General features: G+C 42.2%; 3 protein-coding genes across 3 annotated transcripts; all 3 read right to left on the reverse strand.

The window, feature by feature from the left end:
- Nucleotides 1-1,017: 1,017 nt before the first annotated feature.
- Nucleotides 1,018-72,845, reverse strand: LOC311034073 (complement C3-like; the record flags this gene model as incomplete). Its single annotated transcript, XM_084041813.1, has 41 exons — nucleotides 72,831-72,845; nucleotides 71,944-72,091; nucleotides 71,001-71,163; nucleotides 69,907-70,001; nucleotides 68,417-68,481; nucleotides 68,082-68,164; nucleotides 67,875-67,962; nucleotides 64,121-64,137; nucleotides 63,680-63,798; nucleotides 59,874-60,020; nucleotides 59,651-59,750; nucleotides 53,956-54,007; nucleotides 53,212-53,320; nucleotides 51,910-52,260; nucleotides 49,871-50,030; nucleotides 46,051-46,145; nucleotides 45,731-45,919; nucleotides 45,463-45,618; nucleotides 42,473-42,599; nucleotides 38,545-38,613; nucleotides 38,071-38,292; nucleotides 36,585-36,675; nucleotides 31,041-31,123; nucleotides 27,328-27,467; nucleotides 26,836-27,048; nucleotides 25,009-25,066; nucleotides 24,612-24,701; nucleotides 24,335-24,499; nucleotides 22,717-22,883; nucleotides 20,225-20,317; nucleotides 14,625-14,775; nucleotides 14,293-14,378; nucleotides 10,602-10,679; nucleotides 10,330-10,438; nucleotides 9,557-9,639; nucleotides 9,233-9,314; nucleotides 8,618-8,666; nucleotides 4,480-4,570; nucleotides 4,194-4,283; nucleotides 1,160-1,262; nucleotides 1,018-1,034 (listed from the first exon to the last, which is right to left on the reverse strand). Exons 2-41 carry the CDS (start codon nucleotides 72,082-72,084, stop codon nucleotides 1,018-1,020), a joined length of 4,587 nt encoding a protein of 1,528 aa, XP_083897939.1. The 5' UTR covers nucleotides 72,085-72,091; nucleotides 72,831-72,845.
- A 9,532-nt stretch (nucleotides 72,846-82,377) lies between these two features.
- LOC311034075 (uncharacterized protein) lies at nucleotides 82,378-86,174 on the reverse strand (the record flags this gene model as incomplete). Its single annotated transcript, XM_084041818.1, has 6 exons — nucleotides 82,378-82,431; nucleotides 82,883-82,982; nucleotides 84,067-84,184; nucleotides 84,450-84,582; nucleotides 85,021-85,088; nucleotides 86,153-86,174. 6 exons carry the CDS (start codon nucleotides 86,172-86,174, stop codon nucleotides 82,378-82,380), a joined length of 495 nt encoding a protein of 164 aa, XP_083897944.1.
- A 4,719-nt stretch (nucleotides 86,175-90,893) lies between these two features.
- Nucleotides 90,894-112,526, reverse strand: st3gal5 (ST3 beta-galactoside alpha-2,3-sialyltransferase 5). Its single transcript, XM_084041434.1, has 8 exons — nucleotides 112,436-112,526; nucleotides 106,446-106,558; nucleotides 100,593-100,725; nucleotides 98,451-98,663; nucleotides 97,440-97,573; nucleotides 96,889-97,075; nucleotides 94,918-95,076; nucleotides 90,894-93,363 (listed from the first exon to the last, which is right to left on the reverse strand). The coding sequence occupies exons 2-8, from the start codon at nucleotides 106,475-106,477 to the stop codon at nucleotides 93,100-93,102; spliced, it is 1,122 nt and encodes a 373-aa protein (XP_083897560.1). The 5' UTR covers nucleotides 106,478-106,558; nucleotides 112,436-112,526; the 3' UTR covers nucleotides 90,894-93,099.
- Nucleotides 112,527-115,651: the final 3,125 nt, after the last annotated feature.

Here is a 115,651-nt window from a genome sequence, read left to right on the forward strand (position 1 = left end):
TGAGAGAAAGAAGACCATGCGATTAACAAATGAGTATTTTAAATAGCTGACCCTAACATAACCTTAGTAAAACTGTCTAACCCTAACCCCCTATACAACCCCCTTACAACCCCAATACAAACCCCATATAACCACTACTAGATCTCCGTTCCTCCTAATTTACGGCAACACAAGCCTCATTGAAACGGCCATAGCTCTTGAATGGAGGATCACGACCGGATTATTTTTTTCCCCCTCTACTACGACAACCCTATAAACAATAACACTGTGCACCACGTGAGTGAGGTTCTACCGTGCTATAGCCTGAAGGGATGGAACCTTCTGATTGGTTGCGAGGCCGTTTCAGACTGAAACTTCAAAATAAAATGACCAAAAATGCAATTGCACTGGACCTTTAAATTTAAACTCAATATTGGAGGTCATGGTGCTGTTTATAATAATAAACTAATAATAATAAAGACCTTAAATGATTCCAACAGGGGAAACTACTTTTCAGCTTGACCCAGCTGAGGTAGTCATATCTAGCAAGCAGGAGATCAACTAGGGGATAAGAATGCCATTCATGAACACCTCAAAACATTGTCGGGGACATGGATCGAACCACTGACCTCGGACTCACAGGCTGCCTCTCTTCCCATTGAGCTAGAGCTAAGACCACCTTGTTTGTGTCTGTTGATAGATTTATAAATGCCGAAAGTTGCGGTGATCTCACCGTACACCCATGATTTGGTCTACACCACGTTGATAAATGAGGGCCATTGTCTCCGCCAGACCTGTGCTCCGAGGAGCACACTTTTCTAGTTGGTTAATTGATTTACCTTCAGCACATATACATTCGGGATTTTGCTTTGGACAAAGCCTTAATAGCTCTCCGTGTGTACTCCCTGGACGGTAGAATTTCACACATCGTGTCTCTACAAGGAGAATAAAGAAATAAAGACAAAACAAATTAACAAACAAACGAAAACATGATTCAATTAATCATCAATTATACCATATAACAAATACTCATTAACATCACAGAGAACTTGAATCTGTAGTACAAACAGGCTTCACAAGAGGTTTTTGTATGCAAGCGTGCGCTGCATGCACGCATGCGTGTGTGTCAGCTGCAAGTGGAAGAGGGACTGTTGCTATTTATGTTTTTTTTGGAACTCACCGTCATAATACTCGTAGACAGAGACAGCTGCAGGTTGCAGGATGGCCACGTTAAATTTCTGGGTCATTTTAAAAGCAATCTCATCTGCCCGTTTGCGAGACACCTGGATAAAGTCAAACATCAAGGTGAGAGAGAGAGAGTGCAGGAGTGTGTGTGCGTGCGTGTGCGTGTGTGTGTGTGTATGATTTTATTTTAAATGTTAATTTCATTAAAGCAATAATAACACAACAAAATTAAAAGAAAAAAAGAAAAACAATACATAAACAAATGCATATGCAAAATGGAGTGAGAAGATATAACTAAACTAAATAACTAATTTACTCCCACCTCTTTTACTCCCTGAATAATACATATCAGTAATCTATTTATGAGATACTAAGTATGTATTATTAATTCATTTCATTTTGACATATAGCTAAACATATTACATTACATATAAATTCATACAATACTGTTTGTGTGTCTGAGTGCGCACGCACGCGCGCGCGCACACACACACACACACACACAAATAGGGATTTCTCTCTGATAAATGTCTCTCCATATGTCCCTCGATCAGGGATTTGTCTTGCTAGGTCAGGTCCTATGTTTACAAATAATTCATTTGAAGCTATTAGCCACTTCATCCATGTTATAATTTTCTGTTTTTTACTGTTTTTTACTATACTTTTACTTTATACTTTTTTTTTTATCATAATATGAGCTACATTTGAAACTTGATAGCTTGGAGTTCAGCTCCCAGGGAGCTCACATAAGACTTAGTTGCTACTAGCATAATACCTTACATGAAAAATGTTGCTACAGTAACCTTGGTTATTAGTGTCTATTCATTCATTTTTAAACAGGGCAGTCATGTTAAAAACATCAACAGTGGTGGAAAAAGTACTCTAATGTTTTACTTAAGTAAAAGTATCAATACTGCAATGTAAAAGTACTCTGTTACAAGTAAAAGTCCTGAATTCAAAATTGACTTGAGTAAAAGTACAAAAGTATTGGTATAAAAATACCAAAAGTAAAAGTACTAAAATGTTTGAAAATATTTACACCACGACCACTGAACATGATCCATCAGACTAAAATCTTGACTGTGCAACTTTATGCAAAAAATCTAAAGTGCTCATCTCAAACATTTGCAAATATACAGTGCTCATATAGCCTGATAGTCACTTAAATCTTTGGGCTTGTTTCCATTGACCTGGTTGCTTATTTCTCTCTCAAAAATCTGGCATTGTTATGTTCATTATATGTTTTGCTTTGTGGGGTGATCAAGCCATGTTTTGTTTTGTTGTTTTGTTGTAATGTGTATTATGTGGTATTATGTTTGTTTATTATTCTCTTTCTATCTGCACATTTGTTTGTATGTTGTTCTTGTTTGTTTGTTTTGAAAAAAACTTGATTCAGGGTATAATAGTCCCCTCCTTGCTGGAGTAAGATTGTATAATTCTTTTTTTTATATGTATTTTTACTTTTGATATTACTTGACTCTGCATATTCTGCATATTTCTCTCTGAATCTTGAAATAAACAAAACAGTGAAAAAAAAAAAAAAAAATCTGGCAACCGTGTCATTGTTTACACCACCGAAGAAGAAAATGCGGAAGTGATCCTCTTTCCAAGCCCCGTGAAAAATACACAGTATTATGTTGTGAAAATGTAAAGTCATTACAGCACCATAACATGGTTAATACATTTTATTTTGGGATACATGAAAATTACGGGAGTAATAACGCGACTTATGTCGATAACTAATCGATAGCGGACATTACTGCGTTTGGCTAAAAACAGTGTGTTTAGTAACGTCATAAAAGCTAATTATTAGGCAAATTCGGCTAGGACTAGCACTGCTATTTTCGATTCCACTTCACATTAACTCATTTATTTCATATTTACATGCCGAGTTAAGCTCTGACATTTAAGTGATATGTAGCCTGATATTACCAGATTGCTATAGTGGGTTTAGAATATTTTAGATGTTATTTTTTTATTTTTTTCATTTGCTCTTTCAGCTCTGCTGGAAAATCAGGCTATGCGAGAAGACAGTCCCTGGGATGCGGCGGGACAAACACACACACACACGCACGCACGCACGCACGCACGCACGCACGCACGCACGCACGCACGCACGCACGCACGCACGCACGCACGCACGCACACACACACACACATACATACATACATACAGGTGTGTGTGTGTGTGTGTGTGTGTGTGTGTGTGTGTGTGTGTGTGTGTGTGTGTGTGTGTGTGTGTGTGTGTGTGTGTGTGTGTGTGTCCTGGGCATGACATTAAAGGTAGGGTAAGTGATATTATATTTTTTATATTTTATATATATGTATTTTGGGTTAAAACACATTTTTAAAAGGTTAAAGCACTATATTCTGATAGTAATCATTGCTATAGAGTGTTTGTTCAGTAACAGGAGTCTCCCCGTCTCTCCAGCTCTTTAATAAACAGAAAATACATTTTCTGGTAGGTGTCAAAATCTCATCCAATCAGGAGAAAGTACCCATATGAAGCTTCATTTTTATAGTGTTCCAGTTCTAATTTTGCCTGCTCATTTCTTAGTGTCATCACTTCCAATTTCACTTGTTTAATCTATATCCTGATTGAGTTCTCTATCCAGATTGGATAAAATTGGAAATGAAACTGAAACTGAAACTAAAATGCATTTTCTGTTTTATAAAGAGCTGGAGAGACATGGAGACTCCTTATATGGACATGACACTCTATAGTAACGAGCACTATCAGAACATAGACCCATTTTGCAATTATTTGAATAATTGCAAATCACTTACCCTACCTTTAAACTGCCCCGTTGTAACTACCATCGTCAATGTAGTAGGTGCAGTGGATGCATTTGCAATTTCTGTGGACTATGTAGCTTGCATACAAGAAGGCACCGGTGGACTGTGTGTGTGTGCGTGCGTGCGTGCGTGCGTGTGTGAGAGTGAGTGAGTGAGTGAGTGAGTGAGTGAGTGAGAAGACAGACAGACAGACAGACAGACAGATACAATACTTATGTAGAGAGAAGACTTACTTTATCCAGGTAGATTATGAGGGAACCTCTTTCTGACAGATCTGTGTTCATCTCATATTTTGAAATGACACGGGCGCGTCCGTTCTTTAACTACACACAGACACATGTCAGATTAATGTCCTATCATATTACTTTTGCATTTCAAATGAACCTGTGTCTCTGTGTGTGTGTGTGTGTGTGTGTGTGTGTGTGTGTGTGTGTGTGTGTGTGTGTGTGTGTGTGTGTGTGTGTGTGTGTGTGTGTGTGTGTGTGTGTGTGTGTGTGTGTGTGTGGTTTGGACCCTTACTAATTCCAGATCTTTTGTGTCCGGAATAAATCCAGTGGGCAAGCCAATATCCAAAATTGACATGGTTGAATCGCTGCTGTTGTCCTTATACCTGTTAAGATAATGGATGGATAAGATAAAGGAAAGGTGGATGAAAGAATGATCAGAGTGGGAATATTCCCTCTGTCTGTCTGATTTACATTTCTACAGTCTATTATAAAGCTAAAAATCTTCATCAAAAGGGAAATTGATTCAGGATAAGTATGTTCCTTGTTTACTCTATCTTATCATTATGCTGACACGGTCAGTACATTATGCAGATGGCCAGGCCAGATCTTACACCCAGCTCAAAACCAGTTACTACGGATGCTCTGTTAGTCACCTCGGAGCTGGTCCCCAGAGGACGGATGTGTGGGCTCACTCGCGTGCAACGGATAGGCTATGGCTAAGGCTATAACCCTAACCCCCAGAGAAATGGAGTTGCTCGGAGCTACGCTGGTCCCAAGATGTGTGATTCGCAGGCCTACGTTTAGTGGACACACCCCAGCATCAGACCAACCACTGACCCCACTACCTTGTGGGTGAGTCTGGAAATACGAAAGGCTATGGGAGCACTATTGTGCACCCTTAAACCTATCAGGATGGGGTGCGGCAAACGGGCGTCTGGCACCTGATGCAATACTAAGATGCAAGCGGCCTCTCAGAATCGCCATATTCAACATCCGCATCCACATCTAGCAGCTTCCACGAGCAGCAAGCACGGAGGAGAATGTAGGCTGAAGACTGATATGAGGAGATAGCGTTGAAGTTGCTGGCAGTGGCATTAACTTCATGGCCAACCTGGGCGTCTTCAACTCACATCTCTGCCCAGAAGTTCGCACTGTTCACTCGCAACGAACAAACTAATGACAACGGGTAAAGATTATGGAGGAATATCAACTGCTGGCGACCAACACAATGTTCCAACTGAAGAGAGGCAAGCTGTGGACATGGATGTCACCACACAACATGGCACACCAGATTGACTACATCCTAACACGCGGGAAATGGAGGACTGTCATTAACAGCGAGGCATACGGGTCCTTCAGCTCACTCTGCTCAGACCACAGGATCGTCATTGCAACAGTGAGGCTCAGCCTGAGGGTACCAAGGAAGGAGCGAGTGAGGAAGGTAAAATATGAATGGAGTCAACTGGCAATGGACCCTCAGCTGCAGGAACGCTATGTGGTGGAAATCAAGAACATGTCCCAAGCACTGCAGGAGGAGGAGAACATTACAGCCCACCACTAAAGCTTAATTGAAGCAAGCCACCAAGCAGCTGAGACGTGCATTCAGCAAGTTTCCAAGTTAAGGCAGAAGGAGGGGTGCCTAGGATGGCCCAATAACTCCTGTCTTCCATGACCTTCCCCTACCAGACAGACCATTCACCATAGATGAGTACCCGAGGGCCAAGGCTACTATCAAGTGCAGCAAGAGCTGTGGGGAGGATAGAGTGACACCCAAGGTTCTGAAGTACATGCCTGTAGACACAGAAGTATTGGATTTTATCAACCAATCTAACAGCAAACCGGATAATCCTCAACTGTCTTAGACCCAGGCTTTCACCCTGAGCGAACCACAGTCGGGCAGATAGTGGCTCTGAGGAGAATACTGGAAGGTGTCAGGGAGCGGAAACTGTCAGCAGTGATCACCCTCATCGATTTCTAATAGGCTTTTGACACCATACATGAAGGGAAACTCATGAACATTATCTGGGCCTTCAGAGTTCCTGAGAAGATGGTTCAGATGATAGAGGCATGGTATAGCCGGACTCGAGCCAAGGTTCATACCCACAATGGTGACACTAAAGAGTTTGAGAACCCTATAGGGTTTATTGCAGTCTCACAATCAGTGGCAGGAGACACTGGGGTTCAAGCTGGTCCCAAGGAAGTCTAGGCACAGAGTAAATACCATCACGATTACCAACCTCGACTATGCAGATGACATTGTCCCAGTCTCTGACCCAGAGACATCGAGGTAGTCAAGGACCTCACATATCTGGGGGCCTGGACTTCTTTAACGGAACAGGACCTGAAGGACCTGAGGGCACTTGCCTGGAATGCCTTGTATTAGATGAGGAGAGTGTGGAGATCTGACATGAGAGATTACCTCAGAGGCAATCTGGGGACCCATCGCCAAATAAAAAAGGAAAAACAGCGCCCTCTGCTGTTTTTTACTCTTTCACTTGGCTCTGCGGGGGGCTCAATGTAGCACCCGTGCGCAAGGAAACCGGAGTTTTGGTCTGCCTTCAGCCTTTCACTTCCGGTGGTGCGACTATGTTTTCATACACGGAACACTAACACCACTTCTCCCAGAGAACATGGATCGTTTTGGTTATAAGCCCACTTGTTTCTATGATGAAAGAGCAAGTTAAAATGTGAATATCTTTCCGTGGTTTTGTCTGCTCCGAGGACGCTATTGTTAAATGAGTTTCTGTTTGGTTTTAGTGGGAAGCGAGAGCACAGACAGTAAATCCCGCCCACTACATTTGATTAGGTAAAGCGCGGCCTGCTTCCTGATCTGAAGGCACGCCCACTTATAGGCCAGCGCGTACACGTTATGACGAACCCCCCCGACAGATTCAAGCGGAGAGCAGAACGGTTCTTGAGAGATTACCTCAGAGGTGAAGAGAAAAGGTGGCTGTTCGTGGCTAAGCTAAGCTAAAGTGGAGTGCTATATGGGGCACCCACAGCACAGCAGGGAAGGGCCCCGGTTTGGCCTAACCTGGAATCCAGACTTGCTCCGTTCAGCTGTTTTTTTTCTCTTTCACTTTGCTTCATCAGTCTGGCCGTCTTCCACTTAGAGCCTGATTTCCAAACGTCACGTGTTACGTAGGCATATCATTGCTGATTGGATACTAGTGCTTAACAAATCACATTAAGAAGGGACGTGGCTTGAATTTTACATTGGAAGGCTCTGACCCGCCTACACAAACCATTACATTGGAAGGCTCTGGTATCGCCCCGCCCACAGACCAATCAGAATCCTTGGTGCCTGGACGTCCGAGACCGCCCTTTCACATAGTAAGCTTCCCAGACTGAGAAGCAAAGAGGAAAAAAAGTCTGCTGAACGGAGTGAATCTGTCCGGATTCCAGGCTACCCTGATGTTAAGGTGCATGAAGGTGTGGATGGCAGTGTTTCAGGAGTCACAAGTTAGTGCATCGTGTTCACTGACACCAGTGATGGTGCAAAATAGTGGTTCTCAATCTGTGGGCCGGGGGCCACTGGTGGGCTGTGAAAATATTGCAAGTGGGCCCTGAAATAATTGGCAACATTTTTGTATGCCTTTATTTAGAGAGGGATTGGGAAAGTAGGAAGTAGGAAGACAGGAAATGGGGAGAGAGATGGGGGGTGACAAGCAGCAAAGGCCGTCGGGATCGGGAGTCGAACCCACGACACGCTGCCTGTCAGGCTGGCATTGCAGCCTGGGGTGCCTGAACTGTCCCGTTACGGCCCAGGCCTCTTTTAAACCTTTAAAAGCTTTACTGTGATACTGATAAGTAGGAACTTAAAGTTTACTACGTTCCAATTGAACATTAAAATAAACATGCTCTGCAAATGCACGCTGATCAGATGGGTGTGCCGTGGATACTTTTGAGATGTTCAGGAGGGACCTGATCCAGAAAAGGTTGAGAACCACTCGAGTAAAAGACTCGGAGATTTGGAGAGGGGGGGGAAAGAGAAGATGAGAAAACGATCAGGGCCAAGGAGAAGAATAAACAGGAAAGGGTAGAGAAAAAGATCAAGACTGGTGGAGAGGCGAGATAGGGTATGTGAATGAAACATTATTAAAAAGGGAGGGGGGGGGGGGGGGTCACAGTGACTGCATACAGTACATACAGTATATGTGAAATTTGTCCTCTGCATTTACCCACCAAACCCATTAGGCACTATACTGTACATAATGTACAGCACCCAAAACTCATCCTAACTAATAGGAACAGTGGGCAATATTAACACTGCGCCCGGGCAGCAGTTAGGAGTTACGTGTCTTACTGAAGACACATTAACACGCAGAGCCAGGGGCTGAACCGGGGACCTTCGGTTTTCCAGACTTGCTGTAATGTTGCTGGTCAGAGCTATCAATCTAAAGTACAACAATATCTTTCACTCTACTTACAACACTAATATTTTCAGCTTGAATGTCTTCTCCTCTCCCCGTGTTTTCTCTGCCGGAGGAACAGAAACATTGCACAGATAGAAAAACAAATACATGAAATAAATGAACAGGCAGAAAAACACAGTGTTTGACACAGTCAACCATTTAGTAAGCAAAGTAAGATACAGACAGCCAGGGTTGGATTTGAAGAACAAACAAACAAACTAAAAACAAAGGGGGGGACTTTTTCGAAACAGCTTAAGCCCTATATACTTTTCTGTACGACAAATAGCCAATCTAGCTCACAACGTAGTGGATCGCAACGCATTGTGAGCTTGAAGATGGGCAATTATTTTATCTAAAAAAACAATATATACGGACGGACACACACACACACACACACACACACACACGCACAGACACGGTCAAATGTAGAGCGGCTGGCACCGCTAAAAATGAATGACCAGAGGGGGGATTCAAAAGTAGCATGGATCCCCCCATCCCTCCACAGCAAATCCAACCCTGTATAGCCACAAACAGACAACCAAACAGCCGCAGGGGTAAAACAAAACCCGGCAGCTACAGATCAACAATTGACAAGTAAACAGCACAAGTAGCCAGACAGCACCAATTTACCTGGGATGAGTTCCACAGATAGGTTAAACTTCTGACAGTCACTCTTCTCTTCTTTTGGCAGAGCATAATAGTGTGACACCACCTGTCAGCCAGATGAATAGAGTTTATTTCATAATGATCGACATGCCTCTTTTATCGCATCGCCATTTTTTTTTTCAAATGGCACGTGGTGGATGGAGTGTTTGGAGGTGTGGATGGGGTGTTTGGTGTGAATGATGCATGTCATTTTTATTTTATTTTATTGTATTTACCTATTTAGCATCTAAACACCTTAAATAATAATTACAGAAAAGTGTGAGTGTGACTTGAGAGAGTTATGCTCACTGTGAGAGTTGCTTCTCCTGATCCGTTGGCTGTCACTTGCATGTCCTGGTTTATAACATTGATCTGTAATGGCAGAATGGCAGCTTAGTTCCCACATTAAGGGCAGGTACACACTGTAGGACTTTTAAAGTGGTCGGGGGTCGTCTGATCATTAAGCATTACACACTGCAGGAGTTTATTTCTTGAAATCGGCTGTCATACAGTATATTGTTGTGGTTTTCACACTATAGATTGATCCCCGACCAGGGATTATACACTGTAGGATAGTTCACTAGGGTGCTATGCAGAGTCAGACCCAATACATACATTTGGGTTCATTCCAATTAATTTTAATCGACGTTTGCCGTGATATACCCCCCCCCCCCCCTCTCTCTCTCTCTCTCTCTCTCTCTCTCTCTCCCACGTCAAGTGCGCAGAAGCAGTCAGTGACAGAGTTGCCATGTCTGCTTATTATAAGCGACTTTGGGATTGTTTTTCTGTAAAGTTGCTTGAAAGTGTAGTTGCTTTTTTGGCCTTGTTTCCTAATGTTGTTTGAACCAGTTGTTCTCAGGGGCGCAGCCATGGATGGGCCTGGGTGGGCCGTGGCCCACCCGGGCCCAAAACAGAAGGTCCCAAGTTTGATTCCCAGCCCTGACAATGTGTCAGGTGTGTGTGTGTGTGTGTGTGTGTGTGTGTGTGTGTGTGTGTGTGTGTGTGTGTGTGTGTTCTGACCTGTTCTGGTTTAGTTCTTAAGCGATCCTGGTGGATAGTGAATTGTTGAAGCTTATTCCTGCCAGGAAGTAAAATGTCTACATCCATTTTAAAAGTATTATCTTCTGAGGCTTTCCAATTCCTTGCCCGAGTCCAATATTCAGATACTGCCTGGTACACTATCATGGTTGCCTGGAAGGAGGTGAGACCCAGAGATAGCAAGAGACAGTGAAAGGGAGAGAAGAAAACAGGATGGAAAGAGATGTTATGATGCGAGATAGTTTTAGAGAACATTTATATATGTGCGTGCATGTTAAATTATGTGTCTATGTCTACAGTATGTGCGTAGTGTTACCTGAGTGGATCCATAGCCTCCGCCAACCTTCCTCTGATGGTTGAACCATGTGACAATAGGGTATGCCTCCTCGAAGGCCTTTGTTTATAAAAAATGAATGGAAAGGGAAAGGAGCTGAGTGAGGAATTGTACATCAGACATTTTATTGCTGTGGAAACAAAAAAAACATAATATTGTGGTAGGTATAAGGTGTACTATTTAAATGTCACGTATCAACATGCTACTGTAGGTTGATATGTGACACCACCACAACTTTCCACCTCAATATTTTCATCTAGAAATAAACAAGACAAGGTCTAATAATGGCATGTCTTCCTTATGGATATCTGTCATCATGAGGATGTTATATTGATTATGTCAATGTGGAAGTCCATATGTGAGAAAGACTGATTGGTGGATCGGTGGGATTTGAAAAATATTTACACAAATTCACATTTGCAATATTTGTCTGCATGCACAAAGACATTTCGTCCAGTGGTTTGTGGGATTTGCCACGGACACACAGACAGACAGAAATGGGTAGATGGACGGACACACACGAAAAAGCAGTCGTGTGTTCTAGACAAGTGGTTCTCAAACGTGTTTTGGTTCAGTTTCCCTTTCCCTGATATCTGAATCCAAGTACTTCCTACAAGATTTTACTTAGAAAACGCCTAGTTGCCTAGTTGGCAACAGGTAGAAACCACTTAAAGCCACCATGGGCAAACCCAGGTGGGACCCACGTGGATACCACTGACATGACCCACTTGGGGCCCCATATGGAACCCACATGGGCGAGCTGACGTTGAGTCTTAAGTATGCATTTGCCCACCATTTGTAATGGCTATTTCAGAATGCCAACCTGTTCTTCTATATTTCTGTACTATCTAACTCTATCTGAACCAGGGAGGTTTAAACTCACAGCAGGGGTCTTTAGTCAACTCAGCTACAGCTGTCAATCTAACAGCTGATCTGGATCCTCCATGCTATTCTCTGTGTCAGCATATATTTGTCCTGTGATACTATGAATGGTCATTGCTATTTGTCTTTGTGCAGCTATGTTGGTGTCTCTCTTATAATTAGTACATACCTTATAAGACTATTTAGAATAGTATCTTTGGTACAATGTGGAGTATAAAGAACTGTGTTAGGTGAGGTTCAGGAGGTGGGTGCCCGGAGGGGCTGTTGGAGCAGTGCTCCTCATTGTTGCTGTATGCTGTCTATCTGCTGAAATCTTCCTAATAAATGACCTAAAACTTCCTCTGATTGGAATATCATTATTAATATTCTATAACACATTCCTACCACATCTATCTCCATCAAAAAAGGAAAGAGCGGGTGGGACTTTATGGCAGACACTATGGCTGACCCAAATAGTTCAAATATTCGAAGCTTCATATGATGAAACAGTACTGAGGTTCTGGGTCAAACTCCACGGTTCTGAGGGTTAAGAAAACCATTAAAATAATTATGCTAGTTGCTTAGAGCTATATATGTTTTCATGCATTAGACAATAGAGAGAACATTGAAACCGGCAGGTGGAGAATGCAGTTACACTCTGTGACCCCAGAGTATTTCCTGTCTGCAGGGTAACTGAGAGACTGTCAGCTTAATTAATCTTCCTGGAACAAAAAGTATGTAGGAAGGCACTTAAGCACAGCTATCGAGTTTGCCTCTCCGTGCAAAGGCTTAAACAGTGTAAAACACATGAAGTCTGTACTCCCAAAAAGTAAAAATATATCAGGAGTTTTCTCTCATTGCAACAAATCTCTTAAAGCCACGTACGCCAAAAAGGGGTGTTGCATCCATCCCGACTAGACATATAAAAGAGGTCACGGCCAAAAGCTCGGGCTCCTCTTTTTTCAACCTAGATACATTCTCTCCCTCACAGGAGGATTTTTGATATTTAGAATATTTCTGTAATACTTTGTGTTAAACTACCTGAATAGTGCTTGCAAGTTTCTGAGCACACAGCTCGTCTCTCTTTCCTATATTTGTATTTTTAATTATTTATAAAAAATAAAAAGCCTTATTTAGGGCTACTAGGGAACAAAACACTGGTTTTGTCACCACTACATTCTTGATGAAAGGCTACCTGCAGTTTACCATCGCTTGTAGGATTGCAACAGTTGGGTGAGTCTTGAATGTGTTTCTAGATTGCATAGCCAAATGTTTAATCTGGTGTCATGAGTCTCACATCAAACGTCTGGGTGTCCAGGACTTTCAGCAGAACCTGGGAAAGATGAACGGAGCCCTAGTAAGGGTCTCCCGTTGTCTCTGATGGGCTGGCGGGGTCACTAAAGTTGAACAGAGGTTGTGTGAGATGACATTGGCTGAACTAAAGCCTGATTACTGATCACAAAGCGTGGTCTGTGTTGGTGTCCATCAGCGGGGAACGAGGAGTGTGTGGCTGTGTGACATACAAGTGTGATAGAAAGGCTCTGTCTTCTTCCATGTGTAAAATCACTCTACTCAAAGTAAACTCAGTCTATAAACAGTTGGGGTAGAATAGATTTCCATATAAATACATACAGCTAATTCAGCCGAAACATAGATAAGGGTGAACTATGGTGTATGTGAGCCGATTGTTGTAATTTGTAGAAAATCCCTCAAGCAGCTAGTGTAGCACCTAGTTGCTATCTGGGGGGGATTCTTGGCAGTGAGCCCAGTCGTCATATCTCTGCATCTCAGGAGCTTTGGCACAGCAGAGCAGCCGCACAAAAAAAATAGCAATTTACTGTGCCAGTGTCTGTGGATGTTGGAGTGTGGCCTCCCGGTTTGTCACTGACCCAAGATCCTTTAAAAGTTAATTGATTAATTAGGGCCCGAGCACTGCACCAGTGCGAAGTCCTATTGAAATTGCAAGCGTTTATTATTCACAGCACAAATTAATCGCAGTTTTGAGGGCCTAAACGTACACAAAAAGTTTCGCAACTTTGCACACACATCACAAGTGGCAAAAAAAAAGACGTATTTTATTGGTCTCTAAAAGTGACGTGGCCTAATGGCTCAATAGCAGCCCCTATAACATTTCAAAGTTGAAGCCCCAAAATACGGTTTCACCTAGATGCATAAAAATTGGTACACATCTGTATCATGTCTCAACTTACAAAAAAGTGTCCGGACCCATGACCTAAACCCAACAGGAAGTTAGCCATTTTTAATTTATTGTGGCGTTTTAGTGCATTTTATGCCATTTTCACGGGTCGTACTTTAACCAACTCCTCCTAGGATCCACCTCAAACTCGCTCAGCATACACAAAAGACCTTAACGATGAAAAGTTATCAAAAGCGCGAGTTCTCGTTAAACGGCGTGACCGTGGCGAAGCACCAAACTTCCATGTTTCAACGACAAACAGGAAGTGAAAATAGCCGATCTACAAGGTCAAGTCTTTCTTTTTTATTTATATTTAAGTATTGAACTGATTGTCGTAGCCACTTGTAAGTGGCCTCATTGTGGCCACTTACAAGTGGCCCCCCCGTAGATTCACGAGCCAAGTAATGGCTACTTTGCATAACAGGTTTACAAGTGAGCGTGAAAATGTATCCTCTCCTCAGATTCCTCACACATCGCATATATAGGCTACACGCAGACGGTACACACACAGCATGTCCTTGAATTTGTATTAGTTAAAAATATATACTGACAATATACAAAAGCTTGAGTTTTCCCACCTGAGCCAGTGAGAAACAAGAAACAGAAGGAGCTCACCTGGGCCTTGACAAGTGCCAGAAGAGCATAGGCTGTGGCCTCCAGTGTGTAGACGTGACCCTTGGGCACAGGCCAGTGATTGAGTTCTGAGGACAACAGGCACAGAGCACACACGCGCACGCACGCACGCACGCGCGCGCGCGCGCACGCACACACACACACACACACACACACACACACACACACACACACACACACACACACACACACACACACACACACACACACACACACACACACAGTATTTAAATTTTAATACTAATAATAATATTTAATAATTTCACAGATGTGTCCCTCTCAATATATTGTATAATATGTTTTTTCAAAGTCACCTGGTTTCTTTACAAAGTTGTAGAGAATTGTCTTGTTGAATTTGTTTTCGTTGGCTAGGGCGTACGATGTCATGGCAACAGCATACGGGTTAGTGAGTCTGGGTAGACGTTTCTCCAGGTAAATCACTGCTTTGGTTATATTGGCTTTCATCTGGCCACATAGTCGAAAGGACAGATTACAGTATGAAGCATCAATGTATTTCATTTAAAAAAAAAATCTCCCATTAAAAAGCAAAATTATAGCAGTACATTATGCCTCAATAATGCCAAACACATGATTCAAGATTTAGTAGCTTGTAGTGTGATCCAGGGATGATACATTTCTGTAGTCGGAAGCAGCACCGTCTCTCGACAAAAGTCAAAAGTTTTTGTTCAAGCACTTAATTAGTTCTACTGTATAAATGATAAAACAGTTGCTGCTGTTATCTGTCTACAAAGACAAGCGGTGAGAAAAAAATCACACCCAGTGTGAAGTGAGCGGTGTTATTTAAGGTCATCACAGTGATGGAAGCTCACTTAAAAAAATGTTTTTTTTTTGAAGTGCGTAGTGCTATTTTTTACAGGTTATGAATTTCATCATGCGTCTCGCTAGCCAATCACAATACTGAGCAAAGGGTCTGAATACTTCACAGTACAGCGAAAGACATTTTCACAACGGATGGGTCATGGGCCCCAACCCCACTTATAGGAGCGGCTACACCGCTCAAAAATATGCATTTATTTCCGTAAGTGTAGCCTGCCTACATTTTATTACTGAGAGCATTTGTGTTCAAATACCTCTCGTGATATAAGAATGTTGTGAATGCATAGTTTCCTGGCATTCTTTATGTCTCTGTAGCTACAGTAAGGTAGGGGGAGACCGGGACAAAAGTAACAGGGGGCAAAAGTACTCAATAACTCTAATTAGAAATAAGCTAGAGGGGTGAGACTTCTTGTGCACATGCCCAGTAGGGTCCTCTCTCTGCTTATGGAAGGATAGAATGATCATTTCATCTCAGCAGAAGTTTTCAAGAAAAAACAGATTTTGAGGTGGAAATGTAAATTTTTGAGTGTACGGTATTTTCCTTCTGCTGTCTAAAGATAAGATGTCAGCTAATTTAAACTTGGATGAATTGTATCTCTATGTTATTGGTCACAAATTAACGTCAGCAGCCTATGCTAGTATAGGGCATAGCAGTGGCGGCCATTTTCTGGTTCCACGTCAAAATAGTCAATGCATTTTTCCCATTGACATTTCCAAAAACATTTATATCAATTAATTTAAGCCTAGAATCAAGCCATCCAGGGTCCTGGTGAATCATGACCATAAAACATTTTTTTCTGTGATTTTATTTTATTTTATATTTAATTATATGATATACTATATTCAATAAATACCCTTTGTTGTTATGTTTTCAAAAAAGTATTTTCACAGAATCAAACGTTTGATGGTCATGATTCACCAGGACCCTAGATGGCTTGATTCTAGGCTTAAAATAATTGATATAAATATTTTTGGAAATGTCAATGGGAAAAATGCATTGAGTATTTTGAAGTGGAACCAGAAAATGGCCGCCACTGCTATGCCCTATAGGTGTTTCTAGCTAGAATATTGTATTTTATCATGGTTGCCCCATCGGGGGCAATTGTAACAAAGTGACCGGAGTCAATTGTAACAATGTGTTTTCAATGCAAGCAGATTTTTTGTCTGGGATTTCATATTTTTATGTTAGTAAGTTCGTATTTCACTAAATGTCACTACATTTCACAGTAAAGATACATTTAAATAAAACATAGACATACATTTGAAAAAACAAAATTTAAAAATAAAATAATTTGAATAAAAATACAAAATAATTGTAATTATGTATATAAAACATTCGTAAGTAAAAATGTTAAATTATAAATAATACATATTACTTAGTGATGTGCTTTTATTTGAGATAAAATGTATTAATATGACTTATTTTTACAGTGTTACAATTGACCCCAACCACTGTTACAACTGCCCCCGTCACGGGGGCAGTTGTAACACTGTGACTCATTGCATTCAAAATCATATTTTAGTCTTGTCCTTATTAGTGAAAGCTTAAAAATTGTATTATTAATTAGGGCACATATATATGTTTCTTATAGCAAAAGATGACTAGGATATTTCAAGTGGTCTGTGAATTATGAAGGCAAATACAAAAAGTGTTACTTTTGTCCCCGGTCTCCCGTAATCATCAAATTCCAATTTGGGCTCTGACTGGGAGGTATAGAGCACATTCCTACTTCCTCTCATGCTTTAATATGCACGCAGTTTAAAAAAAATAACCCAACTGAGAATGAGCATGTGAATATTAAGTTGATATGTCAAGATATCACAGATGTCTCTTGGATGAGGAGACACTAGGCTACGGCGATTCTGACCACAGTGATTCTGACCGCCGAAGCGCGGCCACTGCATTCGGTCAACCTCCTTTTCATGTGATGTTTCTCGAGACATCACAACATCATCACATTATTAAAGAGGTGGTGCCATGGTTTTGTACTTGTTCTGTTTTGTATGTGTCTATGAAGTTAACATTACTCCAATAGACTCCCTGATGTGGTTATAATATGCAAATACGTCTTCCCTGAGTACTTTTGGGTTTCTTCCTGTAAGCTGAAAGTTTTTGTGTCAATCGAAATGCACTGCTTTTACTATGTGCTAAAATCATCCCCTCCCCTTATTATCATACAACAACAGCTGTGGGCATGGCTAACTCAAACACACATGTGTGACTGTGACTACCCATTTGCACGCTGATCATTCACACGAATCATACCAGGTTGTTGTCTCTACATATGCTAAATCAACTGTTCTGTCCTTTCACTGGCCCGACAATTTAATACAGCCTACATTATCCTGAGGACACAGAAAGCACCACCTCAGGAGTGTTACCGACTAGTGAGTTAAAAATAACTTCTATCAACCCAAATAAAAGTAATGAGCAAACACGAAACGGCTTGACTCGAGTCTCACCGTAGCTACGGGATTTGGTCTTGCGTCAAGAACGTAAGATCCCTTCTTCTGAACATCGTATGAAAAATGTAAAGATAGTCGTGGTAACCTACTTCTGTCTGTTCCGACGGTCTGACAAAACGCATCGATGGGTTTAAACCGGGTATTTTTGTCACCATGCGCTGAATTAACATGGAGGCCAGTTCCTTATTGAGAGCGTGGCTCCATTTGAAACGCCCATGTGCGTTACTGACAAGGAGCGTCTCTACATGTTAAATGCAACGCAGGCTGGCATAAATCCCCGGTTTAAAACGTTGTTCCAACACACCCATTAATTTTTCCAGACCGTTAGAACTACAGACATCTGTAGGATACCGCGACTACCTTTACATTTTTCATATGATGTTTAAAAGATAAGAATTGGATATTTGAGCTCACGGACATTGCCGACGTGGGACCCATTCGAGTTATACGGTTTCAATGGTAACCGGAAGACTCTGCCCAAAACACGCTCGCCCCCATTTTTTCTGCAGACCAGCGGTTCTTGTATTCTTGTATTTTTTTTACTGAGGATAAGGTTAGAAATACGTTTAGGGTTAGCCATAGTTTTATTAGGTTAGATTGAGGAATAAGGTTAGGTTTAGGCATAGTTTTCTGAGGTTTATAGTTTATAGTTTACGTTTAGGAATACCAGGTGAATACCGCCGAATTTGCCCCGGGGCAACTGTGTTTTGGGCGAGCGTTTTGCTATTCGTTTCAATCACCGTTTCAATCAATCGTTAAGACAGACTATATCGTAACACAATATCCTTCCTAACAGGCCATGTCAAACAATCTGTAATTCTGTGGCTACCCAGCTGCAGGGCTGTTCTAGACCAGTTGTTCTCAAACGGTAAACCTTTTCATGTCAAGTACCCCCAAATTAAAATGTAGTTAGTAATTTAAAACAATACTTTTTTCCCCTAAGATGTTTTGAAAACAGAAAATAGCTAAATCAGTGTAACCAGTTTAAACCTACTTATATGCATTGGTTATTTGAAAATAGCTGATTTACAAGCTCACAAGGCGTTGCAATGCGACACGCTGTGAGCTTAGGTTTGAACTGGTTACACTAATCACGGTTAGTGAAAACGCTCGGAATCACTGGCAAGGGCAGCCATAGATGATGTTTAACTCGGGCAGTCAATGAGTTAATGCTGCTCCCATAGATGGTTGGATGCAATTTTCCCTTGTTTGCATCCCTCCAACTTGCTAAATCAGTCGATTAAATATCAGTGAGCTATGATGAAGGTGCTCTTGCTTCTTAAAGGTAATGGGAGCCCATGACAAATTCAGAGTCTACCTGGCCCTTCGCGCCATGCACCAACCATAATGCCCTACGCACGATCTAACGAGCAAAACTGGCAGACACACCTCCGATGCATTGTTCGTCTTAACACATCTGCTGCCAGGGACGCAGATCTGCGTCCTAATAGATCCAACCGTGGGCTGCCAGAGTAATCTAGGACACAGATCTACGTCCTAATGTTTAATTTAGTTAATAGACGATCACGCTTTCTTATTTACATTCTGATGGTCCATTGTGGAACCTTGGGCCGTCAACCTTTACTTTATAGAGTGTGGAGCACAGTAGCTGTGCTCCGGTTAGAAGGAAGGCCTTGATAGCCACAGCGTTGATATACTGAATGTAATAGATAAGAACTTCAGAATTCTCCAGGCGCTCAACCGAACGCTTGTTTGCATGCAGACTTAGATGTGGAGCGAATTGCCTTCGTGATATATCAGGTCGTATTGTTTTAATATCATTCATTTGCTGTTCTTTTATTCACATAGTATAAAGGGAATCTCCCTTGTTTATCAATAAAGATGCCTTGCGCATGTGAACGGTAATGTCTGTGTATGTCGTCTATAAACTGGACTTTAGGGTTTTATTGAACCAAGTGACAGGAGTGCCACGGCACTTCAATTCCGAGATCATTTTCGCTTCCGAGTCACTTCCGCTTCACCCGGAAGCAATTCCAGCGATTTCCGTTTCCGGTTTCCGGTTTTAGCTTGAAAAATGCGCTAATGCGGCTAAAATACGTTTTTTCACACGGTATAAAATACAAATGGATAGCTCCACATCTATTTTATTTGGTCCGGATGACGATCAGGCATCGTCGTCGTGTATCACATCGTTTTTAGGCCGATCAGAGATTGTCGAAGACGTCACATCCGGTTCATGTTGTTTTGACTGTTTGAGCCTGGAGGGGGGGCGGGGGGGCAGCGAGTCATCGAGGGTGTCATTTTGCTGCTCTCTGGTGGTCGATCCTCGTATGTGTTCAAAACCATAGCCTGAGAAACTTAAATGCATTTAAATAACAAAATAACAAAACAAAAAAACACGCAAATCGCCGGCAGTCAATGGAGTAAATTATGAATAAACTCTGGCAGTCAATGTGTTAATAGGGCCCACAAACTTTGAGAGAGATGACCAAGTACAAAGGTCTAACTCGTTTCTTGGGGCAAAACATTTTGCCACTTAATTGCCAAGGTGAATCTGAGAGTAATTCCTTTTTGTGTGACCACGTCGTTCACCAAAAATAAAATAGATTTTCAAGCCAGAAAATTTCGTGTGCATGAGTGTATTTCTTACATTAACCATGTCACACACATGGCGTGCCTCCTGCATGGCGATGAGTGTGAAGGCAGTCATTGAGGCTTGAGTGTCCGAGCCTAAGACATCCCCCTAAAAACATAAAAACATATATATCGTTGCTGTTGTAAATTAATGTCCTACTTTGTCATAATACAATGTCACATAAAAGTAGTAAAAAAATAGCTGATCTAGAAGCTAGAGCTGCTATTTTTGTGAAAGTGAAAGTGGTTAAGTGTGTCTGTGGATGTTGTACATATCTAACCAATGAAACGTATTAACAAGAGCTTGTGACTAAATAATAACTACACTGGATTCATTGGAACACAGGTTCTTTTTTCAGTTTCTAAAAAGTAACAGCTTTGGACCTACAAGGTTTCCACCCGACAGCAACAATGTATGTAGTAATGAAATATTGTTTTTCTTACATTTTAATCCCACAATTGTGTAACCCATTTTTTCACCCAGTGCCAAGTGCCAAAATGTAATCCTTTAAAATCCGTAAAACATTTAATTTCCCCTCCATCAGGCGCCTCGGCTGACCAGGGGAGGCAGTATAGAGACCAGGGTTACTGCATGTTTTTTGTGAGGGAACCTACCCCTAGGGGATACGGGGAGAACATGCAAACTCCACACATAAAGGCCCTTTCACCAACCCCACCTAGGGCATGGGCACTGATGACGCGGAGGAGAGGTAACGCCCCCAGCGCCCCCGGTGGGAATCGAACCCAGGACCATATAGCTGTGAGGCGACGGCGCTACCGACTATGCCACCATGCCCCCTTGAAATATATTCCATAATGATTATTATGTATGATGTGTATTTCTTATTAAGTTAAAACTATAGTAGAATGCGATGTACACGTTGAAATTGGCACCTGTATGAAATATTCAAAAAATATTGTGTCTTGTTGTACTTTAGTAGTTTTTTACTTGAGCCCATTTTCCAGTACAACTACAACTCGGCAATAACAACCTCTCAAATCAGTCACTGCAACAGCATAAATGTGCTTTTACGCATCACAAATTGGCAAAAATGCTCTCCTTGAATATTGCAACTATTTTGTCTATCTATAGGCCTATAACAAAAAGGAAAATGAGAGATATATTGCAAAATGTGAGAGCTTGTAAACTTGATTTGAGCACTCGCAGAATACAGTCTGATCCAGTCTGCACACATGAAATTTGCAATTGCATAAAATATTCACACACATAGAAACTATTGAATATATTATAATTGATATTTGAATTAACAAAGAAAGAAATGCGAAGTCACAGAAAATGGACCGTTGATATGCATCCAGCCAGGGTCATTCCTATGTTAATTTACGCTGTTGACACTCGGTGGCGGCAGCTTTTGTAAGCAAGGTGCGGTTGATCGATACGCTAGGTATGCGGGCACGCGTGCAGCTCTTAACTAGTGGAGCGGCGATCGCCCCACCAGTACACCTACCCACCTACCTATTTAGTGCTCAAGAAAACCTGGATACTGGCCTGGATACCAGCCACTGTATAATGAATATACATGCATCAATGCAGCATGGTCCAAGTCTATTCACTGTATACTGGCTGTATACATGCATCAATGCAGCAAAAAAAGTTTAGCATGATTTTATAAAGTCAGATATCAGATATTTCAGATATCAAGATTTGCAAGATTTTGCCACGGACACATTTGTCTGTGAACGGGCACATTGAAAACCCCTGGTATATACATGAAAACACTGAAAAGAGCCACTTATTTTAAAAAATATATATATTCTAGGGCTCATTTCTGTGGTTACGTGTGCAAAATTGAAGCAACATTCTAGCAGATTGGAAGAGCAGATTTGAGCATTTATATAAAAATATATATACTTACATATACACCTGCAAGATTTGCAACTGTCGATCTACAATTTGTGAATCATTTTTCTCACTTCATAGTTTTTTTCTTTGTGACTTCAAACATCAGTTTATATGTGTCAATATTTTTGTAAGAGCAAATTTCAATGTATGTGTATATACGTTGTATTATACAATGGGTCAAATCAAGTTTGAAGTCCCCACATTTTGCAACATATCTTGCTTTTCCTTTTTGCTACAGACAGATCGCCATTTTTTTATATTCAATGATTTTTGCGTTTATTTATGCATTTTGGGTAATGCATGAAAGCACATGGCAAATGGCACATTGTTCAAATTCAGATTACGTGTGAGAATATTTTAAGTGCTCAAATCATGTATACAAGCCATCAAATTTTCTCATCTCTGCAAGATGCGGAAATGGCTGCACGATATCAAACCCTTAACGTTGTGAAAGAAAGCACTCAATGTCATCATGCGGACATTTCTGCATTTTGTGGAGAAACGCACACCATATATGATCTCTTCACATCAGAACAATTGGATTTAGGTAAAAAAAAAAGCTGCAGTCGTTATAAAGTCTGACTGAAGTTGATGTATTATTATTATTATTATTATTATTACTATTGTAAAAAAAATGTACATACAGTCATCTCTGTATGGTACACAGATCCCTTGTCATGGAAAATGCCGTCAGGCTTTTGTCTGTGGAGAATGAGCCACTTGACTGCATGACAAAGCACGTTGTCTTTCACAGCAGCCTTATCCTTATCCTTCAGATTATAGGCCATGGCAAATACCTTGACTACATAGGCTGTCAGCCTGTAGGGGGAGATTTTGAGGTTAAGGGAAGAAAGCAGAGGGCAGGGATTAAAAAGTGGAGACAAGATGAGAGGGATTACAAGTTTAGCGTCAACGTTCAACGTGTCTTTGCATCGATCTTTGATCCAACATGCTGGGTGGGGGTTGATGGTGGTGGTAGTGAGGGTGAGGGGGGACTCACCAAGTGCTGCACGTTTGTCTGTGTGTAAAAATTGAAAAACACCCATCCTTCTTACGGAAGACAAGCTGGTTTTTATAGCCTATAACACACACAAACAAAAATATTCCCTAGTGAGATGAAGTTACAGTAACATATATAAAGAACGTAGGAGTAAGAACCTCACATACGTCACCTTAAGGTAGGGTAAGTGATTTACTTTGGTTAAAATAAGTGTTGAATAGCTCTATATTCTGATAGTACTCATTGCTATAGAGTGTTTGTTCAGTAAAAGGAGTCTCTGATGTCTCTCCACCTCTTTATCAAACAGAACATGCATTTTCAGTGCTCTCTCCTGATTGGCTTAAATGTTGTCACCTACCTGAAAATGTATTATATTGTTTACTGAAGAGCTGGAGAGACCCCTGTGACCGAACAAACGCTCTGTAGCAATGACTATCAAAATATAGTACTTTAACCTTTTTAACAAATACATACAAATTTCAAAAAATATCACTTACCCTACCTTTAATATTGTAGTTTTATGAAACAATATAACTTTCTTTCTTTTTTTTTAAGAGGACTGCATCATATTGGCTCATTTATGTTATGAAATGTTGTAAATGAGCTTGTTTTTATTAGCCTTTTAGATATTGTGAATAATAAATGTGTATCCTTTCATCAATTTTAAAAAGGATTGACTACTTCTCTAATTCATAAGACATCACCTGGACTGAGCATATAGCGGAGCCTATCTTAATGTAATAATTATTTGACATACTGCTATTATCAGAATTTGTGTGTGTGTGTGTGTGTGTGTGTGTGTGTGTGTGTGTGTGTGTGTGTGTGTGTGTGCACCACAATTCTTCTCCTCGCCTGAAGGCACATCAACACCAGCCACCCAACTCATCATCTGATAAACATTCATTCCTGTATACTACGGATTTTCTACCACAAGGTTCATATGCTGTAAGAATTATGACGGTAGAGTGGCATTAGTAACAGCGTTTTGTAATCTCTTATGAATTCAAACATAATAATAATAATTACATTTGTAAAGCACTTTAAAACAAAGCGATTAACATAGCATTAAATATAAAAACAGCATACAATTGTGGGAGAAACATCCACAGGGAGAAACAACACAATAATAAAGCATAAAAGAATAATAGCTATTTAAAATAACAAATTGAGGCTTTGGTCTAAATAGCCATGAATATAGGCCTATCTATATTGAGTCCTACCAGTTCTGATGTGTTGAAGAGCTTGGTCACGTTTGTTATTACCCACATCGTTCCATTGGTCCGTATTGTCTAGGTATGTGACAGCGATGACGGGCAAGGTCATACCAATCATGTTCTGCTCTCCACAGCCACTGGGCTGGGTGATGAGAGTGCCCATAAAGCTTCCATTGATGGCATTCTCCACAAATATACTTGTCTGATCTCCACCTACACACATGCACACATAGTACACACATATAGTAATTAGACAGACAGACAGACAGACAGACAGACAGACAGACAGACAGACAGACAGACAGACAGACAGACAGTATCTCACCCAATAAAAATATCTGGGTGCCGGCAGGTGTGTCTGGTACTATATCTTTCACCAGAATTCTGCTGTTGATAACAAGTTGCTGTGTACCATCTGAGGAACAAAGGGAAATTGATGCTAAATGCTAAATAAATATGTTATATATATACATACATATACTGTATACATACATACACGCACGCACGCACGCACGCACGCACGCGCGCGCGCACACACACACACACACACACACACACACACACACACACACACACACACACACACACACACACACACACACACACACACACACACACACACACACACACACACACACACACACACACACACACACACACACACATATATATGTTTATGTGAAAAATATTGGTTCTTCCAACCATTAAACTAGTGGACTCACTGTGTTTAGCTGGGGCCAGGGTTATATCCTGTTTTTTCTTTTTCAATTCTCCTTTAGGCTGGCACACATACATAAGCATAAACACATAATTAAACTCAACTAAATAAACAACCTTATGTTCATAGTTCAAATAGCTGATCTACAAGTTCACAACATGTCGTCGACGTAGATTTTTTCACTATTTTAAAATATTTTTCAAAATAGTAAAAAAATCCAAAAAGGTTTAGCCATAAGGGGTAAGGCGGGGCGCAATATAGGGCCCCTAGTCTGCAAACAATGGTAAATGGTCATGTAAGTAGAAACAATTTAGTAAGGATGTAACGATATTCTCTGCATCGCAATATCACGATAAAGAAAATGTCACGATATTATTGCAGACGTGCGACCGTAGCGTATTCGTTTTAAATGTTATATATTTTTTGACCAGCTGTGGGGGGAGCTATGGGCAACTTTGTGCGGATCATATGTGTGGCATGCACAGATTCTTCTGTAACAAGCAGTGATGATTGCTATGAACACACACAGACGTGCTGCCGCATGGTAAACATTTCCTTTGTTTATGGTCTGCCTTCAACATGTAGGCCTTAAGTCTGCTGACTGTATTACATTGGTGTGACTAAAGCTAATTATTCTAATATATTCAAAAGTTTTACCAGGCTAGATGTCTAATGATCTATTTATGTACAATATGACTAGAGCTGTGAAATCAACATGGATTAAAGTCATCAGTTATTTTCTTAAATAAGTTTAAAGAGTATCAGAAAGGATCAAGTGGAGTTAGATGTACAAGTCCCCAGAACTTGTTGTGTTATCCTTTTAGCCCAAGTGTGTTATCGTACTTCCGTGCAGTTTGACATTTTCGTCTAATAAAATATCCAATCAATCAATCAAACTAGCAATATAATATATGTTCTATTGCTTAATTAATTGAAAATTGATGTTCAGCAATATTCCATAAAATCCTAATGGTCTCAGATATTTCAGGAAAGCAAAGGTTAAAGCCTCAATCTGCAATTTCTTCAACTGGTTGGCTGTATGTAGAACAGCAACAGCATAGGTTTAGAATTATAATACCTGAACTTCTAAATATTTTACAAATTGTTTAAAAAACAGCACTAGTGGCCCGAACCACTGGCGTAGCAGTCCGGGCAGCGGGCACCTAGGCTCCAATGTAGCCTGACAGCGCATCATGGGTTTGAGTCCCGTTCCCAACGATCTTTGCTGCATGTCTCTCCCCATCTCTCTCTGTTTCCTGTCTCTCTCCACTGTAATCTATAAATAAAGCTCAAAACGCCCCCAAAAATGTTCATATCTAACAATATCGTTATCATGATATTATCGTATCGATTTTTTTGTTTTGTTTTTGTTTTTACAATAATGATAATCAGGCATGCAAACAGCCCCGTGGTGAAAAGGGTGACAACATGTTTTTTTTTTCCGGGTCAGGTGTCACACTATTGCCCTATTTGGATTCAAAACGGCTGAAAAGCTACAAGTTTGCATGTCTGAATAATGCTATTATTATATGCTATCTAAAAAACATTCTGATTATGTGGGACAAGATATATCTAAATAATATACAGCATGTGTGAACAAGTAGTGAAATTAGCAGAAGGCACATTCAAAATAATCGTATTAACAATTGCTGGTAATGCACATTGTAAACAGTCCATGGTTCAGTACAACTTTACTGGGGATTGAGTATGTCCCCTGTAGTAAGAGCATTACAGTGTAAAGGATTTATTTCTCATTATTTCTATGTTTTTGAATGGAAGTCTACATACGTACAGTATGATGCCAATACACATGGCAGTCTGTCTTGCTTACCACTACTCGTAGGATCTTCTCGATTCCATCGCTGAACCCTGTGTCTTTAACAGAGGCTGTGATCACGATAGGGTAACTACCTTGCTCCATGGGAATAATGATGAAGGGCACTGACCGTGTGGTGCCATCCCCAACAATCACTTCCTGACGATACTTCCGACGTTTAGAGGCCAAACTGCACAAGTGCTCAGTCTCTTTCAATTCAACACGCACCTGGGAGTTCAAGTTAATCAATTTATTCTTGTAACATGGCATAAAACATGCTCACACTAAACAATACACATGATTTTCAAGAAACTGTGTGACAGTGTGGTCAAAAAAAGTAGAAATTAGCCTTACACTCGTTGATTGTCAATTCTCAGGCAGGGATATTTGATATTACATTATATTTCTAGGACTTTTCATTTTATGCAGTTTTAATTTATCTTTCTTTTTTATGGTCGGTATGCACTGTATCCAGAACAAAGAACAACCAAAAGGAATGTAACTTACTATAGCTACATCAGGGGTATAGTTGTGCAGTATTGCCTTGACTTCCAGCTGCTCTCCTTGGACAGCTGAGTAGGGCAGCCTGAGATCAATGAAGAACGGCTTCTTGACGATTATTTCTAATGAATCGGCCACACAGATCCCTTTAGGAGGGAGGACAGACAGAAAGAAAGCAGAACAAGACAAACTTCATTAATCCTATCCCTGGAGGGTACATTTGGTGAAGAAGAAGAAGAAAAGAGAACTATCACAAAATAAAACAATAATACACTACAAGCTGATACTGAGCACAGAAGGCACATTCAGAGGGGGCAAAAACGTGTATAATAAAATAGTAGGTCCGGATATGTCTTTTTCTATGCTTCTTCATTCTCCAGTTGACAACATAGTGGTGTTTTGACTAGATTTAAACAATTCCCAACCTTATTGTTTCCATGTGTTTGTGCATTATAGCTAAATACGAGTATTTGGGGCAGATTGTCAGGTCACCACCTAAATTTGGTCTGGTGGTATTGTAGGTTTAATGAAATCTAACCAAGCAATACTTCTAAAAGGTTAGATAATAACACCATGAGATTACTGTTTGAAATCAGTATTAGTTCAATTGTATGAGTGTCCTCGTACAATTTAGGGAATCGGAGCACTCGGAGTGTAACTATAAGATGCAAAATGATATAATGTATTAACGATTCAAACCACTGAGACATGACTACTGAAATCTACAAAATAATAGCCAGCAGTGCAGGTAAACAAAAAATGATCAGATCATTTTGTCTGTCTTTATGCTCATGACGCGCCCTCTATCTCTCTCTCTGGTTAACCAAAGCTTCAGTTCCTGGTCATTTCCATTCTGTGGATTGCTACAATGGAAGAAAACTAAACGCTAAACGTTCAGCAAGAAAATCTGAACAGAAGTCATGTGACAAGCTTCACATGTTTTATTTGGAAAAACGTAAACAATAATCATTACTGTCATGTCTATGACATTTGTATCTAATATCTTTCTGTTTATTGCTATTTGTTATAAGGTACATGAAACTTAAACTGGATGAGGGGGCAGAAAATACAACTGAGCCCTTTCTTGCACCCTTGTGGTGGCAGGTGTGGCACAGCACCACCTTACAACTCATTGAGATGTTTATGTTTATGTTTATTAAAGGATCCCTATTAGAGACCAAGCCCCCAGAACCCAGTGCTTGCATTGAAGCGAAATGGACATGCTGGCCATTCGTAGGTACTGCAGCTTAAACGGACGGGGCCACTTTCACCGAGCGAAAACGGTTTCGACCAATGGGCTCGACTCACGAGCTTGCGCACAAGCTTGCGCACAGGGCCGCGCACCTCTGTGACGTAAAACGCGTCACTTCTGTGACGCAGAATGTATCACAGTGGCCCCAAATAGGCTACGCCCATCACACTTTCTAACCCGGAAGAAAGGGTGAATTCTAGAGATGCACGATATAATCGGTAACGTATCGGAATCGGCCGATAGCGGCCCTAAAATGCCATATCGGTATCGAACCGATCTCAAAATAAACCCGATTAAATTCACCGATATTGTATATATTGTATAATAAAATGACCGAGAGCAGTCTGTCTGCCTGTCTCTGTCTCTTTAAGAAAGTCAGCTGTAGCTCCTCCCCCCTCCACACACTGTACATGCTGGGCGCGTTCGAAAATACAGCGCTGAGCGCACTGGCCAATACAAACTAATAGGCGAGTGTGCTCCGGTGCGTAATTTCCGAACGCACCCATAGTGTCTCGCAGACACAGTGCACTGCGCAACAGGCTAGGCTAAGCTGCTGCGTGAACAGAGACATGTAGTCAAACTAACAACAAACAAACTCTTCACGTCCATAGTTCATACCCAGAACAGTCAGAGGGTTTCTTGTACATCTTAAATTAGATTAGAGTAGGGAATCTAGGGATACAGCGGAGGATATATTTTCAACACGAATGTGTAGGCCTACATTGCCTCGTTATTTAACATCGACATAACAAACACTCGTTACTCGATTCGAGTGCAACCAGCGGCAGCTTTAGAACAAGCAAGCTGCTTGTGTATTTAACCCATGATTTAACCACAGAGAATGAGCACAAATTAGCTCTCAGCTGGTAATGTTTCTGTCTTTGACATCCTGTTGTCCTACAATCTGTAGTATCCCTCTCCTAAACTTAGATTAGTTTGTACACACACACACACACACGCACACGCACACACACACACACACACACACACACACACACACACACACACACACACACACACACACACAGGTGGCTCCAGGGAGTTGTCATTGGGAGAGCTAAGGGGGGCTTTATTGTTTAGAGCAGAGGCTAATTAATTTAGGCAACAGACAATCCTACTATATAATTCTAGTAACCTAACGGTGGTGTCTTGGGTGGTTGTCCGACCAAACTGCGCATGCGTCGCGCCTGTGTGTCTCTGCAGCTCCGTGGTGTGTCGCGCTTGTGTGTGTGTGTGTGTGTGTGTGGGGGGGGGGGGGCAACGGGACACGCGGGGGGAGGGGGGGGGGGGGGGGGGGGGGGGGGGGGCGACGCGACGGGACGCGCGAGGAGGACGCGCAACAACCCCACGTTTGCAACTACTTTGGCCTGCGCACTTCACCGGGTATGGTCTAGTCTAGTATGAATAACACTAACTAGACCATACCCGGTCGGCGCAGCGCATCCGTGGGGGGATATGCGCACATGATCTGGCAACCCGGGAGGCAGTTCGTCCCATAGCTGGGCAGCCCCGTAACCATGGCGACAGTGTTTGACACAAAAACGCTAATAAGAAGCTGAGATTTGATGAAATTGAAAAACGGGCTTCACAGTTAAGTTCAGATGGTAATGGTCAATGGCTGTGTGCAAAATCAGAGCAATTGCTTCAGCCAGTGAGGAGAACCGGGTAGCTTCACCTACCACTACAGAGAGACAAACAGACAGAGGTTACTAGAATTATAGTAGGATAACAAACTAGATTCAATGATCTTAGTTCCATAGGACACATAACATATGGTTTTGTGTTACACAAAGATTCAAATAATTCTGTGATGGCTTATAGCATACAAAAATTATGTCATAGTTAAGTTTGTCACTTAGAAGAATTATATATAATTAATGTATTTATTCCATAAATATTTTTCATCACAGTAGGGCTAGTGGAGAGGGGGGTTTACCATCAACTTTCACCAGTAAAACAAATTAAAATAAAAAAATTCAGCAATGAGCTCAATATAAATATAATATATAATATATCGGTATCGGATCGGTATCGGCCGATATGACCAAGCAAATAATCGGGTATTGGATATCGGTCATAATTTCAATATCGTGCATCTCTAGTGAATTTGCTTCATGCGCTGGGTGAGCAACTCAATGCAAGTGGATGGGAGGAGATTTCGGGTGCCCTCTCTATTATTTTTAACTCTATGTTAGAGACACATGAATGAGCCTCCTGGGGTCCTCCTGGGGGCCTCCTGGGGTCCTGAACAAAGCAAATACAATACAAATGTACAACTAAAAAAATTAATTAAAGATGAGATGAGAGAGGAGAGAAGAGAGAGGACATCGATAGTATAGAGCCATTAAAGATGCATAGAGATGTCACATTTCCATTTAGAACAATGCATGCTCAGGCTCTGTGAATGTTTTGGTCAACTACAGCTAATAAACTGTATGACATATTGTATCAAGGAAGCAGTCCTCACCATGCGTCTTGGACAGGCTGATGCCAGTGAGTTCCCAGGTGGTGATTGAATCTTGTAGCGGGACTTTTTTAATCACATGATTACTGAAAGAGAAGAGAAGAGACGCTCTGAAGCCAAATTATAATAATACTAATACTCTAACTTCCACACTCAGGTCCTCCACTCGTGTCTTGGTCTCGCCTCCGAGTGATGAAACGAGGATTAGATGCGAATCGGGAGGAATTGAGCAGGTTGAACTGAATAGTCAAATTCCAATACTCAAATATCTGCCTACTCGCTTCCTCTGTCAGTCGCCTCGGGACAAGGGGAGAGAGCAGGCGTGCGTCTTAGACTCAAGTCTGACCGGCACCACGCTCCTCTCCCCGGTATTTTGCTCGCCAAAGTTCACTGTTGGGGAAACAAATGAACGATTTGAGACTACGGGTGGAATTTTAGCAGAATCTGAGATTAGCCAACCTGTTTTGTTTCACTGAAACATGGATGGACGCGGCTGTACCAGACCGGTCGATCACTTTTTCGCCAGTGAGTGAGTGAGTGAGTGAGTGAGTGAGTTGCAACGCTGGTGGATGTGAATGGGCCGGATTCATAAAGGGCTTTACGACCATATTTTGTACGTACCGGCATTTAGGACAAATCCTACACACTACACCTGATTCACAAAGATTTTTTGGTCTGTGTTTTGTGCGTCAGGTGCGCACGTTCTCAGGTCACCCCCGAGGCTGTCTTACCAGGGCTGAAATGTGCGTATGTCTTTAGAATGCTTTATTCTTCATGTCAAAATCAATTACAACAGTGGCAAACCTCAAATTAAATATATATGTGCCCAACATTTGTCAAAACAAATATATAAAAAATAAAAAATAAATGTCAAACGATGTATTGCTTAAAGCCTATGCATAATATAGACATGATGTAGATTCCACCGCTTTTTATTTATTTTCGAGGCTATCAGTTGCATTTTGAGCTGAATTATTATGTTCCTCAGTGTGTTTGCCAGCGGGCCATTCTCAGCCAAAGTGTCACGTAATAATGAAAATAGGCTTTCATGCCTTAATGAAACTGCGGAGGGACTGACGCATCTCCAGTGCGGCAGTGCCCGTGCTGCGGTATTCATTTGTAGGCTAATAGCCTACTGTAGGCTACTCTTTGATCACATGAACGCCACACACAACAGCCTAATAAATGTTACCATCTGATGAGGAAACTATAGTGATGAAAGCTGTGTCCAGAAGACTATTCCCCTCAGACGTAGGACAGTGATATATTAATCAAAAATTAACTAATTTAATCAATAAGTAATCAATAAGCTCTGGTCCATAATCGGATAGCAGCGTTCCACTTGTATGCCCTGGATTTATTTTCAACATCATCTTTTACCCGGTAAACGTGAGCAATGTTATATCCTTTCCAGGTTATTAGTCTATTATTTGCTGGCGGGGCTAAACCTTGTAAACATTACACATTACGTTCAGCTGATCCATCGTGCAATAGTGGGACTCGCTTCCAGACAGATCAGAATGATGTTCAAGTTCTCTGTCAGTGTCAAGCATAGACTGTAAAAAAGAATGGACAAAGCCACTCCCCTGCTTTCTACAGAACGAAAATGAAGCCGATAGTTCAGGAACATGCATTCCTCCATCGTTAATATATACAGTTGGCCACGCCGGAACTCAAACGCTATTGGTTGAGACCAGACACGTGACCAGCGAACCGGAAAACACCCCCAAAAATGCTATTGGTTGGGTAGCTTGTCAATCAAGAGCGGGGGCGGGGAATGAATGCTATTGGTTGTGTAGGTTGTCAATCAAATCATCCCGCCCCTCCTGGAGCATAGCCTACTTTATCGTCAATTTTAGAATAAATGGGACCATAATTTAGCAAAACGCATATCATGATGATTGAAAGGAGACTTTAAACTAGCGACTGGAAGCATATAGAATTCATGACATTTTTTATTACGGTAAGAAAATCTAGTCTAAAGTTTGTCAAAAACCCATTCACTTGCGCTAAAATAAATTCTTTCTGACACTTCAGGTCGGCACAGGGTAAAACAGCGCCACTCTGGCCATTCATAAGCTTCCGTGTTGGCCTCATCGTAAATATCCAAGCCTTGCCCCTTGGTGTCAAGGCAATGCGGCCGACAGCTGTAAGTTTGGACGAGAAGTTAAACTTCTGCAGCTCTGGCGGCGTTGCCAGATTTTGTGAGAGAAATAAGCAACCAGGTCTATGAAAATAAGCCCAAAAGAAGCAACTGGCACGTAGACAGCACTTTAATTAAACTGTCGTGAGCTTGTAGATCTGCTATATTTAAAAAAAAATCTTGTAATAAAATGTGGAAGATTTGGAAGATTTTTTAAACATTCTAACAACACAAATCTGCCTCCAGCTGGCACAAAACATTTTCAGATGGGGCTTATAGGGATAAATTAGCATACATATTAACTTGGGGGTCCATGACATAAAAATATTTGAGAACCACCGGTTAAAACAATTGAACAATTGTGAAGCAAGCCTAAATAACGAACTACACTTTAGAAACAAGCCAAAAAAAACGCACCCCACAACCAATATTTACAAGCAACTTTACAGAAAAATAAGCGCAAATTCGCTTATAATAAGTGGACATGGCAACACTGTGCCATAAAGTGACGTTAAAGTTGGATGCTGTTGGATGCAGACTTCGAGATTGATCAGCTCCTACACCTGGTCATACGCACGTCTCTGTCATATACGAACCCCTTTATGAATTGCACGTCCGTTAGTGAGTACCAAAAATACGACCTCCTTTACGAACTTCATTTACACCATATTTACGAGCCTCGTTATAAATCGGGGCCATTGTCCTTAAGAGGAAGGTAAGGAACTTTCCCTACCCTTACATTGCCTACACATCTGTAACTCTGAGAGTGTACAAATGTAACAAAATGGACCCATAAGGTCCATTTGGTTCCATTTATTTCCTACAAAAAAATATGATGTAATATATTTTTCCAAGCATTGCTGTTGTAGATGTCCAGTGCCATATCAAACAATCTGTAAAGACTGTGGCTACCCAGCTGTCAGAGCTGTTCTAGACCAAGGGCCAAGGCTTGGATATTTACGATGAGGCCAACACGGAAGCTTATGAATGGCCAGAGTGGCGCTGTTTTACCCTGCGCCGACCTGCGGTGTCAGAAAAAAAATATTTTAACGCAAGTGAATGGGTTTTTTGACAAACTTTAGACTCGATTTTCTTACCGTAATAAAAATGGTCATAAATTGTATATGCTTCCAGTCGCTAGTTTAAAGTCTCCTTTCAATCATCATGATGTGCGATAGGCTATTCTCTAGGAGGGGCGGGATGATTTGATTGACAAGCTACACAACCAATAGCATTCATTCCCCGCCCCCGCTCTTGATTGACAAGCTACCCAACCAATAATGGTCTGGTCTTATTCTGCAGGGTATGACGCGATATGACGCGATATTGAAAGATGGCGGACCTACAGTCTTGGAACAATCGGCTTCATTTTCGGTCTGTAGAAAGCAGTGGAGTGGCTTTGTCCATCTCATTTATACAGTCTATGTTCTAGACGAGTTGTTCTCAAACCTTTTCATGTCAAGTACCCCCAAATTGAAATAATAATTAAAAAAATTACTTTTTTTACCTAAGATGTTTAGAAAACAGAAAATAGCCAAATCAGTGTAACCAGTTTAAACCTACGTATATATGCAGTGGCTATTTGAAAATAGCAGATCCGCACTTTGAGACCCACTGGTGTAGCAGAGTGTTTCCAGTGAGCCAACAACATGCACAATATCAGCACCCTGACTCTGTTTGACTAGAACGAAACAGCTAGAGCCTTAATTAGTATTGGTAAAACCTGTGAAGGATGTAAGGAAAAGGCCTAATTTATTTGCAATATGGCTGCTGTGCATAGAGCCTATTTGGCTTGATTGAGTGAGTGAGTGAGTGAGTGAGTGAGTGAGTGAGTGAGTGAGTGAGTGAGTGAGTGAGTGAGTGAGTGAGTGTGTGTGTGTGTGTGTGTGTGTGTGTGTGTGTGTGTGTGTGTGTGTTTATGTCATGCTGACCGACTGCATATTTATTTGTATTATAGTTGGCTTTGTGTTGATTCCTTTTGATTTTGTGTGCAGTGCTTTGGAAGCCAGTCTATAGACCAATTATGTGTTTACTAACATTGAGACGATTGTTTCACGCAATCAATTCCCAACCTGTTGTTTTGGGGTGCGCTGGTTTCAGCACACCCCAACCCCCTCTTGTGTGTTGGCTTCCCCTTGTGAGGCGCGTCCTAGTGAGACCTGATAGAATGGGTTTCATTGCACGTATACTGGTTGCACGCATACTGGTTCTTATCAGTGTGACGTCGTCTGTTAAGGGGTCTATAGTGGCAGTGTCAGCAGTTCAGCATTGAGGACTCCATGGGCAAGTGAGTTGAACAGGTGCAGGGCATGAGCTAATGACATAGCAGTGGCGGCCATTTTCTGGTTCCACTGAAAAAAAGACAATGCATAGAGATTTCTCAAAATATTTATATAAAATATTTTAAGCCTACAATCAAGCCATCCAGGGTCCTGGTGATTCATGACCATAAAAAGTTTGATTCTGTGAGAAAAAGAAAATGAATATTTAATTATATGACAATATTTAACACATTCGGTGCCAGAGGTTTATCAAAACAGGGTACATCTAGTGCTGGCATTCCTAACGTTTACACTGCGCTGTGTAGAGCTGTAGAATCAACGACGAGCACCTGTATGTAAACAATGGATGCGTGTACGCCTGGAACAATAACATCTCTCACGCGAGTCACCATTGGATCGAAAATGGCTCCTTTTTCTCCACTGTAAAAAGTGAAGGAGATCCAGAGGTTTTTATCAAGGAGATAGAATGGGAGCGGACGGAAGGTAGTTTTTTTGGCACGGTGATCCATCTGTCCCTTCCATTTAAGAGGCACCGTGGGTGATTCCAAAGTTGCGCTAGCTCGCCCGTGGGGAAAAAAAGGAGAAAAATAGCCTCACGGAGATCTCCCGTTATGGCACTCAACGTGCGTCTTTGGAAAACCGGAGATTCCCTGGTATTTTTGCCAGACAAAGCCTACATGAGGCTTTGTACCTGTTTTCTCCATACATGGGCATGCCCCCTTTGCCCTTAGGACCCAGCCATAAAAGTCTGTGCCCCTTTCGTCCATATATGGGCATACACAGGCTGACACGTCATGTGAAGTCCGGCTTAGCCGTGACGTAGTGCTCGGATCTTATAAAGTAAGATCGCTGATCTTAGATCAGTACTTATTCTGGGTCTGGCAGAACCAGGTCTCCTGGTCTTGTTTTCGTACAGAATCAAATGTTTTACGGTCATGATTCACCAGGACCTTGATTGCTTGATTCTAGGCTTAAAATAATTTATATCAATATTCTTGGAAATCTCCAAAAATTCATTGGCTTTTTCTGAGTGGAACCAGAAAATGTCCGCCACTGCTGTGCCCTATTGGTGCTGGGCTGGAAGGCTCTCCCTATTTAAGAGCCACTGTTGCAAAATGAGACCAGATTCTCCCAGATGCAGAGACGCACAGACCTCCAGCAAGGGCAGAGGAGGAGGACCTGGAAGAGGTTGGAAGGAACCAGCCGGGCCCTCCTAGGAAAGGGAAGTAGATCCCCATGCACACTAGACACAAGTGAACGTTACTCTGATTTTATCTGGATGTTAATGCTGGGATCTGTGGCACTAATGACTGACTCTTACAGTTCTTTTAATGGCTTTTAACCCTGGACGGCTCTGAAAGCCCCCCCCCCCCTTTGATTGATGCATCCCTCCTACGGCCTTGCCCCATATTCCACTGCTCTGCTTTTATTAGTGTTAAGTTAAATAAAATAACATTGACTTTGGATTTCTTGCTTCACTGTGTGGTTTTGTGTGGTTTCTCCCAATGTGATCACTTATTAGAACTGAAGCCTTTGGCTTATTTGATTGTTCACACTATTGTGTAAAATTTACAGTGTGTCTGTGTCGGTGTGCAGGTGTATTTTGACTCACCAGCCTTCTTTTGAACAGCTAGTTGGCAGTTGGATAACTTGCCATAGCCAGCTCTCACGAAATTGACTACGTATTCCAATGTTATTACTGTGCTCATCATCTCCATTATCATCCTCCTCCTCACCTAAGTTGTAATATAGGAAAGAAAATAGATTAGATGAACTTACCTGTCTCTCTTGTCCTCTCTTTTTCCTTTCTACCACAATCTCTCTAATCGTTTCCTTATATCCTCTACCTCGCTGCTCTTTTATACTTTTAAAAGCTTGATTTATGCTTTGGTTGAAAGTCTTATTTTGGTTGAGTGACATGTCACACATCATTTTGTCACTGAAGCAGGCCTAACCAATTACGGATTAATGCACGTGCAAAATAGGCACATGGCCAGGGGGCCAATGGGGACCCATGGTGCTGCCCCCTGAAATGTGTGTGTGTGTGTGTGTGAATGCTTTTCAAATGTAAACAAAACAGCGAACATAGAATTAAACGCATGATTCGGCCAAAACTTCCTATTTACGATATGAGATCCTTGTGACCTATACACAGAGTAGGGTAGGCTACACACTTTGGAAGCGCGTTCTGTTTTGACCGCCGTAGCGACAGGTGAGTTGTTAATTACTCATGCTGGCTACAGAAGTATTGCACACAGGCAGTCTGTTGCATTGTCATCAATTAAAATAAATGTCTGCCGTCGTACTGTATGTATAAGTCTTAACGGATGATATCTTACAACAAATGCGACCAGAACCGCCGATCCGACTGATACGTACATATATGGGCATGAAATCAGGGATGTTAAAAGGGACAAGGACAGACAGATACAGAGATCTCCATATGTGGACTTAATAGGGACACAGGCAGACAGACAGATAAAGAGATCTCCATATGGGCACAAAAGGGTACAATGTGATGAACATTTTTAATGCATACTCCACCTGATTATGCAATATATTGCATAATCATGTGGAGCATGCATTAAAAATTGTCATCGTTCCTGACTTTTTATCCGCCGTCTCTTACTGCGAGCCAGGTGGAGGAAGCCTTGCTTCATGTCGTCTCGCTGGCTGGCCAGCTCTGTACAGCAGCGTATGAAGGCTTCAATGCAGGCTGCAGTACTGTCTACAATGTACTCGCTGCGGCGCTGGCAGTCATATGAGAGTGGCGTCTCTGTCATCCCATCCACACAACACTGACGGTCCAGTGTGTCATTGTACTGACTCGCTGGGAGGGAGAAGGGTGGTTAGAAAAGACTTGAAATAACACAGAAGGATGAGGTGTATGTCACCTTTAAAACTACAACTATTTAAAAAAAAAAAAAATGGTTTCAACAGACAAAGCTTACTGGCTACCATGTCAAATGCTTGGTATATTGAGCTTCAAACATGTGCAGCAAAACCTGCTGCACAGAGACTGGGGCAAGTAGGCTACATTCAGAACGTGTGATTTATCCGTAATTAGACCTATCAATCTTACCTATGGTTGACCTAACTTCTAGTATGGTTGAGGCTCGCCTCCTCCTTGCGTTGACTGGACACTTTAGTTCTGGGGGGAAAAAAATAAAAAAATAAACTGACAAGTATAAAAGAATGCAACTTCATGATACTTTTTTGTTTGAGCTTTTGTTACTGTAGTAGTAGTAGTAATAGTAGTAGTATACTGTATGTCCACTCCTTTTTTCCCCTCTACACCAAATCTTGCCAAACAGTGGCCCTCATTTATCAACGCAGCGTATAAACCGCCGTATATTTTTCCATATATTCGGCGTACACCAACGTCGAAGTCACATTTATCAACGCATCCTACACAGCTGATCCGAGCTTACACTTGGTCCCAGCCTTGATAAATGTCACGGCTGAAACGAGCGTCATTTAAATAACACGCCCTTTAAAAAATCTCAAAACGCCCCGATTTTACGACATGAAGACGAACCAGAATACGACCAAAGACATGAAAAGCCAATAAGAAACGGTGTGCCCTGCTCGCCTCGGCTCGCACACACGCACGGCACACGCACACGCCTCTCTCTCGCTCCCTCTCTCTCGCTCTCTCTCTCTCCGACCGCGGGACTCCCGGCGCTCGTATATTTTTGAAAATAGCAGATCTACAAGCTCACAACGCGTCGCGATGCAATGCTGGCTTGTGAGCTTGTAGATCTGCTATTTTCAATACAGACAGATCTACAATCTTATCTGAATGACTGTTAAAGCAGTTTGTTAAAATTACTTTATAAAATGATATATTTTCACAGCGATTATGTATTAGTGTAGATATACACATTTAGGAGTGGATTATGTGTCCAGATGCTTGTCAGACAGTCAGACAATGGTGCTCTGCAGGTCTAGAATGGAATAAACGGGTGCAGCCAACGTCAACAACTGGTCTCGACCAGACGTGAGATTTCAGCCTACGGTAGGATAAAGCCCACGTCAGGATATATTGATAAATGCCGAAAAGTGCGGTGATCTCGCCGTACGCCCATTATTTGGTCTACACCGCGTTGATAAATGAGGGCCAGTGTGTGTATGCGTTTGGCCAGAGCTAGCTAAACTTTGCTAATCCTAACCGTTGCCCCCGTCCCTGCACCAGCTGTGTGATGACTTCTCCGATGCCAAGATGCCCCTGCAGTCAGCCAGTTGTCTCATCGTGATGTCAACGGCAGTTCCCCAGGGTAAGACAGCTTGCAGAAATCCCCTGTGCCCTCGGCAGTTTCGACACCAGGGGTCCTGCCAGGTGGGCTGTTTCTTGAGTGCCCTGAATTCCCCTCCTACCCTAACAACCAGCTTGTGCCCTCTGCTGATGATGCTTCTGGATGGTGACCCACACCAGAGCCGTGGCTAAATGTCTCCCCTAATTTATTCCCTCCTTCAGCAAACACCATGTGCCCTCTGCTCTGTGATGACCCATGCTAGAGCCCTTGTTCGCCACTTCCTCTCTGTTCTCCCTACCCTGCCTACCCGAGGGTCTTCGTGTCTCACCCCTGTCATCCCGAGGCTTCCTGAGCGGTGCCCCAGCTGTCTAACCAATCACAGTGTCAGCCGACGGTCCCATCCCATAGACATATAAAGGTAGACGCCTCCTTCGGCTGTGAGGCATTCGTATCTCGGGCGCCATTTTAGAGAAGGCAAGCTTCCGCGTGTGTCACAGAAGGGGGCGTTCGGTAGGCCAATCAGAGGCAGGTGGGGGCGGGTCTTTTTGTAAGAGGCAGCCGCGCAGCAAAAGTCAGTTAGACACGCTGTGATTGGCCTGTAGTCAACACGCTGTGATTGGCCAGTAGTCACTTTGAATGGTAGCTTGCATCCTCTAAAATGGCGGCCGCGATACCGGTTGCTCCAACGAACTGCAGAGGCCAATGAGGTATCTAGGTTTCTATATCTATGTCCCATCCCCTCCAGCCTAATATCCATAGACTGTAAAAAAGAATGGACAAAGCCACTCCCCTGCTTTCTACAGAACGAAAATGAAGCCGATAGTTCAGGAACATGCATTCCTCCATCGTTAATATATACAGTTGGCCACGCCGGAACTCAAACGCTATTGGTTGAGACCAGACACGTGACCAGCGAACCGGAAAACACCCCCAAAAATGCTATTGGTTGGGTAGCTTGTCAATCAAGAGCGGGGGCGGGGAATGAATGCTATTGGTTGTGTAGGTTGTCAATCAAATCATCCCGCCCCTCCTGGAGCATAGCCTACTTTATCATCAATTTTAGAATAAATGGGACCATAATTTAGCAAAACGCATATCATGATGATTGAAAGGAGACTTTAAACTAGCGACTGGAAGCATATAGAATTTATGACAATTTTTATTACGGTAAGAAAATCTAGTCTAAAGTTTGTCAAAAACCCATTCACTTGCGCTAAAATAAATTCTTTCTGACACTTCAGGTCGGCGCAGGGTAAAACAGCGCCACTCTGGCCATTCATAAGCTTCCGTATTTGCCTCATCGTAAATATCCAAGCCTTGCCCCTTGCTAATATCTCAAGAACAGATTCTGCTCTGCGTTTGAATCTGTCAGGGGGGTTCATCATAACGTGTAACTGGCCTACAAGTGGGCGTGCTTTCAGATCAGGAAGCAGGCCGCGCTTTACCCAATCAAATGTAGTGGGCGGGATTTACGTGTGTGCCGTTCCTTCCCCACTAGAAACAAGCCGAAACTCATTCAACAATAGCATCCTCGAAGCCGACAAGACCACGGAAAGTTAGTAACATTTTAAATTGCTCTTTCATCATAGAAACAAGTGGGCTTATAACCAAAACGATCCATGTTATTTGGGAGAATTGGTGTTAGTGTTCCGTGGAGAAATATTGTTAGTGGGAATGAAAACATAGTCGCACCACCGGAAGTGGAGCGCTGAAGGCAGACCAAAAACCCCGGTTTCCTTGCGCACGGGTCCACCGTATAGCCCCCCCCAGAGCCAAGTGAAAGAGTAAAAAACAGCAGAGGGCGCTGTTTTTCCGGTTGGCGATGGGTTCCCAGATTGCCCCCAGCCTAACTATGTGATCTCTGGACTCTACACACTGCACTGATCAGAGCGTACAGCGCAGCTGAGGCAGGCATAGAGAGAGAGGGGAGCAATTTTGTGCCACTTTTATGTACTGCATTGCTTATTTCTGTTTTCAGATAGCCTGCACATTTTAATGTATACTGTTAAAGTTTAAAATGAGTAATGCACCGTCTGGCCGTCATCTTGAGTTAGATAAAGAATGTAGCAGGCCCAAGAGTGTCTCCCTAATTAAAATCAGGTGTGAGTGGAGCTATGGGAATCAAACAGGTGAATTAAATGAAGATTCATATTTATTCATAAGGGCCCATCTATGTCATCATGCGGTACGCTTGCGTTTACAAGTAAAACAACTAAAATTCTACTTTTAGGGACTTTCAATATAAAAATACACTTTTAAAAAAAAAATATTTTTTGGCATCTAAAGATAGATATGTCCTCATTATGACTGCAGGTATGCTCTAAAAGTGTGAGAAACGTACCGTCTGTAAAAGACTGTCCGAGTGTTCTTCCTGTTGCTGGTTCATTGTTGTTTATTGTGTTTGTACTGTGTTTGCTGGTATCCCCCATCCCCAAAGACATTTCTTGTCTCTCTCAAACATCGCTGTCAATAAAGGCTAAATGCCCAAATATAAGATATGAATAATAAAAATAAATACAAGACGGCTCTGTTTCCAATCTGGCCCTGCATGTGGACGGTCCCTATTTGGTGATGTTACACTAGGTCTGATGTTTACCTGGTATCCTAGTTTCTTTGAAGTACTACATTGTTCTCTTTATTAACCTATTGTTTGCTGACTAGTGTTCATGCTTACTCTGCTTACCCTGATTCTGACTCGCTAGTCACTCTGGATAAGAGCATCTGCTAAATGCCTAAAATAAAAATTGTAATTACCTTCCCTGTCTGGCGTCCCAATACTGCTGCTCACAAACAACATCCCGGCATCAAAGAACACACCCATGTTGTCCTTTCCCCCACCTGGTGTACAGCCTGTATCATACGTGTCCACCATGTCCCACACCTGACAAACGACACACACACACACACACACACACACACACACACACACACACACACACACACACACACACACACACACACACACACACACACACACACACACACACACAGTATGAAGAGGTCTACAATCAAATCAATTTAGTATAAACTAAAAAAGTGTGCTCCTCGGAGCAGGTCTCCGCCAGGCCGGGATGCCTACCCAGGGCCCGCAAACTTTGGAAAGCAGTCATAGGCAATTGGAATGGGACCTGAAATATCTGACTCATACAGCTTGACCACATGACCCCATAGATAAAGTGTACCAATTTGTGAGAGTTTTGGAAAATTCTGTAGCAGTAGCAAAAGGTGAGTTTTGAAGAAAACAATCTGGATCAAACATGGCCTATAATGTTGCATCATATCCAAGAAATCCAGGGGGAAAAGATATTGATTGTATGACCTACGGTTCAGGAGTTATAAGCCAAAATGTGAGGTGAGCTATTGTAGCGCCAACATGAGGCGATGTGAAAAATGTGGGTTGGAGTTTCTTCCTTGGCCTAGTGGGAATGTGTGTGCAAAGTTTCCCAGCAATCAGTCACTGCGTTCATGATTTGTGGCATGTTGTGCAAAACGGGCAAACCCACAAACTTTGGAAGCCAAGCATAGCCTATTGGAATGGAATATGGTAAATCTGACATATAGTCTTGATCACATGACTACAGAGATAATGTATACAGATATGTGTGAGTTTTGGACAAAATCTGTAGGAGTAGTAGCAAAACATAACATTTTGTTAAATTTGCCTCATGGGAGCACTAGAACAGATATGAAAAACATTGGGCTGTAGATTAGAGCTCTTCACGGGCCCCCCGATTCCGAAAATACCCGACAAGACCCGAGACCCGTACTGATCCGTGTTTTATCATAATCACTCGGGGCGGGTCTGAATTGGTCAGTATTACCTCGGAACTCGGTCTGTCTATCATTATGTGTAATACCCCAGTGGTATTACACATAATAGTAGTATGCCTACTGCGTGTGCGCGCAGCTGCACTAATCAGGAGAGAAACGCAATGAAGAGCTGTTTAACTTGTGTGTGATGTTTTAGAGTAGACTGACCTGGGATCAGGTTTAGTGCAGGAGCGACATGAATGGCTGTGCATCTTGCGTGATGTTTTAGGCTGGTAGCTCAACTTTTTTCATTTATTATTATTATTCTTTTATTGTATTTCATTTCATTTTCATTTTCCCCAAAAAATATTAAAAATAAATGAAAAAATGTATCGAAAAAACACGACCCCTCGCGTATTAGGAGGGCAGGGTGAGTCACCAGAACCAAGGACGGGTGTTTTTGATGAATCTAACATGTTAAAAATGGAGTTTGAAGTTATAATGGGTTTGTATAGGAAGGGGGCGTGTCTGATAAAATGAATATCAAATATCTAAATACTGAATCAAGCAACTTAAAAATGGTCTGGGGGGCTCACAAAAGCCTGAGTAGACGATACAATGACCAAAAGTTTTTTTGAAAGTGAAATAGCCCTTTAAGTAAAAAATGTGAGTACTTCTTCCACCACTGGTGCGCATGCATTGCGTAGATCAACTTTTTTGAGCTACCAGCCTAAAACATCACGCAAGATGCACAGCCATTCATGTCGCTGCTGCACTAAGCCTGATCCCAGGTCAGTCTACTTTAAAACATCACACACAAGTTAAACAGCTCTTAATTGCGTTTCTCTCCTGGTTAGTGCAGCCGCGCGCACACGCAGCAGTTATACTACGGGTCTTCTCAGATCCACTGGGGTATTAAGGTGAAGGCTGAAATTAAGGTGAACTCTGTTAAGGTGAAGGCTGAATTTTATGCTGTCTCCTAATTTTGGTTCAGATACGTCCACACCTGTAATATCAGCAACAATACAAAGGGCTTACAACAATTACTTCAAGCTGAAAAAGGATTTTTTTTTTAAATCTGAAAGATACAGCTTGATCACATGACTACAGAAATAAGGTGTACCAATTTGGGTGAGGTTTGGACAAAGCGAACCACTCCTGCAAACTTTAGATGCCAATCTTCGCCAATCAGGATGGAATATGACAAATCTGACAGATCCGTCCTGATCATATGACTAGACTAGAAAAAGTGCTCCTCAGAGCACAGGAATGTTTGGAATTCACCAATCAGACTGGAATGTCAAAAATTTGACGTATCCATCTTGATCACTTGACTAAAGAGATAATATGTAACGATTTGCGTGATGTTTGGACAACATTTGTAGGAGTAATATATATATTTTTCTTTTGCAAAAATAGGCCTCCTGGTGGCGCTATAATGGCAATGTTGAAAGGGTGGCATTTGTTCCTCAACCTAGTGCGAATGTGCGTGCAAAGTTTCACCGCAATCGGACACTGCGTTCATGATTTGCGGCATTTTGTTCAAAATTGGCCACTCCTGCAAACATTAGATGTCAATCATAGCCAATCAGGATGGAATATGAAAAATCAAACAGATCTGTCTTGATCACATGACTATAGAGATCATGCGTGATGTGCCTTGAATTTAAATTCCAGTTTACATATATTTTAATTTATCAATTTAGGGCTGTGAACCCAGGATTTGAAATGCCACTGCAGTACACAGTGACAAAGGTTGTGGTAATATCGAACCACTAACCAGTCTGTTGCAGATATTAGTGCATTTGCTAGGGTGATTTATCTTCGATGCACCTCTTTAAAACCACCAAAATATAGTTTTCACTCATACTAACAATTACAGTAGTGAAGTTGAAACCAGTTTTCAGAAATAATTAACATTGAAGATGAGATAGCAATGTTCCAAATTAGAAGTGTTGAAGCCCCTTCCAGTTCCCACGACGCACACGCAATACCTTTTTCTGGGTGAGACGATGTTTGTTGTTGAGGACGTAGACACCTTTGTCCACCGCTACCAGTCCCACCATGGCTCCTGGGTCTCCTGTGACCTTAAGACTAAAGCTCTTACTGGGCCCGAAAGATGGTTCTTTCCCTATTGATTCTAGAGTCAACTAAAGTGAAAGGGAGAGATAGAGAAAATTATATCTCTCTGGAGGAAGAGAGATTGTGCGTGCGTGCGTCCGTGCGTGCATGTGTGCGTGCGTGTGTGCGTGCATGCCTCACCGAACCCATACAGGTATCCTTCACATCCACCCAAATGGAATCTGACACCACATTGACTCCAGTGTAATAATAGGCTACGATGCGGAATGAGGGGATCATCTCCTTGGTAATGGCCAGCGTCAGCTTTATCACAGTTTGTTCTTGTCTCTGAAAACGATCAGCCTTCACTATCTGACCTCTGCTCAGGATCTGAAGTGGTGAATGAATGTGTTTAAATATCAGGGTCCATTTGTTACCACATATCCTGTGTGTGCATGCATGCATGCATGCATGCACAGTGTAACAGGTACACTAGGTCTATATAACACAGCTTAACTCACCAGGTATGTGATGTTTTGGTTTGGAGGTGCATTTTCGTTGAATTGAAGGCTGAATTTCATGCTGTCTCCTAATTTTGGTTCAGATACGTCCACACCTGTAATATCAGCAACAATACAAAGGGCTTACAACAATTACTTCAAGCAGAAAAAGGATTAAATGCATTAATGCAAGCTACCTGAGGTACACTGTCAAGATCTAAGAATCCCATAACCACAACCACACAGTAACGTACAACTACTATACAAATTTGCTAAACTTATAATCACTATTATTATGGGTCCATATCAGTGGTGTAAAGTACATTTACTCAAGTACTGCACTTAAGTAAAATGTTGAGGTATTTTTTTTTACTTTACTTGAGTATTTCAAACTTTCTGTACTTTTACTCCACTACATCTCAGAGGCAAACATTGTACTTTTACTCCACTACATTTATTTAAAAACTTCAGTTATTAGTTACTTTGACTCTCACTTGTAACAGAATATTTCTACATTGTGGTATTGAGACTTTTACTTAAGTAAAAATGTTCTGTACTTCTTCCACAACTAGTTCATATTGGGATCGGTTATTTAAAAAAACTAAAATGATGTACTTATTTATTTGTAGAATTATGTATTTACAATTGTGTAGTAATAAAATACAATACATCTCAAAACTAGGGATGGGACAAAAAGTTTCATTTTATTTCTAACATAAACGTTACTGTTTTCCAAAATAAACAGTTCAAAATGTGAAAATGATAAAATGCTTTCCAAGTGGGAGAGGAACGGTGTCTGTGTGTGTGCTGCGCTAGTGCATGTCCGGTCTGGTCATGTGCGCGTTGACTAGTTTTGTTTATGTCCTGCTTGTGTATGCTTGAAAGCCTGCTTGTGCATGGCAGCTTCACATAAGAGTGCGGTGTGGGAGGGTTTAGTCAAGATTGACGATAAAACAGCACAATGCAAATCGTGCAGCACAAAGTATGCGTATCACTCGTTGTAAACATCAATGATATCAAATCACATCAAAGCGAGACACCGGGTCCCCAAAGCCTGGCCTCCACCCAAGAAGGCAGAACGGCAGATTTCACTGTGAAAACTTGCCATAGTGATGAAAGGCGGGCAAAAAAAGATCACTGATTTGACAGCCAAGATGGTAGCCAAAGATATTATGCCTACAATTAGCATTGTCGAGGGGAAAGGCTTCCGTGAGCTGATGGCATTTCCAGAATACACCGTACCCTGTCGTTAAACAATGACAGCGCGATGAGACTGAGACCGTACTGGTAACCGTACCGATCGCCCCAAAACACACTCGCCCCCATTTTTTACTGAGGTTACGTTTAGTAGTACCTGGTAGCGACCATTCTCAGGTCACCGGATTTGATCCGGGGCGACCTTGTTTTGGGGCGAGCATTCGTGTATTCGCTGAGGTAACCGGAACGCTCCGTAAGATGTTATAAAAGTTTATATCCAGACCATATAGCTACAAATTGTTGAACGTATTGTGTTGTTACAATTATTTGGCATCGGGAAGGAGAGCTGAGTCTGACATCATTCTTCCTAATTGTCAAACATAGGAGGCCTCGTTAGTTATCGGCTGCTGTAGCCTACAGATTAAACAAGTGTTCTGTGTTAAAAAAACACATATTTAGTAAATAAAGTCTAATTTTTATTATCATTAGGGCTTTGATGCCAATTCTAAACATGAAGGCTGCATTTGTGGTGTTAAAGGAAAGCGCAGTTTGCGATCTCCTCTCAACTGCGCAGGAAAAAATATATATATATATTAATTTAAAAATCTTAAAACAAATATTCAATAGACTAACAAAAGGCAATATAATTTGTCTTGCAGTTGCATCATTGCACATAGCTCAAAATACAATAATAATATCTAAATAGCTAAACTAATGGCCTAAGTCATTTTTTGAGGAAAATAATTTTTGCCTAGGTCAGCTCCTCGATCATGACACTGGCCACCTCTGGTAAAATCGCCTATATCGTAATTGAAAAGGATCATGCTGTTCCCTCCCCATTTAGTATAATGGCCTATCTCCCTATAGTGTGACCTAGGCCAAAATAGGCAATTTTGTGTCAGGTTTAATCCTATTTAAATCTCTTATGTTACATAACTCAGTGTTTGTCAACCTTTTTGGTGCCAAGGCACACCTGGCATAGCAAAAAGATCCCAGGGCACACCTAGATATACGGTGTGTGTACACACACACACACACCATTACAAATATATAAATCTTTGGCCTACAAATATATAAACTTGGGTCAGTGCAATGAATGGAGGAGTCTGAAAACCTTCCCAGAGTAAAACTTCTTTGGTAAGTATATTTGGTACCCAATATACTTCTAATATCTGATAATAATATCTAATAATCTGATCCTGATAGCATTATTGCGGACGCATGCGCTGTTGCCCACTAACAGACGAACACCAAAACTCTCGCCCCAAAACAATCACCGCAGGGGAAATCCGGTGATATTCACCTGATAGTATTCCTAAACGTAACCTCATTAAACTATGCCTAAACCTAACCTTATTCCTAAACGTAACCTCAGTAAAACTAATAATATGGCTAACCGTAAACTTATTTCTAACCTTATCCTCAGTAAAACAAATACAGGAATACAAGAACCGCTGGTCCAGGAAAAGAAATGGGGGCGAGCGTGTTTTGGGGCGAGTTCTCCGGTTACATATTGACGGCACCGCGGCTTGAAGTTTCAAGAGATTCTCTCCGTGGAGGAGTAATTAAACACCACAAACTACACGGATTACATTGACACAAACACACTGGAGTGATTTAGAAGCACTTCATAAGAAAACTAACACTTATGTAGTGTTTTATTGTTGGACATCATGGCAGGTTATAACATGGGCTTTTGGGACAGGAAAGCCCCTCTTCACAGGTACGACATTCAGGTCTGCCCATCGGCCCGTTTCGACCCACTTTCACCCCTGAGTACCTGCCAGGCGTGTACAGGTGATGGCCCCGTGAAGGCAAAGCTAAACATTTGCATTTGTATGGGCGAGGGTCGATTCACTGGATGTGTGTCCGCGACGGATGATGAGCAATGTCTTAGGGCAGCAGCAGCCCATGACGCATCTATTGTTCTGGGAGGGAGGGGGTTGATTTCTTTAGTCAGAATTTGTTATAAAGGTTTTGGGTGAAATGATTAAGAAATATCATATAGTTTTATATTTTTTCTGAAAAACTTTAAAAAAAAATTACTTAGGCCATTAGTTTAGCAAGGTGTTTAGCCTGTCATTCGGGATGTTGTTGTTTTTTAGAAGAGAAACTCAAGTTTCATTTTAGCATGAGGGACACACACACACACACACACACACACACACACACACACACACACACACACACACACACACACACACACACACACACACACACATACACACACCCCTCTCCTTAAATTAAGCAGCGACTAGATTTAAGTGATTTAAGTTATTATTATTATTAGTGTGGTTGCCCTAACAGGGCAACCAGACTACAGTACTCTATACTCTTTCTTTCTTTATTTATAGATACACTTTTTTTGAACCGCATCTCCTCCCACAGTTTTTATCCCCTAATGTTGTGCCATATATCAAAATGACCGTCTTGAACGGGAATCGTGCGCTTGTATTTTGCTAAGAGATTGGTTGAATAGTTTAATTGATATTAATTTATTAGTGCATTAAATTTCCCCCATCCACTTTAATGTAAAAGTGAAAAAACTAAAAAGAAAAATCTCAGAAACCGTAAGAGCTAAAGTTACCAGATTTGGAGGGGAGGTTCATGATTTAGTCCGAAATTATTAAAAAAATTATCACACCATTCCGCCCCACCTGCTGATAATCAGTCTCAAAAGAGGCCCACGGGTGGGGCCAAGGGCCCCGTTCGCCGGCGGGGAGCATCCCGCTCATTTTCAGAACCAGCTCCAGCTCCCGGGAGGGAAGGCCCGGTTCGCTCGGAGTGGGCGACGTCAGAGTCACCTACCCCTTAGTGGGAAAGGGGTAGGTGACATTTCCCTCCCGGTTTCACCGGGCTCCCAGCTGGCCCCACCACTACCACTAGGTTGGTGTGGTGTAGGGCCCTTTCCCTAGCTGCACTTAAGGAAAAGGACTGGCGCTTGCCTTGCCACGATGGACAGAGCCACGGGCGGCTCCTCGGGGACAAAGAGACTAAAAGAGACGCTTTACAATGTGAACGAGGTTCAATTGATAAAATGTCCTGTGGTCCCACTGTGTGTAAAAAATGTGCAGCCTGTGTGTGGAATAAAAGTATTGCCAATTACACAACCACTCATTACTTCTCCTGTCAAAGAACGATGCGGATCGCTCCTCAAAGCAAAAGGGGAGCCCCATCATCCCCTTTCTTTAATGAGCCCACAGTGCTCGGTCTGTCCCTTGGTCGACAGTCCGAGCACTGCATGCCGAAGCATGCAATGACCAACTTGAATCAATTGAAGGTAGTACAACCTTTTACAATGAATCAAATGTCTCAAATGTTTTGCTCTCAAGGTATAAGACAGGTGCCCCACGTAAACGTAAAAATCACACCTGTGTGAAGGTAGCGGCGCCTTTGATATATTTTGTCATAGATATGTGTTTCTACTAGAGAAACAATATTAAATCTCTGTAAATGTATTTGATGTCATGAATAGTAACATAGTGATGTCATGAATAGTGACCAATCAGAACGTTGACGGACCTGACCAATCAGAACGTTGACGGACCTGACCAATCAGAACCTTGGCGAGCCTGACCAATCAGAACGTTGACGCAAAAGCCAGGTATAGAGGGCTAATATCCGCTCTATACCTAAAGGTATAGAGTGGCTAGCGCCGCTAAAAACTATACCAGGGTCACGCCAGTTCTCTCATCCGTCCGGCAGATGGCAGCAAAGCGCCTCTGTGGGACGGGGGAGAGACAAAATAGCCGCCTCCCTCAACCTCCCCAAGATGGCGGACGAGGAGAGGCAGATGTTTACATGTCAGAGGGCCCCGGTGTTACACCGGACACTGTCCCCATGGGTGACGAGAGCTCCGTTCCGGGTAGCATCCTCGTCACAGAAGGGTTCCACTGTGACGCCACTCAGAGCGACGACGGCTCAGGTTCCCTTGGAAACGGGCACCCGCTCTGCGGTGATGATGGCGTCAACAACCCGCGCCTCTCGACGGACCCAGCTGTCGCTAATGGTCCCCATGGAAACGGACGCGTGCTCCACGGAGCAGGTGACGTCAGCTGCCCCCACCTTCCCGTCGAATCCCCTCGCTCGGTGTTTGGATCAATGGAAAGCTTGCAAACAGACTCCTTGGGTGCTGCGCACCGTTCGGAAGGGCTACAGGTTGCAGTTTTCCAGCAAACTTCCGATGTCAGACAAAGTACTGTTTTCTCGAGCGTCTGGCCGTGCGGCCGTGACGCTGAGGGAGGAGGTTTTGTCTTTTTCTCTTCTTTTGAGCAAAGGTGCGATCAGAGAATTATCTCCGGATCAGAACCGGCTGGGGTTCTATTCAGAATATTTTCTGGTGAAAAAGAAAGGGGGGGGGGGGGGTGCGTAAGACCCATTCTGAATCTGAAAGGCCTCAACAGATATCTGAGGGTCTTCAATTTTCGAATGCTAACAACAAGGACGCTGTTACGCACAGTACGACAGGGGGATTGGTGGACGAGTATAGATCTCAAGGATGCTTATTTCCACATCCCAATCTACCCTCCACACCGGAAATTCCTGCACTTTGGCTACGAGGGGAAAGTGTACGAGTACACAGTTCTCCCCTTCGGCATGTCACTGAGCCCCAGGGTTTTCGTGAAATGCACCGATGCGGCAATAGCTCCTCTGAGGCAGCAGGGTCTCCGCCTGTCGACTTACATCGACGACTGGCTGCTGGCTGCGAGCTCGAGGGAGGAGGTGGCGCGGCACACGCAGATGGCCATTGCGCACCTGACGTCCCTGGGGTTCACGATCAACGTTCAGAAGAGCGTTTTGACCCCATCCCAACAGGCCACCTTCATAGGAATCTCGCTGGACTCGACCATGATGATGGCGCATCTGTCTCAGGACAGAATAGCCGGGTTTCTGTCGTGCGTAAAGTCTCTTCGCCTGCGGCGTCGAGTCGCGTACAGAACCTGCATGCAAGCAGCGGGTCACATGGCTTCGGCCGTGTACCTGGTCCGGTTGGGCACATTCCACATGAGACCTTTTCAGAGGTTGATGCTGTCCCTGAGGGTCCCGCACACCCGAGGTTATCAGAAGGTGATCGTGTCGCCACATTGCGTGGAGACACTCCGACCATGGTCACAGGCAACCTTTCTGTCTGAAGGGGTCAGAATAGGCGCTGTGCTGTATCGGAAGGTCATTACCACGGACGCCAGCCTTTCAGCCTGGGGTGCGGTCCACGACGGCTACTCAGCCAGGGGGAGGTGGGACTCCGTTCTGAAGGAGGCCCACATAAATTTCCTGGAGTTGCTAGTGGTCTTCCTCGCTCTCAAACACTTTGAGAGCCACATCGTGGGGTGTCATGTCCAGGTCAGAACGGACAATACCACAACGATGTGTTATGTCAACAAACAAGGAGGATTGGGTTCCCTTGTGTTGGACAAACTGGCTCGCAACCTGACGCTGTGGTGCGACTCGCGCCTGGCTCAGATCGATTTGTTTGCATCCAGCAAGAACACGAAGTGCTCTCGGTTCTTCTCGATAGGGCACAAGGGCATCTCCATGGGAGGAGTGGCCGAACGTACTACTGTACACTTTTCCGCCTCTGGGCCTGACAGTACTGTTGGTAGCCCCGGCGTGGGCCGTGTGGAGGTCAGAAATTTCTCCCCTCCTTTACGACGAACCGTGGCCCCTCCCTCTGCTCAGAGACCTGCTGAGGCAAGGAGGGAACGAGGTGTTCCACGAGAACCCACAGGAACTAGACCTGTGGGTCTGGCCCTTGAAAGGACGAGCCTGAGCTCGCAGGGGTTGCCTCCTGATGTGGTAGAAACCATTCAGGGGGCTAGGGCTGTCTCCACAAGACTGCAGTATGACGTCAGGTGGGACATGTTTGTGTCCTGGTGCTCAGAACAGTCACCATCAGTGGTGGCATTCCAGGCACCTGTGGGCAGCATCCTGATTTTCCTACAGGATAGGTTAAATCAAGATTTGGCCTTTTCCACCATCAAGGTGTACCTGGCAGCCATTTCCGCTTGCCACGAGGGGTTCGATGGCAAGGTGGGCCATCATCCGCTTGTGTGTCGTTTTATGAACGGTGCTAGGCGGGCCAAGCCGGTCAACAGGCCTTTATTCCCGAAATGGGACCTTGCGGTGGTGCTGGATGCACTCTGTCGTCCTCCTTTTGAGCCTTTTGAGTCTGCAGATCTGAGGATCGTGAGTCTCAAGACGGTCCTCCTGGTGGATCTGTGTACAGCCAAACGAGTTGGTGACATACAGGCACTTTCAGTGAGCCCAGAGTGCATGTGGTTTTCAGACGACGGCAAGAGGGTTTTACTGAAATCCAACTTGGCGTTTGTGTCTAAAACTGGTGTGGTGACTAGGGCCCCAGTTGAGCTGGGGGCCTTCCATCGTCCACCGTTCATGTCAGAGGATGACAAGAGGTTGCACTGTCTCTGTCCAGTTACAGCGTTGAAGCTTTACTGTCAGATGACGGCAGCCAGCCGGGGGTCGTCTCAGCTATTCGTCTCCTTTTGCCGGTCTGGCCAGAGGAAGGCGGTGGCTAAACCGACCCTGGCCAAATGGATTGTGGAGGCAATCAGGTTGGCCTATGTGAGTAGTGGCTCTGTAGTCCCAGAGGGACTAAGGGCTCATTCTACTCGGGTTGTAGCTGCATCGTGGGCCCTTTACAGGGGGGTACCGATGCAGGAGATATGCTCGGCAGCAAACTGGTCGTCTCCCTCAACCTTTGCGGCCTTTTACAGCCTGGACGTGGCGGCATCTGTGATGGCGCACACGATCTTGGGTATGGCTGCTGGATCAAGCCAGGAGAGTGTGGGGCAAGTCTAAGGGCATGCTTCTCTTCCTGCTTGTTCTCCCTTATAGGCCTCCCCTGAACCAGCTAGGCTGAGGTCCAGGGGAGAGGAGGCCCTGATTCTCATTTCAGTATGGGTTGGACTCTTGTCCGTCCATTAGCTGAATGAGGTGGACAGTGGGTCAGGGCCTTACCTTCGGGTACTTTTCTGCATCCTGGCCCGGTGGGCTAGGGCGCCCATGTGGCTAGGGTCTCGCCTGAGGGGCGGGACCCTAGCCACCACCACAGCCCCCCTTAGAGCACGCTTGCTCACTCTCATTCTGTTTTATAATAATGTATATATATATATATTTATATATATAGTATACTAGAGTTTCGGGGGGCTACGCCCCCCTCAACCCCAGCCGCGCACGGGGCCCAGCGTAGCCGTGTGTATATTGGGGGACCCAAATCGCCGGAGTGAAAGTGTGGAAAAGTTTTTTTGAAAAAGGAAAAAATTTGAAGAAAGAATATTTGTTATGTTTCAGGGGGTCCACAGGGGGTCCGCGGAGCCCCTGATGGTCCACTGACCCCCTGTGGAGTGTTGGGACGCGCGGGGACACCCCTGGAACATTGCGGACCATTTCGGTGTTATTTTTTTTTTCATGAAGGTGGTTGCTTGTTTCTGGCGCAGGCTGTGCAAACCTGGCAACCCAGCGCATGCTGCCGCACGTTTAAGTGGCGTCGCGTCATGAGGGTCAGTGGGGCCGTGGCTCGGTCAGTGAAGACCCTGTAGTGCGGATGATATGTGGCATAGAGGGGCAGATTGTAAATCCACAGAGGAAACATCCGTGGGCTACCATTGGTTCAGCGATGTGTGCGGTGGCCCTGCGGCCCCTCCTCCTCCACCAATGTGCAGTAGTGAGAGCCCTGACGTCACAACAATTGGAGCGATGGGCACTGCACTGTGGTTGGTTAGGGTACACCTAGGGCCCAGGTAGAACCCAGTTAAAGCCTGCATGGGCAAACCCAGTTAGGACCCGCCTTGGTCCCACATAAACATGGCTAGTTGGGGCCCACCTAAGGGCCAGGTAGAAGCTACTTATAGCCTGCATGGGCATGGCAGTTGGGACTGAAGTGGATGCCGCTGACATTGCTGACATGGGGTCCATATGGTTTAGCCCACCTTGAAACCATATGGGAACTACGCTGGCATGCTGGCTGTAATGCAAACGCTGCATCATACCTGCAGTGTGTAGTTTGATGTTGTGTGTGTAGCAGATATACCTGCAGTGTGTAGATCAATGTCCATAGGAAAGTCAATGGCCAGCAGTGTTTTTTTCCCCAGCAGAGTTTCTAGTGTCTCTGTGTCTCTCTGGAAGAGGTTGCACATGAACTCTGCAGCCGCACTGAGGCGCTCCAACACAAACACTCTGACATTAAGCTGCTTCACACAACAAACATCAGCACCACGCTGCTGTTTGTCCAAAAGACACAACATGTCCTCTCCCACCGACGTCATGTGTTCATTTATCGACAGCCGTACAGACTCCTTTTGACACATTTTACGTCGTTTATGCAGCTCTCACTGACTCTCCACATCGGGCTGTTATTTTGCTGCGATCAAGTCAACGATGTGAGAGATTAGCTATCACAGACGGACGGACAGGGGGTGAAACATAGTCTTGTGCCATGCCTTTCGGCCTCGCGGAGACAATAAAAAACCGAAAGTAAAGGAAATGGCCATTTCTGCAACAGAAGTAGTCAATAAACTATGCAATGAAAACATGGGCGACATTGGCGAAGAATGTAAGAAAGAGGCAATCATGTAGAAAATAGCCGATCTCCAAGCTTACAAAGCCTGTCAACGTGAGGCGTTTCGAGCTTGTAGATCGGCTATTTTCACAATATTTACTTGTGGAACGGAGGGGGGGCGGCGTGAAAGGGTTGATAAACACTGCTCTAATCGGAGCGAAATTATCTGAAATTACTACATGACCATAATGCAGCGTAACATGCGTTGCACGGGGCGGTCCTGCCATTACGTTAGTTACTGTAGTTGCTGTGGAGCTACATAGTTCTCCAGAAGACACACACAAACATACACCATCTACAATGGACGAACTGAGCAGCAATATAGACATTCACCACACGAACGTGCATTGTTGACAAAGTGATTGCACAGCCGCTGCAGGCATGACAACCAGGTTAGCGTTAGCGACATGGCAGCTATCACAGCGCCCTGTCCGTCGTGCTGCAACTGCCTGTGATGGCTACAGCAGTAACAGCAAGCTGTCTGCGATGCCATTGTCTGGAGACTGCTCTTAGCGTGACAGGACCAATGAGAGTGAGCGCTGTAGTTGTTGCTAAGATACGGTGGCGTCTCTGCCCCATAGCTTGTAGATCTCTCACAAATGATTGGCGTAGGCTGCGTTGCCAGGTCTGACTGTGTGTCTAAGCAATGGTCGGCTTATTTTTGCGCGCCTTTGGGCTCGTTTGCATTGTGCGCACGGCAGCGCTTGTTTAGCGTACGTCAGCGCGACGTGGCAACGGCCGTGGCAACGTGAAAGGTGATTGGCTGGTGAAAAGAAACACCCGACGTTACACCAGACATGGTGCCTGGAGAAAATGGTGACCAAAAAAAAAGTTTGGAAAAAAAGGAAAAAACCCCCGCAGCGGCTGGCTGCTGTTGTGGTGATGAGGTCGTGCGCACGGTAAACGGTACGAAGCTGTCTCCCCTTCCGTTTTGTCCGACATTTGGTGAGTAGAATAAATTATGTTGCGCGGTGGAAACGGTGTAGTGAGCAGTGAGATGTCCCCTACGCGAGGCGTAAATTCAGCGCGGCCGCCGTGGCGAGTCAGTAGGCGACATGTGGTCTGGCGGTGCGTTGTTTATTCGATAACAGAGCTGTGGGGTGTCGCCACCGAGGGTGCGGAAGTTGCTCGCCATTTATATAGTTAGATATATAATAATACGTTAAACTTAAAGTAATACTAAGTAAATTTTTCAATAAAACTAAAGTTAAATTGTATATCTTTTGTGAGTGGCAAATGTTTCACAACACCCACTCCATGAATTTCACCCCTGAAAGCCTTTTATTTATATATTTTCTATTGAAAGCTGTCAGGGGCACCTTTCCCGCGAAAATGACGTCATCCGGCCGGAAAATGCACCGGTTTCCTGTTTGGTCAGGAACTACCGCACAGGTTTCCTGTTTGGTCAGGAACTACCGCGCTAACAAAAAGGAAACTCACGCTATTTTTAAGAGATTGTATGATTTGAAGATCGAAAAACAACAGAAAAAGAAAACACATCTCACGGTAACTAAAGTTCCACTGGCTAAGAGAAACGATCCACAGATCGTATAAAACAATTAAAAGAACGCTTTTTGAAACGCTTCCGTCTTCCGGTGAAAACAAATGGAATTCTGGGTAACAGAGGAATAAACAAACGGCCTGCAGTGACGGTAATGACCAGCAGAGGCTGCTAAAAATTATGTTATTTGTGGACCTGCATTGTATAACTTTAATACAGGACTGGACGCTATGCGGGGGATCTGTTTGTTGTGGTCAAGTCCACCGACCTTCCATAGCCACGGTGGCTGTAATGTGCTCTCATTGGCTGTAGCGTACATCTCCTCGCAGCTCCTTTCATACTGTAAGATATTGTCTGCTGTCCTGTCTGAGACACAGCCGGATATCTAACCCCTAAATATTTGAAAACGGTCGGTAAGCCATCGCCGAGCGTAATTATCATGACCGCATCCTCTCGTAGAGCCTTTCACACAAAGCGACCAAAACCTCGCCGATCACAGCCCCCTCACAACCCCCGATCTGCGTCAGATCGGGGGGGTTTGTCGGTGAGCCCCAAAAAAGGTCCCAGACAGCATAATCGGACCAAATATCCTACAGTGTGTACCTGCCTTAAATCTCCCCCCCCCCCCCCCCACCCCAGACCAATAGATACGTTGGCTGCCGCTGCCTTGACCCATTGGCTCATCGTCCGTCGCGGACACACAGCCAATCGACCCTCGCCATGCATAGGAATGCAAATGTATGGCTTTGTCTTCATAGGGCCATCACCTCTACTCGCCTGGCAGGTACTCAGCACCAGTCCACCGTACCGGGAAGAAAAGCCCATAATATAACCTCCCATGAACTAGGGGTATATCGTCCCACGATATATCGCGATACGTTTTCGTGACGATATGTATCGTTTTGGGGAAAAAAAGATTGTGTTTTTTTTTTTTTTTTGCAATCATTATAATCAGGCATGCAAACAGCCCCGAGGTGAAAAGGGTGACAACATGTTGTTGTTTTTTCGGGTCAGGTGTCACACTATTGCCCTATTTGGATTGAAAACGGCTAGTTTGCATGTCTGAATAATGCAAAAACAGAATTATTTGTTTGCATTTACTTTTTTCCTCCCCCATATATTTTCATAATAAAGAAAGTGCGTATCGTATCGTATCGATATCGATATCGTATCGAAGTTGTGAGCCAAATATCGTATCGTATCGTTTGGTGAAATTAGTGTATCGGCACACCCCTACCATGAACGAATGTCCAACAATCAAACACATGTACTAACGTTAAATCAATATACGTTTTTTAGTGCTTCTAAATCGCTCCAGTGTGTTTGTACTACTCCACGGAGAAGATCTCTCGCAAGCCGCAGCACTGTCAATGTTGTCTGTGGGGTAACCGGAAGACTCGCCCCAAAACACGCTCACCTCTATTTTTTCGCGGACCAGCGGTTCTTGTATTCTTGTATTTGTTTTACTGAGGATAAGGTTAGAAATACGTTTAGGGTTAGCCATAGTTTTACTGAGGTTACGTTTAGGAATAAGGTTAGGTATAGGCATAGTTTCCTGAGGAATTACGTTGAGGAATACCAGCCCAGGTGAATGCCGCCGGATTTGCCTCGGGCGACTGTGTTTTGGGGCGAGTGTTTTGGTATTCGTCTGTAGTTGGCAACTGCGCATGCGTCCGCAATAATGCTATCAGGTTCAGATTATTAGATATTATCAGATATTCGAAGTATATTGGGTTTAGTACCAAAGAAGTTTTACTCTGGGAAGGCGAAATCAGACTCCTCCATTCATTGCACTGACCCACGTTTATATACTGTATTTGTAGGCCAAAGAAATTGTGTAATGTTCAACGTTTCTTTATTACATCTTGTGTACATGAGAGTAAATATTTTGTTCTGGTTCCTCATACATTGTAGCAGCAATAAAAATATAGCCTGCCGTATAATATGTGTGTAGCACACACACACACACGCACGCACGCACGCACGCACGCACACACACACACACACTTCTACTTTTGTAAACTTATGCTGTGGGTGCAAAAATCTTTACCATTAACTTGCCATGTCAAGTGTTGCACATGCGCAGTTCACTCTTCAATTCAATTGAACAGGGCCACGGTGGGCACAGGTTTGAAGCGCCCAGCGCATAGATATATACACATTTGTAATTGCACTGACTGCTGCTGCTCATTCCACCACATTTCCCTGGTAAGATTTGCTTTCTATGTCTGTTGTGTCTATGCTGAGTATACGGGCCCCGAACACACACACACACACACACACACACACACACACACACACACACACACACACACACACACACACACACACACACACACACACTCTACCTATATGGAGGTAGTGGTCGTTGTTCGAATGGTATGGGAGAGCTGTCATTGTGGCTGTTGCCTGCCTTTCAGCAGTGATATCTTTGGCCTTGGTCTTTGCCTGGAATCAAACACATGCACACCCATGCGCACACACAGAATAATTCCTGGTTCAGTCATAAAATTAAACCAAAGAAACAAATGATAAATAAAAACACATGACTTTCACAAATCAAATACTTACCGTTATATCCAGGTGTGTGGTCACTGTTGGGTTCATGTTGAACTGGGCCATGCCGTTAGCTGCTGTTATCATGACTTGCTCTCCCGATTCCACCACAACAACAGGTATGCCAGCAGCCGGTGTGTCATCAGGGTTCCAAACAGTAACCTAATAGAGATGTGACAAATGGCCAACCAGTTAATCAAACCAATGTATTTAAATAAAGTTAAAATCAATTGTGTCGATTTGTTTATGTTTAAAATGTGTGTATATATATATATATATATATATATATATATATATATATATATATATATATATATATATATATATATATATATATATATGTAAATACACACCAGGATTATTCAATTAATGGAAAAAGTAATCAATAGAATAATCATTAAGAAGGTAATCGAAAGTTGCAGCCCTACAGTTAACTTTATCACCTTTATTTAGTCAAAAGTACATTATCATTGTGTTTTAAAGTTCCCATGACGTGACAATCTACCTTTTCAGTGATTTGACTCTGAATTAGGGATGTTAACAATTAATCGATTAATCGATTAAGAAATTATCCGATTAAATCAAACAATTAACAATTAATTGAAAAAAAATATTATTATTATTATTTTTTTTTTTTAATGTTCAGAACCCAAGATATGATGATTTGAAGATTTTCTGCTCCATTCACTTCTTGTTTAACTTACTGAAAAAGGCTGTATCTCGGCTCCTAAGCACTTTTTTTTTTGATTTTTTTAAAATCTGAAATTAAGATTCTCAGATTTAAAAAAAACGCCGCTTATCAGTTAACCGGTTAATCGGTTGATAAGGTTATCAATTATCAATTAATGAATTGATCGATAATTTGCATCCCTACTCTGAATTTTGTCTCAGATTTCACAATCCAGTATTATTATTATTATTATTATTATTATTATTATTATTATTATTATTATTATTATCACTTACACTTATTATTACCCTTATTAATAATAATAATAATAATAATACTTACTTAAATTATTATTAATTTATTAGTATCCTCCATTCTTGAGGATTTGGAAATATATCCTTCCAAAACATTTCAAATTATTACTTATTAACACACAAAAAATGTGTTGGGTGAAAATACATTCTTAAAGGATTTATATGAATTACATATGATTTATACAATGTTTTGGTCTGGTGTCCTTTTCTTTCCCTCTGTTAGAAAACACTCTTGTCTCAGACAAGGATTCACAACTTCAAACATTTTTGTTAAAAGCATAAAAGAAAAACTAACCATGTGTATTGGTAACATAGGTGTACGAATGTTCTATTATTATCATCAAACTTGTTTAAAAATACATATTTTGTATACATGTTGGCCCTAAGCTCCCCTGTCTCATTTCTTGGTTTAGAAAAAGAAAGGAAAGCTGCTATAGCTATTGTAAGCTTTCTAATTTTTGATAAACGCATTAAATAATAATAATAATTCTGTCCAATCTGTATGGTATGTTAAAAGAATGGTAAACAACTTATACAATTGGGGTGGCTGTATATTGAGACACTTAGATTGTGTCAAAGGTCATGTCTCACCTAGACAGGATCTGACATGAATTTTGACCTGATGGTCAAGATTAAATGTATCCCCTGAGCAAGCATATTAGCTCAATGGTAAAAAATGTCAGAGCTTTACGTATGTATGTCTGTAATCCATCTCGAGAACCGTTGCATGTGGTGTGCATGCATTCCCCATTCGCATCGTTCCCAACGTGCATCATTCTCGAGTAGGCTGGTGCCAGGGGCGTCAATTGGGTATGGCAGGCTATTGCAGCTGCCATACCCTGGCTCCAGGGAAGAAAAAAAAAAGAAGTACTTTTTTGATAATAAATCGGGAAAATCAGGCAAAAATAAGAATTAAATAACATAACCCTAACCTAACCCGAATCCTAACCCTAAAACCGAAATAAAGTAACCAGAAACTGGAAAAAAACGAACCCAACCCGCCCAGAACCGCACAAAAATTTTGCGCGCGCGCAAAGCGTGCGCGTGCATGAGGTCGCGTGCATGCTGCCATACCTTAGCTTTTGCTGAACTGACGCCACTGGCTGGTGCCCGACGGGCATAGGTCTAGTTAGTGTAATTGTGTCTTTGAGTTGCAATCAGCTGCAGCTGTTTATGCCGTGCTCAGACGGACGGACGGAGGACAAACACACACGGTCAAATGTGTGGCTGGCAACGCTAAAAATAAGTGAAAAAAGGTCTAAAAACAGCGTGGCTTCTTTGTGAATCTCCAACTTTATGTGGCCAGTCTATGACATCAATGATCAGTCTTCTTCTATGTATGACTCCATATGTGGGCAAGGTTTCAAGAAACTCAACTGCCATTCACTTCCATTATCAAAATATGGTTAAATATTTAAAACATAAATAAAACATATGGGAAAATGAAAATGTGTGGAGGTACTTCCTTGGCATACTGGCAGCATGCACAAGAAATTTGGTACTGATTGGTCCAGTGGTTTGCAAGACATACAGCATGTACTAGTGAACTTCTCACTGTAAGCATGGTTTCAAAGACTGTAAACTGAAAGGCAGTAATAGTTCTGGAGGGGGTGGGGGAGAGACGGAGAAAAGCAGCAAACTCCCTCAACAGCTCCCCACAGGGCAGAACATTCTGCTGGATATGACACCCAGACAAAGCTTAGAAAAATAACTAAAGATACATCTGATTATGCTTTAGTTGTGCTGTTTTAAGCACACCAAAAAACACACATTTAAACTTAACACATGAAATTAATAACAATAAGGTGGTAAACATTTTCACCTTTAATGCAGTTGAAAAGTCTAGCCAAAATTGATTCCTCCCCCCACACATTTCTGTGTTGTCACTGCTGTTGTATCCTACTGGCTCACCTGCCAGCCCCCACCAGGAGGAGGTTGGGCCTTCGTCCTACTCTTCCCGCCCAACACTCCCTGCTGACAGGCTCTGCTCCCAGCCCGTAAGAGTACATGCAATGACCAATATCACCCTCCCCGCCCGGCTTCCCTCCCCCTAACACGGGCCAATTGAGTTCACATGGACGCCTGACAAAACCGGATACACCACATGGATTCGAATCCAAAACCTCCGTGGTGGTGTGCAGGGATATTTACCACTGTGCCACCCGAGCACCTGAGGAGAGTTTATGAATACAATTCAAACATCCATGACCTCATCAAAGCAACATGAATAATAGCCAGAGAAGTAGATCATTTGAAGGTGGGTTTATCGCATAAAATTATGAATTAAACTAAACTATTAAATGCATGTCGTGAACAATTCAAGTTGGGAATACATGGTCCTGCTCTCTCCTACTTCCTACTGTACCTTCTGTTCACATCCACTTTTCATTTGACAAATTCTATCCTATCCTGTCCTATCCTATCCTACTACTTTGCCAAATCAAGCTTCGGCAGGGGTTAGCCATGGAAATCAATTGGCTCATTTGGGCCATGGCCAGAGCCTTTTCTGGTGGTTCTGGACAACTGCCTATCCGACCAACTCGACGCCGGGCACGGCACTCTCTCGGGTCGGCCTTGACGCAGGTGCCGAGTTTAATGTCGGTCGGTCGAGATACATGAATTACAGACGTACGTATGTACGTACGTAGTGTAGCCACCCCGCAAAAGACTGTAACTTTCTCCGTTACCTGCCGGTCTGCCGAGCAGGACACTGAGGTTCGATTCCAGCTCGATGTGCAAAACGTTACAGTATGTACAGCACATACAGATTCCTTGCATTTATTGTAAGATATTGGTCTGAGTATTCAACCCTATTAAGCGGGCATTGGAAACTTTACCACAACATCAAAGAACATTCCCGGCTTGAAGTACTTTGGCGTCTTCTTGAAATCGATTTTGTAAGGGGATGTGACAATCTGGATACCTTTCAACTCTGCCCGCACCATTTCACCACTACCTGAAAGAGTAGGAACACACACACACACAAAGCCCCAATTAAATTCACTCTTAAAGTCTCACAAATTTACAGACAACCTTCTCATAATAACTTTATTCATACTGTAGCACCTTTCGCCTAGCGCCTTTCAAACTGTTGTTACAATAACAACAGTTACAAAATAGAATACAAATCAGACATTAATTTCATAAATAGTTGTACACACAGTAAGTTTAGACTCTCACACACACACACACACACACACACACACACACACACACACACACACACACACACACACACACACACACACACACACACACACACACACACACACACTTACCAGTCTCTGTCGACACACTGACAGACACAAATATGTGGCTCTTCACCAGTGCACCGATGTCATTAAAGGTGTCTCTGATGTGCCTCTTCTCCAAGATGGCCTTTCCAACACCTTCTTTAACCTAATAACATGCATCAAGAACGTACAGTTACTCTTTACCTTCATTTGAGTAGAAATACATTCTATTTACAGTCCATTTCAATCACAAAAGACGTATGTTACAGTATGTCTGTCTGTCTGTCTAAATCAAAATACTACTGTTGTGCAACAAAATGTAATTAAAGACCATCTAAGTATATGAAAAATGTTTTTGTTTTTTCACACCTTTAGAGCATATCCGTGGTCATAATGGGGACATAGTTAAAACAAATTATAATAATTTGTGTGTATTGTGTGTAGGCATCTAACGGTATACAATATTACTACAAAATAAATAGCCATGGTATTGATACCCTGAGATCCGAGCTCACCGTATTTATTTATTTGTTATTGTATATCAAAAAATTGCCATCTTGCCCACACACGTATGGGAAAGCGCATAGCGGTTTCTCAGACCACCCACCCGCTATGCCAAGTCTGTTTGGTAGAACGCGCCTGCAATGGCAACGTATTCTCACTCCCAAGGAAATCGGGAGTCGGGCGGGGTCCTTCTCTCCTAATTCTCAACGAATCTCTGTAATTCTAATTTTCCTGTTATCAGCAGAAGTGAGTGTCAATTCCTTGTGTCAATTGTGTTTGTGTAAGACGTTAGTCTATTCAAACACAATGATTTGCACTGTGCGATGCTATTCGCTCCGAACCACACACTATACAGTACATTTCATTAATCCATTGCGCAGGAAATAAAGAACGGATTACAATAAGTTATTAATTAATTAATAATTTACATTCTCTATAATCAGTAACATGTTGGTGATACTGGGAGGCATGCGTTAATCCGACAGACCTTTTCTCCGACTATGTGGCATCCGCGTGCGGTTAGGGTTAGGGTGCGGGTTTGGTTCGGGTTTAGTATTGGAAACGTCGGAGGAATGCGCTGTCGGACTAACGTACTGCACCCGGTGATACTTATGTCTATCAAATATGGTTTTATTCAAAGGCAATTAAAGGTTAGAGCGTATGATACAAGCGTCGGGTAATGTCCAACATTACATATTAAAGCGCCTCAGTGGCGGCTGCAGAGTGAGTCAACACAGACACACCGGCATTTCTGAATTAAAGGTACAGTAGGGTAAGTGATTTTCTTTGGTTAAAAGAAGTGTTAAATAGCTCTATATTCTGATAGTACTCATTGCTATAGAGTGTTTGTTCAGTAAAAGGAGTCTCCTTGTCTCTCCAGCTCTTTATAAAACAGAAAATGCATTTTCGTTTCAATTTCAGTTTCATTTCCAATTTTATCCAATCAGGATAGAGAACTCAATCAGGATATAGATTAAACAAGTGAAATTGGAAGTGATGACAATAAGAAATGAGCATGCAAAATTGAAACTGGAACACTATAAAAATGAAGCTTAAAATGGGTACTTTCTCCTGATTGGCTGAGATTTTGACACCTACTGGAAAATGTATTTTCTGTTTATTAAAGAGCTGGAGAGACGGGGAGACTCCTGTTACTGAAGAAACACTCTATAGCCTAGCAATGATTACTATCAGAATATAGTGCTTTAACCTTTTAACAAAATACTTTTTGTTTTAACCCAAACATATCACTTACCCTACCTTTAAGTGATTTTGAAGGTGATTGTCATTACAATTTTACTGTAATCCACAAAAGTGTGACTGTTAATTCCTTGTATCAATAATTTGTGTTTTTTTATCAGCAGTTTTAAGCGTATCAAAGACAAATAAAATGTTGATCTGCGTTTGCAATTAAGTTAATCCAGAACACAAGCGATTGCTGTAATTTAAAGTTCTCTATAGCCAGCAATGTGTGAGCGATAAATATTATTTTATTCCAAGGCAATCAATGTCAGACAACTCGGACTGCCTCTTCCATGGGCAGAGAGTGAAAGAGCGTAAGATTACACTGTATGGGCATATAAGGCATATAGGGCACTATTTTCGTCTGTGCCTTACTCATTATCCCTAAACTTCTTTGCCATTTTTTACCATTTTTTAAAACATTTTCAAATAGTTCAAATAGCCTACAGGCTCACAACGTGTCGATGTAGATCGGCTAGTTGAACTATTTAAAAAAATAGTAAAACATGGCAAAGAAGTTTAGGGATAATGGGTAAGGCACCGGAGAACATATGGCCTATAGTGCATTTGGCTCTTTTTTTATTATTATTACCTCTAATTTAGAGTAGACAATTATTTGCTACCCCCTTTTTCTCCCCAGTTTAGTCGTTATGTCAATTAATTCCTCCCCACACACATTTCTGCTGACCTACTGTGATCCTACTGACTCACCTGCCAGTGAGGAGCCCCAGTACCGCGGGAAGTAGGGGTGCTGGGGGGGCTGCAGCACCCCCTAAAAATAATGTATGAAAAAATAATAATAATAATAAATAAATACAATTATTAAAAACATTTTTTTTTGTTGTTGGTCGTTATTTAGGGGGGATTTAGTGCAATATGTGTTCTGGAACCGAAGCAATCGAATTACAGTAACAAAAACCCCCAAAAAAGGTTTAAAAAATATATATGCTGAGAAAATATAGGCTGAGAAGTCATGCTAGCCACTTTCCTGTGCTATTTTAATGATATACTAGGTTCGGGCCCTCACACTTGCGTCACACCGCCGGCCGGCCCTCTATGCGCAAATAACCGCAAATTGCGCGCGCTCATCGCGTGCGCGCATACAGCACCCGTACCCTAAAGCATCTTCCCGTGGCTATGAGGAGCCCCCACGAGAGGACGTAGACCCTTCGTCCTACTCCTCCCGCCCAACACTCCCCGCTGACAGGTGCCGCCCCAGACCGCAGGAGTACATGCAATGACCAATATCACCCTCACCGCCCGGCTTCCCTCCCCCGAACACGGGCCAATTGTGTTCGCATAGACGCCCGACAAAGCCGGTTGCACCACAGTGGATTCAAACCCACAACCTCCGTGGTGGTAGGCAGGACTTCACCACTGCGCCACCCAAGCGCAGTGCATTCAGCTCTTAATGGTATTCATTTCATAGGCTAATAAAAAAAGAAATCTTCAAAGAATGATAATTTGATACGGTTTTGTTTGTTTTTTGATGGGCCCAAGTACAAAAATACATATATATATTATCATTTTAAAAATATTGATTTAATACAGTGAAATACCTTATACCGCGGTATTTAGTTTGATACTGTACCGTACTGTAAAATGTCATACCGTTACATGCCTGTGCGTGCGTGCATGCGTGCGTGCGTGTGTGCGTCCTGGGCCAGTCTGAACATAGCCTATAGAGACAGCACAGACTGAATATTTAACAATAGGCCTGTGGTAACAAATGGAGAGGATTTGACAAATTATGCTAACAAACTGAGATTATTTGACAATGTGCTAACCACGCATCTCTGAAGAGAGGAAGGGAAACTTTGTTTGGCTTTCAATTCATCGTCATGTCTGATGACTCCAAAAACCACATAGGCCATCCCGTCCACATTTTTACCAAACAGATACCTGAAAGCACAGGTAAAGAAAATGTTTGGCCACAATTACATGGAACAGATTGAACAAAATAATGCACACACGAACAGAGATGCAATACATCTAATATAACCTATATCCTGCAGTCTCTACTATTTGCACAAGAAACATTCACATAGCCTACGTAGCTTTGATGTCGACGTGCAGTTCATCGCTGTCCACGTAGAAGAAGCTGTTGCCAGGGGTCAGTTTAACTTCAAAACTAGGCAGCACTAGAGACACAGGTGTGAAATTGACATTCAATTAAAAAAAATGTGTTGCAACTCATGTTTGAATATAAAATACAAAAATGTGGCATATTTTAATTAAGAAGACGTCATATATAGCTTACCGTATTCCTTGACCTCAAATTCAGCAGAGTAGCTCTGCCCTGGGTTACTCTGTAATGTGACCACCACTTTCCATACTCCATAACTACACGCACGCACGCACGCACGCACGCACGCACGCACGCACGCACGCACGCACGCACGCACACACACACACACACACACACACACACACACACACACACACACACACACACACACACACACACACACACACATTCTGTTTACCAAAGCATCATCCATCTAAGAGAGCACCAACTTTATTAATTAATAACAGGATTGGTTGACGGAGATAGTAAGAAAATTAAAACACCTGGTAATTTCTGGGAGCTTGTACTCTGCAGAATAGATCCCTGATTGTAAACGAGCAGGTTCTCTGGGAATAGCGGCGCCATCAGGAGTCTGATGATGAATAAAACAGTGAAAATTAACAATGACGACAGGGTAATTCACTTCAACATGTTGCTGCCCTGTAGTGATGTGCGGGTCAGGTTTTTCCATAACCCGCCCTGCCTGGGAGCCCAACCCAACACAATTATACCATTGTGTGTCAAAGCAAGTCAGCTCACTCACTCTCCTCCACAGGCCCACTGACAGGGGGGCGGGGGGGGGGGGGGGGGCGGGTAAAGGGTACAACTCCCCCCAATGGAGGGGCCACAGCAGCGAAGAGCTTTCCCCACTTCCTGTTGGTGGCCACAGTTTAACTTTGACATGGATGGCCTGCACTTATATTGGTTAGTAGTCTCATTGAAGCCTTCATACAATTGTGTTCAGGCCTTGCAGCCATGGTGAGGAATTTATGCTAGCCACCAGCAAAATGCTTGTAAATTTGGATTGTGGCTTTGATTGATTGATTGATTGATATTATATATATATATATATGCTGAGAAAATATAGGCTGAGAAGTCATGCTAGCCACTTTCCTGTGCTATTTTAGTGATATACTAGGTTCTCACACTTACGTCACACCGCCGGCCGGCCCTCTACGGGCATATCAGATTTGTTTATGATTATGTCCGAGTCATAGTGACGCCGCGGTATGCCTATATATGGGTGTATCGGGATTGTTTATGGTAATGTCTGAGTCATAGTGACGTGGTGGTCCACCCATCTTCATACACTAATGCTCATAAAATGGTATCATACCAGTCTCAGAGGGCTGTGGACACTTCAGGAACCCGCCTACCAGTGACATCATCATTAGGCAGTTTTTTTCTTTTTTTTAAACAATTTCACATTTTTCGTGTTGATTTTTATTAACAATGGCTTCCATAATGGCATAATGGCATGCAACATTTCCAGGAATAGAAAGCCTGCAGATTCTATTGGCTTGGATTCACCATCGATGATGTCACTGGTAGATGGGTTTCTGAATGGTACCATAATATGAGCATTATATAAAGATAAGTTGAAAATGGCTGAAGTCGTCCTTTAAGTACACATACCGGGAGGCCAGTAAGGAGGGAGTTACAGTAGTCAAGTTTTGATGTGACTGAGGCCTGGATAAGGAGCTGCGCTGACTCCTGGGTGAGGAAGGGTCTAATCCTTTGAATGTTATAGAGTGTAAACCTGCAGGATCGAGTGACCGCTGCAATGTGTGCCAATAGCTATGTGGCCAGATAACAAAGGAGTTGCATGGGACAATCAAATATTGTACAATGAAGGTTAAAGTGTCCTCTGACCACTACCACAACTTCCACACAGCTGGTCAGTGACAAGATCTGTTGACTTGTCAGAATCAAATTTTGACATGACACATGGGAACATAAAGCTGTACTGTATATGCAGCTGATGTCATGTCATGTTATGTTTATGAAAATACTGTACCACAATCTCATGAGAAATGCTGGAATCATTACGGTCGGCAATACCCATCTCAATGGGCTCCATGCCAAAGTTCCCATCAAACACCCTGTAACGAACTGAGTATGTCAGCAAGAGAAAGGGAGACAGAGATGATAACAACATAATTAATAATTTTAAATATTATTTATTTTCAAGCTCCTCCTACAGGACACACCATTGTATTCTGTACTCCTTAGTAGGGTGGTCCTCCTTAGTATCTCGCAGGTTGCTACATTGGTACACTTTTATCTACAAAGCCATTCTTGGTAATTTGCCTTCTTATATTTGTTCAAAATTTGAACTAGTCCAAAATTCGCTTAACCTCAGATCAAACGCTTGGATGTGCTATGTCGTACCAAATACCAAATCTGAGGCAGGGAAAAAAAAAACGTGCGTTTTTTGGGCCTTGGTCGTGGAATGACCTGCAGACCAGATTAAAGCTGGCTTGTTTGATCCCTCTAGTGACTTTTAAGAGGATTGCCATGGGCACACTCTCCAGCCATTGCTCCTGCTTTGACGAGTAGCAAACGCTGTGATCTTAGTTTTATACTAGCTTATTGGTTTCATGATATTTTGTTCTTATTAGTCTTTTTATTAGTCTGTTATTGGTTAGCAATTTAGACTCTCTCGGAGCCCCCCTGGTAGTAAGTTTTTGGTATTACGGATGTTATATGTTTGTCTTTGTCATGTCCTGTATTTGTTGCCACTGGCAGAGCTGTGTAACATTTATTTGCCTCTTCTCTTGGCCAGTGCAGGCTCGTAAAAGAGACTATGGTCTCAATGTGATTTTACTGGTTAAATAAAGGTTAAATAAAATAAAAAATAAAAACTCCAACTAATAATAATAATAATATTCAACAGCATATTCTAAAGTAATGGCTTCAACAAGTACATCATGTCCCCCACCCTACTTGACATAACCTTGCCTTGATTTGTGTATACATTTTTTTTACCACTTTCTTTGGCTCTCATGACTCAAATGTAATGTAATGTATTTAACATTAATAACCACTGACCAGGGAATACTTCTGCCATGCTTCCAGTATGTTTCTTTTGTGCTAAGGTGCAGTACTCACCTGAAGTACCAGGGTTGTAGATGGGCTTATCCGTTTGGATGAAGATATAGCCAGACTGGGAGGAGACCATGACCACCTTCTCCAGTAAACGATTAGGGAACTTAGCTTGCAGGTAGACTCTCGGCTTCATGGTGAGATCATCTTTCAGTGCCTCAGCTGGGATCTAAAACCAGTACAGTGATATTTCATTTTGGTTGGACCATTTTGCTCTTACAGTATGTCATACTTGGGGGGTAATAGGCCTAAACAGCCAAATGTCTGCCGTGTGAATATGATTACACATTTGCTGTCCTGCAGTTCCTGTGTCTTTCCAGAGCTTCTCAGTATTGATCATTAAAAAAGGTTGAAACACGTTGACTTACGTATGTGTGACACTTTTTATATTGCATTACAGCTTGGAACAAGTCAATGAAAGTAGAAGCTTTGTAAATTAAATCTCCAATCAATTCCTTAACCTTGGTTTTTAGAGTGCCTTGAATATATGGAGATAGCTCAAGACTTTTTTTTAATCTCAGACCTAAAGTCTCCGCTAAATGAATATGGTTCCCCTTTTCAATGAGCATCGAAGCACATAGAAGTGTGTAGAGGAATGTAAATTTAAGAGTTTATTTTATTGCATTTTATGTATTAAAGTTTTTTTTTACTGTCTGTTGTATACTATATGCCAGATTTCCAAAGGCAAATTTCTATTTATGTTAAATGTAATAACATTTTCTTTATCGTTTTTCTCTATTCCTCACTAACATTGTAGGTTGCACTTATTATAATGATAATATGGTTGACACTGTAGCGATATCAGTGTATTCTATGATGACGTAACAACATCATGGTATTCAAACCTAAATATTCTACCAAAACTATAAAAATGTCAGGTGAGACTTCACATTTAATTTACCGTAATTTGTCCGATTCCTTGAAATTTGCTTTCACTGTCAATGGTTACAGATGTGGAGGCTATCTGTCTTTCTCTCCTTGGAAAGTTCAAAACTTTGATTTCAATCTTCTGGGATACACCTGTACAACCTTGACACTCCACAAAAATGTTTTGTGGAGTTCCCAAACGCAACAGGTTGGGAGCAGACATCACCTGCCTGGAAGACAAGAAGAGTGATAGAAATGGATGAAGAAAAATAGACAAAGTGAAAGATGAGAGAATATTGTGTGTGTGTGTGAGAGAGAGAGAGAGAGAGAGAGAGAGAGAGAGAGAGAGAGAGAGAGAGAGAGAGAGAGAGAGAGAGAGAGAGAGAGAGAGAGAGAGAGAGAGAGAGAGAGAGAGAGAGAGGGGGGGGGGGGTACATCAGGAGAGAGTATGGTCAACTCATCATGCAGGTCCTGCATGAACGTTTGACCATAATGACTAATCCGACCAGGACAGGACAAGATCAATAAAATATTCCATCATCACTGTTGACTTTTTTGCTTTGCTTCAGACAGAATACCCACACTCGTTATATGAAACTCCACAAACAAAACAGAACAGATAAAACATTGTCCATTAAGGGGAGGTTGCCTACAAATAGCCAAATAGCAAAAAAAATCACCACAGGATGCATAAGCACAATGAACCTGTTATAAACTAATTTTCTCTAGAACAGCAAAATGAACAGAATGGGTGAACAGGGGTGAGGGATTAGCTCCTGTAGGCCTGTCACAATTATTACGTGATGATCGCCTAATTGTTTCCATGTTGAAAACTGTAAAGTTTTTCAGATGTACAAGTTACATTTTTCAGATTTACAAGCTCACAACACATTGTGATGCGACACGTTGTGAAGTTGTAGATAGTATAATATTAAATATAACGTTGCTGTTGGGCACTTGTCTGCCAACCTTGAGATTTTCTGTTGAGTACCAATCCGTGCGTGTGCGGGATTTTTTTTTTTTGGGGGGAGGGGGTACCCAAAAAATCTTGAACAAACAACCTCACTTGCTCATACTGATATAACATATAATCTATCAATAACTATAAGTGTAGATGTCAAAGTACAGTCTATCACCAGTGACTTTATGAATGAACATACATCACAATGATCATATTATTCAACATATATAAATTGGCTATGAAGAAAACAATACAACCATATATTCTTCAGAATAATTCTTTTTACTGAAAAATGTCTTCTACATTGGAATGATTTAAGTGAATTTAATTAAAATGTGTAATTATTCAATTAAAATCGAAATCATGTACAATATCAGATGTACTCAAATGTACATCTGCATTAAACCATTTAGTTTTTGGTATATAGTAACATAGCTTTTCATTGTCAAGTATTTAGATAATCTTGTCTTTGTTAAACATTGTTAATTTAGGAGCCTAAATAAAACCAAATTTCTATGCCTGATTTACATTTACATTTAATAATCTAATGATTGAATGCAATTCAATTACAATTATCAGTTTATTTAAGTACACATATAAAATGGGGTGAAAAAAATCAATTAAGGTTTCTATTTCATTAATGAATTCATATATTCATTGAGTGTATAGATATATAGCCTAGTCTGTATATTCATTCATATAGGCTACTCGTTGTTGATAGACCATACATGTACTCATTATATCCACAGATGATAGATAATTCATTCACTGTTCATTCTATCACTGTACAATTTTTGACAATGTTGACTCATTCAGAGATAAAGTGTAAATATCTAGGGAAGACAGCTCATTATTCTATTTTCATTATTTTGGATTTTGACTCTAAAGCCTGATTCATGCTTCATTGTACTTGTACGACCGGGGTCACGCAGCGAACAAAGCCGAACGTTACTCGCTGCGCAACACTGTCGTGAGACGAAGTATAGACCCGGGCTTCACCATAACAGCAGTAGCGGACAGCGTTGCCAGTTTGCGCGAGAAATACACAGCCAGGTCTATGAAAACAAGCCCAAAACAAGCGACTATTATGCCACATTAAAAAAAAAGGAGAAATAGCCAATCTACAAGCTCACAATGACTCTTCATAGAAGGTCTATGAAAACAAGGTCTATGAAAACAAGCCCAAACAAGCAACTAATAGGCCACATATATGGAAAATAGCCGATCTAGCTCACACCGCGTCTTCATAGATAAATCAGCCCAAAGTCGCTTATAATAAGCAGACATGGCAACACTGGTAGCAGAGAGGAGACACGTTTTACCGGCCGTTACATTCCCACTACAGACTACGGAGCGGTTACTGATATGACACCTGAATTCACCTCACAGGAGGGTTTTAAATGTTTATCTTATATATTACTTGTAGATCCTTGATGACTGCTGTCAAAATTATAAATGCACACAGTGCAAAATGCATGCTGAAGCTGGCATAGCTCCATTAAGAACCTCACTCCGCTATACAGCTCCGAGATGAGGTTCTATGTGGTTGTCATCCAGAATCGGTGGAACGTCCGCCAAGGCTCCGCTATTTACCCTTTTGTATACATCGTATCCCAAAACTAATGGTAGATTCCAAACCGCACGGATGTTTAAGGTTTGGTCCGGAGCATAATATTTTAGGTCCGGGGCGAAACTACCCTTTTAAATCGCTTATTTAGTCAACCTGTGGCCATATTTCCCATTGTAGCCAAACGGGGAGCAGTACTGGCAGCGGACGTAGGGAGGTTTTCCGGGTTGAATGGGAAACATGGCCACAGGCCGACCAAATAAGCGATTTAAACGGGTAGTTTCGCTCCGGACCTAAAATATTATGCTCCGGACCAAACCTTAAACATCCGTGCAGTTTGGAATCTACCATTAGTTTTGGGATACGATGTATACAAAAGGGTAAACAGCGGAGCCTTGGTGGACGTTTCACCGATTCTGGATGACGACCACATAGAACCTCATTTCGGAGCTGTAAAGCGGAGTGAGAGGTTCTTAATGGAGCTAGCTAAGGCAGCACTGAGGGGCGAAGACAGGGACATTTTTGGGGGTATTTGGGGAGAAACTTCTGTGGAGCATGGACTCGTTTCTTTTTAGTGAAAGGAGTAGCCTACTGCTCTCTGTGTCGTCTTCGTCGGAGTCGGACATTGGGGGCTAGGCTACGGTAGGACGCAACAGGGGCTCGCTGAAATAATATAATTATTTGCTACGTTAGTTGTTTATCGCACACCGTAGCAGGTCTCATAGATGCCAATCACTCGAACAATGCACGAAACTACATAACGTTACCTAGCCCAGTAGCCCTGGTCCAGAGCGTTAGTGAGTTCTCTGCTCTCTAACTTTAGAGAGAACTCACTAACGCTCTGGACCAGGGCTAAACGTTACCGAAAATATTTAGCAACGTTTCATAACATTACGGGCACATGTTAAGAAGTTTGTACTTAGTTATTATTAATCTCCCGTATCCCATTTTCCTCTGCAATCAGTGAGTGCGTCACTGTGGATGCGGCATATCACGACTGTGTAACTTCAGACAGAGCTGCTGAGTGGAGCCGCTGTCGCAGCTGCATTCAATTTGAGTAGATGCAGAGAGGGGGGGGGCAGGCAGGCCCTCTTTTAGTCAGGGGATATTAAAAACATCTTGGAATAAATTCCTTACCAAAAAAAAATCTTCACCAATGTGTTTGTAAAGGTGTCTAGTAACACATCTCACAAAGACTGAAATGCAGTTTCCCTAGGATAATTTTTGACAGCTCCTGAAAGTTGGGGTACCCACCATAACCTTATGTGGGGAAAAAAAAATCAAAATTTAATTCTGTTTTTTTCTAAAAACGGCCATAGCCATCCTTTTCCAGGTATACTTTTTGTGTAAAAAGCCCATTGAGATTGGGCCGTTTTTAGCCCAAGGAGTGGTTTTGGTGCAAAACAAATGCTTGCAATGGATTCAGAATCATAAAAACACCCTAGTTTGACTCCTCACATGCTACTTAAACAGAATAAAATTTAGATTTTTTTTCCCCCCACATAAGGTTATGGTGGGTACCCCAACTTTCAGGAGCTGTCAAAAATTCTCCTAGGGAAACTGCATTTCAGTCTTTATGAGATGTGTTACTAGACACTACAAACACATTGGTGAAGATTTTTTTTTGTAAGGAATTTATTCCAAGATTGGAAATCTTTCTGCTAATATCCCCTGACTATTTCACCAGCACTCAGCTTATATTAACTCGAGTAGCATATTTTTGGTTTAATTATTATACCGCGCCCATTCCCCGAAATTGCGTAGTTGTCATTGGGAATTTCGTACCTGCGTACCGAGACCTAGAATTGCGTAGTTTGTACGCAAAATGCATACAGGTTGGCAGGTCTAACTTAATGCTTCATTAAACAAGAGTCACACAGAAGTAGTGAAAATATCAGATCTACACGTTTCAACCCGACAGCAACGATATTTAAGTTATTTGTCATATCTGTGCTGTGCAATTTTTGTTTACAAAGCCTAAAAGCCAAACAGAAATCAAAGTTCAATGGAAAACCACAATTCAATTGTTAATCAAAATTATTTGCATGACAATTAAGTAGAATTCCATGATAGTGACAGCCCTAGGATTAGGTCTACTTACATTTCAACTTCATCAGCCTGGTAAGTTAGGGAGGAAAGGGCCAGAAAGGCCACACTCAGCCACAGTATTGTCTTGCGCATCCTGTTGCCTGCTCTTGTGTCTGCAGGCAATGAATTCTGTAGCTCCACAGATATGTCTTTTATCCTCTTCAAGCACACACACACACACACACACACACACACACACACACACACACACACACACACACACGAGAGGGAGAGGTACACACACAAGGTCAGGTGTTCAGAGCATACAATATGTGACGCACTCACGCAACTATCAGGAGATTTTATGGACCACAAATCCCTATCAGTGGGTAGAGCCCCCTCCTGTTTCAAAGTCGCTATAGTAATCCCAGTACAAAAAAAGCAAGACAACTAGTCTAAATGCAAAATGATTGCCGTCCCATAGCCTTCACCCTCATGCTTTAATAAGCATAACAAAAGCTGATCAGCATTGCCTCCTACCCTAGACCACCACCAATACCACCAAATCTGTCCTCTCCACCCTGGAGAAGAAGTAGTCCTATGTGAGAAGGCTTTTTTTGTGATTATAGCTCTCAACACCATAGTTCCCTCCAGACATTCAACACGTTCGCAAACACACATTAGATGTACCAGTCCACGTAAGAGCAGTGAACAAGGAAAAACTGCTTTCATGTATTATGCTCCACACAAATGGAACAAACTTCAGGGCTCTCTGAAACTGGTGCGATTGGTCTCAATAGAGACATTCAGGGTGCTTCTTGAGGACACACTACATAGTGACTGCACCCGTTTCATGTAACACTATGTTTATTTGCATCTGTGACATTGTAATGTGATTCAAATGTTTGTTATCGTTTCTCATTATGTATGTATTTTATATGTTGTTATCAGGGCGTCTTTGAAAAAGAGAGCTTGCTCTCAATGGGCTTCCCTGAATAAATAAAGGAAAAAGAAAAGAAAGTCGACTCGACTTAGTTTATCTCTCCCTTTTCGAGTCACTAATGGTGTCAATTTTGTCCCCTGTACTTTTTAATTTATAAATGGATGATCTGTCTAAGCAGTTAAATGCCTGTAACACTGGATGTATGCTGGGTGATAATCTAGTGAATAATCTGATGTATGCGGATGACCTGGTGGTACTGAGCCCAAGTAGCGCTGGGCTCCTGCAGCTTCTCAACATTTGCACTGTGTATGGTATTGAAAATGATGTCATGTATAAAGCCAGTAAGAGTGTTGTTTTAATCTGTAGAACTAAAGAGGGCAAGGGTGAAATCTTTCCCGATTTTAAACTTTCTTTTAATGTTCTCAATGTCTGTAGTAAGGTCAAGTATCTCTGCCATTTTATTACAGAACACATGACAGACGATGATGATATTCACAGACAGTGCCGTAGGATGTATGCACAGGCGAACATCCTCCACGTAAATTCAGCATGTGCTCTGAAGCAGTTAAGATCACTCTGTTCAGAGCTTACTGCACACCACTCTACACTGCCCACTTGTGGTCAAGGTATAAGAGAGCTAGTTTTCAGAAACTGCAAGTTGCATATAATGATGCAATGAGAATTCTAATCAAAAGGCCTAGAAGATGGAGCAGTGCAAGTGAAATGTTTGTGGCTGCAAGAGCAAGCTGTTCTTAGGAATCTAATGCACAGATTCATGTGCCGTTTGGATGAGTCTGAGAATAGCATCATTGTCAATATAAATAACCCTGTGAAGAGTTGCATCAGATATACCTCTAGCCTTAGGAGACATTGGCGTAACTGCTTGTACCTGTATTTATAACCGTCCCAATTTATTGTGTAAAGGACTGTTTTTAATTCATGTTTATTGTTGGAGTCTGTATTTGTATGTATCTATGGACCTTGAGTCTGCAATAAAGACATTCATTCATTCATTCATTCAGGTACCTACAGTAGGACTTAACCCCAGACTGTGAGCAACGCCAGGATGTGAGGATGGGCTCCAACACCTCTGCGCCCCTGACTCTCAATACAGGAGCCCCCTAGGGCTGTGCTCTGAGTATCCCTTCTCTACTCCCTGTACACCCACGTCTGCATGACCACATACACCTCCAAGTTTGCTGACAACACCGACAGTGATAGGGCTGGTCATGGACGGCAATGAGACAGGCTACAGGAGAGAGGCATAATGGTGCCAGAACAACCTGGCCTTAAACACGGACAAGACCGAAGAGGTTTAGCCCGGCAGAGAGCCCCCCCCCCCCCCCCCATCTACATTGTTAGCACTGCGGTGGAGAGGGTCAGCAACTCTCACCAGCTGGCAGGTGCGTGATAGGTGATATTTTAACAACTCCCAAGGTCCCTTCAGGATTCAAAATGTCCAATGTTCTTCAACACAATAGATCCCGCAAGACTCGACATGAAGCTCTCTATGCCTAGGCCTGCACCTGACCATGTGCAGCTGGATATTGAACTTTCTGTCAAGCCGTTGTCAGGTGGCACTGTTATGACCCTGGCTTAGGGATTTCAGAGCCACAACAAAAATGCAGTTAAAAAGCCAAAATTAATTATTTAATAAATAACCAAAAACAACAAAACAAGCAAAGACTAACCAGATGAGCTGTGATAATCTGTAAAGTCAGTAGTGTAATGTATGTCTATGTAGTGTGTGAGGTGCAACACACCTCCTCAGTAGACCTCCTCAGTAGTTTGTGACTGTAATCCCATGAAGCTCAAGGACATTAAATCAAACATTCAGTTTATACATACCCCTGACTGAGTAGCTGCAGATCAGTGATAGGTTCTTTGAATGTTTTTTTCATAAAGCCTATATCTGCAAAAGCTTTTTTTTTTAAATGGTGGTGAAAAACTGGGGACTGGGGAGACAGGCTTTAGGAATGGAGCACTGGGCCCAGGTGCACATGTCCCGCAATGAACTTTAGGCAATCAATCACTGCTCCCCAAGTCCTGAGAACCAATAAGAGAAGACAAATGAGAAGGCCAAAGCAAACACAAAACATAACCAAATAAACTAAAGGTGAAAAACAACAACAGCCCCTTCCTGTACTCCCTGTACACACATGGCTGTGTACGGCTGCAATGTCCTCATGTTGATGACACTACACTCATGGGGGCTGGTCACTGGTACCGTTTTTCTGTAAATACATACTTTTATTGCTCCTAGTATTGAGGATTTCTTGTATAGTATTGTATGGCTAAGAGCATTACACACTGGCAATATGGTGCCGGGAGAACAATCATGGACTGTAGGAGGCCGAGGAGGGAGCATGTGCCAATCTACAGCGATTTGCTGAGTTGCAGTCGAAAGAGTCAGTCACTTAAAGTTGCTTGGCACACACATGACATTTATGACGACGACCTTAAGTCGGACACTCATACAGTACCACGTATGTGGTGAAAAAGGTACAACAACGCATGCAGCCAGGTAAGGAGACCACAATATCTGAGGAACCAACAAAACAATTTCCCATGTACACAAGATGTTACAATGAAGAAACCTTGAACCTTGAAAACACAAACACACACACACACACACACACACACACACACACACACACACACAGTTTCCCAGCAACAGTTGAGTAACTGTTGACTTTGATAAGAGGTTTGATGAAAAAGGTAAATAGTGGAAAATCTGGTTTAGACAGGTTTAGTTGAACTTTTGCATTAAATAATTAAATAAAAGTCAACATTAACATGGACCCTAGCATCTAGCACACCTATTATGGGGTGAACATTCAGCAACATAGCAGGTCTACAAGCTCACAACGCATCGTGATTTGACACATTGTTAGCTTGTACAGTAGATTTGCTATTTTCTGCAAAGTGATTTGGTGTGGATGGAAAGAGCTGACCTAGAGCCCTGGGGGACCCCTGGTCACCTATAGGGTTGAAGTGGTTAAGTATAACACAATAATTCTAATCACTATGCATTTATCCTATACTAGAGTTTCGGGGGGCTACGCCCCCCTCAACCCCAGCCGCGCACGGGGCCGAGCGTGGCCGCGTGTATATTGGGGGACCCAAATCGCCGGAGTAAAACTGTGGAAAAGTTAAAAAAAAAAAAAAAAAAAAATTGGAAAAAAATATATTTTTGATGTTTGAGGGGGACCCCCGCGGACCCCCTGCTGGTCGACGGACCCCCTGTGGAGTGTTGGGACGCGCGGGGACCCCCCTGGAACATGGCGGACCATTTCGGTGTTTTTTTTTTTTTCATGAAGGTGGTTGCTGGCGCTGGCTGTGCAAACCTGGCAGCCCAGCGCATGCTGCCGCACGTTACACCAGAAATGGTGCCTGGAGAAAATGGTGACCAAAAAAAAAGTGTGGAAAAAAAGGAAAAACCCCCCGCAGCGGCTGGCTGCTGTTGTGGTGATGAGGTTGTGCGCACGGTAAACGGTACGAAGCTGCCTCCCCTTCCGTTTTGTCCGACATTTGGTGAGTAGAATTAATTATGTTGCGCGGTGGAAAAGGTGTAGTGACCAGTGAGATGTCCCCTACGCGAGGCGTAAATTCAGCGCGGCCGGCGTGGCGAGTCAGTTGGCGACATGTGGTCTGGCGGTGCGTTGTTTATTCGATAACAGAGCTGTGGGGTGTGGACACCGAGGGTGCGGAAGTTGGTCGCCATTTATATAGTTAGATTAGAAAACCTTTTGGTTTATTTCTGGATCATTCTCATTCAGATTATTTACAGTAATTCACTCAGTCCTAGGTAAGTAGTAAGTAAAAGCCTTGCACATGATCCACATGCGTGTGCACATGCACAGACAGACACTGTTTGCATGGAGGGATTGAGAATCATTTGAGTTTCTGACAGGGTTTATAACAGGGGTATTCAACTAGATTAGACAGGGAGCCAACATGGTTAAATGAATTGAGGTCGGGGGCCACAGGCCTAAACAAAAAAAATAACCAAATGTTCATGGTTAACCGTTTAGCCGGTAACTGTCAAGACATTTGCAACCAGTTAATACCATTGGTCACACACACACACACACACACACACACACACACACACACACACACACACACACACACACACACACACACACACACACACACACACACACACACACACACACACACACACACACACACACACTTATTATTATTATTATTAATTCAAAAAAAGTCCTGCACATTGTCTTCACTTACAAAACTATGTATTACAGTACAATGTTTTGATTAAACTATTTATTACAGTACAGTGTTTTGGTAAAATTACCTTCAAGTATCTGAATAAAGTGTCTTTGGAACACAGCATCCTGTTGAAGTGTCCTTGAGCAAGGCATTGCACCTGTCCATTTACTTTTAGAGATGACTGTGTCATAAAAAGATAATGATCCAACTTCAATGTGTCAAAAAAAAATCACACCCAGTGTGAAGTGAGCGGTGCTATTTGAGTTATTAATTTCATCATGCATCTCGGTAGCCAATCACAGCACGCCCTGCGAAGTGACGTGCTTACATTTTTTGCATTATTATTAATTTCATCATGCGTCTCGCTAGCCAATCACAGCACGTCCTGCAAAGCTTAGCCTATGGGCGTGTTTTCCACAGCATGGCGTCACAGCGAAAGTCAAATTTTCACGACTGAGAGAAAAACTTTCACCACGGATGGGTCCTAAACCCTCTTATAGGAGCACCGCTCAAAAATGCAGATACACCTAGATACTGGAGGTATTTTAAGTACATCGGTACAGTCAATCATTCAACCCAAGATGTCCAGAGAGGAATGGGTCGATCTCACAGAGAATCTTTATCATGATTGAACTTGCAGCAGATCCTTTGTTCCTCACTGCATCGATGACAAAACGTGCCTTATCACTTTTCGCCTGTCATTGCGTTGGCCTCTTCCAGCTCAGAATAGTTTAACACCTTCTTCTCGTAAAGTTTGTCAAGGAGACATTTGAGACACGGATCAGAAATCACGTTGACGAAGCTGCTCAGCAAACAGTCTCTCTACTGGACGACTCTGTAAGTGATGAAAACATAAAACAGAACGTGCTCTGTAAGAATCTGATTTTGAAACAGTTTCTGACTTTCATTGAACCAGTACAGTCTAAACCCACATTGAGACAAAGTTACTTTTACAAGCCTGACCTGGCCAAGAGACATAAATATGACACAGCTTTGTCAGAATGACAAAATATATACACATCAAAGCAGGAGCAGTTACTGGTAGTAAGTATGTTCATGGTAATCCTTTTAAAACTCCTAAAGTTTCAATTTGTTTATAAAGTAATCAATCAAACAAAGAAAAACAAACAGTACAGCAGTACCATTACACGGGCTTGTTTCCATTGTGGTCCTATGTATTCAATAAATCAAGAGGAAGAATGTAAAAAGTAATTGATTGAATGATCACTGAGAACATACTGTATAGTACAGCCCTAGTTTCTATAAGAACATCCAGGTACACATACCTGTTCCTGACCCATGGGCACCTTCATCTGACCCATGCTGCTGGTCAACATGGAGTCGTTGTTGAGGTCATTCTGCTGGGTGAGCTGGACAGACTGATGACTGAGGAGAGAGACAATAGAAAATGAGGGGATGAGGAAAGTTCATTTTGTGATTGAATACTTTATTAGTCAGAAATGTAAACATCATGTGGTACAGTCAGACATTAAAGCTAAAAGGATAACACAGAACTTCTGATGAAAGTTTCCCAGCTAAACAGCTGTTCAACGCTAGCACCATAACTATAACGATAACAATTAATATGCCGTTTAAAAAAATCTTCCTACCTGAAGTGGATGGCAAATACTATTTGCCATCCACTTTGTTAAAAAGGTAGGTTTTAAGTCCACACACAACTATAATGACAATGATCGCTCATTTGTATCACTTTCTGAGCAATAATGTATGAAGGATAGAACCTCTGCCAGACAGACTGCAGACTGTGAGCAGTGCATTTGTTTATAAAACGTTTCAGCATCAAGCCTTCCTCAGTGTGTTAAGAAAGTGGTCAGTGGTGTTGTGTGTATCAGGAGGGACTGATAGACAGACAGACATGACAAGGACTTCAGCTGCTGTCAGTAAAAAATAAAAAAAAAACATTAAATCGCGCACGCGCTTTGCACATGCGCCCCCGCACTTACGCACCTGCCCAGACGTCCGTCTTCGTGGGCAGGATGAAAGTTGGTTGAACTCAGGTGATATTCTCGACCAGATCTGACTAGTTTTCGTTTGACTTGATTTGGCCTCAATCGAGACGTCACTGATTTGTCCGGGTCCTCACCGTGCTGGCTCGGAGGGTTTAAAAACAAGGCATAAAAACAGTAAAGGCTAAAAAAAACATACGACCCTGCTAGTGGTAAAAAGTAGATTAAAACCAAGTAAAACCAAGGCATAGTGGAAAAAACCTAAGGATAAAACTAAGAAAAAGCGTTGTTAAAAAGGTACAGTAGGTTTTTAGTCCAAACACAACTATAGCGACAATGATAGCCGTGAATCATTTGTATCACTTTCTGAGCAATTGTATGAAGGATAGAACCTCTGCCAGCCAGACTGCAGACTGTGAGCAGTGAATTTGTTTATAGAACGTTATACAGAACAAAGTGAGTATTTTTTTCTGATAATTGACTCTTAGTGACTTTATTCTCACCTGTTGCCTCCCACATTGTCCTGTGGACAGCCAATCATATCAGAGGAGCCCTGGGAGGGTGTGGTGCCCTGGCCCTGCTGCATCATGGGGGATTGGGAGGGGAGCAGGGGGCTCATACCTGCAGTGGAGAGACAGAGAGCAGTCAGCCAGGCTGAGGTACCACTCACTTTACTGAATGCTATCAAGACGGAGCCACCTCACAACATGGCCACCCTTGTGGCGCCATCTTGTGAGGTTTGAGAGGGGAGGAGAAGGGTCTGGTGGAAGGTGGTGGCGAGGCCAGGCCTGTACTGGTACCGTAGCTGGTACTGTACTGTACCGTAGCTGGGGCGGGAAGGGGAACTGCTGGGGGTTGGCCTGGTGGAGGCAGGGGTTGCTCATACCTCTGGCGGCCACGTTGAAGCCCTGAGCCTGCGAGGCCATGCTCCTCTGCTGCTGCACCTGCTGCATCAGCGGCTCTGCCTGCTGCCTAAGGTAGTCAATCGTCATCATGTCCCGCTGACGCTGGCCCAGCATCTGGAGGTGGCGGCGCAGTTGAAGAGAAAAGACAAATTAAAAATGTTTATCCATTTGATTATGTAACCCAGTGGTGCACAAACTGTGGGTCAGGGCCCCACATGTGTCTGTGTACAACAACATCTCATGAGCAGAGTATGCATTCCCTATTTGCATCGTTCCCAAGTTTGCAAGTTTGGAGAAAGAAAGCTCTGGCTACTGGTTGGTGATGGGATATATACTGTTCAGCCTAAAGCCATGCACACTTTACTACAGAACAAAATGTGTCAGTTCAGATATTATATACTATACATACTGTATCAGTAGTGTATATATCAGTAGTGATGGGACAATCAGTTTAGATATTCCTAATTCAACATGTCTTTAGTCTTTCCCTGACATCAAGGACATTTTCTTGCAAATGTTAAAATTGTTAGTAAATGTAGTTTGAATACGTACGTATATTTCTAGTAAATGGGAGTACTCCGGATTCAAGACTACAGAGGAATAGACAGGAGTGCTGCGGGCTGGAGAGGAGAGGAGAGGAGAGGAGAGGAGAGGAGAGAGACATGAAGATGTTTGATTTTTAAATAAACATACTGATGGAAAACATCTGTACAAATCCAGGTGTGTCATTTGAACGAGAGAGAGAGAGAGAGAGAGAGAGAGAGAGAGAGAGAGAGAGAGAGAGAGAGAGAGAGAGAGAGAGAGAGAGAGAGAGAGAGAGAGAGAGAAAAGGTGAAACAGAGATAGAGGTTAGGGCAGAGATACAAGGAGTTTTTTTTTTTTTATAATGACAAAAAACAGGGAACACTAGGAGCACGAGAAGGACTAGGAAGGCACTTGCAAGTTTCACTTGTAGCCTATATGCACAAATCAAGGAGACTAGGTCAAACACTAAGATACTCACAGACAACTATATACAACAAACAGACTGGCAGTGAAGGGCAAACAGAAACACATTGGAGGCACAGGTGCATATGTATGGACAATCAACACACGATTGGTTAGGGCTTAACAAGACACAGGTGAAAAACATTTGCAAATAACAGGGTGAGACAAGACAGGTAGCAGCAAACAGGAAACCCTATAGGTCATCACTACAAAACAAAAGGTACACAATTGTAAATTAAAACTAGAACTAAGAAGATATATTTCTAAAATATGTAAAGAAACACAACGGTTATATTATTAGATTGAGCTGACTGTTTTTTTAACTTGTATTTTTATTCTCTTAGTCAAAAGCATTATAAATGTAACTGTTGTTTTACATTCTTTTGCCTAATAAAAAATTCAATCAATCAATCAATCCCCAGTTTGATTTGCTGTTTCAGTTTTGTATTGAGGCATGTGAACCTTTTTTTAACCACACCAGTTTGAATTCAGTTGTTTGAGTTGTTTAACGTGTTGTTTTTGCGTTTTGAACCTGGTACGTTCGGTTTATAAACCCCTGACCTTAATTTGTGCCACGCTGGCATGGAATATGCAAGTGAGAACGAAATAGTTAACCTTTCATAATATAGATGGAGAGTGGAAATGTGAAAATCAGGCCAAATGGTGGTGTCGAACCCCAAACTTTGTACTTACAAACCACTGACACAGCTCTCGCACATGGGAACAAAATACGTACGTTTGTAGAATTTAAGTGGAGTGTGAAAATGTTGCTATTAAATCTACAATTTGTAAATTTACATTTTTTAATATCAAGAATGTATGAGCGATATATTTTGATGAAAACCACTTGAATCCGTGCATCCATATTCCTGGTGGGAACGTTAGCCCAAAAAGCCCATCTATGATCTCACAACGTGGCACGCTGTGATGCAACAATGATAATAATGAAGAACATGTACTTAAACCTATTACATGAGTGTCTTAACAGGGACACCTCAATACATTGCCAGCCAGGGCTCAAACCTGTGACCTTCTTTTTCCCAGGTAGTCTCTACCCATTCAATGGGCTATTGAACCCATCAAGACCTGAGGCCGATTCTACAACTGCCCTCTAAATCAGTAGTTCTCACTCTTTTTCATAATTCAAAATTATTCAGCATTTTTCAAACACTTTCAAGAATTTTCAAAAATGCCAAAAGTAGTAAAGGGGTGTAAAACCCTACTCACTTTCAAAACTGCCCTAAAAAACACCTTCAGGAGGCTGCAATTCCAAAGTGGCCCCTGTTAAAGTCTTAACCTTCAATCAATCAATCAATCAATCAATGCTCGTGGCACGAAGCGACGCGCTGTGAGCTTGTAGATCTGCTATTTTTGAATAGCCAACGCAAAAATCTAAAATGACACGAATGCTTTCCCGGTTTCAATGGGTTAAACATTTTCATGTTAAAGGACTCCCAAATGAATATGTGTTTGGCCACGGACCCCATCTGAAAACATTTTGTGCCAGGGGTCCCCATAAGAAGGTTTTGCGTGTATTAATACATTTTCACAGTCTTCTTAGGAGTCAGGAAATGAAACGGGCAACACATTGACTGACCGCTTATTGACGCATTCTTGATGATTCTTTCATAATGGGAGTGGAAACAAATATAGACGACTCACTTTGTCCTGTGTGTTACAACAATATTTATAATAATCTGTGCACAATAAAGAAAACATCATTGTAAAATGTGTCAACTCATCCTAATTATCTGTACATAACAATAAAGAAATCATCGCTGTAAAATGAGTCAACATCTATTATATAAAGGCAGAAACATGAAACATCTCAAATTAAATTGATCCCTCCAAGTCTTAAGACTAACTTGCTAAACAGCAAACATTAAGATAGCAGTGTGGACAGGAGATACAGTATGTCTTCACAGAGCTGCAAGCCACGTTAAAGGAGTAGTTCACCCAAAAAATGACTGATTTTCTATCAATTACACGCCCCATGAAGCATTGAATTCATGGAGATGTTTTAGTTGTTGTCGCATTCCTACGCCAATAATTTGATTACCAGCATAAAGATGCTAATGTATCCGATAGGAGACTCAAAGGAATCCGTTTTATTTTTACACCCGGTCATTAAATTATTGGCTTAGGAATGCGACAAAAACAAAAAAAAATCCAAGAATTCAAGACTTCATGGGGTGTGTAATTGATAGAAAATAAGTCATTTTTTTTGTGTGAACTATTCCTTTAAAAACAAGAAAAAAATGGAACCGAGGCAAAGTGTTCCCAACTGTGTATCACTCCATCTTTTACTGATGGGACGGTTTAACCACTAAAACCCTGGCATGCCTTTTCTGGGGTGGGACGGGGACGGGGACGGGGACATTCACCAAGAAATGTGGTGTAGACGGAAAAAGAAGTGGTCCAAGTACGGTCGTAACTAAGTAGAGTCCGTTTCATTAAGACTCAAGGGTTTAAGTGGTTTAACAGAAAGGTTGGTCTTCGTTCAGATTCAAAACACAATGCAATGCAATCAATACAGCCCTAAATGTAATGGTGGAACAAACACAAACAAAAAGAACGACTGAAAGAAAAATAAAACAAACAGTAGAATGTCACCAAAATATCGTCTCTGTCGCGTGGAAACCTCATTATGTACGAAACTGTTACTTTTCAGGATTTAAATTCAAAAGCATCAAAAGTAGCAGATCTACAAGCTCGAAACGCGCCGCGTTTCGAGCTTGTAGATCTGCTGCTTTTGATGCTTTTGTGTGACGCTGTAGTATGATCAAGTAGGGTGTTCATTATAACAACAAAAAAAGTTAGAATATGGAGATAAGAGGTTTCTGCGCGACAGCAACGATGATGCTTTCGATGACAGCCAACACAAACCATGACCGCATGTAACATGCTAATTGCTATGGATTTGAGTGGGGACATTTTCTTAACCCGTTAGGTGGAATGTTCAATTTTATTATTATTCAAAAAATATTTGAAAATAGTGTTCTTGCCTGACAGCAACGTTTTATACTTCTTGTCAAATAAATACAAAAATAATATAATTTTTTTGACAGATTTTGCCCAAAATAGGGACACCTATAGGGTTAATGTGGCTAACATAGATTTTTTTAACAATATAATAACATTGTTAAATTGTGATATAATCAAACATATCAGTCAGCCTACATTTCACCATAATAAAATGCATGCGTTTTAATTCAGTCCGACCAGAAGCAGGGGTAAAAACTATTCAATACATTTGTATGGCAGTCAGAACTTTATTTTATTGCACTCTGACTTAAAAGCCCCCCAAAACAAGAATCATAATTGTGCCCATAATATAAACATTTCTCCCCTAACGTTTTAGCACCAACATCCTGTCGGATGGAAACCTTGTCCCAAAAAACATTCCTTTTGAATTATTATTATTCTAAAAAACATTGTAAAATAGTGAAAAATGCCGAAAATCTGCTGTTTTCACTGCTTTTGCGAGACTATTGTAAGACGACGTACAGCATTCATTTACAAAACAATATGAAATATGGAGATACAAGGTTTCCGCCCGACGACCGCCACGAAATTAGGCTTATAACCCAAGTGGAACAGACGGCATTCCAGGGAATGAATGACCTCTTTAAGTGGTTAATAACATCAAATCTGACGGTAGTCTTGTGGAATTATGGTTATTAAGTAATTAAGGTGATGAAGGTAATTAAAGAGGTAATTAAGCTGACTACATTTCCAGTTTATTTTCTCTCCCGGTGGGAGTGTGAGAAAGGAGTCAACCGAAGTATGACATGAGTAACGTAGCATGAACACTAGATGTTAGCTAGACAGAGAGGCACAGACATTCACAGTAAAAATCACACCCTGTGTGAAGGAAGCGGTGCCTTTGGGGCGGGGCTTAACTCATTTCAGTTCGTCCTATTGGTGGTCTGAGTCCACATACCAAATTTGGACTTGGTGGCATGCTGCAAACTGGACTTACGGCTGTTTAAAGCCCAGCCAATAAGAAGACAGAGGGGGCGGGGCTTAATTAATTTCAGTGTGTGCCTATTGGTGGTTTTAGTCCATGTACTAAATTTGTACTCCGTAGCATGCTGCAAACTGAAGTTATTGCTGGTTAAATGCCGTGCTCAAACGGACATAACATACGGACGGACATACGGACGTCAAGTGTGTGTGTGTGTGTGTGCGTGTGTTCGTGTGTGCGCATGTGTGCAGTATTGGCGTGTGTGTGTGTGTGTGTGTGTGTGTGTGTGTGTGTGTGTGTGTGTGTGTGTGTGTGTGTGTGTGTGTGTGTGTGTGTTGAAGTGGCGCATGTGTTTTGCCGTGTTCAAGCATACGGACGGACATAACATACGGACGGACGGACTGGTTCTCCAGCGTGGAAAGCTAACATCTTTACCACAATAAGCTCTATGCACAGCAGCCATATTGGAATGAAATTGGGCCTCTTCGACCATCACAGGTCTTACCAATTAGATCTGTTCCATTTAGTGTAGCACTGTGGTTCTCAAACTTGTTAATTTCAAGGACCCCCATAACTCTGAGAGTGTACAAACGGAACCAAATGGACCCGTGAGAGTTACACACCCATAAGGGATCATTACACTCTCAAAGTTACACACCCGGAAGGGGCCATTTGGAACCCCCTCAAGGAACCATGAGGGTCCCTGGACCACACTTTGTAGCAGAGAGTTTCCAGTGAGCCAACAACATGCACAATATCAGCACCCTGACTCTGTTTGACCAGAATGGAACAGAGCCTTCATTAGTATCATGGGTAACCCTGTGAAGGAAGTAAGGAAGAGGCCCAATTTCTTTCCAATATGGTTGCTGTGCATGGAGCCCAATGGCCGGCTAGGGGAGATATCAGCCTTTTTGGTCATCAGGCAGAGGCTCTGAGCCACTACTTCTACAATGGCATCATCAAACTACAAGTGGAGACTTGTAGTTAACTGATAAATAAATAAATACAATAAAATAACTAACTGAAACAGTTGTGTGTGTTTACAAAACTCACAAACTAGTAATCATAGAGAAAATGTCTTAAAAAAATGTAGAAATTCACCCTTCATTTGCAGCTTTTACTGTTTGCAAGCAATACAAACGCCCCACACAAAAACTATGCCTATAATGCTCGGAATATTTAGAAAGCGGTAACTTATGTAGAAGTAACATTTCACCATTTCTTCTTTCAAAAGCACAGTTTTGGATTGTTAGTAGGAGTGTGTTGTTAAGATCAGGCTGAGGTCAAATAACGTTTTTTTTTTAATTGAAAAACAAAACAAAATATTTTAGTTAAATTAAATAACTGGAAAAAAAAGAAAAGGAAAAACACTTTAACCGGCTAAGACCTGAGGCCGATTCTACAAAGGCCTTCTAAATCAGTAGTTCTCACACTTTCATGATTTCTCAAAAAAAAAAAAGTTCTAAAATAGCAGATGTACAAGTGAACTTGTACATCTGCTATTTTTGAATAGCCAATGTTAAAAAATCATAAAATGACACAGATGCTTTCCTGGTTTTAATGGGTAAAAAATGAATCACGAAATTTGAAAATTAAAAAGTAAAACTTCTTGCCATAGTACCACAAATTTTCAAACAGAACCAAGTTGGACCGCACTACCTCCCCAAGGAATGCAATAAAATATAATAAACACATAAAACACGGTTGGAGCACATCTCCTCGCCTGGACAGCCAGTCGATAAGAAGCAAAAAAACAGCCGATCTACAAGCTCACGGCGTGTCAGGCGTTGTGAGCTTGTAGGTCTTCCGTTTCTTGCCGCGAGACGTATGAATTATGCAAACAGTATAATAATTTAGGCCTTTAGGCTATTTCTGTAGAACGTTCGGCCTATATAATGACATGCTCCAAATAGTGTTAGTGGCTACAATATGGATGCATAGGTTAGCGTTATATATCTCTATAACCAATCATGCTATCAACTCAAAGTTGCTGAGCATATATTATATACAGGAGATCCGTGACTCTCAAAGTGGGGGTCCAGGGACCCCCGGGGGGGTTACAAAATGGACCCTCAGGGTTGCGTTCCCCGCTCGCCGCAAGATTAAATATTTGTTCTTCTTCACATTTGTCTGTAACTCTGAGTGCGCACAAATGGAACCAAATGCAGAGAGTTAAAGGGATAGTTCACCCCCAGAATGACTTGGCTTTAGGAATGCGACAAAAACTAAAAAAATGTCTACATGGGGTGCGTAATTGATAGCATTTTTTTTTTTTTTGGTGAACTATCCCTTTAAGGGGGGTCCATGGAATTTAAAACCGTTTGAGAACCACGGCAGAGGAAGAAGGACAACAATGCATTTCAAAATGCTGCACTTGCAATACTTTTGAAACTATGACGCTTCAGAAAAACTTTGCCATCGCAGGATTTAAGTTTTCTAATGTGGTGACGAAACAGCTAAAGGAGCACTTCACCCGTTTTCAAACTTATCTTCACATAATTGATCATCACTAATGCTCATTAGATGGTGAGCATTAGTGCAATAAAAGGGCAATAAAATGAAGATAGGTTGAAAATGGACAAAGTGCTCGTTTAACACTAGTTCAGAGCAAAGCGTTGACAAAAAGACATAAAACCGCTTTGAGCCCGATTTGTACGTCGTCGCTTGACGGTGTTGCGCGCCGATAACAGCCGAACAGATCTGCACGCTCACAACATGTAGCGGACGCAATGCTTTACGAGCTTGTAGATCTAGTATTTCTGCCGCGCTGCGCCATCAAACGACGGAGCATAAATTAAGCATTAGAACGTCGCGGAGGGAAATGGCAACAGTATGAGTTAACCCCTTATAGACAGTTTTATTAGCAAGTAGAGCAGAGGCAGACTAAAAACATGCAGGCATATATACTCAAACGGCCGTCTTGAATTGATCAGTGGTTCTCAACCTTTTCCTGGTATATCAGGGCCCACTTGAACATCTCTATACAGCGTTCAGGGCTGCCGTGTTAAGTGGTCAGATGGGTGGGGCCATTGGCTTAAAGGTTTCATGACATTCAGTTTTACAACACATTAAAAGTGTTTGTCATGGTCCTTCAAACGTGTATAAAAGGTTTTAACTGAACATTCCACTCCAGTTAGCCATTGCAGGTGTTTTTCTCTCACATTTCTAAAGCCTTTTCAACTGCAATGCAAAAAGAAATCTTTGCCTGCGGGTGTCGCTGTTGAGGGATTTTGCCTGTCAATCATCACCTCTGCTCCGCCCCCCCCCAAAGGAAAGGATAGGGGGGGAGGGGCGAGGAGGAGAGTGGGCGGGATTAATGGCCTATGACTTCACACTCCAAGGGCCAATCACAGATTACTTTTCAGCCTAATTATTCAGAAAACCCCAGACCACAGAAAATCCACTGAATGTTCAAAGTTCAGTTTTTTGGGGTGTAATTGAGGTCATAAAACCCCCCCAAAAAATAAAAAAGTGAAAATGAATGTCATAGAACCTTTAAAGGACAGCCAATGAGCAAAAAACATGTCGAACACATTTGACTAGTGCTCAGTCTCTTCAGAGACCAGCCTGCTTGCAAGCTGGTAAAAAAAACACTCACAAAAAACTACAAGAGTACTACTTTCACCACTAATGCTCTGGCGGTGGTGGGTGGTGGTGGGTGGTGGTAGGTTCTATCTTCAGCCGGGGTGGGCGCAGAAGGAGCAGTGGAGCCCCCCCGTCAGGTCCGTGACGGCCCCCTCCTGCACCAGGCCGCTCAGCAGCGCCCTCTCTCTGTCCACGTCGTGCATGGTCTGCTGCAGCATAGCCGACATGGGCGTGCGGTCGTAGTAGTGCAGCGGGGCGCCCTGCCGCGAGAGGTTGTAGCCGAAGCCCGCCAGGCTGACCTCGTCGCACAGCAGGCTGGCCAGGTTCAGCGCCGTCACGCCCAGGGTGGGCACGTTCTGCAAAGGGGCCACACAGTGTATAGTCACACCTAGCTCTGATTCATAGCCTAGAGGGAGTTCCCCTTAAGGCAGGGGTGATGCAACTTTGATGAAGGAGAGGGCCACTATAGTTCCACACTCACTCCAGAGGGCCACATTGCATATACTGTCGGGCAGACACCTCTTATCTCCACATTTTAACTTTTTTTCGTAAATTAATGCCGTACTTCGCCATTCTATGTCACACAAAAGTATCAAAAATAGCAAATCTATAGCATAATCGAAAAAAATCCAATTGTAATCCAAATTTCTTTTGGTTTTCACTATTTTTGAATTTGGAATCCTGAAAAGTAACATTTGTATTTATTTTCAAATGCATTTAGTTATACTTATGTTAACTTTTTGAACTTAAATACAAATACATTGGACATAAAAAAGACAATAGAATTTTAATACTAGTCACTGAGCTACTAACATAGAAGTAATTAAAGCGGGTCATGTTTGCATGTGTGGAATTGTAACAGCTGAAATCAATAATATATCAGTATTCCGATATTAACCTGCGGGGTGGGGGCCGCATGTGGCCCCCGGGCCGCCAGTTGCCGCCAGTTGCTCATGTATGGCTTAAGGCTATGGGACTTTCGAGCCAATGTGCCCGCACCACAGGCTGCGCAGCCTCTCGTCGGCAGTAAAAATAAAAATAAATCACTTTCGCTACTCACCAACACAAAGACGGTTTTATGGAGTTGAAAGCCAACTCTACTAAGTGGGAACACTCTGAGCCCCCCAACTCACGTCTAAAATACACTTTTTGGCCAAAATGTAAAATATTTCACCGGAAGGAAATACAGTTCTTGTCAATAGAAAAATTCCATTTACCGGAATTTCAAATCTTTCTATATCGTGTCATATCACGTCATATCCTGCGCAATGCAACCAGGCCAATATTGGTTGGGTAGCTTGTCAAATCAAGATCGGGGGCGGGGGAATGAATGCTATTGGTGTGTAGCTTGTCAATCAAATCATCCCGCCCCTCCTAGAGTATACCCTACTTTATCGTCAATTTGAAGACTTTAAACTAGCGACTGGATATAGTACTTATGACAATATTTATTAAGGTAATGAAATCAAGTCTAAAGTTTGTCAAAACCCCACCCACTTGCATTGAGAGAAATCAAGACACCAGCAGGGGTAAAACAGCAAAACTACAGGCCATTCATATGAACTGTCACTTGAACTCACTTCCTATATAGACTCCATTTCAGAGGCCAATGCTGGGCCCTTGGTAGCCCCACAGTGGAGGTTTGAGCGGAGGGTGAGGGTGGAGGGTTAAACAGTGCTGTAAGGTACCTGGTCCCAGGTTTGGGTGGAGGATTAGGATTAGGGTTAAACAGTGCTGTAAGGTACCTGGTCCCAGGTTTGGGTGGAGGATTAGGATTAGGATTAAACAGTGCTGTAAAGTACCTGGTCCCAGGTTTGGGTGGAGGATTAGGATTAAACAGTGCTGTAAAGTACCTGGTCCCAGGTTTGGGTGGAGGATTAGGATTAGGGTTAAACAGTGCTGTAAGGTACCTGGTCCCAGCCCCACAGGCGGGGTTTGGGTGGAGGGAACTGCAGGAGGTCCACGGACGTCTCTCTGATCACCTCTAGGTTCAGGACTCTGATCTTCTTACGACCCAGCGGGAGTAGATCTGGAACCTTCTGCCAGAAGAACAGCCTGTCCCACAGGGACTGAGAGAGACAGACAGACAGACAGACAGACAGACAGACAGACAGACAGACAGTAATTTAGTTCATGAATCCATCAGCCACTGTTATCCAAACCTTCTCTTTGGACTAGTGTTGTGTCGTTCATGATCGATTCGTTAAAAATAACTAGTTTATTTTAACTAGTTAACGGTTCTGAAACCGTTGCGTTCACGCGCGACCGTTAAAAAAAACGCTCCCGCACATTATAAAACACACATTAACCACTTTGACCCTATTTTATACCTAGGCTATTTTCAAATAGCAGATCTACAAGCTGTGAGCTTGTAGATCTGCTATTTTCAAATATGTTAGTACTTTTACTTTTGGTACTTTAAGTATATTTTGATGCCAAAACTTTTGTGATTTTACTTGAGTAAATTTTGAATACTAGAAAGTAGCGCTACTGAACGAGAACGTGAACGAATCATTTGAACGAATCATTGCCGTGAACGTGAACGAAATCGTTCGTTCACTGAAATGAACCTTTTTTTCCCACCACTACTTTGGACTGCTTCAGAACATCTGACAGTGCTCCTACTACACCTACAGTACTCAGCAGATCACACAATGGACCATTGATACGCATCCAGCCAGGGTCATTCCTATGGCTAAAGGAAAACAATAAACCATTTGTCATAAAACAAAGGCTTACTCTACTCCCTAGCAGCTGTGACCTGCGACCTGTACTAAATAATCCATTCATTTCAGATTTTTATTGTATATTAACCCATTAACTCACCAAGTGCCAGAATTATTTCTGTCTATGTTGTCCCAGTGCCAGAGATTTTTTCAAAGTAAAAAAAAGTGCTTAGGAAGCGAGATACAGCCTTTTTCAGTTATAAGTTAAACAAGGAGTGGACGGAGCTGCAAATCTTCCGATAATGATATCTTGGGTTCTGAACTTTTTTTTTTTTACTTTTTTTTTCAAAAACACGTAAAACACGTCATTGGCACGTTGCGCCATAGCGGTAAAACACGTGAAACACGTCAATGGCACTCAATGAGTTGAACTCACTAGGACTGAATAACTGTAAATGACGACTTGAGCGTTCATACAAATGACAGTGACAGAGCTGGGAGCTGTGTGCAGTCTACAGTACCAAGCCCCGTCCTGTATGTGTGAACCTGGCTTCACACAGAGCCTGCGTTTAATACCCAGCATGTCACTGGAGCCAGGATAATTGTATGGAGTGTATGTGAGCGCTATGCAATTATTAGTATTATTACAGAGTAAAGACGAGAGCGCACGCTCGCTCACACACACACACACAGGTTTGTATTACTATTTTAGGACGACGGTTTTATGATTGCCCCTCTTACAAAAAAAATTAAACCTAGGGCCGGAAAATAGCAGATCTACAAGCATTGTGAGCTTGTAGATCAGCTATTTTTCGGTGCATGACACTGGCACGACGCATCTACAGTGTACAGTATGTATAAACCATGTTTTACTCTAATTCCATCCCCTAAATCTAACCTCTCAATGTCTAGTCCTAATCCTAACCCTGAATCCTTTTCTAATTGTAAACGTCTATTTCTTATATTTTACTGTTATATACTTGTTGAGACGTTTGGTCCTCACAAGTATACCCCGCACGCACGCACGCACGCACGCACGCACGCACGCACACACACACACACACACACACACACACACACACACACACACACACACACACACACACACACACACACACACACACACACACACACACACACACACACACACACACACACACACACACACACACACACACACACACACACACACACACACAGAGCTGTACTACTCACCACAGCGTGTCTGTTGATGATGGCAGAGATCCAGCTGAGATCCACGGCTTTGTAGACCACGGCTACAAACAGAGCGTGGGGGTCCGTGTCGGGCCACTGGTGGGGCGTGCCCTCTGGGTAACTCATCCTGATGCTGGTCCTGTTCCCCACGTCCACACTGAACTCCCCGAGAGGACCGCTGTTTAACCTGGAGAACATGAGAAGGAGAGGACCGCTGTTTAACCTGGAGAACATGAGAAGGAGAGGACCACTGTTTAACCTGGAGAACATGAGAAGGAGAGGACCACTGTTTAACCTGGAGAACATGAGAAGGAGAGGACCACTGTTTAACCTGGAGAACATGACAAGAAGAGGACTACTGTTTAACCCATAAGGTTACCCAAATAGCAGATCTACAAGCTCAGAACGCGTGGCGATGCGACGCGTTGTGAGCTTGTAGATCGTCTATTTTCAAATAAAATCTTGCGGGGAAATTATAATAAGCAGATCTGGCAACCCCGCCCAGCCCTATAGTGGAGAGAGAGGGGATGACATGCCAACTCTGAACTGACCTGATGATGGTGTCAAAGCGGTCAATAAGTGGACCCAGTTCCAGGCCTCTCAGAATGCCTCCGTTTCCCATCACCACACAGCGCTGACACTCCTTCTTTGTGTCCAGTTGAGGCGTGGAGTCCGAGTCTGGCAGCTTGACAAGGAATTCATCAAAGAACAACAAAGTATTAATAATTAATTGTAGTCATGTTATCAGGGTGTATGTGTCACATTTTTCAGATTTCTTTCAAGCACCGATGGACCTATTGGCGGGAAACTTTGCACGCACAGTACTTCCAGTAGGCAAAGGAAGAACCTCCAGCCCAAAGTTTACAAATGCGCCAGTTATAGCGCCACCACGAGACAGATATTTGCAAAACAATTGCTTTGCTACTACTCCTATAGATTTTGCCCAAACCTAACACAAATCGGTGTACATTATCTCTGTTGTCGTCATGTGTTGTCAAGTGTTATCGTGAAGTATCTGTCTGAGTTCTCAAATTACATTCCGATTGGCCACGTTTGGCGTCCAATCCAACCGCAGGAGTGGCCTGTTTTGCACAAAATGCCACAAATCATGAATGCAGCATCCGATTGGTGTGAAACTTTGCATGAACACTCTCCGAGGGGCCCAAGGAAGATCTGGCACATCAAATGTTTCAAATGGGCCTCATGGCGGCACTACAACAGGTCACAACACAGCCCTGGGTAGGCAACCTGGCCTGTCAGGAACCTGTGCCCAGAGGAGTGCACTTTTGCAGTTATTATTATTATTGTTCGTCTCTGTCGGGTGGAAACCTCATCCAAAACTGTCACTTTTCAAATAAAAAAAAGCAAAAGGAGCAGATCTACAAGCTCAAAAACGCGGCGTTTCGAGCTTGTGGATCTGCTCCTTTTGATACTTCTGTGTGACGCTGTAGTCTGATCAAGTAGGGCGTTAATTTACGGAAAAACACAGTTAGAATATGGAGGCGGTTTCTGCCCGACAACAACGTTTTATTATTATTATCATCATCATCATTATTATTCACCAGCTTAAGCAGGTCTTCCAGTTTGCGCCTCAGTCCTCTGAATCCAAAAGGGGGCGGGTACAGGAAGAGGTGGTTGGGAAGGGGCGTGTCCTTACTGGACAGGAAGGGCGTGGTCTCCATACTGGAAGCAGGAAGTCGGGCCAACAAGCTCCGCCTGGTGTTGCTGGGCTGACACTCTGCCTCCAGCACGCTGCGCACGTACGTGTGCACGAGCTGAGAACAAACACACAGGTCAATGCAGGCAGTGACGGACAAAGTACTCAAAGTATCGATACTCCTAGTCCAAAATATTACTCAACTACAAGTGAAAGTTGCTCCATCACATTTTTACTTGAGTTAAAGTACTGGAGTACTTACTTTTAACCAATTTTCAACCTATCTTCATATAATCGGTCCTCACTAAAGCTCAATATAATATGTCTGGGTGAAGGTCTCAGTCTATAGTAGCTTAATGACTAGTATTACAATTATATTGTCTTTTTTATGTCCAATGTATTTGTATTTAAGTTCATAAAACTTTCCCAAAAAAAAATGTTATAATATATATATATATATATATATATATATATGTTATTTTTATTTTTTATTATTTTCAGGGGGTGCTGCAGCCCCCTCAGCACCCCTACTTCCCACGGCTATGGCTCTCGGGAGGTCCTGCGTGCCTCACGCCAGGACAATTTTGCTAGCTTTAATATTTCCTGTGTTTTGTTCTTTATTGTTAAATTCAGTGTTGACTTTATAGTCTTTATAGTTTTCACGGTGTCTTGTATGGTGTCTGTTTGGAGGAGTTTGGAGAGTTATGGAAATACATCCCAGAAAAGACATCTGTATGATGCGTGGACATTTTGTTGAACCTGTGGCAGCTACAGTGTTACTAGAAAAAAGGGTAAACAAGTGCGACAGGTTCGTGAAGCCTGGCGTTACCAGCATACCGGTATACTCCTTCTACACAATGTTCAACTGGCCATTTGCATCAATTCAAATACATGTTTTGGATAAAAAAAAAAAACACAGAATGTTTCCTATTCAAAGCAACTTTACTGAATGCTCATTATGCTATCCACATTAACCCTTGGCCAAATGTATAAAAAAAATCACACCCAGTGTGAAGTGGGCGGTGTGTGGTCATCACAACATGACTCACTTTAAAAAAAGGATAAATGACTTTTTTTAAAGTCCATACTGCTATTCATAGGGCTGCACATGTGTCATGTGTTTCGCTAGCCAATCACAGTCCTGAATTTGCATAGTCAGCCAATCACATTACAGTTAGTGGTGATGACACTAGCTGTAATGTGATTGGCTGATATGAAAAAAGTATCGATTTGCATTAACAATGGAAGGGTTAGGGGGTACACAAATGTTTTGGTCGGTGTCCAAAACTCACTTATAGGGGGCGGCTACACCGCCCCAAAAAATCACACCCAGTGTGAAGTGGGCGGTGTGTGGTCATCACAACATGACTCACTTTAAAAAAAGGATGAATGACTTTTTTTAAAGTCTATACTGCTATTCATAGGGCTGCACATGTGTCATGTGTTTCGCTAGCCAATCACAGTCCTGAATTTGCAAAGTCAGCCAATCACATTACAGTTAGTGGTGATGACACTAGCTGTAATGTGATTGGCTGATATGAAAAAAGTATCGATTTGCATTAACAATGGAAGGGTTAGGGGGTACACAATTTTTTTGGTCGGTGTCCAAAACTCACTTATAGGGGGCGGCTACACCGCCCCAAAAATCACACCCTGTGTGAAGAGAGTGGTGCCTTTGATGAGCCCCGTATTGATGTTGTCATCAATGTTTGTTTATTGGACATACATACATACGGACGGACACACGGACAAAGTCAGATATAGGAGTGGTTGGCACCACTCAAAAATGTATAACGTGTTGCATTCGCAACACTTTTTGAGCTTGTAGATCGGCTACTTTTTGCTATTCGTCTTACAGACAAATGATATTATATAATATTGGGCTCATGTGGTTAAAACATTGGTTCATTTGTTGGATTATATTCCTCTTGACAGACTACCACTCTATTAAATTAAACATTAATTTCTATAAAAAAAGTTATGCTATTGTATTCTATTCTACTGCGTTTTATTCTATGGTGTTTTATGTGTTCTATTGCAGTCGTACCTGTCGGTGTTCCGGATCTACGTCGACATGCAAGGCCTGAGGTTTGGTTGTCTCCGTTTCAGTCTCAAAGAGTGGTAGAGAGACCACCGCCAGACTCACCAAACCTACCACCAGGAGAAGCACCAGCACACGCCTGCTCACACACGCGCACACGCACACACACACACACACACACACACACACACACACACACACACACACACACACACACACACACACACACACACACACACACACGTGACAAGAAGGTCAGTTGGCTCTCATGCATTGAAGGAGGCATGAGCTCGGCCCTGGCCTCCCTAGGCTGGTGAGGGGAGTGTAGCGCCCAGGATCACTTAGAAAATTGGCACCGGGTGAAAAATAAGGGTTACCAAATCGTGGGATAAAAATTATTTAAAAAACACGCACGCACGCACGCACGCACGCACGCACGCACGCACGCACGCACGCACGCACGCACACACGCACACACACACACACACACACACACACACACACACACACACACACACACACACACACACACACACACACACACAGAGACCAAGAACAATTTCAGCTTGTGATATTAATTATGAAAAAAGAGATGATACTCTGTATCTTTTGCTAAATTAAGCATCTGTATGCTCATCATCAGGGTTAGGAGGTCCATCCGTCACAGCCTGGGCCATCAAGGTTCATCAGTGGCGTGCAGAGACATTTTGAGGGGCAGGTGCTCAAGTTAATTATACCTTTTTTTGTTTACTTGATCTGCTCTTTTTCCCTCTACACCTATACCTCTTTGCCAAAAATAGCCGATCTACAAGCTCACAACGCCTCGCAGCGCGAGGCGTTGTGAGCTTGTAGATCGGCTATTTTTGGCTAAAGTTCTCCTCAGAAAAGGGATGCTAGGTTTCGAGTGGTTATGGTAAAAAGAAAAATCATATCACATAAAGATTTGGCGGACCCCCTGTAGTAACTCTGAGGACCCCCTAGGGGTCCCGGACCCCCTGTTGAAGACCCCTGCTGTAAACTGCTGTAAACCTTTTTTTCAAAAGGGCACTTCTGGTCAAGAGGGCAAAGGGCAGGTGCTCTAGCACCTGCCTAGAGTCTATCTGTGCACGTCCCTGAGGTTCATGCCAAGTTTCCCAAAGTTGCCATTTGGGCAGCCAAGCAAGAATTGTTCTAGGTCCCCATATGAATACAAATCCACACACACGCGCACACACACACACACACACACACACACACACACACACACACACACACACACACACACACACACACACACACACACACACACACACACACACACACACACACACACACACACACACACACACACACACACACACACACACAGAGAGAGGGACTGTTTGTGTGAGAGCAAGAAGTGCATACCTTTCATGTGACGGATTACAACAATAAAAATGGAATGTAGTTTCATGCACAGACTCTGTGTCATCCTCAGCTCTACAGAGCACACGGCAGTTTTATATGATCAAAATCATACTGTTTTGTTAATTATTTGGAGGTGGGGGGGGGGCACTTACAATGTCCTCACTGCCCCATCAGTAGACCCCGGCCCACAGGTTGATAAACAGACAGTGCTGTAAGGCTACACCTCATTGCTTCACTGCGGGGGAGTTTCCAGCGTAAGAATATTGCCAAAATTGCCGACATTCTTTCTGGCTGTGTCTACCGTTACATTATCCGCTAACATGTTGTTATTTGCCTGCTAGCTGCTACCATCATCAGGGTGTTTTTTTCGGAGGCATTTCTGATGCTGGTGTCAGTAGTATAAGGCAGTGGTTTTCAACCAGTGGTCCGGGGACCACCAGTGGTCCTTGAGGGAGGTACCAGGGGGTCCACCAGCAAAATGAGTTAACATAAGCGTCACAATCATCTTAACCACTTAGCTTTGGCTATTCAAAAATAGCAGATATACAAGCTCATAGGCGCTTATATTTCGGCTATTCAAAATCTACAAGCTCACTCAAAAATCTAGAAACATCTAGAACTTTTTTTTCTTTCAATAACCACACAGATGTTCTTTTATGAGGGGTCTCTGGCACAAAAATATTACAATTCAGATGGGGGGTCCGCAGCCAAATACATCAATCATATACATCAATCATACAACATCAACCCAGGGGTCCTTGACATGAAAATGTTTGAGAAGCGGCAAGGCCCTGCCCCAGAAGAAAACACAGTGAACAGAAAGGAAGACAATTGAAGCCCTTGTTTCGTTGATCTGCAAATCACCTGGGAGATGTGGCAGCTTTTATGCAAACGAGGTGAAAGTTACAGTAAGGTTAAGCTGCCAAGTATGTTCACAGGAGGAAATGTGACTGGGCACAATGCTCCCAGCTAGTGCGTCACTTCGTGCCACGCTGCGAGCTTATACATCTGGGGCCAGTTCAGCAGCACCTCACACTAAGTTCAAACTTAGCCTAGTTATAGCTTAAACACATTCAATCCGGGGGGAAAGTATCTCTGTCTTTTTAGATTTCTTTGGCTATTCAAAAATAGCAGATACACAAGCTCATAGCGCGGCACCGAGTGCCGCGCTATGAGCTTGTATATCTGCTATTTTTTGTTTTTTATGTGAACATTTGTGAAAATCTTTAAATATATATATATTTTTGAGTGGTGCCAACCACTCCTACATTTGACTTTGTCCGTGTGTCCGTATGTCCGTCCGTCCGTCCGTCCGTATGTCCGTCCGTATGTTTGAGCACGGCTGATTGGTCAAGCTTCACGTGACACGTGACAATATGTTGTCACGTGTCACGTGACAACATATTGTTGCTGATTGCAACACAAGGATGCAACCAGTTACACTTTCAAAGGCACCACTCTCTTCACACTGGGTGTGATTTTTAGCGGTGCTAGCCGCTAAAAATCTGCTATTTTTGAATAGCCAAAGAAATCTAAAAATGACAGAGATACTTTCCCGGATTGAATGTGTTTAAGCTATAACTAGGCTAAGTTTGAACATAGTGTGAGGTGGTGCAAATGGCCCCTGCTATATTTGAAAACTTCTGAAATACATTGAAAATGTTTGGATTTCTTTTTTTTAGAAATCTGATTGCAGATCTACAAGCTATGAGCTTGTACTGTAGATCTGCTCTTTTTGAATAGCGAAAAAAAAAAATCTTAAAATGACACATGGATGCGTTCCAGGTCTTAATGGGTTAAATCCTGCCATGCCCTTCAGTATCTGATCAGTTCTTGATGAATTGAATACATTATAGGATCGTAATGGAAACAAGCCCTAAGGGCTTTTTGTGTTATCCTATTAGCATTATTGTATAACTGTAACCTCTGTACTTTATGCAAACTGTTAATCGAGCATTCAATCAATCAAAAACTCATCATCTACAGCAGTGGTTCTCAAACCTTTTCATGCCAAGGACCCCCAAAATGATATGTGTTTGGCCACGGACCCCCATCTAAAATATTTTGTTCCAGGGACCCCCCAGAAGCAAAGATTTGAGTTAAAAATGTTCGCTTTAAAAATATGTATATATTCAAAGGTTTGCAAAAATGTTCAATATTTTTTTTAAATAGCAGATATACAAGCCCATGGCGCGGCACTCGGTGCCGCGCCATGGGCTTGTATATCTGCTATTTTTGAATAGCCAAAGTATAAAATGTAAAAGTTATTCTGAAGCTATATTAACACATTTTGCTGGGGACCCCCTGGAACCCCCCCTAAGGACCCCTGGGGGTCCCCGGACCCCCTGTTGAAGACCCCTGATCTACTGTACATATCTGTTTTCACTCTCACATATTTTCCATATCTGTTTTCACTCTCACAAATTTTCCACTCTTCCATTGGCATACCTACACATGGTATAAGACTTTTATCATCCAGATAAGACTTTGTCGTGGATTATTCGTGATGAGAAAAGACTTACTCATCAGGATTGAAGTGGAAAAAACACACAGAACCAAAAAAAACCCACTATTTTATCTGGTGGAACTTGATCTCTTCCTGTCCTCAAGTAACCTATGAAAATAATAAAGCATGACGTAGGTCTGTATGCAAAGCGGCTCGCCTAATGCATTGGTTCTCAAAGTGGGGTCCGGGGACCCCCAGGGGTACTTGAGGGGGTTCCAGGGGGTCCCCAGCGAAATGATGGACAGGAACCAAATGGACCCTTATGGGTCTGTAACTCTGAGAGTGCACAAATGGAACGGGTCCATTTGGTTCCATTTGTGCACTCTCAGAGTTACATTAACATTGATGATTTTACAATGTGAATTGGGGTCCCAGAGGTATATAAATGCCATTAAATGGGGGTCCGTAGCCCTAATGCATGTCAAACTGGGGGTCCTTGAAATTAAAATGGTTGAGAATCACTGCTAGAGAGCCGTAAAAACCTTCTCTTATTGGGGTCCCTGGCTTATCTTTTCAAGTGGGGGTCCGCGGGGTAATAAGTGTCAATTAGGGGGTCCTTGACATGAAAAAGTTTGAGAACCACTGGCCTAATGGCCGTCTATGTTATAGGCCAGAGCTGCCAACTCTCACGCAATGAGCGTGAGACACGCGCAAATGACACTCTTCACATGCACTCATCGTATTTCTCACGCCGTCAAATCACCCCAAGCTGGAAAACTGCGTCAACTCATCATGCACCAGTGAGACATCCACTTCTGCCGGTATTTGAGCGATAAAGTGAATTGAATTATTGCATCTGAAGTGGCCCCGCCCGCACATTTACGCACGTGTCATTCCATTGATAATTTACAGTATGATATCCCCAGACGTCTCGGAGGATGGACCAACATAGGATCAACATAGATCTTAAGATGAACTAATGTTCTACATATCCAAAATGTAAGCTGCCGGGTATACCCTGGAATTTTCTCTGTCCGGTCAAGTTCATAACATTAGCTTTTATTAACTTAATTAGACCGACGTTTAATTATTATTAGCAACTCCTCAGCCTTTTCAGCCCACGGCACCCCAAAATAATCATATTTGAACCGACCCCCCCAGCCTGACAAGCACTTGGCATTGTAGGAGTTGAGGCATTACATTTTGTTTGACTCGGTTCCACAGATAAATATTGTGAAAATAGCTGATCTACAAGCTCACTACATGCTCACTGATCTACATGCTCACAACGGCTCACGTTGCGAGGCGTTGTGAGCATGTAGATCGGCTATTTTCACAATGTTTGCTTTCTCAATGTCTTTCTCAGGTAATATCTGAGAATTTGGCCAATGTTTGTTGATTACTTTTGACACAGTAGTAGTCTCATTTTCTTTTATTTGTTTGCGGTCTTCAAAAAGGTCTTAAAAGTCCTTAAATTGTCACTTTACAAATGTGCAGATACCCTGCATAAACTTGTACTGCATGCAGAGTGAGACAGTCGGCAGGCAGGGAGACAATAGGTGTGTGTGTGTGCGTGTGCGTGTGTGTGTGTGTGTGTGTGTGTCTCCTGGCCGCTGACCACTCTGTCTCTCATACAGTGTTCAAAGGTGTAGCTCTTGATGAGGCCATCATCACCTTCACCTTCAGCCTGGGCCATGTTCCTAAGCTCGTTGTTAGAGGCCTTCAGATGGCTGGTCTCTCAAAGAGAAGAGTCAAACAGCTAGCAAAATATTGCTCAGTGTCAGCTATCTTTGGCAGTCGTGCTATTTGGAGACGGCGCTGCTATCTGTACCCTTAAGCTGTATACTGCCTGTTTGGCCCTATACGTGTGTGTGTATAACTGTAACCGTGATTGCCTTTGTCGGCACGTATGCCGTAGTAACCCACAGTGTCAAATTGCACTACCAGTATTTGTGTCCTTTAGACCTTGTATTTATGTGGACATAAATAAAGAATTTAAATGTGTGTGTGTGTAGTAGAAGCATTACCTGTGAGCTCTGCAGCCTTTGGGCAGCCTCATGTCGGTGTTGTTCTGCTCTTCTGGGGACGCGACGCCACTCTGTTCCTCTCTGCTGCACCCTGGCCTCTCATGCTACTGGCCCTGCACGCACAGCGGAGGAACAGGTACAACATGTCTATACTTTACTCAATGATGCAATGTGGAAACACTCTGCTACAAGCATAAGTCTGGTCATCTAAATTCACTCGAGTTAAAAGTACAAAAGTATTGGCATCAAAATGTACTTAAAGTACCAAAAGTAAAAGTACCCATCATGAGTTTCCGCATAATGATTACTTGTGAAATGTGACCGTTTCACAAGTTATCATATGCGGAAACTCTGTTCCTCTCTTATGCACACCTAAACCTGCTACTGGCTCCACACACACACCCACCCACCCACACACAATATGTATTACCATATTTGTGAGGACATCGAAATATTACGACATTGAAAATAGCTGCAAATAGCAGAATAATGCAGATCTTGTAGGTCGGATATATATATATATATATATATCCACAACGCAAAGTATTTTTTTAAAAAGAGGTAAAGTTCAAACCCCAGAACCCTTAAACCTAACCTCTAAATGTCATAATACTAACATGAATCTTTTGCTAATTATAAGGCTAATAATTCCCCCAAATCGTTTTTAACCAGAATACAAGCATTTCTCTTGTGAGGACCAGGACAATTGGTCGCGCACACACACACACACACACACACACACACACACACACACACACACACACACACACACACACACACACACACACACACACACACACACACACACACACACACACACACACACACACACACACACACACACACCTTATTACAGCATCTATACAGGCGTCTGGTTACAATTAATTGAGGAACAGGAACAGACAGGAAGGGAGCAGATAAACAATTTGAGTGACTTCATCTGAGGCACGTTCTTTACTAGCACAGGAACGTTAAGTTTGCCAATAAGCAAACATAAAGGAATACAATAACAGTCACCATAACCAAACACAATAGATGTGTGTAGGGACCTGCAAGAGCCTTCCCTAAAACATCCTGGACAATGCTCCAGGATGAGAATACTATCTTTAGATATCAGCTCTGAACGCATCTCAATCCACGCCTCTCCATCTACATGTGACACACACACACACACACACACACACACACACACACACACACACACACACACACACACACACGCACACACACACACACACACGCGCGTTATAAACACGAGACAACATGTCTTTAGCGCTCCTTCTCGCAACATGGGCGTGACAGTCTGCTGCTAAAGGAGCTTCTCTGCCGCCCCCCGCCACGGCGTCATGTAAGGGGGGGGTGAGAGCGATTGACCACGATGGCCAGGAGTTTAGTCTTCAGCTGCCAAGCCTTGGCAGTACAGTACATCACCCCCCACCCGTGAACAACTGCACTGGCTTCCTGTTAACCCTTTATTAGACCGGGAACGCATCTGTGTCATTTTAAGATTTCTTTGGCTATTCAAAAAATAGCAGATATTACAAGCTCATAGCGCGGCACCGAGTGCCGCGCTATGAGCTTGTAGATCTGCTATTTTAGAAAAATCTTGAAAACATTTTTTTTTAGATTTTTTTCAAAAAATTGTTAGGATTTAGAAAACATTTTAAAGAATCGCCTCAGGTCTTAATGGGTTAAACCGATGAAAAGTATTAATAACTACATTGGATCCATTGGAACACAGGTTCTTTTTTTTCACTTTTCTGAAAGGTAGCAATTTGGGACGCACAAGGTTTCCGGCAGACAGTGACGGTATGACTTCATCGCTACAGTGTGCTTCTGTCCATGTGGATCCCTAAATAATTAACTAACATGACACACATCTGCTGCCTGCATATTGATCAGTATAGAGGTCAGCTCTGCAGTGGTGGAAAGCCGTAGCGTCCCCAGGAATTACATATAGGGCAGGCCAGATTTTTTTTTTAACCCATTAAGACCTGAGGCGATTCTTAAAAATGTTTTCTAAATCCCAACAGTTTTTTGAAAAAAAAAAAAAAAATCACGAAAAATAGCAGATCTACAAGCTCATAGTGCGGCACTCGGTGCCGCGCTATGAGCTTGTATATCTGCTATTTTTCAATAGCCAAAGAAATCTAAAGTGACACAGATGCGTTCCAGGTCTTAATAGGTTTATACACTTATGCTGTATGTTGGTTTGTTCGGTGAGTGAGAGAACAATGTTGGACATTAAGCCAATCATCTGGGGACCGCCCCAAGAGAACCACTGATCTGGAGGACCCCTGATCTAATCTAAAACATTGTCATCGATCATGCATGTGGTCCTCAAAGGCCAAACACCTTAAATTTGGGGGTCCTTGACATGGAAAGGTTTGAGAAACACTGCAGTAGGCCTAATACGCAATGGTAAAATCAGGAGCTGTCACTGTGACAATTTACTTTTAATGTTAGTGGTGCACAATAGAAGAAGTAATTTATGTGATGCAATACAGTATCGAAGGTTTTTAATAATATTGACAACCTAGTCAAAGAGCGATTAAACACATGCTGTTTCCACTTTGTTCAACAGTAAAGCGGTGCAACAGTTAAATCCAACTAAATCAATTTAATTGCTTATAAAAATAATTGATCATTTAATAAAATAATATAACTGAACCCTATTTTAGGCATGTCATCGCTTATACAAAAATATAAATTTAAAAAATAAAGTATTAAAAAGAAAAACATGAAAATAGCAGGTGCACAAGCTCAGAACAACGTGTTGCAATGTGATGCGCTGAGAGAGCTTATTATTTTCACAATTTTTGCACATCAAATAACGCTTAAATCGATGTTTTCATGTATTTTTTAAACATACACGCATTCTCGATTGTTCGATTAATCGGAGAAGTAACATATAGAATAATCTCTAAGGAAATAAAGGATTGTTGCAGCCCTTGTTTGAGCAACAGTCAGTCTTGTTATTGCACAGAGCAGAGCATACATGTCTGTGGATTATGTTTCATTTGGATTGTTATCACATTTCATTTACATCAACACAACAATGCGGTTGTTTTCTTGTCCAAAATGTAAAAAAAAAAAAAATATTTGAAAAATGAAATGAAGTAATGTAAAGTATACATGATGTGAACATGCACGGTACATCATTATCAGACTTAATTTTACCCTTCGATTTCTTGTTTATGGCCCAAAATGACTGGATATACAGGTCTTGTAGCAATTGTAGAAATATTAGACCTTAATTGTCGAATGTTTAAACATGTTCTTATCATATATACTTTACTTAACCCATTAATACCTGGAACGCATCTGTGTCACTTTAGATTTCTTTGGCTATTCAAAAATAGCAGATATACAAGCTCATAGCGCGGCACCGAGTGCCGCGCTATGAGCTTGTAGATCTGCTATTTTTGAAAAATCTTGAAAAAAAATGTTTTACATTTTTTTTCAAAAAACTGTTTTTTCCCCCCAATTTTTTAAAATGATATATATTTTTTAATTTAAATTTAAATTGCCCACTTTTCCTTGGTGCCCACCTATCCTGTTACAGTTTCGGATAGGGATGCCAAGGCATTCTTACTACAAACCGCCAGCTGGCTGCACCATATATGAAGGAAAAAGAACATAAAAAAGGAGGAAATAAAGACAATGAGCAACAATTTATAAACAAACTGCCTATTGGGAATGAACGGTCTGCTTTATCGTTGCGCATGTTCATGTGTTATTGACAGGAAACCTAACAGTGCATGTAAAACGACGCTAGCGGTTACATAGGTTGTGGTAACCTATCGAATTACGTGACCGACGACGGACATCAACGCGTTCGCACCAGGGTTGCCATGTCTGCTTATTATAAGCGACTTTGGGCTTTTTTTTTTCTCTGTAGAGTTCTGTTCCTTGTAGATAGTGGTGGTTAATACGGGTTTCTGTTTTTTGGGCTAGTTTCTAAAGTGGAGTTGCTTTTTTTGGGGCTTGTTGTTTCCTAATGCTGTTTAAACCAGTGCTTCTCAAACATTTTCATGTCAAGGACCCCCAAATTAATTTGTATTTGTCTGCAGACCCCCCCATCTGAAAATATGTTGTGCCAGGGACCCCCATACAAGATTTGTGTTGTTAAAATGATTGTTTAAAAAAAAAAATCCACATTTGTCCCATTTTTTTCCAGATATTTTTTTAAAATAGCCAATCAACAAGCTCACAACGTGTCGAATCGCGATTTTAGTTTCAAGGACCCCCAGTTTGACATGCATTAGCGCTACGGACCCCCATTTAATGACATTTCTATCTCTGGGACCCCAATTTATATTGTATAAATCAATGTTAATTTAACACAGAGAGTGTACAAATGGAACCAAATGGACCCGTCATTTGTGCACTCTCAGAGTTACAGACCCATAAGGGTCCAATTGGTTCCTAACTATCCATCATTTAGCTGGGAACTCCCTCAAGGACCCCTGGGGGTCCCCGGACCCCACTTTGAGACCCACTGATCTAGGATCATACAGAACCTCTCATCTCTATCAGTCTGAACAGTATAATGATACTTGGAGAAAGAGCAGACTGTTGGTACAACCAGAGTGTAGAAGAGAGAGTAACGTCACGCTCTGATCTCGCGGCAAAGCGGGCTCCTATGGGCTATAGTTCCAAACATTGGAACTATCTCATTGACATAGACAGAGTACTTCCCTATTCCATTCTTACAATGGGAAGTACTCTCTTATACGGCTCTGGGTACAACAAGAGAGCCTGAAGTTAACAGCTGTTTGGTGTATTCATTAGTTTGTTTGAGTCACACATTAAAGAGATAGTTGACCCAAAAAAATATTTTTTTCCTATCGATTAGTCACCCCATGGAGACTTGATTTTTTAAGTTTTTGTCGCATTCCTAAGCCTGTACTGTAATTTGATGAACAGCGGACCGGTAGCCAGGCAGCGGTTCCGGTAGGAGACACAAAGGAAACTCTTTGAGTCTCCTACCGGAACCGCTGCCGGTCATCAAATTATTGTCTTAGGAATGCGACAAAAACAAAACAATATTTGTTTGTTTGTTTGTTTATTAAGGATCCCCATTAGTCTGCACCTTAGTGGAGACTATTCTTCCTGGGGTCCAGAAATATACAATATCCATGAATTCAAGTCTCCTTGGGGTGACTAATCCATAGAAAAAAAGTAATTTTAGGGGTGAACTATCCCTTTAAGGTGATGATTCAGAATCATATGATATGGTGCAAAATCAGTGTTGCCAGATTTGACGAGAAAAACAAGCCACAACAAGGCCCTGGTCCTACAAAAACAAGCCCAAAAGCAGGGCACATGAGGACACACACACACACAAACACACACACACACACACACACACACACACACACACACACACACACACACACACACTTGAAGATAGCGGATCTACAAGCACACAACGTGTTGTGAGCTTGTAGATCTGCTATTTAAAATAAATAGAAAATATTTTTTCAAGTTTTTAAAAAAAAATATCTTAACAACACACATCTTGTATGGCATTGGGGGGCTCCCTGGCACAAAACATTTTCAGATGGGGGTCCATGGCCAAATACATATTCATTTGGGGGGGGTCTTTCTTAAACACGAAAATGTGTGAAGAACCACTGGTTTAAACAACATTAGGAAGCCAGGCAAGCACAGACTATCCTTAAGAAACTACCCCCCCCCCCCCCTAAAAAAAACAAAACAAAACCACAACCCGTTAACTATCAATAATATTGGTAATACTAGCAGGCCATTTACATTTTGACAGAAAAAAAACAAGGCCAAAGTCGCTAATATAACAAGCAAGACATGGCAACGCTTGCAGTCGGTCACAGGGTTTAACGAGTCACAAATATCGGTGTAACAGCTCGGATAGCGGATTGCGAACCGAGTAACAGATTTTAAAGGTCTGTCTGTCTGTCTCTTTGCTCATCACCTTAATTTAGATGGTTGACACATGAAGCACTCACCCGTCCTATTGATGTGAATGTTGTGTCGTCATGGTCGTTCTGTCATTTAGTTTAGGATGTTTTTTTTTTCATTCCACCGCAGAGCCTCTTCATTCTGCAGCAGCATTAACATTATCTTTGAATCGGCCAGCGAACAGTGAACTGGACACTCCTTCCGCAGCCTTCACAATAAAAGCTCTAATGCAAGCGGTCTTCAACCTTTTCAGGCCAAGGACCCCCTAACTGAGAGAGAGAGAGAGAGATGAAGCAGGGACCCTATATATTACATGAAATTGTGTTGCAGATTAAAGTTGTTCATAGATGTTGGATTCATATTAATGTGTATTTTCAGACATGTAACGACTTAAACCATCAATACTTAGTGAACTTTCACTCTGTACTTGGTCTGCTCGTTTTTCCCTCTTTGCCGAAAATAGCAGATCTACAAGCTCACAACTAGATCAAAAATAAGGGTTGTCATGTAGGCTTATACTATGGACAATCAAACTATATGTTGGAAATATATTTTGATGTGGTGTCATAATTAAACTTAGTGTTAATTTGTGACTATCAAGAAAAAAAAAGAAAAACAACATGGCACTTCATGTCAAAAAAGGTTGATGAACCCTGGTTTAATACATGACTCATGGAGAAATACATTAAACCAAGGCGGGTCTTCAACCAAGGGTCCGGGACCGGGACCCCAGGGGGTCCTCAGAGTTACAACAGGGTGGCCGCCAAATCTATGTGTGATAGGAACTTTATTTTTATTTTTACATTAACCACTTGAACCCCAGCATCACTATTCTGGGGGTCCGAACATTCGCCAAAAATGGCAGATCTACAAGCTCATAACGCGCTGTGAGCTTGTAGATTGTCAAATATTCGGTGAAGAGGTTTGTTTTAGAAGGGAAAAAAGAGCAGACCAAGTACAGAGGCTATAAAGGCAAAGGTCAAGTTTACTACAAGTATTGAGGGTTTAAGTGAGTAAATGTCTGAACACATTAACACAAATCCAACATATTAATAGAAAAGATAACGTGTAAATAAACAAACAAACAAAATACGTTAATTTACACAACACTGATCTTAGTGCTGTCAAACAAGTCTATGGAGCTCTCTATGAAATCTATGAGGTTTAATCTGCAACAAAATAGAGTCCCTGCTTAATCTGTCTCAGCTGAGGGGTCCTTGACTTGAAAAACAATGAAGACCCTCGAATTGAACAGTCAGGGTGGTGGTATTATAATGTAGTTCTCTCAGGAGAGCAGGGACAGGGAGAAAGCCTAGTTATATACTGATGAAGCAAAAGTATATAATTATATTGCTTAGCATTGATGAGTTCTCCTAAAAAGCTGTGAGCTGAGAAACAGGGCTTTAGTCTGCTATCTGCTTATATAAGATGGTATTCATGGAGTATCCTGGCTACAGTATAGAGTCACAGCCGCAGGAGCCATTGAGACCTGAAGCCGGTTCTACATGTCTCCTAAATCTCAACAGTATACTGAAAAACTTATGTTTCTATATCAGTGGTGCTCAATTTTTTTTCATGTCAAGGTTTGAGTTAAAAATGTTCGCTTTAAAAATATATATATTCAAAAATTTGCACACATTTTCACGATTGTTCAAAAATAGCAGATCTCCCCAGATGATTAGCTTAATGTGCAACATTGTTTTCTCACTCAACAGTAAACAAAGCAACATACAATACTAGACAAGTATTAGTCTAGTCTAGTCTGCAAACATTGGCCTGCTGGTGGCGCTATAACCAAGCCAATGTGAAAAGGGTGGCATTTCTTCCTTGGCCAAGAGGGAATGTGCGTGCAAAGTTTCACTGCAATTGCATACTGCGTCCATGACCAATCCTGCAAACTTTGGAAGCCAATGTTAGCCAATCAGGATGGAATATGAAAGATCATACAGATCCGTATTGATCACATGACTATAGAGATACTGTGTACCGATGTGTGTGACGTTTGGACAAAATCTGGAGGAGTAATATAATCGTTCATGATTCGAGCCATTTTGTTAAAAACGACCCTAACCCTGCAAACTTTGCAATCATGATGGAATATGAAATGACTATTAGATATACTGTGTAGTGTGTATCGATGCGCGTGATGTTTGGACAAAATCTGTAGGCCTTCGGTCTGGTGGAGACAATAAGTGTATTATACAGGGTATCTGCACATTTCTAAAGAGCAGTTATTTCATTCTGCTTCAGTCTGATTCAGTTAAACAGTTAACAAAACTGAAACTCTCCTTGTTGTCACACCTCACAGGCTCAGTCATGCCCCAAATATCTCATCTCACCGTAGGACGGTCAAGCAGCGGTGGAAAAAGTATTCAAATGTTTTACTTAAGTAAAAGTATCAATACTGCAATGTAGTGTAGTACTCTGTTTACTTACTAAATTGACATAAAAGTACAGGTAGGTATTGGTATCGGTATTGGTATATGGTAAAAGTAAAAGTACTAAAATGTTTGAAAATGATTTAATTATTATATATATTTTCAAATAGCCTAGGTATATCATAGGGCTAAAGTGGTTAATGTATGTTTTATAATGTAATATATTTATATCTGCAAAGTAACTAGTGACTAAAGTTTTCAAATAATAGTTGAGTAAAAGTACAATATTTGCCTCTGAGGTGTAGTGGAGTACAAGTAAAAGTATAGACAACTACCTGTCAGTCGCTCTAACCGATGACGAGAAGATAAAGACAATAGGGGAATATGACTAAAGTTACAGAAGTGGTAAATGTTATCATGAACTTCATGTTGAAATGTGTTGTTCCGGTAGGCTGGATCTTGGCCTTGTTTTTGAGGGCACAGGCACAAAGGTCAAATGCCAGGTCATCTAGGAGGCCATCAAATAACAATTAACAATCAGTTAACAAAAAAAGAAGAAAGAAAAACTGTCCTTAATGTGTCTGTATTGTAACGTTCGCTCAATATTTCTTCAAAACTTTAAGAACAAGAACAATAAGAACACACTGTTGTCTGTAGTTACTTTTTAGAATACAGTTTTAACTCATTCACTGCCTGAATTATTTCTAGCCGCGTTTGCCCACTGCCAAGATTTTTCATTGAAAAAAAAAAAGTACTCAGGAGCCGAGATACAGAATTTTTAAGTTTTAAGTTAACAAGGAAGTAGGGATGCAAATTATCGATCAATTCATTAATTGATAATTGATAACCTTATCGACCGATTAACCGGTTAACTGATAAGCGGAA

The sequence above is a fragment of the Gymnoscopelus microlampas genome (genome assembly GCF_963454915.1).
Source record: "Gymnoscopelus microlampas genome assembly, chromosome: 18".
NCBI classification, from domain to species: Eukaryota; Metazoa; Chordata; class Actinopteri; order Myctophiformes; family Myctophidae; genus Gymnoscopelus; species Gymnoscopelus microlampas.

What these genes read in the sequence shown, in the direction of transcription:
- st3gal5 (XM_084041434.1), bottom strand. Translation starts at nt 106,477, where the DNA reads ATGAGGCTGCCCAAAGGCTGCAGAGCTCACAG. An exon ending in TAGATCCGGAACACCGACAG is followed by an intron (nt 98,664 to 100,592) that starts GTACGACTGCAA and finishes GTTTGTTCTCAG; the next exon opens with CTCGTGCACACGTACGTGCG. An exon ending in GCCTGTGGGGCTGGGACCAG is followed by an intron (nt 93,364 to 94,917) that starts GTACCTTACAGC and finishes GCCCCTTTGCAG; the next exon opens with AACGTGCCCACCCTGGGCGT.